General features: G+C 41.9%; 7 protein-coding genes and 1 non-coding gene across 13 annotated transcripts in view; 3 read left to right on the top strand and 5 right to left on the bottom strand.

Annotated features, from left to right (window-relative positions):
- The window catches only part of DRP2 (dystrophin related protein 2), a 47,066-nt gene extending 28,272 nt beyond the window's left edge, over positions 1-18,794 (top strand). For 2 of the 3 annotated variants that reach the window (XM_005227794.5, XM_010821665.4), the window contains 13 exons: positions 971-1,045; positions 1,966-2,167; positions 2,391-2,476; positions 4,104-4,261; positions 4,777-4,943; positions 7,151-7,262; positions 8,763-8,899; positions 9,223-9,288; positions 9,551-9,616; positions 10,448-10,591; positions 12,613-12,850; positions 13,955-14,075; positions 14,388-18,794. In XM_005227794.5, the coding sequence (XP_005227851.1) occupies positions 971-1,045; positions 1,966-2,167; positions 2,391-2,476; positions 4,104-4,261; positions 4,777-4,943; positions 7,151-7,262; positions 8,763-8,899; positions 9,223-9,288; positions 9,551-9,616; positions 10,448-10,591; positions 12,613-12,850; positions 13,955-14,075; positions 14,388-14,512 (1,697 nt within the window). In that variant the 3' untranslated portion in view covers positions 14,513-18,794. The remainder of the gene's footprint in view (positions 1-970; positions 1,046-1,965; positions 2,168-2,390; positions 2,477-4,103; positions 4,262-4,776; positions 4,944-7,150; positions 7,263-8,762; positions 8,900-9,222; positions 9,289-9,550; positions 9,617-10,447; positions 10,592-12,612; positions 12,851-13,954; positions 14,076-14,387) is intronic. The other variant, NM_001206106.1, reaches the window with a different exon arrangement.
- A 2,870-nt stretch (positions 18,795-21,664) lies between these two features.
- TAF7L (TATA-box binding protein associated factor 7 like) lies at positions 21,665-40,313 on the bottom strand. 3 transcript variants are annotated; one of them, XM_015461562.3, is made up of 13 exons: positions 39,947-40,304; positions 36,087-36,169; positions 35,124-35,202; positions 34,070-34,203; positions 33,314-33,440; positions 33,011-33,066; positions 30,433-30,474; positions 29,503-29,575; positions 29,057-29,170; positions 28,430-28,627; positions 28,116-28,228; positions 26,765-26,824; positions 21,665-22,594 (listed from the first exon to the last, which is right to left on the bottom strand). In XM_015461562.3, the coding sequence occupies exons 1-13, from the start codon at positions 40,134-40,136 to the stop codon at positions 22,550-22,552; spliced, it is 1,314 nt and encodes a 437-aa protein (XP_015317048.1). In that variant the 5' UTR covers positions 40,137-40,304; the 3' UTR covers positions 21,665-22,549. The 3 variants fall into 3 exon arrangements, with proteins under 3 accessions (XP_015317048.1, XP_002699868.2, XP_015317049.1); XM_002699822.7 differs by lacking the exon at positions 39,947-40,304 and adding an exon at positions 39,239-39,510; XM_015461563.3 differs by lacking the exon at positions 28,116-28,228 and having other exon boundaries at positions 39,947-40,313.
- A 23,082-nt stretch (positions 40,314-63,395) lies between these two features.
- TIMM8A (translocase of inner mitochondrial membrane 8A) lies at positions 63,396-66,101 on the bottom strand. The gene is made up of 2 exons (NM_001034480.2): positions 65,913-66,101; positions 63,396-64,422 (listed from the first exon to the last, which is right to left on the bottom strand). Exons 1-2 carry the CDS (start codon positions 66,042-66,044, stop codon positions 64,261-64,263), a joined length of 294 nt encoding a protein of 97 aa, NP_001029652.1. The 5' UTR covers positions 66,045-66,101; the 3' UTR covers positions 63,396-64,260.
- A 1,206-nt stretch (positions 66,102-67,307) lies between these two features.
- BTK (Bruton tyrosine kinase) lies at positions 67,308-101,211 on the bottom strand. Its single transcript, NM_001034589.2, is given in 19 exon segments — positions 67,308-67,800; positions 70,338-70,495; positions 71,017-71,135; positions 71,729-71,793; positions 72,825-73,041; positions 73,549-73,720; positions 74,442-74,516; positions 75,326-75,453; positions 75,633-75,712; positions 75,998-76,052; positions 76,627-76,689; positions 77,701-77,888; positions 78,715-78,782; positions 79,100-79,228; positions 88,213-88,294; positions 89,743-89,811; positions 91,623-91,721; positions 92,281-92,447; positions 101,081-101,211. Coding segments are annotated over 18 exon segments (1,980 nt in total). The 5' UTR covers positions 92,422-92,447; positions 101,081-101,211; the 3' UTR covers positions 67,308-67,728.
- MIR11999 (microRNA mir-11999) lies at positions 72,294-72,352 on the bottom strand. Its single transcript, NR_162327.1, has one exon. It is a non-coding gene; the product is annotated as a microRNA mir-11999 (primary transcript).
- Positions 101,212-105,637: 4,426 nt separating the features above from the next.
- Positions 105,638-109,037, top strand: RPL36A (ribosomal protein L36a). Its single transcript, NM_001034316.2, has 5 exons — positions 105,638-105,669; positions 106,081-106,186; positions 106,393-106,460; positions 108,294-108,416; positions 108,948-109,037. The coding sequence occupies exons 1-5, from the start codon at positions 105,667-105,669 to the stop codon at positions 108,966-108,968; spliced, it is 321 nt and encodes a 106-aa protein (NP_001029488.1). The 5' UTR covers positions 105,638-105,666; the 3' UTR covers positions 108,969-109,037.
- Positions 109,038-113,990: 4,953 nt separating this feature from the next.
- GLA (galactosidase alpha) lies at positions 113,991-124,207 on the bottom strand. Its single transcript, NM_001192736.1, has 7 exons — positions 123,912-124,207; positions 119,302-119,476; positions 118,102-118,279; positions 117,452-117,543; positions 115,867-116,028; positions 115,183-115,380; positions 113,991-114,831 (listed from the first exon to the last, which is right to left on the bottom strand). Exons 1-7 carry the CDS (start codon positions 124,118-124,120, stop codon positions 114,526-114,528), a joined length of 1,320 nt encoding a protein of 439 aa, NP_001179665.1. The 5' UTR covers positions 124,121-124,207; the 3' UTR covers positions 113,991-114,525.
- Positions 124,208-124,456: 249 nt separating this feature from the next.
- Positions 124,457-130,299, top strand: HNRNPH2 (heterogeneous nuclear ribonucleoprotein H2). Of its 2 annotated transcripts, none has more exons than XM_005227792.5 (2): positions 124,457-124,551; positions 128,025-130,299. In XM_005227792.5, the coding sequence occupies exon 2, from the start codon at positions 128,078-128,080 to the stop codon at positions 129,425-129,427; it is 1,350 nt and encodes a 449-aa protein (XP_005227849.1). In that variant the 5' UTR covers positions 124,457-124,551; positions 128,025-128,077; the 3' UTR covers positions 129,428-130,299.
- Positions 130,300-143,099: the final 12,800 nt, after the last annotated feature.

Raw genomic sequence — 143,099 nt, 5'->3', positions numbered from 1 at the left:
TGCTGAGTGATATAAATCAGATAGAGAAAGACAAATACCATATTATTCCATTCATATGTGAATATAAAAAGAAAATAAATGAACAAACCAAACAAATACACATAGATACCAAAAAACAGAGTAGTGGTTACCCGAAAAGAAGGGGTAGGGGAAAGGCAAAATAGGTAAGGGAATTGACTGAATGGTGACAGATGGAAGTAAAATATTGTGTACATGAAACTTATATAATGTTATAAACCAATGTTGTCTCAATAAAAATAAAAAAGAACACAAGGGAATCCCATCCAACAAGCAAATGAGGGTGGAAGTGAGTCCTTGTCCTTTTTCCAGTAGCTTCCTTCCTTTCCTCTCTGCACCCCCCTCAACAGGAAGCTCTATTCTCCCCCTGAGCAATTTTATCATCACATCAGGGAATTATGCTTTATAGATATATGCTATATCTGCTTTGAAAGACATTATCAAGGCTAAGATGAATGTGACTCTCATGTGCCTTATCTTTCACTGCTAAGAGAGACTCACTATTATGTTGTAGATTTTACCCATGTTGATGCACGTGACTATATTTCATTCATTTTTACTGCCATTGAGTGTTCCATTGTACATACCACAGTTTCCTCATCCATCCTACTGTTATGGACATTTGGGTCATTTCTACTTTGGAGCTAACAAAAACAGTGCTGCTTGGTAAAAAAAAAAAAAAATGTGAAACTCACTGCTCTAGAATATATACAGCTGGCTGGGTTGTAGGATATATGAGTGTTCAGTTTTACTAGGTAATACCAAGTTGATTTCCAATATGATTGTGTCAGTTTACACTTCCACTAGCAATTCTCTTTCATCCACATCTTTGCTGACACTTGCTACTGTCACACTTTTATTTTTTGTCAATCTGACAGGTGTAACATGATATATTGTTGTGGTCTTAATTTGCATTTCCTGATCTGAGTGGATCTCTTTCCATTCTTTGCAGCTGATTTGAACAACATTAAGTTCTCAGCTTACCGCACTGCCATGAAGCTACGCAGAGTCCAGAAGGCACTGCGTTGTAAGTCTCCCATCACACTTCCCTTATGGCCTTCGTCCTTCCTCATCCATTGGCTGTTTCCCACTCCCATCCCACCTTGGCCAAGGTTGTTGGTCAGCTTTGTGGGGACTCTCCAAAGGCTGGGATATGCTGGCTGTGGATACCTGATCTTTCTAGGGTGCTTCTATTTTCTCCAACCTCCAGACTTGTTTCCAAATTAACCCACAGCTCTCCTCTTCCTTGTCCCTTCTTCCCTGCCCTAGACAATCAATCTAGTGTTTTATGGCAAGAAGTATCCAGCAAATGGTTTGAAGCCATTGAAGGCTTGTGTTCTTTCACCATCTTGGGGTTATTGGATGTAGCAGCAGAACAGTTGAAGCAAATGCCAATGGTTAGGGGACAACATGGCTGCAGATATAATGTGCCTTCTGTCTCCTCTCCAAGACACTGTCCATCCAATCTTCCTGGACCAAGTGTATCTGGCTAGGCTGATACCAGCATTTGGGGTAATTAAAAAATCCTCCTGAGGTATGTCACATTCACACAGCCATACACAAGCCTTCATAACCAGTGTCTAGGTTTTTAGAACAAGGTTCATGGACCCACCTATTTGCAGTTGAAATGCATGCAACGACAGAGAAACTGAAAAAATGGTATGGTATTTGATCCCTGAGAGTTTACCCAAACCCCACCATCTTCTTGAAACTGATGTCAAGGATCATTTGGGTATAGAAATATTTGAAGTTAATTTAGGGGGTTTTCTGCTGCTTTCTCCCTACTTGGGTTGTGAGTCTTGGTAAAGGGCAAGCTTATTTCATACTTACAAATGGTTAGTCTGGAGATGGAGTCAGATTTGGTGATGCTGGTGTCTGTATCTCCCTGTCTAGTCCCTGGGCTTCTACTTTTGGCTTTACTTTCTCTTTCTCTCCTTTCCTCCCCAGTGGACCTGGTAACTTTAACCACAGCCCTGGAGATCTTCAATGAGCATGATCTGCAAGCCAGTGAGCATGTGATGGATGTGGTGGAGGTCATTCACTGTCTGACTGCCTTATATGAACGGCTGGAGGAGGAAAGAGGCATCCTGGTCAATGTGCCGCTCTGTGTAGACATGAGTCTCAACTGGCTCCTCAATGTTTTTGATAGGTAAGGGCTTGCTGCCCTGGCAGCCTCCAGGATGAAGTTCCAGTGGGATATCTGGAGTGGACACAGTGGGAAGGGTTTGCTCCCGTGGTGGATCTGGACTCAGCTCAGCTTGGGGTATGGGTGGCACCAAGCCCTGCTGGGATCCACCCCTTGAGGGAAATGACTGCCAAGATGTTAACCCTTTACAGATATTCAAGTTCTCAGTCTCTTCTTTTAAACCTAGTGGTCGCAGTGGAAAGATGCGGGCATTGTCCTTTAAGACTGGCATTGCCTGCCTGTGTGGCACGGAAGTGAAGGAAAAACTTCAGTGTGAGTACAACTCCAAAGTCTGGAAGAGGAGTTGGGTGGAGGGAGGGTTGTGGTGGGAGAAAGAAAGGTGCAAGATAAGCAGAAGTCCAGTCTTATGACTCAGCACAGGGCTACTCAGGCTACATTGTAATGCTTCCTGGTACAGGCTATTGCAAAGAATCTACAACAGCCAAAGGACAAGATGGGTCTAAGGCCCGTTATCATTCCCACTGTCACTCCAAGGCCATTGTTTCCTTCTGATCTGGTGTAATTACTTTATGGGGATCTGAGTTGGGATCCTGGGATACCCAGGACCTGGACTTTCTAGTTCCATTTCCCGATGGATCACCAGGCTTAGCCCTCTCCCAATCTGATGCTCAAACTATGTCACATGTTCTGCTGGAGACTTTCCATAGGATAACATGGGTAGTATGCAATAATCCCATTATCTGGGGGGTGGACAGCATGTAATTCTATAAGTTTAAACCTCTCTGGTGTACAGTATCTTTGTTTTCCCTTCCATCCTCCATCATTTGTACAGCATTTTGCATTTTTCTGCAGCAGCATCATTAGTTGTCCGGTATTTAATGTTCACTGACCACTGTGCTAAATGTGGTGAGTACAAGATCCAGTTAGATGTGGTCCCTGTCTCAAGTGTGAGGAGACAGAAGTACAGAGAAAGCACTTCCTAGAGTGATAATTAGAATAACCTGAATGGGAAAGGATATGTGCTATATAAGATCACAGAAGAGTGAGGACAGCAATCTAGGAAAGCTTTACAGGGAAGGAGACTTTTCAAAGTACATTCATAGCTATGATGTAATTTATTTCTCCCAACATTCCTTTCAGACGGGATGGACAGTGATGATGTAGTCTTCATTTATAAGTAAGGAAAATTCAGCATAGAGAGATTCATAAGCTACCCAGGGTTTCCCAAGCTAGTTAGTAATGGGTCAAGAACTAAAGCCCAGGCCCTCTGCCTTCTAGTTTTAGTTTTCTGGGCCTTAGGTGAGGCATGAAGCAGAGAGACAAGAAACTCTGGAGGAGGTTTTTTAAAATTGGGTTGGAATAGGGGAGTTTCCACAAGGGAAACATTCAAATATAAGTCCCATAGGCTGTTCCACAGTCATTTAGAGTGAATTCTTAGATGACCAAATGGGTTGAATTATGTCCTCTTTATAGAGTATCTGTGCAGTGTTTCTTTTCATTTGTGTGGATAATTGAGAGATTGCTGCAGTATGAGACTACATGGGCTACATGAACAGGAGGGGATAGGGCAGACAGACCTTGATTCATATTCAGGCACCTTTGAACCCTAACCCCTTGATCTTGCTTCTTGAGACTCTGTTTTCCAGCAGCGTATTTGTGTCTGGCACTGCTCTCACACACAGCTCACTCTCTCTTCACCCTTCCCTCCTCCTCTCTGTGTTCAGAGAGAAAAAAGTGAGACAGACACAAAGAGGGAGAGCATTAGAATGTTCTTAGAGGGCTTCTAGAAGATCAGGGACCTTTAGGTATTCCAGTTTCAAAAGTCATTAGCTAAGTCAGTGCACTCTTACCCTCTCTTCTTTTTCTCCTCTTTCTCCTCACACCATTCCCTGGCCATTTCTGTTGTGGGCTTGGCGATGACTTATGGTGGGGCCAGCAGACCTCTTCAGCCAAGTGGCCAACTCAGGCAGCCAGTGTGACCAACGCCATCTTGGTGTCCTGCTTCATGAGGCCATTCAGGTGCCCCGTCAGCTGGGGGAAGTGGCAGCCTTTGGTGGCAGCAACGTGGAGCCCAGTGTCCGTAGTTGCTTCCGTTTTGTGAGTATGGAGCTAGGGAGGGAGGAAAGGAGGGATGATGAGGCAAAGATTGGGAAGAAGGGAGGGAGGATTCAAAGCTGGGCTTCTGTTCTTGTTTTTTTTTTTTTTGCTTCAGATATTTGTTTCAAGTTTTATTGGCATATAGTTGCTTTACAATGTTTTGTTAGTTTCAGGTGTACATTAAAATGATTCAGTTATGCACATTAACCCATTCTTTTTCAGATGCTTTACCCATACAGGTTATTACAGAGTACTGAGTAGAGTTTCCTGTGCTAAAGTACTCAGATGGAAGGGAGTTTGTTGGGCTAGAACAACAGGGCAGAGGGTTCTCTGGGCTTTTAGGATCAGAGTCCACTAGGACCACCAGGTCTACTAGGACAGGGTAGAAGGTGGACACCTCTAAAGAACAGGCAAACCCAGGCCTTGCTGTTTCTCTTCTTCCCATGAGGGCTGCCATGCTAGGCTCAAGACGCTTTGGGCCTCAGACATCGCCGTCGGGCTTCTTGTTTCCCTAGAGTACTGGGAAGCCAGTCATTGAAGCTTCACAGTTCCTGGAATGGGTCAACTTGGAGCCCCAATCCATGGTGTGGCTGGCTGTTCTGCATCGGGTCACCATTGCTGAACAAGTAAAGCATCAGACCAAGTGCTCTATCTGTAGGCAGTGCCCCATCAAGGGCTTCAGGTAGGGAAAACAATACCTGCTGGAGTGATACTAATAAAAATAGGCAATGTCACATATAAATCATATATTGCAAAACGATGCAGTTTGTAGTTATATAATTATAACTAATCCATTGTTTGTGTGTGTGTGTGTGTGTATATATATATATATATATATATATATGTTGTTGTATATGGTTGTAATTCTTTCTATTGCATTCTGTTTAATTTTTGAAAAAGAAAAAAAGATGGAATATTTTTTCAGTTATATTATGAAGTATTCAGACCTAGAAAAATGTACAGATAAGCAAAGTGGGGGCAGAGTGGGAGAACAACCCAGAAAAGGAAGTAATTTGTTCTTTGTTTCCCAGGGAGCATTAAGTAGAACCCAAAAGCTCCAGCATCCTGACCTATGAGAACACCTATGTACCAAAAGGTGTGCTGGCAAATGGTTCACAGCCTACTCTCCAGAAAGCAGAAGAGAAACCTGATAGAGCATTGGCTAATTTCCATGATATAGATACTCCCACCGTGGCCAAAGTCAGTCTACCCACAGGACGTCAGGAAGAGATGCACAGTTGTACACCATTTATAGCATTTCCACCTCAGGGTACAATAGATGCAGACAACCTCCAGAGCATAAATGAGAGTGAAATAGGAAGTGATAAGCTTGAGTATTTATCACCTTAGTTTTTAATACTCTTTGCTTAATTGTGAGCTTATATGATTTAATTTTTAAATAATAGCTATAGTTAACAACCGACTTGGAAAATTCCTGAAATGTTAACAACTGACTCCCATGAGCTGGTATGAGCTGGCTCCAGTACCCCATGGTGGGCACCCATCACCAAGCTGAAGAAATAAACAAGATTTTACAATATATTTATATATACATTATATATTTATATATTTTATGTCTACTAATTTATATATCATAAACATTTATATAATATGCAAAACAATATATTTGAAGTTTCCTTGATGAATTTTCCCTCCTACTCCCACACAGATAACTACTGTCCTGAATTTGGCTTTCATCATAAAATGCTTGTTTTTATCCCTAGAGGCTCAGCAGTAAAGATATGCCTACCAATGCAGGAGATGTGGGTTCGATCCCTGGGTCAGGAAGATCCCCTGGAGAAGGAAATGGCAACCCACTACAGTATTCTTGCCTGGGAAACCCCACAGACAGAGAAGCCTGGAGGGCTATAGGGCATGGGGGCACAAAAGAGTTGGACATGACCTCTTGACTAAATAATAACTTTTTTGTGCTAGAGAAAAAGCTCTAGCACATACTCTTTTTACAACCAGTCTGCTTTCTATAAGCAAATGAGGCACAGAGGCGGAGTTTACACCACTGGCTGGTGTAGCTCTAGGACAAGATGTCAGACCCTCTAACTGCTCTAAGTCTAGATACTTCACCATGCTATGCTACTGGGTCTGGGCAGTCCAGGAAGGCTTTGGAATTGGATCTGAATGGCTGGTCTGTATTCAGTCATAATACAGTTATTATAAATAACTTTGAGGAATAACTTTTAGTCAACATGCCCACAGCTGATAGAATCAGTTGTCTTCATAATGAAGGTGTACCTTCTCCAGGGAAGCTGATCATACCTGTGAAACTGTACCCTTTCAGGCCACCATTGTTTAGAAGGCCATTTGATATAATGAGCTCTTTACCCCTGTCCCACCCTCCCTTTTATATATTTTTAATTAAAATATAACTGATTTACAACATTAAGTATAATTGATTTACAACATTGTGTTAATTTTTGCTGTACAGCAGTGACTTGGATACATTATATATATATTCAGAATGTATATATACACATCTATGTATATATGTGTATATACACATTCTTTTTTAAATATTCTTTTCCATTATGGTTTATCATAGGATATTGAATTTAGTTTTCTGTATACAATGGGATCTTGTTGTTTATACCACCCTCCCTTTGAAAAAAGATGGTGAGACAATGCTATTTCCCAAACTTCCTGTAACTCTGAGTATGTGATTTCATGGAGATTTATGGTCTCTGGAGTAAGACTAGTCAGCTAGTGAGGACTCTGCCACTGCTATGTGTAGGAGGTTAAATGCTCCATGTACAGGAGGTTATAGTTCCATGCTTCACCCTCTTCTAATGTAGGTGTGAATTTGGATGTTTGGGGGAGGGGAAGGTCACTAGAGTACATCGTATCCTCTTTCCCACAACCTCTCCTCTCCCCAAGGTACCGGAGTCTGAAACAGTTTAACGTGGACATCTGCCAGACCTGCTTCCTGACTGGCAGGGCCAGCAAGGGCAACAAACTTCATTACCCCATCATGGAGTATTACACCCCGGTATGGAGCCTCTGGGCTGGGTGGGAGGGGCCGGCAGCTCTCAGCTTCTGGGTGCTTGGTCCATTTTGCCCAGCATTGGCTAACTGTATTGTGCTCTCCACTGGGGAGCATCCTCCATACAGGCCTGGTGACTGACTGGTTTGAGGGATCCAGGCCTGTTCTTCTAGCAGAGCTTGTCCTTCATCCTCACCTGGGCTGCAACTGGTTGGAGCAGCCCAGGACATTCTTGGTCATCTAAAAGGCACTCACTATTCTCCTGCAGAGAAAAGTCTAGGAAAAAAATAGAGCAAGGCAGTTCCTGGTGATTAGCCTTTGATCCCTCTATTTAGTTTTTCCTGCTTAGCTTCCTGGATCGTTCCTGTTCCCTGGTCTTTACTTGCTACTTTGTCATTGCTTCTATCCCTTTTAGTCAACACCAAAGTTTAAATTTTGTGCTCAGATTCATTACTCAGTCTCTTGCGGGAAAGGGAGGGAATGCTCTTTACCTGGGTCTCCAAAACTGACTTGGCTTTCATTGAAAACTGGGCCCTTCATAGCCTCCTGAGACCAGGTTGGTCAGCATCCCTGAACTCTAGCCACAGAGTTTCTCCTCTGTTGTGTTCAGGACCCACAGCTCCAGGCTTAGCTTCCTGAGCTAACTCTGCTTCCTAAACTCTTTTATCCCTCTCCCCACAGATAAGACCAAAGTCCCAAGCATATCCCTAGCTCTCCCCACTGCTCTCTCCCATCTCCTTTCCTCATCTCCATAATCCATCTCCATGAGCTGTCATTTCTTCTCTATGTTTTGTTGGCACAGAAACATGTGTGACCCAATGGAAGCAGTGATGTTGCCCTTTAAATTTTTTCTTTTATTATCATCTAAAAATAAACATTCGGCTTCCCAGGTGTCGCTAGTGGTAATGAACCTGCCTGCCAATACAAGAGATGTAATAGATGCGGGTTCAATCCCTGGGTCAGGAACATCCCCTGGGGGAGGGCATGGCAACCCACTCAGTATTCTTGCCTGGAGAATTCCATGGACAGAGGAGCTTGGTGGGCTACGGTCCATGGAGTCACAAAGAGTCAGATACAACTGAAGCGACTTACCATGCACTGCAAAAATAAACATTTATTAAAATCATACACGAAAACTGGCTTGAGATGGTAGACCGATAATCCTCTAACTCCTGCTCATCTTCTGCATCTCTAGAATTTATGTAAAAGATATCTAAAAGTTAACAAATATATGATCATTGTAAAAGATTCTAATTTTTAGAGGTGTTTAAAGTATAAAACAAAGTCCCCTTTTCTCAGTATGTTTCCCACCCCTCCAGCCCAACTTCCCTTAGGCAACCAGTGTTCATAGTTTGGCACATATCCTTCTAGATCTTTTTCTAGGAGTGAGATGTGGTAAAGATGAATGAGAGTTGATTACCAGTCACGTTTCCTGCTCCAGTGGAGCAGCCACACCTCCATAGAAAAGCCCATTAGGGTGAGTCCCCCTGTCTTGTCTCCCCCCAGACCACATCCAGTGAGAACATGAGGGACTTTGCCACTACCTTAAAGAACAAATTCCGCTCAAAGCATTATTTCAGCAAACACCCTCAGCGAGGTTATCTGCCTGTTCAATCGGTGCTGGAGGCTGACTACAATGAGACGTGAGTACCAGAGGCTGAGCAGGGGCTGCAGGCATCCTCACTGAGCGTAGGGTGTGCTGTGAAGGGGCCGAGTCCTGCGTGGGCTAGGGCAGTGCTCCAGGACAAACCCAACTAGTGACAGCACAATTCAGCTGGGGCTTGACCAGGAATCTGACCCGAGAAACAGATTTGAATCCAGTCTCTGGATCTTGTTCCCATCAGCTCTTGCCCAGCTCTCTAATTCGGTGGTGGTGATGGGGTGTGTGTGGATGGGTGGTGGTGAGGAGACAGGCTGCCCAGCTACGCACTCTTTGGTCTTCTGAGTCTTTGCTGCTTTTTTCTAGGCCAGCTTCTTCCCCGATGTTGCCACACGCTGACACACACTCCCGAATTGAGCATTTTGCCAGCAGGTACCACCACATTTGGGGGAGGAGAATTGTAAGGAGTCCAAGGGGGAAGGGGTTTTCAGGTGGGGCAAGAGAATGGCACCATAGCCAGGGGGACGGGCACAGTGAGGATATGCAGCAGCCAGCAAGGCCCAATGTTTGGGGGGAGGGAGAGTTGGGACAGCCCCCCAAACTCCCTGATTATCCCCTTGTGTGATTAGAGTCCTTGAGATGAAAGCAAGCTTCATATTCTGTGTTCCCTTATGTTCCTGCTCTTTCTTCCCAGGCTTGCTGAGATGGAAAGTCAAAATTGCTCCTTCTTTAATGACAGCCTGTCCCCAGATGACAGCATGTGAGTTTTCACAGCTGCTTATTTGCCAAAAATAGCTCTCCTTGGCCACTATTTGGGAAGGGTATATCCTCAAGGGAAGAGGGGTGTGGTGGTTAGGGTCCTTGACACCCTAAGGAAAGAAGGCTGCTTTCTGGGCAGTGTTTAATGAGAGAAGCAGTGTGTCCTCTATCAGCTGAACTGGGCAGTGAAGGATGTACTACCTCCCTGCCATCCATTAAGGTCCCTTCCTGTTGTAATATCCCATCCTTCTATTCCCAACTCTGAGGGAAGAATAATATGCCCTCATCTAAAGTTGCACAAATGAGCCGTATCTTATGCTCAAAATGCCAGTGCCCCATCTTGGGTTACATCAACCCTGGGGAGATATCAGGGGCTTGACTGAAGTGTGGCCAGAGAGATTCCTGGATGCTCTAGCCCAGAGAAGGGACCTGTCATTTCTAGGCAGGTTCCCAGCTTTCTCAGAGGACCTAGGAACTGTCAGTTACATGGATAAATCCAGTCCTGGAACTGGGACTCAGGCAGGCCACAATTCCCTTGGGGATGGGAAAGCGAAGGGGGATGGGGTGGGGGAACATCACAGAAAGGGAACTGATTTGCTCATTGTTTCCCAGATCACTACAAGCAGAACCCAGAAGCCCCAGCATCCTGTCACCCCCAAGCATGACCCTTGCACCTTTGAACACTTTGGTCCCTCTTCCTGCCGTGTGCAACTTAAAAAGGGACTTCCCCAACATGTGTCTTGGGGCTTGAGCTGGGAGCTGAGAACTCACACCCTGAGCTGTTTCCCTGTTCAATGCCCGGCCCCTCTTTCCTCTCCCCACACGCACACAGAGATGAGGACCAGTACCTGCTACGGCACTCCAGCCCCGTTACAGACCGGGAGCCAGCCTTCAGACAGCAGGCTCCGCACAACATGGCCACAGGGAGCAAAGGGGAGCTTGAGAAGATCCTAGCCCACCTAGAGGATGAGAACCGGTGGGTGTGACAATGGCAGAGATCTGTGTGGTTTCTAGAGACAGACAGCTTAACTCAAGTCCTGGACTTCCACATCCTAACTCTGTGGCCTCGAACAAGTGACTTATATTCTGTGATCTTCCATTTCCTCATCTGTAAAATGGGGATGAGGAGCTGCTGTAAAATACCTATGTCTGAGAGTCATTTGTGAAGATAAAATGATCAAGCGTATTATGTGTTAGCCAGTGTCTGTCTTATTGAAAGGGTTCTAAAATAGCCCTTTCAATAGCTAAAATAAAAGCTAGCTATACTAATAATTGGTCTTCCCTGTTGTAGCTCAGCTGATAAGGAATTTGCCTGCAATGCAGGAGACCCCAGTTCAATTCCTGGATCAGGAAGATCCTCTGGAGAAGGGTTAGAATACCCACTCCAGTATTCTTGGGCTTCTCTGGTGGCTCAGATGGTAAAGAATCCACCTGCAACATGGGAGATGTGTGTTCAATCCCTGGGTTGGGAAGATCCCCTGGAGAAGGGCATGGCACCCCACTCCAGTATTCTTGCCTGGAGAATCCCATGGACAGAGAAGCCTGGTGGGCTACAGTCCATGGGGTCACAAAGAGTCAGACATGACTGAGCAAATAAACACATACACACACAATACTAATAATTATTTGAATCCTTTTAACTCAAGCTGAGTATCTCCAAGTACCCAGGAGATGCCGGCAGAGAGAATGCAAACACAGAGAATACAGAAGAGATGCTGCTTGTCTCTGCCCTCAAGGAACTTTCAGTTGTTGGAAAGAAATCCTTATCACTTAGTGAAAGTGGTAAGAGGAGGATGATATTTCATAGAGCATGTGAGGACTGGAAGAGCGAAGGTGAAGATGATTACAGGGATGACATTGATCTCCCTAAAGCACAGAGGGCAGCAGGAGTCTGAAGAGCATCTAAGCCACTTTGGGGGTGTGTCCTAGAATAAATATCACCCCCTGGAACAGTGCTTCTCAAACATCAATGTGCATACGGGCCACTTGGGAAGCTCGGTGAAATGCAGGTTCTGATTTGCAGACCTGGGGTGAGGCCTCAGTTCCTGCTGTTCTAACCTAGAAGTTGCCCATGCTGCTGGCCTAACAGACTGTGTCTGGAGTCGCTAGTCCTTAGAACAGTGCCTGTTTGCAAAGTATCTTTTACTGGTTCAAGACAAGATAAATACATAAATACAGAGTAAGCTTTTAGAAACTTTCATAGCAATTCGACATTGCCATGATATCCAAGCATATAATGAGTGGACTTGTCTTCATTGAATAGGATGTAGACCAGTTTGAGTATTGTTGAACTTTGTGTGGCAAGTGCTGTGTGGCATGACCAGTGTACTAGCCATATGCATTCAGACCAAACACTGATCCACAATGGATTGAAAAATCCCCCTGGTTTTTTCTTATGGGTGTTTTGAGAAGTGCTGTGCTAGAGCAGTGGTGGGGAGGCCCTGGGAAGCACCGGAGACAGAGTGATTCTATTGTAAAAAAGGAAAAAAAAAAGTAATATCTCCCAAAGGAGACCATCTCTTTGGAATCTGTTTCCTTGATGACACAATGTGGGTGTTTAAAGTGGGCCAAAGAGGAGGGTGGCAGAGAGAAGAGGAAAGATGGGTGATCTTTTGTTTATGTTATGTCTTCCCCTGTAATCTAAAAATCTAAAAGTGGAGTAGGTGAGTCAGTGACTCGAATGCCTCATTTTTTTGCAGAATGTGTTTCTGCCTGGCTTTAAGGTCAGAATTAATCCCCAAAGCAGCACATCAAAGTGCTGAGAAATTTGTTATACTAAATGTCAGCTCTCTGCGCTGCAGCCTAAGAACAGCAGAGTAAATGACACATACGCTGGAGAGGAAATGGATATGGCCATTAAGGCAAGAGCACGGCTGGAGTGGGGATGGGAATGGGAATGCAAAGGGATTATTCACGCATGGCTCTGAGGGGCCACTGGGCCCTGGACAGTCAATACCCCATGAGGACGTTCAGCCTTGGCTTCTCCATCCTTGACAGGATTCTCCAGGGAGAGCTGAGGCGCCTGAAGTGGCAGCATGAAGAGGCCACTGAGGTACCCGCCCTGACTGAGGGCTCTGCTGAGGTGGCGCAGGGCCACTGCAATGAGGAGCTGCTGGCTGAGGCCCGGATCCTTCGGCAGCACAAGAGCCGCCTGGAGACGCGCATGCAGATTCTTGAAGACCACAACAAGCAACTGGAGTCCCAGCTGCAGCGCTTAAGGGAGCTGCTCCTACAGGTGGGTCTGGGGCCAGGGGAAGAACCTGAGCAGCTTCTGGGCACGGGAGGGCTGGGAAGGCTTTCTAAAGAGCACTGAGCTGACAATCAGAAAAGATGGGGTAATGAAGGAGCCACTATATCACAGCACTCGGCCAATTTTCTTGCACTGAGCTTCCACTCCATCCTTCTGTGTTACTTTCAAGTCACCGTGGGGCCTTGGGCAGAGGGAGGGCTTTTGGGGGCTCATGTCCCCAACCCCCGTTTGAATCTGGTATTGAAAGAACGAGTTCAAAGAACCATCCAAAAGGTTGATTTTGCTGCTTTGATGTTTGCTGGAAAGAAGCAAATTGGCATGCTTGGGGAAAGAAAGATTTTAGCTATGGACAGATCACTTGTTACTTTTTATTCCTTTTCTCTTTGAGAGGGAGTGTATAGGATGTAGTGTGGTTCTGGAGTTCAACAGCCCTGGAATTGAATATGGTTCTGCCAATTAGTGGCCTTAGAATGTTAGGCAACTTCCTTAGCCTCACTAAGCCCCAGTTTCTTCATCTGTAAGACAGGGATAAAAATATACCAACTTCATGGAATTGTGGTAAAAATCTAATGAGATAATACATTTATTGAATTTAGCATGATACCAGAAATATTAGTAAACACTTCATAAGTGTTACCTATTGTTGTCATTATCCATACCAGGGAATACCACACCAGATCTTCCAAGGGATGACCTCTGGATCAATTTCTGGAGGTCTTAACAAATGATTTTATGTCATGAACCAAGGATCAGGGGTGCAACTCTATATTTCCAGATGGAATTGGGTTCTAAATAGTTTAATTATAACTGAAATGACAAGCAAGAGATCTTCTGGGGGCAATGCCATCCTTATAAGAACTGGGAGCCTTTGATACCTGGTGTTGAAGGAAGAAGGTATTTAGTAATTAAATATTCTAAGAAGTTTCCTGAAAGGAGAAGCCACTGAATGGGGCACCATCAAAAGTTTCTTCAAGTCCTAGGGTAAAGAGATGGGCATGAGGTCTCTAAGGACCTTTCTAAGCTCAAGAGTCTGTCAAAGTAAGGTCAGGAAGGCAAAAGTCACTTAAGTTATGCCTTACCTCTTTCCAGCCACCTATTGAATCCAATGGCAATGGCTCTGCAGGCTCGTCTCTGGCTTCCTCTCCACAGCAGTCAGAAGGCAGTCACCCCCAAGAGAAAGGACAAACTACTCCAGACACTGAAGCTGCAGGTGAGTTCCCTCAACCCCTTCCTTCATGGCTTTGTCTTGCCTCAGGTCTCCTGCCCAAGGTTCTGCTAGGGCTGGGACTGGTTCCTCCTCATGTCTTTGAGCTTAGGGTCAGGGATGATTGGATTATTGACTGATTCATTCATTTCTTTATTCTACAAATGTATATTGATTACCTCATACGTATCTAGGCATCTTGCTGGGAAGATACACATGCTATAGGTTTATCTTTCAGCAGGCAGCATCCTACCTCGGCCCCTTGACCTCATAAGGGGATCTCTAGTTGTCTTCCCAAATCTCTCTTTTCCAATTCAGATGATGTGGGATTGAAGAGCCAAGATGTCAGCCTCTGCTTGGAGGACATCATGGAGAAGCTCCGCCATGCCTTCCCCAGTGTACGAAGTTCTGATGTGACTGCCAACACACTGCTGGCCTCTTGAGGGAACCAGAGCCCCATCCTATAGTCCATGGTCCTCTGCTGGTCTGGCCAAAGGCTTTCCTCAGACTTCACCCAACCTTCCCAGTCCCCGCTGGCCCCACTCTCCTCAGCTGGAGTTATTTGTGCTCGGGGCAGCAGCAGAGATTTGGTGGTATGCGAGGTGGGGGTAGAGGGGCTGGGGGAGGGAGAGGCATGATTCCTCTGATTCTAGAAATGTGCCCTTTACTTCAAGTTTGAGGTCAGTCCCTTCAGTACGCTTCTGTTGCAGCCCAGGCTAATGGCACTTGGAAGCCATTCAGATGGGTTGCCTTGTGAAGCAGTGCCCATTGGTCCCTTTCCATTCTCTATGGAATGATGGAGATGGAGGGCACCTAATGACCCCAAGGCTCCAGCATTATGAATACACAGAACTTAGCCCTACTCTCTGACCCAACACAAAGGAGGTGAAGGGGTGGCCTGAAGACAGTCCCACCCCCCAAAGTACCCCTGAAAAATCTGGGCAATGTGTGTCAGGTAACTTCAGCTCGAGGGTATAGCTCTAGTCCTCCTGATGCTACCTAGATGTTGTTTCCTCTGTGAATATCTTCAGTTTCGTCTGCCTCAGTCCCTGGCAGACCTTTCTCAAGGGGGAACAGTTCATTCAGGTTCCTATTTTCACCTTACTTTGGGAAACAGTAAAGAAATATGTAGGGGCTTAGATATTTTCCCCGGATCCTCCTCTTTCCTGAAAGGCTCAGCATCCTGAGAGACCAACTCTTCTGAGTCGGCCCTCACAGCCCTGAGGGAGGGCTGGCAGCTTCTCAGCAAGGGGGTCTTCTCCTTCGGTGAGGAAAGGAAAGCCCTCCTCTAGACCAGAGGAGTATGACTGTCTCACACCCTTGACGGCTGTGACCCTTCTTTCTCTTAAGTTAAATCAGATGAGGTGGCTGATATCCCTCAGCTAATCAGAAGGCAGATGCAACAGTCCACCCTGAATAGTAGCCCTTTCCTAGGGTCCACAGGCTTCAAATCAGCAAGTTGGCCACTTTCCACACAGACAACAGCAAGGCCTTCCTTTGCATAAAACCTTTCTTTCTAACTCTGGAAAATGAACCTAATTCTCAAATTTCTTAGGCAGATTTCTGGATAAATCTGCCTAGGCAATTTTATCTAACTTTTCCTAGGCAACACATACCATGATCCCTTTATCCAGAAACTATTCAGAGTAGATAATGGGAGGGGGGAGCATCGGGGGAGCAGGCTTGGGAACTTTGAACAGAGTCAGGTCTCATTTAGGCAGATTTCTGTCAAAAGGAACTTTATAACTTAGAATCCTGCAACTGACTTAATTTGCCTAAGTTTATATAGATACTTAGCTATCCTTCATATCTACTGTACATCAGTACTACCCCAGCCTCATTTACACATTAAATTCTAATACCTCTTGAAGTATTAATGTTCTGCCTTGCTCTTTGTTAGTCCCAGCCTCTGGATGGACAGATAAGATGCCTCCTAGCTGCTCATTTAGGATGTCTCTCCATTCATATTTGAGGTGAGCCATCCTCAAGACCAAAGCAACAGAAAGCCTGTGGCCACAGAGGAATCTAACAGGAAGAGTCACTCTGTTCTCTTCATTCATTCCAAATCTTGTTCCCTGAAGACCTGGTCCTGGGATGAATTTTTCTGGGCTTCTCTGAATAATGGTTCAGGGGCCAAAATAGAGCAAATCCAAGCTCTACCCACCCTGTGCATAAAGGGAGGAACAAATAGCCAGGCTAAGACACAGAGTACATCTTCTTGCACCTTCCAATTTCTAAGTCTGACTCAGGGCTTTAAAGAAAGTAGAAACTGCCAACAAGGTTAGAAGGGTGTGAGATGGTTGGAGTGCTGTCTTATAATCAAGCAGTAGCCAGTGGGTAGAACTGCTGGGAAACTAGATTTATCTACTGCAGGGCATGGAAGGCAGTGGCTTTGGTCCAGAAACCTAGGATTGCCTCCTTCTAGAATCACCAAGGGGCACTAAGCCACAGGTTCAGGGTGTCAGACTTTTTCATGACAATTGCCTTGGTGCTCATGAGGTCTCAGGGCAGGAAAACTGGTAATATATGGTGAGCAGGTGGCAGGTAGGCATCAAACAAAGAGCCTGGACATTGGTTAGCAGGCTTGGCAAGGGACCTATATTTGTAGGTGCCTAGAAAGTGAAGTTGCTCAGTCGTGTCCGACTCTAGCAACCCCATGGACTGCAGCCCACCAGGCTCCTCCGTCCATGGGATTTTCCAGGAAAAAGTACTGGAGTAGGGTACCATTGCCTTCTCCAAGATTATAGGTAGGGGCTTCTCTGGTGGCTTAGACAGTAAAGAATCCACCTGCAATACAGGAGACCCAGATTTGATCCCTGGGTTGGGAAAATACCCTGGAGAAGGGAATGGCAACCCACTCCAGTATTCTTTCCTGGAGAATTCCATGGACAGAGAAGCCTGGTGGGCTACAGTCCATGGGGTCTGTAATTCAAAGAGTCAGACACAACTGAGCAACTGAGCACATTAAGGATAGGAGAAACTTTCTATGGGACTGAGAGCTCAGGATCTATGAGGTATATGCCTGCCTAAGCCTGAAGAAAGCACATGTTATGAAACAATCTTACCAGGAAAGTTCTGCAAATTCCTTTTCCATAATCTCTACTCTGCCTGAGAGATCTTGGGCTCTTGAGGGCCTATGACAACTGCAGTGGGTCATGGTAGAGAAGATGTAGATCTCGTTATGTAGGATTTGTGTTATAGGTGGACTGAAGCAGCAGGTCAAGAGTTGAATTCTCAGTAATAGGGTCACTGACACTTTGTGGTCCTGTGTTTACCTTGATGCCTGAGGTGAGTATATGGCTCAAGGGTCCAGTGACAGTCACGGCAGCACAGTTTGCCCACACTACTTCACAGTTTGCCCACAGTGAGGTAAACAGATCTTTGGGCACTGTGAATTCAGATGAAGGTGAGATTTCCTGAGATGTGTTGTGTGTTAGGCCGTCTGTTGTGTGTCTTATCTCCTAGAGGTATAGTGTGTGATGCTGCGTTGTTTATGGCCCCACACTGGAAGGGTGGTCAAGGGGGTTGCTGGTTCATTAGGCGGCCTAATGAAAACCTTTGACTTGTGGGATTAGCATCAGTGGTAAGGAAAGTGAGTGTTTGCTGGGGTTGTGGCATATAGTACGGGGAACAGTTAGGATTGATAGGTGATATATTCTCGACAGAATCTGACAGAGGCCAAAAAGCCATTAGGAGGGTACCTCTACTTCCAGTGAGAGCAGAGTGGAGTCAGGTTGACTGGGCAATTATTGAGGAAGGCTGACTGGTTGGAGGACATCCGGCTGTTTGTTGCATGGTTCCCTAGAGAGGGTCCAACCCAGGATATGCCCCCTTCCCTCCAGGATGGAAAGGCTGAAACCAAGGCCCTCAAATGCCCATTTCCTTCAAGGTCCAAAGTTTGGAGATATTTCCTTGTAGAGAAACTTGCTTGAGTTTGTCGTACTTTAGGGGCTGGGCTGGCAGGCCATGGTAATGAGAAACCCTGAGGTCAAACAGAGGCCAATCCTGGGTGATGATTTCCTTCCGGATAAATTTTAAGGAATACCTATGATGCTTGCGGTGTGTGTTTGGGATCTGGGCTCCATATTCAACTTCAGGCTAGAGCATTCCTTGAACAGGCATTCTCAATGACAGAATCATGGCCTCTGAGACCATTTCAAGCCAGGACTCTCATCAAAGTTCTGTTGATGTAAGTGACAGATAATTAAGAATGTAACTGTCCTGAGACAAACAGTTCTGGAGGAGAAAGGTGGGGGCTTGCCCTAGGGCTGTGGAGACATAGTTACTCAGCTGGGCACCTCTATCTCTGGGCCTTCCTGCCAAAAGCTGACTCTGAGAACAAAGGAATACATCAGCTCCTTGTTGTTCTTTAAACACCAGTGACTGTGGGAGAGCAAAAGGCTCAAGGCCAAGGCTAAGCTCCCAGGCTTCATCTCCTCCCACAGCTGCCACATTTGGAAGGGCACCTGCTCAATGTCTTTGGTGTCCCTAGGGCAGTCTTGAGGCCAGATTGAAGCCTGTGATGCTGCTCGCTGGCTACAAGAGCTGGTGGTCACAAGGGTGGTATTCGGGGAAGCAGAAAGGGTGGCATACTAGTCTAGAAAAATTTGGGATGAAAGGGCGGGGCTGGGAACAAATTGGTTAACTTTGCCACTCACTGTGGTGCTTTTCTCCCTTTCCCTTAAATTCTGCTTTGAAAGAATAAATTCGTATTTGTTTACTTTGGTTCCTCTGGTTATGCTCTTTGACTCTGACACTCTATATTGTTCCCTTATTTGCGCAGAGGAGGAGAGGGTGGGGCCACAAACCCACAAGAACACTGCAAAACACACCAGAAGAGTCCAACACCTACAGGACAAAAAAGACACACCCCGCTAGCCTCATCCACCACTGTTACCTGGAGTGGTCACCTCTAAAGGTCCCATAAAAATTAGCTAGTTATTCACTCGTGGAATTAGCTCTTTATAGCAATGGTTCTTCAACACTGTCCTCATCAGTCTGAGGAATATTTCACCACCCTAAAGCAGTAAGAGAAAAATATGGACAATGCAGTGAGTTTCCATAAAGTTACATATATTCAATTTAAAAATATATCCTTTATTCTGAGATTATGGTTATATATTTTGGGGGAATGTCTGTGTTAAATGTCCCTGTGAATTGGTGGTAAGTTTTTTTTAATACACTTTTCTGGCAAAATAAAACCCCGTCAGTCCCTCTTCCCCACCACCAATATTCTTTCTCACCAATCTATGACTTCATTGTCAATGAAGTTGACATGAAATATGATGTGAGTCACATATGCAGCTTAAAATTTTCTAGCGGCCATAATAAAAAAGGCCCAACAAACCCAAATGAAATTAATTTTAATAATAGCCCAATATATCCAAAATATTTTCATTTCATCATGTAATCAGTAGAAAACCATTACTGACATATTTTATATTGTTTTTTAAATAAGCCTTAAAAATTGTCAGGGGCTTCCCTGGTAGCTCAGCTGGTAAAGAATCCGCCTGCAATATAGGAGACCCCAGTTTGATTCCTGGATCAGGAAGATCCCCTGGAGAAGGGAACAGCTACCCCCTCCAGTATTCTTGGGCTTCTCTGGTGGCTCAGAAGGTAAAGAACCTGCCTGCAATGTGGGAGACCTGGGTATGATCTGTGGGTTGGGAAGATCCCCTGAAGGAGGGCATGACAACCCACTCCAGTATTCTTGCCTGAATCCCTATGGACAGAGGCGCCTGGTGGGCTACACTCCATGGGGTCGCAAAGAGTCGGACACAACTGAGCAACTTTCGCTTACACTTTCAGAAATTGTCAAGCAGGGTACAAATTCAGCTGGTAAAAAACTAGAAACCCACATAGAGCCAAGCACTTTATTACTGAAGAGACAGTAAAAGCAAGGCCAGCAATGGGATCCGTTCTCTGTGTCTCTGTTGCACAGGATGACACTGAAACAAAAGGGGCCAGATGACATGCAACAGGAAGGGCGGCACACTGCGTTCCTGAGTAGCAACTCCACACCTCCGCTAAGCAGCTCTATGGCTTGCAGCAGAACCCTCTGGGGCAAGGACAGGGGAGAAGGGAGGCAGGCAGAAAAATCCCATGCCTCACCAGAATGAGGGAGGCAGACGAGAAACTGCCCCATGACAGCCTCCCTCCAAACAGAAAGCTGAGTGTCTCGAATCCCCATGAGATTGCCTATCTTTCCAGGTTCCAGGAGGCTCATGGAGCATTTTGCCAAGGCCTAGGGCTTCCTGCAGTTGAGCCTTGCCTACGTGGAAAGACACACCTCAATTTTGCCTAGCCATAGGTCAAGTGCTCAAAAGCTGCATGTGGCTAGTGGATATCATATTGGACAGTGCAGTTGTGTAACATGCCAAAGTCAGAACCACCGGGCTGTAGAGAAGGAAAACTTCATGATGTATCATGTGTGTGTGTTGGGGGTGAGGAAGGAGTCAGGGCAGCTTATTGCTGCCGTCTCGGGGGGATTGGAGGACAGTGGTGAAGCAGTTACCCAGGGTTAGGAGATGTGGTGGTGGAGGGAACAGAAGGGCGCCACAGATGCATGAATTTGCTCCTTCCTGTTGTCTTCTCTTCCCCACGGCCTCTCACCAGAGCTCTGGCTGCTCTTGGGGTGCAGTATCGGACAGAGGCCGGAACAAGGCTCTTCTACTCCCACACGATGGCCCCATATGTGGCATATGTGCCACGTTCTCTGGCCGCAGTCTCTCCAGCCATGTCCCCAGGGCACTGTTTATATTTCTGCCCTAGTCCTCTGCCATCTTTCACCTGGAAAGGCCTACCTTCTTTTCAAATCCTGCCTCTTCCCCCACAGTCTGCCTATGACAATTCCTTTTCCCTATTCTTTCATCTTTTAAATTCTGGGTTTCTGAAAAAACATCTTGGTTTTCAAACTGTCCTCTAACTTCTCTCCTAAGCTTGGCTTCATTTTCTCCTTCCCTTTAGTCCCACTTTTCTCCTGCATTTTCCCCCAAGCATTCCTTGTGTCTTCATCCCTTCTGCACAGGCCCAGCCCATACATACTGACTTCCCCTTCCCTGCCCTTGGCTTATTACTTTCAACTTGGAATGGGAGCACTAAAAGTGGCAGAGAAGACTTGGGGGCTCATTTCCTAGAGTGGCACCAACCTCATCAATTGAGACCAGACCTGGGTCAAGCTGGGCTACTTCCAGAAAACCTTCAGCTACCTTTTGGTGATAAGCATTATCACCCTTAATTTCCACATAAGGACACAGAAGTTCTAAGAGGTGTAGGGACTTGCCCAAGTTAGGTAGCAGAGCCAGGATTCTAACCTTGTGTTCCTTCCACTACAACATAATTCAGTGCAAATATTAGAGCTGCCATTTTTAATCACTTCTCTGTACCTTTTCTCAAAAGCCCAATGATGTATTGTGAATATGAGACAATTTGCTTAGTTCATTAGGAATCATCCTAAGAGCTCTTTAGAAGGATGCCCCAGTGCTGACAGCATCTTCTGTCATTTCCTAACTGCAGAATTTATTGCTTGTCTCACCAGTTTCCTTTTGGATTTGAATGTACTTCTCGTGGGAACTGTTTTAATAAAGTGACAGTAATCCACTTAAAGAATTTTATTGCTTAAAAACACAGACTAGAAAATCTTAATACAGCTAGAAATAAATGAACTGGCCCAGGGTTTTTAAGGATGTTTTCATAGGCATCTGTTTTTGGTTTGTGCCATGTAGCTTGCAGGAGTTCCCAGACGAGGGACTGAACCCTGGCCACGCCAGTGAAAAGCCTGGAATCCTAACCAGTAGGCTACCAGGGAATACTCACAGGTATCTGTTTTTTCCTAACCTTTTCTGGCGGGGGTTAGGATGAAGCGGTTCAGCATAAGGATAACAGCTCAGAATTTCACCTCTGCTCTAACTATTCCCATAGCTGCCAAATAACAACCAGGCACAATTCTAAAAATATTAACAATGGAAAGAAGATGGTGGCAGCAAGAAATTTCCCCTGAGCAGGAAAACAGCTGCTAATGCCTGAACAAAGACATCTCACAATTTAGTATCAATTGCTGCCAGGAAGGCACTTAAATTCACTGTGGCGGGTTCTAGCACTTGGCAGAAATGGTTTGACTTTGTTCTGTTTCAGTAAATATTTGAAACAAGCAGAAGAAAAAGTAAAATCTATGCAGACTGGCTATATAGCCTTCAGATTTAAGACTGTCTGCCTTTGGCAAGCATGGCCGAATTATCTGATGGCACCATAGTAGAGAAGCATTTAAGAAATTCTTAAAACTTTATAAAAAGAAGCCAAGTCTCATAGTTGAGCTGGGTCTTCAAGTCCTACAGAACTAGCCAAAAAAAAAAAAAGGTTCAGAGAAGCAAATACAAATGATTTGGCATAGGGCAATGAAAGGAAAAGAAACAGGCACAGTTTATCTAGACTTCAGTCTGGATGGTGAATCGAAGGCCTGGGTGCCAGATTGAAGACTCTCCTCACTTCTTCAGGAAATAGTTCAGTTTTTCCTGTAGATAACTGAGCTGTAGGGAGAGGGAGAAAAAACATGAAAAATTCATCTGAAATCTTAAGTCCCATTACTTGATCTAGAATTTACTTATGTAAACCAAATGGAAAGACTGTTATTTGGCATTTATAAGGTTATCTCATGCAAAGAGTTGACGCATTGGAAAAGACTCTGATGCTGGGAGGGATTGGGGGCAGGAGGAGAAGGGGACGACAGAGGATGAGATGGCTGGATGGCATCACTGACTCGATGGATGTGAGTTTGAGTGAACTCCAGGAGATGGTGATGGACAGGGAGGCCTTTGTGACCATGCGGTCACAAAGAGTTGGACACGACTGAGCAACTGAACTGAACTGAACTGAAGGCTATGTTACATAGTCTTAAAATGTTAAAAAAGAACAGTGCCAGTCAACTTTTAAGTTCAGATTCCATCACTTGCATCTTCCTCTAATCTTTTCCTACCTCAGTTTCTCCTATATACTTCTAGCACAGAAGTTTTCCTGAGTTACTATCCAGGTGAAAAAGCTTTTAAGGTTTATTATGAACTACACCAAAAATCTAAACTCTTAAGCCTGGCATCACCACCTCTGAGCCATTGTGCATGCTACTTTCTATACAGAATGCCTTTGTTTCTCAGTCTCTTTATTAAACCCTGTGTCTGTGTGTGCTCAGTTGCTCAGTCGTGTCCGACTCTTTGTGACCACATGGACACAAAGGCTCCTCTGTCCATGGGATTTTCCTGGCAAGAATACTGGAGTGGGTTGCCATTTTGTGCTCCAGGGAATCTTCCCGACCCAGGGATCGAAACCCAGTCTCTTGCATTGGCAGGCAGATTCTTTACCACTGGGCCACCTGGGAAGCTTATTAAAACCCTACCCACCTCTTAAGGCCCTAAACACCATCTCTCTATGAAGTTTCCTCTAATATCCATGGAGAAAAGTGAGCTCTCATTCCTTTAAATTCCTATCCCTCTCATGGATTTCTCCCCAACTGGAGGCAGAGATTGTGTCATAAGCATTTTGTAGTTCCCTGCAGAACCTAGCTTTAAGTAGGAACCCAATGAATCTGTGTTGAATAAATGAGCTAACATAAAGGGCTTCCCTGGTGGCTCAGCTTGTAAAGAATCCATCTGCCATGTGGGAGACCTGGGTTTGATCCCTGGGTTGGGAAGATCCCCTGGAGAAGGGAAAGGCTACCCACTCCAGTGTACTGGCCTGGAGAATCCCTATGGACAGAGGAGCCTGGTGGGCTACAGTCCATGGGGTCGCAAAGAGTCAGACATGACTGAGTGACTCAGCACACATCACACAAAGGACTCTAAGTGAATAAAGAGTACAGCAATAGTTCTATGTTGAAAATAGCACTTCCCCAATATTAACTACTTATATGGAGGAAAATAAAGATGTTTAGTGGGTGTTAAAGCAATCGTGGCATTAACTGTTCACATGGTTGTATATAAGCAGTACTTGGGTGAGTGATGTGCCAAGGGGAAGGGCATATACGGAACGTGAGAATTCTCCTGACCTTGTTGGTATGGGGATGGACATGGGGGGATGGCATCACTACCTTAAGAGCCCCATACTAGGGAATTCCCTGGTGGTCCAGTGGTTAGGACTCTGCACTTTCACTGCTGAGGTTCAATGCCTGGTCAGAGAACTAAGATTCCCCAATCTGCATGGGGCAGCCAAAAATAAATAACTAAAAAGAGCCCCATGCTAAGTCCATCCTCATAATAAGACCACCAGTCTCTTTAAAACCATTATCCTACTCTTAACCAGCATACATTTCTGTACAGCTGCTTGACCTTCACTAATCCCACACTGCTCTCTTCTCTCTGCTCACCCTTTGGGGGCTTTAAATAATGGTCTTTCAAGTTAGAAATCAAGCCTATGCCCTTAACGCTCCCTTCTCCTTCAAAGCCCAGAAACTGACCTGAATCCCATCAATTCTAACTTTAAAATATATTCTCTCATATATAAATGTTCACAGCAGCATAATTCGTGATAACCAAAAGGTGGAAACAACCCAAGTGTCAACTGATGGATAAGCAAAATGTTGTATATCTGTACAATGGAATATTATTCAGCCATAATATAGAATCTAGTACTGATATATTCCACAACATGGTTAACTTTGAAAACATTATGCCAAGTGAAAGAAGCCAAACACAAAGACCATGTATTTTATATTTCCTTTTATATGAAATAATCAGAATAGGCAAAGTAGGCTAGTAGAAATAAGATTAGTGGTTACCTAGAGCTGGGGGGTGGGGATGGGTATGGAGTGTGTGGGAGGGTCAGAAGACAAGTGACTGCTAATGGGTACAAGTTTCTTTTGGGGGTGATGAAAATGTAAAATTGGTTGTGGTGATGAATGCACAATTCTGTGAACATACTAAAAGTCACTGAATTGTACAGTTTAAATGGGTGAATTGTATGGCACATGAATTTATATCCCAATAAACAGTTATAAAACATCTTATTGCATTTACAAATATATATATTCTTTCTGAATGAAATAATGCCATTTTCAGCAACATGGATGGATCTAGAGACTATCCTATTAAGTGAAGTATTAAGTCAGAGAAAGACAAATATCATATCACTTGTATGTGGAATCTAAAAAATGGTACAAATGAACTTATATACAAAACAAAATAGACCCACAGACATAAAAGCAAATTTATGGTTACCAAAGGAGAAAGAGTGGGGAGGGATTAATTAGGAGTTTGGGATTAACATATACGTGTTTGTTGCTGTTTAGTAGCTAAGTCGTGTCTGACTTTTGCAATGTCCATGGGACTTCCCAGGCAAGAATCAAACTCACATCTCCTGTTTGGCAGGTGGATTCTTTACCACTGAACCATCAGGGAACCCCATATATATATTACTATGTATAAACTAGATAAACAACAAGGACCAACTGTATGGCACAGGGAACTATACTCAGTATCCTGTAATAACCAATAATGGAAAAGAGTTTGCAAAGAGATGGCTCCAGTGGTAGAGCCCACCTGCAATGTGGGAGACTCAGGAGACTCAGGTTCAATCCCTGGGTGGAGAAGATCCCATGCAGCAGGAAATGGCAAGCCACTCCAGTATTCTTGCCTGGGAAATCCATGGACAGAGGAACCTGGCGGGCTACAGTCCATGGGGTCGCAAAGAGTCAGACACGACTGAGCACATGATGGATGGATGGATACACACACACACACATATATATACACACACACATACACACAAATATGACTGAATCACTTTGCTGTACACTTGAAACTGACACAACATAGTAAGTTAACTATACTTCAGTAAAAAAAGAAAAAATATTTATTCTCCGTTTCCACCTCCTTATTTCAAGTTACCATCATCTTTTGTTAGACTACAACACAGCCTCCTAACTGCCCTCTCAGCTTCTAGTCCTGTCCTCCCACAATCCATTCTCCAGATATCAATAATCAAAGGGATCTTTAAAACTTTTAAATTAAATGTCACTTTCCTGCTTTAAACTCTCCAAGGTTTCCCATTGCATTCTTAAGACTAAAACCCATCCTCCTTATCATGGCCTGCAAGGGACCATACAATATGGCCTCTGCATACTTCACCAACCTCACGTTGAGTCACTTCTTTGCTTTAAATACTTGAGGTCCTCAAAGAGACCAAGCTCTTTCCCATTGTGGGACCTGGCATATGCTCCACCCAAGAAGCTCTTCATATCCTTTTTGCTTGGACTTACCCTTCAGGTCTCAGCTTAAATATCACTTCCTCAGAAAGGCTGATTATGATCCCCCCTCCCAATTTAATGCAGGACTCTCTTTATTCAAAGCACACCCGGACTCTCCTTCATAGCTCTCCTTTATTATTTGCACCTTTATATTTGCATTATAATTTGTTTACTGTTGATCTTCCCTGCTAGACTGTTCGTTCCATTAGGACAAGTACTGTATCTGTCTTACTCAACACTGTGTGTACATCCAGTGCTTTTCACTTAATAGGCATTTAAGACCTGCTGAATGAGTGAATTTTCACAAAGACTTTGTTTCAACCTGCTACCTTCATTTAGAAGATTTGGGCCACTACTATTCCTATGAAAAGAACAGCCAGAAATGAGATTGGGGGATTCTTTCTATCAAATAATTTATTGTATCAAACAAATAATTTTCTGGTTGATGTGAAAACACACTTCTCACCTGCTCAGTTTTTTCTTCTTCCTGTAACTTAAGCTGCTCCAGCACAGAGTGTAAATGATTCTGGAAAGCAAATCATATAAATGATGAATGCTGAGTCTCAAAGGAAAAGAGAACCAAGAGAGACAAAGAGTTTGGCAAATAATTTGATAAATTAAAAAAAAAAAACTGTTGTAACAAAAGGCTTTTAAAAAGGATTTAGAAAAAGACTGTCTTTATGTGTGTAACTGAATCACTTTGTGAAACAGACTGGCACAACACTGTAAATCGACTATACTTCAATAAAAAAAATTTTTAAAGGATTTAGAGTTTAAAAACTATGCTCTCCAACTACAGGGCCATTTGATTTGATTTTTTGACCCTACAAAGCAGTTTTTTTCTTGCCCTAAAACAAACAGTTGGAATGCCTCCATTTTACCTTTCTCTAGCTTAGCACAAATCCTTTGACTGTGGTGAACCATTTAAAAAGCTGGCCTGGAATTGGTTGCTGACTCTTTCATTCCCCTGCACTCGGACAGAATATTATCATTCTCAACTAATACTGCATGCAATAGTAATCACGATATCTGTATCTTTCAGAGTATGTCCACATCTATTATCTCACTTGGTTATTCTGAAGGACAACACTCTGAATAAGTACAGTTCTGTATCAAGTTTCTCCCCTTCAATGAGAAAAGCTCTACAGAAAAACAATCTGGCAAGAAATTCCCCAAATGCTTCAGAATTTCCCTCACTATAAAAGGGGAAGAAACATGGCCTAGACATACATTTTCCTTTTGCTGAAATGTGTATTAATAAAATATGCATTAATTTGTATTAATAAAACTCAAGCATGATATTAATTCTTTATTCAAGCAGGCATCATGAAATTTAAAAATTAACTTTAATTCTCTTTCATTGCAATGAATACATTTTGATACAGAGGAATAGAATTCAATCTATGCTCTACCACTTACTGTGGTCCCTGGCAAATTACTGAACTTTGAATTTCAATTTCTTATCTATTAAATGGGAATAGGGACAGTACCTGTATTTCAGGGATGTCAGGATGAAATGTAGTAACACATGTAAAATGCTTAGCTCTGTGTATGCCTTTCACATTGTTAAATGTTTAATATTGGCAATTATTATTTCAAGTCTGCTGGTCCCTTCTCGCAAATGCTTATATAGGATGAACAAAATTACTCAGGTAAAACAAAATATGGCTATCTTTTATTAGGGATTTCTAAAGCGGTTGCTCAGGTTCATGAATGAACTAGAATGCTGCGCAGAGATGAGATGAGCGGAAAACACAGAGATGGGACTTTGAAAGTAAGATATCAAGATATCTTTATACCAGCCAACAAGAATTTACCTTGAGTGTCAGGTTTTCCACTTTCCTGATGAGATCCTTCTGTCTTTGTGCCCTGCGCTGAATCTCATGGAGCATTTTCTCTGCGTACTGAGTGTACTTCTGAATTTCCATGACTAACACAGATAGACAAAAACCTCAGGTATCTATTAAACAAGGCCTAAACTAGTGGACCAAGGTCCAAATCAACTAAAACTCCAGTACATATTTGAGCAATAATTTCTCAAACTTAACTTTGCATCTAATGCAAGTTCAAAGTCAGTCTTTAGTACTGGCACCCACTCTGGCCCACCCTTTTGTTTTTCCCTCTAACTTACCCATTGAGCTGGTTCCCTCCTTTGCCTCATACTGGTCATATTCAGTGAACCTGGTCTGTAGCTCCCTTTCCATATCCTCGTCATAATAATCTTCCTCCTCTTCATCATCATAGTCCTCCTCCTCCTCCTCCTCGTCTTTATCATCCTCCTCAGTGTTATTGCTAGAATCATTGCACATCTCCTGAAGCACATAATATTCTAAGGGTTTTAAAAAAGAGGAAGGTGAAAACATTTGAAGCTTTTCAAATGACTCCCACTCCAGCTGCAATTATACTCCCCCTCAAGTTTACTGGGCAACCAATGAATTTCATAAATAATTTTTCTCACAGGAAGATGATTCCCTTTATAAAACAAGGACAGAAAATACAAAACAGTGTAAGATTCATCCATGTATTCAATGATCAAAATATTTAGACAACCAAGGGCCCATAGGAATTTTAGAATAGCAGTGATGGATGGGATATTAGAACCCCAATATAAAACCCTTTAACTTGAGGGACCAATAAGAGGCAAGAAGGGCAAAGGGATCATTTTTTTGTGATTGGCCTGTGAGTCTGTGGAGAATGGGCCCACACACAGTCAACACTTGCTCTCTCTGAATCTTCTGCTTTGCCTTTATTAGCGTACCTGGTAAGGTATGACGCTGCTTATAGTCGCTCATTCCTGAGGCTATTGCATAGCCAGGAATGGAGCCTTGACTTTCTATTTCCTTGGTTTCATCTTCAGCAATGACCTCCCACCCTAAAAGCAGAGGAAGTCAAGGAAAAGGCAGAAAGAAAGAAGGCAATGTTGAAAGGGAAAAGCCTCTCTATCTGAAAGTGCTATTTAATTTAGTCCAACTTCAGGCCATTTGTAGCTGGATTCCTAGTATGGATAAATGTTTTATATTGAATTACACAAGTAGATTATTTCTATTATATGAATGTACTGTTCCTAGCTAGAAAGTAACATTACCCCAAATTCTAAGTTCTATACATTAACGTCAGCACACAAATACCAGAAATGAGGGCTTGTCACCAAGTGCATGTGAGGTGGAACAAACTACACAGAAAATATTTAGTATAAAAGGATACGGGCATTGACAGCTTCAGCATCTGAACACAGCAGTCTTTTCACTTCCTTTTCCACCTCAGGAGATTCAATGTGCTGAACCACAGTAGGGAAAAAAAGGGATACCAATAATGTTATTTAACACCCTGTGTTTTGCAGGAATGGCCTTTTCCTACATATGAATGAATTAAAAAATTTAGGCTTAAGATACATCCAATCAAATTTCTACTTTAAACAATGCTGTTTATGAAGGAAACTTTGATCAGGGTCTATATTTTTGTACAGCAAGCTTATTTTTCCCAATCAATTACTTGAGACATTTAATCTTTTCAATCTGCAACTCTAAAGGCTCTCTCAGAAGTACCACCCTTAAGTCGCAGTTATTAATTATTTGCATTGACCCTTACTAGCAAAAAACTACGATTTTTTGCTACTTAGACATAATTTTGTGTAAAGACCCAAATTCCCAGATTCTACTTTCCCACATCTTTATTAGAGAGTTTCCTATAAAAACAGGACCTTAGCCTGTTTTTATACACATTCTCCCTTAAATCCAGTTTTAGACAATTATCTCCATGGCAACCAATTCAACGTGCCACAAATAGAAATTAGAACTTTGAGGGGGAATAAGCAATTGCAAAAAAAAAAACTGCTGGTAAAAGTGAACTCTGGCTTCCAAGAAAATTTTTTAAAATAAATATCACAGAAAAGAAGCAGATTAAGATACCAAGACTACTGATCAAATTGCATCTTCTGCTCTAGGAGCTGTCAAACATTAAACAATGAATTCTTCATTTTTCAGTGAATCAAATTCAGTCTATGTGTACGGGAGTGGGGGTTACAGGTGAGAAGGAAGGCTCAAAAGTAAACTTGATAATTTTTTGGGTTTGTTAAAAGCTGCAAAATAAAATCCACTCTAGATAAACAATAAGGTTATATTATGATTTGTCTACCACAGGAAGGTCCATTTCTTCAATTTGTTTGAAATCAGCAACCTATGAACGAGAAGACAGTAAACGATGAAGTTGTTCTATCTTACTAAAGTTTAAAGAGTTCTAGACCCATTCTTAACATAGTTTTCTATTTAGTAGACACTCAATAAATGCTCTAGACTAACAGTATAAAGCCAAAGCAACTGTGTTCATAGATTAAACATAGTAAAACTATCAATTCTTCCCCAATTGTTCCATAGCTTTAATGCAATTCCTATCAAAATTCCAACAACGTTTTATGTAATACATGACAAACTTATCTAAAACGTATATGGAAAGGTACAGGCTCTAGAATGGCTATAATAATCTTGAATACAAAATAAAATAAAATAAATCTTCCTGATTCCAAGACTTATTACAAAGCTACATTGTGGAATTGGTGATCAACACACGGATCAGTCAAACAGAATAGGGAACCCAGGAAAAAAACTCACACAAATATGCTCAACTTTTTTTTTTTTTTTTTTTTGCCCAACTTATTTTTGACAAAGGTGCAGAAGCAATACAATGGACAAAGGGCAGCCTTTTTAACAAATGGTGCTGCAGATTTTGGACATGCAAAGAAAAAAACAGGAAGAATCTTGAACTAACCTTCAAGTACAAAAATTAACACAAAAATAGATTGCAAACTTAAATGTAAAACTTTTTTTAAAAATAGGAGAAATCTGGGCTAGACAAATAGTTCTTATAATTGACATGAAAAACAAGATCCTTAAAAGAAAACAAAATCAATAAATTGGACTTCATCAAACAAAAATCTTTAGCTCTTTGAAAGACCCTGTGGAGAATTTGAAAAGACAAGTTACAGACTGGGAGAAAATATTTGCAAACCACATATCTGACAGAAAACTAGTATTTAGAATATAAAAAAGAACTTCTCAAAACTCAACAGTAAAAACAATCCATTTAGAAAATGGACTAAAGGCATGAACAGACACTTCATTGAAATGGACATACAGATGGAAAACAAGCACCTGAGAAGATGCTCAACATCATTAGCCATGAGGGAAAAGTAAATACCACAGTGAGATCACTACACAATATCAGAATGACTAAAACTGAAAACTAGCGACAACACCTAATGCTGGTGAAAATGGAGAACTGGATTGTGTGAACATTGCTGGTGCTAATGTAAAATGGTGCAGCCACTCTGGAAAATGCTATGGGTAGTTTCTTATAAAACTAAATATGCAACATATCCGGTAATTGTACTCCTGGGTATTTATGCCAAAGAAATGAATACTTATGTTCACACAAAAATCTGCTGGCAGCTTTATTTATAACAGTCAAAAACTGTAAACAACCCAGATGTTCTATGAGTGAACAATTAAGCAAATTATGGTACATTCATAACACAGCCTACCACTCAGCAATAAAAAGGAAGGAACTATTCATACATGCAACAGTCTGCATGGACCTTAAGGGAATTAATCTGAGTGGAAAAAAAGCCAGTTTCAAATGTTATACTTTGTATGATTCCACTTATATGACATTTTCAAAATGACAAAATTATAGAGATGGAGAACATAGTAGTGATTAGCGGGGGTTACAGCCTGGTGGTGGGGGTTGGAGGGAGGTGGGTGTAGCTTTCAAGGGCAAGATGAGGGATCCTGGTAGTGACAATACTGTTTAGTATCTTGACAGTGTAGGTAGATACACCAACATACACATGGGATAACTGCATAGAACTAAACACATGCAAGGACTTCCCTGGTGGCTCAGCAGTAAAGTATCTGCCTGTCAATGCAGGAGACATGGGTTCGATCCCTGGATCGGGAAGATCCTCTGGAAAATGAAACGACAACCCACTCCAGTATTCTTGCCTGGGAAATCCCATGGACAGAAAAGCCTGGCAGGCTACAGTCCATCGGGTTGCAAAGAGTCAGACGTGCATTAGTGACTAAACAACAACAAACACATGCACACACATACAGAGGAGTACAAGTAAAACTGGAGCAACTTGAAAAAGATTAGTGAATAGTGATAATGTCAATTTCTTGTTTGTGATATTGTACTACAGTTTTGCAAAAAGTTACAATGGTAAAAACTAGGTCAAGGGTACATGGCGTATCTTTTTTATTGCTTGCAACTGCATGTGAATCTACAATTATTTCAAAATAAAAAATTTAATTAAAAAAGAAGCCAAGGCATAGTACTCTTGTAGTTTTTCCAGGGTTCTACAAATCTGAGGTAAGGTTAGGAATACAACCACATTTCCCAATTCTCAGGTTCTGGCTGGGTTCACTTTAAAATAAGATTTTGAAGCTGGAAACGTTTGAAAGCATTAGCAGAAGTTTCAAATTCATGACACATCTTTTCCTAAACACTAGCCTATAACTTCAAGAGTCCAGTCTGTTTTTGTTCATTACATATTTCCATTTGTTAGCACACAGTGCCTGGCATGTTGCTCACACTCAATAAATGTTTACTGGACATATAAATGAGTGAACAAATGAACATCCGACTGACTGTCTCCCTCCTCCCCCCCATAATCCTCTTCCAATCCACCCAGAAGACACAGAAATTGCATGCCACAAACCTTTTTTATTGTTTTGCGGAACTTTCTCTTTCTGACATTCCTAAGTGGTGGAGTAACTGAAATAAATTCAACATGGTGAAATGTATGTATGATTGATGGTAGTCACATATCTATCTGAATTGGACAGAGAAAGCTCACACTATAAGCTACAGACTCATGACACAACTTGTTCTTTTAAGAGTGTCTAGATGCCTCCTGAACCAAATACCTAAGTGTGACAACAGATCCCTGGCTCACAAGTAATCAGAACTCAGCAGATAAATATAGTTAGCCAGAATGAGCAAGGGACTGTTGGTGACTTACTGCCATGCTTCCAGGTATATTTTTTCTTTCTCTGCTTTTCAGCTTTCCTGATTGCTTTAGGATCAGTAGAGGTTACTGGTTCTTCAGGAGAAGGCTGAACATCAGCATCAGCAGTGCACACAAGCATCTACATTTGACAAAGACAGAGAAGCTGACCATGGCCACAAATCTTCAGTTAGTAATAGATCATGATCATTCTTACCACCAGAAATCCTGGGGCACAGAAGGAGAATGATACTTGGCATTTCCAGAAAACCAAGTATTACATACTCTCATATTCATTCCCTCTCTATCTCAGCAGCACTGCATATGGACGCTGAGGGGTTTTTGTTTTGTTTTGTTTTTTGCTCAAGTGCTTACCACTGCAGAAGGAATACGGCTGAGAAAAAAGATATATCTTAGCATTTTGATTTAGAAAGAAAATTAAAAAATCAACAGTAGAGATGATGAACAAGAACCAGTGTAAACCTCCAGAGTTAGCAGGAAGTTCAGACGAAGATCCCAGATGTTCATATTTTTCAAATAATGATAAATGGCAAACAGGAGGCTCTAAAAGCTGTTTGGATAAAATTAAGTAGGGAAAAGTGATGGATCAAACACCAAACTAGCACATGACATTGTATTCCTGTGCAATTGAGCTGGAAATTAGAAATGACAAACAGGTGAAAGGAGAATTGAAAGAAAGAAAGAAAAGGAGGAAGAAAGGAAATCCTAAAAGGGTATGAGGGTGAATAGATTAAGAAAGCTTGTCCATACCTGGGAAACATCTGCCGTTTTATAAAAACTTTTTCTATCCAGAGTTTTTAGGCTTCCAATAACACAAGGCAAATCAACCAGCTTAGCAGCTAGTGAGACATTGTCTACCTCAACAACTGCATGACGTGTGTCAGCTAAAGAAAAGTAGAAAAAATTAAGGTTCACATCTTCCCAATGTACTCTTAAAACTGATGGTTTGAATAATGAAGACTTATGTGAGACAGATGAGTCTTTCATTGAAACATTATTTCTCATAATGCTAGAATTGGGTACACAACTAGCAACTTCCCAGAGCAAAGAAAATGGAGTATATGGAGCTCTTTTTTTTCCAGTTTTATGTCACTCAGTCAAAAGTAGATAAGTTTCTTGGTAATGGTTGTGAACTAAAAGTGAATGAAGCATTAAATCTTCACTCTCATCTTGAAAGACCAACTCCATTCGTTCAAACCCATTCATTTGGACACCATTAGGAGCACTAGATCATGTCACTGAACGTGGGTGTTTTCAAAGGGAAGAGTTGATTCTAGAATAGTACTAGTAAGTCTCAAGTTATAATCTCTAGTTGAAGTCACAAAGGTAAAATTCTATACAATAGCCAGAGAGAGAGAGAAACAATATACTACCTGAGTGCTGGGATTATGGGCCATTTAAAATTTTATTCTTCATATACCTTTCCATATTTAAAAATCTAATAAATACTATAAAGATATGTCACTTTTGTGAACAAAAAATAGTAAATTCACTTGTTATTCCCCTAGACAGTCAGAAAAACTTGCATCTAGAAGACAATCACCAGTATGTAAATCCCACAGTTGACCTCCAAGTTCTTTCTTATACACACCATGATAATTACCTCAAGTTTTATGCAAGTTCTATTTTCTTTCCTCTTAAAAAGAAGAGATGGGAGTGACTGAAGCCTCTCTTTGAGTTCATCAAGGCAGAGACCACATTGTATTCTTTGCCACATCCTTGGCATCTAATACTATGCCTGACACACAGCAATCCCTTAATGAATTACTGTTCAATGTATGGTGAATGGATATTAACTACTTACAAAATAAGTCAATTTTTAGTTTATTCTTCATGGAGGAACTTCCAGAATGCACCATCTTTCTGACAGTGGAAGCATGTTCCTAAAAAGGAGGTAAATTGAAAAATCAGAAGGATCAACCGTCAACTTAGCAGCTAATAGAAAGATATGTCAGAGACAGTCCTCCTTTAAATAAAACCTTAAACTTCTCAAACTTTAGGAAGAGTGCCATGTACCATGTGATACTGTGCACTGTGAAGTCAAGTTAGGAAGAAGTTGACTCTAATCTCACTATTGTCTCTCAGTAGCTACAGATAATGCCTTCTCCTAGCTGTACATTCCTGGTTTTCACTGTTCCTTCAGTGGTAGTTGCTAAGGGAAGGCTTAGCTGCAGTTTACTGGATATATTTGTTGTTGTTGTTGTTCAGTTGCTCAGTCATGTCTGACTAATTATAGGGTATATTAATTAACCCTAAGTGAGGAAATACCTTTCTGAAGCCCATCCTTAATATACCTTTCTTAGACTAAATAACACTTGAACACAGGTATCAACAGGGGAAGAAACCCTAACACAATGTTGAGGTGAGCTTCGACAGCCTCGCATGGTGATGAATCTGAGGAGACAGTGCTGACCACTCGACTGCCCCTTTTGAGGTGACAGAAAAGAACTCTATTTTAGAAGAGTCCTGTCTTGGCTGTCCAGTGATCAAAGCTCTTAGCATCAGTGATAAGTGATTGAGTCCATCATCGTCCTACCCGTTTGCCAGGAATTCAACCAGGAAGATAAGTGGCATGTGCAGGATGAAAAAAAAATACTGCTTAAAAGAGTACCTGCTGGGATAGAACTGCCAATAGAACATGACTCCTGGGAAACAAATGTTCTTGGTTTTATAGCCTATCTTAAATAAACAGAAATATTTAAGAATCCAAGCAAAGCTAATATCTATGCAGTGAAGATAATTGGTCTGAGATACAAGGGTTTCTTACCATAGGCAGACGCAATATAAACTGGTTCTCAAGTTCGTGAGGAGGTTCATCCTGGCTGCTACTCATCTCTTTTTTTTCGAGTTCTTGAAAACAGAAATAAAACCAACAGAAAGTTACTAAAAATTCCTCTTGCTCCCTCTACCGACCACTTCTGGTAGTAATGGTTAAATTATACAATATCTTGCTAATAACCCTCACTGGAATGATGTGTATACAGCTTGGAAACACCTTATTTGATATATCTTGATTATTTCTAAAAGCCATCTTGCGAGCATGTGAGCTATGTTGCTTCAGTCGTGTCCAAAGATATGGGACCCTATGGGCCATAGTCTGCCAGGCTCCTCTGTCCATGAGATTCTCCAGGCAAGAATACTGGAGTGGGTTTCTATGCCTTCCTCCAGGGGATCTTCCCCACCCAGGGATCGAACCTGTGTGTCTTATGTCTCCTGCATTGGCAGGCAGGTTCTTTAACCACTAGCACCACCTGGGAAGCTACACACACACACACACACACACAACGAAATATGGGCTTCCCTCGTGGCTCAAGTGGTAAAGTATCCACCTGGCAATGCAGCAGCCACAGGAGATGTGGGTTCAATTGCTGGGTCAGGAAGATCCCCTGGAGGAGGAAATAGCAAGCCATTCCAGAATTCTTCCCTAGAAAATCCCATGGACAGAGGAGCCTGGCATGGGGTCACAAACAATTCAGACACGACTGAGCAACTTTCACTTCACTTCATACGCACATAAGGAGAAGGCAATGGCACCCCACTCCAGTACTCTTGCCTGGAAAATCCCATGGACCGAGGAGCCTGGTAGGCTCCAGTCCATGGGGTCGCTAAGAGTCGGGCCCAACTGAGCGACTTCACTTTCACTTTTCACTTTCATGCACTGGAGAAGGAAATGGCAACCCACTCCAGTGTTCTTGCCTGGAGAATCCCAGGGACGGGGGAGCCTGGTGGGCTGGCATCTATGGAGTCGAACAGAGTCGGACACGACTGAAGCGACTTGGCAGCAACACACATATAAAATACACCTTCTGTAAAGTGAATAATCTCCAAGTTAATCTTCATTTTTAAAATCTTATTTTAACTTCTATTTGAGATACATCTGTAATAGCTTGCATTTTGGGTTTCAGGATCCACACTACTTCTGAGGAATTTTTTCTCAAAAATGGAAATAAAGCCATGTACATATATGAAATCTGACAAAGTTTTCTTATGTTCTAAGGACACTATGCTATACACCAAGTTATGAAATCTTATACTTTTAAGTTAGACAAAAAGCTCCAGATAATGTACAGTTCCTAATATTCTGTAAACCATTAATTGAGTTCTGAGTTTTCTATTTAAATCTCACTTAAAAGCAATGGGAACTTTTAAAAAAAACACACACACGTGAATATAACAAAAAAGAAGCAGACTAACAGATACACAGAACAAAGTAGTGGTTACCAGTGGAGAGAGGGAAAGGGAAGGGGAAATTTGGAGGTAGCACATTAAGAGGTACAAACTATTAGGTATAAAAATAAGCTACAAAAAAAAAAATAATAAGCTACAAGAATATACTGTACAACATGGGGAATGTACCCAATATTTTATAATAATAAACAGAACATAGTCTTTAAAACTGTCAATCACTATATTGTACACTTGTAACATATAGTACTGCATATCAACTATACTTCAATTAAAGAAGACATTGGAAAGGAGGGGACAAAGAATATTTAACATTATCAGTTAACATAGAGAAAAAGGGGGAAAAAAAACAACAAAAACCAAAAAAAACAAAAACAAGTGAGTCTGAGACCCTTTTATAGGTAAATCATTCACTAGTTATGGTTTCAGTCCTTTAGGTTGACTTCAGAAACTACCAGAATAGCACAGGAGCACAAGAGAAATCAAGAACTGAGATGAGACATCCAGGATGAGACAGCAAGGGAAGGGGGAGGGAGAGAGAAAGAAAAAGGGAAAAAAAGGGACTGATGATTTGTGATAGTCATTTCTCTCTTTTTCCTGCTTCATACAGTTATACAAACACATGCAACTCATAAATACAAAAACTAAATATAAAGGTAAGGGGAAAAGTTAATTTAAAAAATCTTGGAACTGGGTACACTGCCTAATATAAAAGCAACAAACATTTATGACAGGGAGCAGAAGTACAGATTCACAGAAGTAGCAGAAGTACAGAAGAACTAGCTGCTAAGCAAGATTTTATCAGATCAGTAGTAACTTTTAGATTTCTCAGCAGAACTAAGACTAGGGCATTTTGTTCATTTCAGTGCTTCCTGGCAACTCCTCTCTTATGAAAGAAAGAATGTAAGAACTTGGAATCATTTCAAAGAAGGTAATCACCCTTAGTTGAAATGACTTTTAATGATTTTTTTTTAAAGATCTGCTACCTGAAAATTTGGCTTAGACAGTAAAGAATCCGCCTGCAATGCAGAAGACCCGGGTTCGATCCCTGGGTCGGGAAGATCTCCTGGAGAAGGGGATGGCTTACACACTCCAGTAGTCTTGCCTGAAGAATTCCATGGACAGAGGAGCCTGGCGGGCTATAGCCCATCGGGTTGCAAAGAGTCAGACATGACTGAATGACTAACACACTTTCACTTTATACAATGAACTGGTTGTATCATCTTCAAGAAAAGCATCCACTTTTTTGCAGCAAGCACTCTTTGATACCGAATTAAATTAACAGGACTGCTCTTCACCATTCTCTCTCTCTCACGCGCGCGAGCACACACACGCACACACACACACACACACACACACACACACACACACATTTCACCAGCTCCACCTCATTTCACCAGAATTAGAATTGGAATTAGAATTATAGCTAGATGGAGAGTGCCTGATCGCGTGCTCCCAGCAGCATAACTCAGCACAAGCCTAAGCTGGTACTTTCTCAAGTTCATTGCCGCTGGCTGCAGTTTGGAGGCAATAACCACTCCATCCTTACCCAAGGGGGGCACTAAGCTCCCAAGGGCAGAGCGCGGCTCCGAGTCTTTGATCCCATTTCCCTAGAAAATCTCTCTCGGGTCCAAGGGGCCCTAAGCCTTAGCGTCACCCCAGGCCAGCTTGGAAGGGTAGCACAGCACGAAGCCCTTTGGTGCCCATCATGCGCCCTTCGATCGGCGGACTCACCCGCTCCTCCGCTGATTGGCGCTGGGACCGCCTCTCTGCCCAGAGGGTTTCCAGAGGGCGAGCGGGCTCCCAGGCTGCGTCCAGCGTTGGCGGGATGCAGGCGACCGGCTGACTTTGTAGCCACAGGTAGGAGCCTCGCGCGCCACCCCTCCCCACCTCGCCACGCCTCCTCCACCGCCAGCCCAGCGTACTGGAGGGTGGCCTCGAGGCGGCGGCGAGCTCGCCGCGTGCCTGGGAGGGGCGGCACGAAGGGTTCTGATCACCACGGGGTAACAGCCGCTCTGGGGCCTCACGGAACAAGGCTGCAGAACAAACACCCTTGACCCAGGGACGACCCTTGGAACGGCCGTGGGAGTTTTGCCAGTACACAGTGATATCTGTACAAGGGCTGGCACAATCGGTTGCACTGCAAAATCCATTGGGTTCGACGGATTTGTCCCTCAGAGAAGTGACCTCGCCTGGTGACAAATACACTGCCGCACAAACCCATTAAATACCAGAATCCGAGTCCCAGCTACTTTAACGGAATTAACTGATCCCTTCTCAACGAGGTCACTACGGAATTAACTGATCCCTTCTCAACGAGGTCACTATATCGTTTTTACAAGAGATAGCAGGTAGTCCGTTTATTTTTTCTTGTGGTCACCGGAGTTCAAACTTATAATAGTCCGTTTCTGGCAAAGATTCTTAGAGGAAAAAACATCTTACCTTTCTCTTGGGGTAAGTTTTCCATTGAGGCTTGGACAGCAGCCTGGGTGCCAGTGGCAGCAATGGCGGCATCACCGGGAGGGTCATCAGCAGGAGTTTGGATGCCTTGGTCACTAGCAGTTTGGGCTCCATGATCGCCAGAAGTTTCAGCTCCATGGTCAGCAGGAATCTGGGAATCTTGGAGGCTCATTACTCCTGATTTTGGATTAAATTCCGAGAAACTGAGGGGACGTGCCTCAGGGAGCTCTGTGGTCTATGTCGTTGAGATTGTTAAAATGGCTTCCTGTTGCGTCATGAGATCTAACAGACGCCAGGGTTTCCTAAAATGATGTCAGAGGTATCCCCCTTAAAGACACAGGGGTAATATTAGAAATATTATGGGGTTCCTGTTAGAAGATTATAGCCATGAGGCCTCCGTTGCCTTCACTTATCTAAACTTCATGGTAAGAAATAAATATTTTTAGAAAACTAATTGTTGTATCCTCATTTCTTCTGGATACGCGATTTTTTCCTTCAGTGAAGCTAAACTGCCAGAGCTTCAGATCTACGCAGAACCGTTTTTGTCCCTTTGAGAATTCAGCCACTGAACTTTAGCGTTATTTGGTGGGGGTACATTGAGGATTGCAATACAAAATGGACCGATGAAACTAGTTTTTTTATTTCCTGTAGAAAATTATTGATGGCATTTATTTTATCAAAATATTTAATAATAATTCAAAGGAAAATTATTTTCCATAAATGAGATAGTTAAGTAATCGCGTGTTTAGAATCCTATGGACAGTGTGAATTATGTAATTAACTTTCCTTTTTATGGCTGCTAGGAAACTCAGACCCAATTTCCATCCACCTCTTAACAACTGTGAACCTTACTGGCTGTTCTGCTGCTGCTGCTGCTAAGTCACTTCAGTCGTGTCCGACTCTGTGCGACCCCATAGACGGCAGCCCACCAGGCTCCCCTGTCCCTGGGATTCTCCAGGCAAGAACACTGAAGTGGGTTGCCATTTCCTTCTCCAGTGCCTGAAAGTGAAAGTGAAGTCGCTCAGTCGGGTCTGATTCTTTGCGACTCCATGGACTGCAGCCCACCAGGCTCCTCCATCCATGGGATTTTCCAGGCAAGAGTACTGGAGTGGGGTGCCATCGCTGTTGATAGGTCCCTTGTCTTAAATAAATAATCACATTCTCTCCCAATCCCTAATTATTTTTATCTGGTGTGGTGTCATTCTTTTTAATGGTTGAGTAATAGTCCATTGTATATATGTACCACATCTTCTTTATCCATTCCTCTGTGGGTGGACATTTAGGTTGCTTCCAAATCTTGGCTATTGTAAACAGTGCTGCAATGAAAACTGCATTGCATGTATCCTTTGGGATCATGTTTTTCTCCAGATTTATGCCCAGGAGTGGGATTGCAAGGTCATATGGTAGCTCTATTTTTAGTTTTTTGTGGCACCTCCATACTGTTCTCCATAGTGGCTGTACCAATTTACATTCCCACCAACAAACAGTGTAGGAGGATTCCCTTCTCTCCACACCCTCTCCAGCATTTATTGTTTGTGGATTTCTTGACAATAGCCATTCTGTCCAGTGTGAGGTGATATCTCATTGCAGTTTTGATTTGCATTTTTCTAATAACTAGCCGTGTTGGACAGATGACTGTTGGCCATCTGTATGTTGTCTTTGGAGAAATGTCTATTCAGGTCTTCTGCCCATTTTTTTTAGTGGGTCATTTGTTTTGATGCTGTTGAGCATCATAAACTGTTTGTAAGTTTTGGAGACAAATCCCTTATTGGTCACATCATTTGCAAATATTTTCTCCCAATCTGTGGGTTGTCTTTTCATTTTCTTCGTTGTTTCCTTTGCCGTGCAAAAGCTTTTGAATTTAAATAGATCTCCTTTGTCTATTTTTGCTTTTATTTCCATTATTCTGGGAGATGGATTGAGAAAGGTGTTGCTGTGATTTATGTAAGAGAATATTATGCCTACGTTTTCTTCTAGGAGTTTTATAGTGTCCAGTCTCACATTTAGGTCTCTAATTAATTTTGAGCTTATTTTTGTGTATGGAGTTAAAGAATGATCTAATTTCATTTTTTTTAACATGTGGCTGTCCAGTTTTCCCAGCACCATTTGTTGAAGAGATTGTCTTTCCAACATTGTGTAGTCTTGCCTCATTTGTCATAGATTAATTGACCATAGGTGCATGGGCTTATTTCTGGGTTTTCTATCCTGTACCATTGATCTATATTTCTATTTTTGCACCAGTACCATAATGTTTTGATGACTGTAGTTTGTAGTATAGTCTGAATTCAGGGAGGCTGATTCCTCCAGCTCTGTGTTTCTTTTCCAAGATTGCTTTGGCTATTTGGAGTCTTTTGTGCCTCCATACAAGTTTTGAGATTTTTTGTTGTTGTTGTTCTAGCTCTGTGAAAAACGCCATTTGAGATGGATTGCATTGAATCTGTAGATTGCCTTGGGCAGTATAGTCATTTTGACAATATTGATTCTTCCAATCCACAAACATGGTATATCTTTCCATATGTTTATGTCTTTTTCAATTTCTTTCATCAGCATCTTACAGTTTGGGAGTACAGGTCTTTTGTCTCCTTAGGTAGGTTTATTCCTAGGTATTTTATTCTTTTTGATGTTGTGGTAAATGGAATTGCTTCTTGACTTTCTTTCTGATCTTTCATTGTTATGTATAGAAATGCAACAGATTTCTGTGTAGTAATTTTGTAACCTGCAACTTTACCAAATTCATTCACGAGTTCTAGTAGTTTTCTGGTAGCATCTTTAGGATCTTCTACGTATAGTATCATATCATCAGCAAACAGTAATAGTTTAACTACTTCTTTTCCAATTTGGATTCCCTTCACTTATTTTTCTTCTCTGATTGCTGTAGCTAGGACTTCCAAAACTATGTTGAATACAAGTGGTGAGTGGACATCCTTATCTTGTTCCTGATCTTAGGGGGAATGCTTTCAGCTTTTCACCATTGAGTATAATGCTAGTTGTAGGTTTTTCATATATGGCTTTTATTATGTTGAGATATGTACACTCTGTGGAGTTGGTTGGTTTTTATCTTTTGCTGTTGGTGAGTTGTTGACATTCTTTATATATTCTAGAAACTAATCACTTATTATATATGCTTTGAAAATATTTTCCTCCATTCTGTGGATTACTATTTCATAATCATGATAGAATCCTTTGACACACAATTTTTTTTTTTTTAGTTTTTATGGCATATAATTTATTTTTTCTTTTGTTCCCTGTACCTTTGGTGTTATATCCAAGAAATTGTTACTGAAACCAATATCATGAAGATTTCCCCTATGTTTTCTTCTACAAGTTTTATATTTTTGTGTCTTATATTTAAGTCTTTGATTCATTTTGAACTAATTTTTATATGTGGTGTAAAGTAAGGGTCCAACTTCATCCTTTTGTATGTGGACATCTTATCCAGTTTTCACAAAACCATTTGTCAAAGAGATTGTCCTTTCCCCTATTGAATGGTCTTGGCACTCATGTGGAAAATCAATTGACCATATCAATTAATATACAACAAAGGAGGCAAGAATATACACTGGAGAAAAGATAGTCTCTTCAATAAATGCTGCTGGGGAAACTGGACAGCTGCATTTAAAATAATGAAATCAGAACATTCTCTAATACCATACACAAAAATAACTCAAAATGGATTAAAACCTAAATGTAACACTGGATGCTATAAAACTCCTAGAGGAAAACATAGGCAGAACACTCTTTGACATAAGCCACAGCTTTATTTTTTTGGATCCATCTCCTAGAAAATGAAAACAAAAATAAACAAATGAGACCTAATTAAACACATACACTTTTGCACAGCAAAGGAAACCATAAACAAAATGAAAAGACAACCTATGGAATAGGAGAAAATATTTGCAAACAATGTGACTGACAAAGGATTATTTTCCAAAATATGAAAACAACTTCCAAGCTCAATATAAAAAATGAGCAGAAGACCTAAATAGACATTTCTCCAAAGACCATCTCCCAGATGGTCAACAGGCACATGAAAACATGCTCAAACTCACTAATTATTAGAGAACTGAAAATCACAAATACAATGAGCATGGTACCACTTCATACTGGCCAGAATTGCCATCATCAAAAAGTCTACAAATAATAAATGTTGTTATCATCTGCTAGTTCCACTTGTACTCCCCAAGGACAGAGTTGTAAGCAGAAATTCAAGGAATTCAACAGAATGCTTAAAAAACATTCTGAATATGATTAGTTTTCCTTTAGGGAAACCTCAGTTTTCTGAATTTTTCAAATGAGAATTAAATCTATTAAATATTATCCTGGTTTTTCACTACCAATAAATGTCAGATTTTCTGTTATTGTCAAAAAACAAATAAAAGGAAGCAAAAAACAAAAAATAAATGCTGGAGAGGGTGTGGAGAAATGAGAACTCTCCTGCACTGTTGGTGGGAATAAAAAGTGGTGTGGCCACTATGGAGAACAGCATGGAAGTTCCTTTAAAAGCTGAAAGTAGAGTTATCATACGGGGCTTCCCAGGTGGCTCAGAGGTAAAGAATCTGCCTGCAATGCAGGAGATGCGGGTTTGATTCCTGGGTTGAGAAGATCCCCTGGAGGAGGGCATGGCAACCCATTCCAGTATTCTTTCCTGGAGAATCCCATGGACAGAGGAGCTTGGCAGGCTACAGTCCATAGGGTCAGAAAGAACTGGACATGACTGAAGCAACTGAGCACACATGCATGCACACAGAGTTACCACATGATCCAGCAATCCCACTCCTGGGAGTATATTTGGAAAAGATGAAAACTCTAAATCTGAAAAGATACATGCACCCCAATGTTCATAGTAGCACTATTATTACAGTAACCAAGACATAAATAACAAGCAACATAAATGTTGATATATATGGAATGGAATATTACTTGGTCATGAAAATGAATGAAATAGTGCCATTTGCAGCAACATGGATGGACCTAGGATTATCCTACTAGTGAAGTCAGAGAAAGACAAATATCATTATATCACTTAGATGTGGACTCTAAAAAATGATAGAAATGTATTTACAAAACAGAAGTAGATTACAGACAAAGAAAACAAACTTATGGTTACAAGAAGAGAAAGGGAGGGGAAGAATAAATTAGGCACCTGGGATTAACAGATATACCCTACTATACATAAAATAAACAGTAAGAACCTACTATATAGAACAGGGAACTATATTCAATATCTTATAATAATCTATAATGGAAAAGAATCTGAAAAAGAATATATATGTATATATTGTACACTGTTCTGAGTAGCATGGTGAAATCTCAGAATATATATGTTTATACATGTAGCATAATACCCTCAAGGTCCATCCATGTTGTCACAAATGGCAGGATTTCAACCTTTTTTGTGACTGAGTAGTATTCCATTGTATATATATTCAACATCTTCCTTATCCATTCATACATTGATGGACACTTAGTTTGGCTACTGTAAATGATGTTGCAGTGAACACGGGGGTGCATGTACCTTTTCAAATTAGTGTTTCTGTCCCATTCAGAAAATACCCAGAAGTGGAATAGCTGGGTCACTTGGTAGTTCTGTTGGTATTTTCTTACATTTTCTGTCTCTTTGTTGAGGTTCTTACTGTGTTTGTCCATTCTTTTCCTGAGTTTGGTAAGCATCTTTATGTCCATTACTTTGAACTCTTTATGAGGTAGACTGCTTATCTCCATTTCGTTTAGTGCTTTTTCTGAGATTTTGTCATGTTCTTTTTATTGGAACAATCTCTGTTTCTTCTTTTGCTCAACTCTCTGCGTTTGTTTCAGAGAGGGCAATGGCACCCCACTCCAGTACTTTTGCCTGGAAAATCCCATGGGCAGAGGAGCCTGGTAGGCTGCAGTCCATGGGGTCACGAAGAGCCAGACACGACTGAGCGACTTCACTTTCACTTTTCACTTTCATGCATTGGAGAAAGAAATGGCAACCCACTCCAGTGTTCTTGCCTGGAGAATCCCAGGGACGGGGGAGCCTGGTGGGCTGCCATCTATGGGGTCGCACAGAGTCGGACACAACTGAAGCGACGCAGCAGCAGCAGTAGCTGCGTTTGTTTCTATGCATTAGTAAATTGGTTACCTCTCACAATCTTGAAGGAATGGCCTTACGTAGATGTCTGTGGGGCCCAGAAGTTCAGTCCCACCTGGTCACCAGAGCCAGGCACTCAAGGGATGTCCCCTATGTGGGTTGCTTGCACCCTCCTGTTGTGCCAGGGCTATGGTTACACATAAGCCCTTCAAGAGTGGGTTTCTGTTCTCTGTAGTTTTACAGTTTTCCTGGATTATTACCCATTTGTTTTCAAAGCCAGGACTTTGAGGGTCTTTTCTTTCCTGTGCAGGATCAGAGTTAGAGTGCCTGGTGTGGAGCTCAGATCCCTTACTCCTCAGGAAAAATAAAGAATTTCTGCTATTTTGCTATTTGTTTTCTATATGTCTTAAAGCTTTTTTATCCCTCATTTCCCTTTGTGTTTGGTTGATTTTGTGTAGTGACACATTTAGGTTCCCTTCTCATTTCCTTTTGTGTACATTCTATAGATATTTTCTTAGTGGTTACCATGGGGAAGACATTTAACATCCTAAAGTTATAATAATCTAATTTAAATTGATATCAATGTAACTTAAATGGCATGTAAAAACTCTACTTCTATATAGCCCTGTCCTCCATCTTTGTTACAAATGAAAAATGCAATAATACTGGCCTATACATTTACCTCTGTAGCTATCTTTGTGTTGTTCATTATTTCTTCATATGGCTTTGAGTTATGCTCTAGTCTTTTTTCATTTCAGCCTGAAGGATGAGTTTTAGCATTTCTTGTAGGACAGGTTTACTAGTAATAAACTCTCTCAGTTTTTGCTTATCTGGAAATATCTTAATTTCTACCCCTTTTTGAATGATAGTTTGACCACATATAGGATTCTTGCTTGACAGTTTTTTTCTTTCAGCACTGTGAATAGATAACCTCATTGTCTTCTGGCCTTCATGGCTTCTGAAGAGAAATAGGCTGAAATCTTATTGAGGCTTTCATGCACATTATGAGTCACTTCTTTTGGTGATATTTCAAAATTCTCTCTTTGGCTTTGTATTTTGACCATTTGACTATAATGTGTATCAGTGTGGATCGCATGAATTTACCATGCTTGGAAGTTGTTAGCTTCTTGGTGTTTATATAGATTCATGTCTTTCATTAAATTTTGGAGGTTATCGGTCATTTATTATTTCTTTAAATGTTTTTTATTCCCTTTTCTTTCTCTTCCTTCCATCCAGGAATCCCATTTTTCATATGTTAGTATGACTGACAGTGTCTCATCAGTTTCTTAGGCTCTATTAATTTTTTTTCATTCTTTTTCTGCTTTTCAGAGTGGATAATACGAATTAATCTATCTTCAATTTCACTGATTCTTCTTCCTCAAATCTTGCTAAAAACTCTCTTCTCTAGTGAAATTTTTCAGTTATTGTACTTTTCAACTCCAGAAGTTTTTTGATTCTTTTTATAATTTATATCTCTTTATTGATATTCTCTGCTTTATGTGACATTGTTCTACTGTTTCCTTTACTTCTTTGTTCTTGGTTTCCTTAAGTTCTTTGGGCATATTTAACACAGTTGATTTAAAGTCTTAAACTGTCTAGTCTTGGTCTCAGCTCCTTTAGTGACAGTTTCTATTAATTTCTCTTTTTTTCCTGTGAATGTGCCATTCTTTCTTTCTTTGCCTGTCTTGTAATTTTTGCTGAGAATTGGATATTTTGAATGTTACAATATGGTAACTTTTGAAATATGATTGTTCCCCTTCCTCAGGGTGTATCTTTGCTCCCTATTGTGGCTTGTGTTTGTTTAATAACATTTCTAAACTATTTTGTAAAATCTCTACATTAGTGCCCCCATGGCACCCCACTCCAGTACTCTTGCCTGGAAAATCCATGGATGGAGGAGCCTGGTGGGCTGCAGTCCATGGGGTTGCTAAGAGTCAGACACAACTGAGCGACTTCATTTTCACTTTTCTCTTTCATACATTGGAGAAGGAAATGGCAACCCACTCCAGTGTTCTTCCCTGGAGAATCCCAGGGACAGCGGAGCCTGGTGGGCTGCCATCTATGGGGTCGCACAGAGTCAGACACGCCTGAAGCGATTTAGCAGCAGCAGCAGCATGCTAAGTTTCATTTTGCATGGTTTCAGCTATCCATAATCAGCCATGATCTGAAAATATTAAATGGAAAATTCCAGAAATAAACAATTTATAGGTTTTAAATTACACACTGTTCTGAGTTCAGTTCAGTTCAGTCACTCAGTCGTATCCAACTCTTTGTGACCCCATGAACCACAGCATGCCAGGCCTCCCTGTCCATTACCAACTCCCGGAGTCTACCCAAACCCATGTCCATCGAGTCAGTGATGCCATCCAGCCATCTCATCCTCTGTCATCCCCTTCTCCTCCTGCCCTCAATCTTTCCCACCATCAGGGTCTTTTCCAATGAGTCACCTCTTCGCATCAGGTGTCCAAAGTATTGGAGTTTCAGCTTCAACATCAGTCCTTCCAATGAACACCCAGGACTGATCTCCTTTAGGATGGACTGGTTGGCTGTCCTTGCAATCCAAGGGACTCTCAAGACTCTTTTCCAACACTACAGTTGTTCAAAAGCATCAATTCTTCTGTGCTCAGCTTTCTTTATAGTCCAACTCTCACATCCATACATGACCACTGGAAAAACCATAGCCTTGACTAGATGGACCTTTTTGGCAAAGTAATGTCTCTGCTTTTTAATATGCTGTCTAGGTTGGTCATAACTTTCCTTCCAAGGAATAACTTTCCTTCCAAGGAGTAAGCATCTTTTAATTTCATGGCTGCAATCACCATCTACAGTGATTTTGGAGCCCAGAAAAATAAAGTCAGCCACTGTTTCCACTGGTTCCTCATCTATTTGCCATGAAGTGATGGGACCGGATGCCATGATCCTAGTTTTCTGAATGTTGAGCTTTAAGCCAACTTTTCTCTTTCACTTTCATCAAGAGGCTCTCTCTCTTCTTCACTTTCTGCCCTAAGGGTGGTATCATCTGCATATCTGAGGTTATTGATATTTCTCCCGGCAATCTTGATTCCAGCTTGCGCTTCCTACAGCCTAGCGTTTGTCATGATGTTCTCTGCATATAAGTTAAATAAGCAGGGTGACAATATACAGCCTTGACCTATTCCTGTACCTATTTGGAACCAGTCTGTTGTTTCATGTCCAGTTCTAACTGTTGCTTCCTGACCTGCACATAGGTTTCTCAAGAGGCAGGTCATGACGTCTGGTATTCCCACCTCTTCCAGAATCTTCCATAGTTTATTGTGATCCACACAGTCAAAGGCTTTGGCATAGTCAATAAAGCAGAAATAGATGTTTTTCTGGAACTCTCTTGCTTTTTCCATGATCCAGCAGATGTTGGCAATTTGATCTCTGGTTCCTCTGCCTTTTCTAAAACCAGTTTGAACATCAGGAAGTTCATGGTTCACATATTGCTGAAGCCTGGCTTGGAGAATTTTAAGTATTACTTTACTAGTGTGTGAGATGAGTGCAATTGTGCGGTAGTCTGAGCATTCTTTGGCATTGCCTTTCTTTGGGATAAGAATGAAAACTGACCTTTTCCAGTCCTGTGGCCACTGCTGAGTTTTCCAAATTTGCTGGCATATTGAGTGCAGCACTTTCACAGCATCATCTTTCAGGATTTGAAATAGCTCAACTGGAATTCCATCACCTCCACTAATTTTGTTCATAGTGATGCTTTCTAAGGCCCACTTGACTTCACATTCCAGGATGTCTGGCTCTAGGGGAGTGTTCACACCACTGTGATTATCTGGGTCGTGAAGATCTTTTTTGTACAGTTCTGTGTATTCTTGCCATCTCTTCTTAATATCTTCTGCTTCTGTTAGGTCCATACCATTTCTGTCCTTTATCGAGCCCATCTTTGCATGAAATATTCCCTTGGTATTTCTAATTTTCTTAAAGAGATCTCTAGTCTTTCCCATTCTGTTGTTTTCCTCTATTTCTTTGCATTGATCGCTGAGGAAGGCTTTCTTATCTCTCCTTGCTATTCTTTGGAATTCTGCATTCAGATGCTTCTCCTTTGCTTTTCGCTTCTCTTCTTTTCACAGCTATTCGTAAGGCCTCCTCAGATAGCCATTCTGTTTTTTTGCATTTCTTTTTCTTGGGGATGGTCTTGATTCCTGTCTCCTGTACAATGTCACGAACCTCATTCCATAGCTCATCAGGCACTCTATCAGATCTAGTTCCTAAAATCTATTTCTCACTTCTACTGTGTAGTCATAAGGGATTTGATTTAGGTCATACCTGAATGGTCTAGTGGTTTTCTCCACTTTCTTCAATTTCAGTCGGAATTTGGCAATAAGGAGTTCATGATCTGAGCCACAGTTAGCTCCCGGTCTTGTTTTTGCTGACTGTATAGAGCTTCTCCATCTTTGGCTGCAAAGAATAAAATCAATCTGATTTTGGTGTCGATCATCTTGTGATGTCCACGTGTAGAGTCTTCCCTTGTGTTGCTGGAAAAGGGTGTTTGCTATGACCAGTGTGTTCTCTTGGCAGAATTCTATTAGCCTTTGCCCTGCTTCATTCTGTACTCCAAGGCCAAATTTGCCTGTTACTCCAGGTGTTTCTTGACTTCCTACTTTTGCATTCCAGTCCCCTATAATGAAAAGGACATCTTTTTTGTGTGTTAGTTCTAGAAGGTCTTGTAGGTCTTCATAGATCTATTCAACTTCAGCTTCTTCAATGTTACTGGTCGGGGCATAGACTTGAATTACGTGATGTTTTGCCTTGGAAACAAAGAAAGATCATTCTGTTGTTTTTGAGATTGCATCCAAGTACTGCATTTCGGACTCTTTTGTTGACTCTGATGGCTACTCCATTTCTTCTAAGGGATTCCTGTGCCTAATTTATAAATTAAACTTTATCATAAATATGTATGTATAGGAAAAAACATAGTATATATAGGATTTCGTCACTAGGGGTCTTGGAACATATCCTTCATAGGTATGGGGGGAACTACTGTAGTGTGTAATGTGGCCAGTCAGGTTTGTATTCCATTAACTGAGTGGTCAACTAGTATTCTGACAGAATTTGCTTAATTGTTTGGAGTCAAGAAAAGAAATACAGAAAGGAAAAAAGAGAGAAAAAAAGTACTCTCCCAATGTTTGTAGATTGGCTATGTGTTTGGGGACTGTATAAATGCTTAGCCACTACATTTAGAACTCTGCCTTAACTGTCGGTTCCTGTTTGCACAAATCCTGAAGATCAGGTAGAGGTGAAAGCTTAGATCTTCTCATGGTCTTTTTTGAACATGAGTCCAGCTGTTGGTATACATGTAGCTTTCTCAATTCGCTGGTATATATGAAAACTGTTGGAACATTTCCTTTCTGAACTTCTTTTTTCCAGGCTTTTCAAGCTATTTCCTATCCCTACTGTCATCCCTTTCCCTGGGCTACTCCAGATAACACTTTTGCTTTTAAATGCTTTTGGCAAAAGCCACCGAGGAAGCCATGGGAATGCTCTAATTCAGGTGAAATAAAGTCAGGTCCTTATACCAGACAGCCACTAGTCAGGTTGAAACAAACAATCACGATATTTGGGAAAGAAAGAAAGTGAAGTCACTCAGTTTTGTCCGACTCTGCAGCCCTATGGACTGTAGCCCACCAGGATCCTCCATCCATGGAATTTTCCAGGCAAGAGTACTGGGGTGGGTTGCCATTTCCTTCTCCAGGGGATCTTCCTGACACAGGGATCAAACCTGGGTCTCCCATATTGCAGGCAGATGCTTTACCATCTGAGCCACCAGGGAAACCCATAATGTTTGGGAACAAGGTGTGTATTGCTCATTCTGGCAATATCAACCTGAGCCAAGAGTGCAGGACGTCATTCTTCATTGCCACCACTGACCTGGGGAGTGAAGAGTTGGTAGGCAGGTGATTGAAAGCACCAGAGCACTCTTACTGCAATGTAGCCACTTTTTTCTTCACTAAACTTTCCACTGCTTGTTGTATTTTTTAATTAGATTCTAGAATTCTGCAAAACTTGACAGATTTTGATGTCTTATTTCTTTTTGTGTAGATACAACCCTGGAGTTCCCTATTCTGCCATTTTTGGTGATGTCACTCAACAGCTACAGTTGCTACAAACTTTTGTTTCCAGAGTTCTTATAAAGTTGATTTTGACAGTGTTTGACAATTTGCTTTTTTGTGAAGGGAAGGATTTTTGACGTTTCCTAATCTGCCATTTTTTCACAGATGTAACTCAAACACAGGATTTATGTTTTAATCAAGAGAAATTGCCCATCTCAGTATTTTATCTCAACAGAGAATCATTGCTAGAAGGACACAGGGTCTGGCTACTCTGACTTCTGCATGGGCCTCGTCTTGGTTCTCACCTCCAGTATTTTCACTGGAGGAAACTTTGTCTTATAGAAGATAGGCCTTATTAAAGTGACCAGCAGCAGTTCTATTAGAGTAATCCCAACATCTTTAAAGTGATTGTTTAGTTTTTCTTCTCTTTTTCTTTCCATTAGCACATTTTCTTCCTTGCACTTTTCTGTATTTTCTGATTTATTTTTGCAATTAATATGCATGTTAATAATAATCAGAAAAAACAATTGAGCTTTTTAAAAATCAGGTGAATATCTTGTTTCACAAATGGAATAAAAGAAATTTAACTAATGTTAATAAGAAAAAAAATCCAAGTTCCTTACTAAAGCTTATAAACAAGTTACATTTTTCAATTCTCTTTTCACCTGAAGAAAAATATAAATAGTTGCAATATAAGTTTATTATATTATACTGTTTTAGAATTAATAGACTAATAATACTTCTGCCTTTATTTAGGTCATAGTGGCTACACACCTGAAGGAATGTGGGTTGGACTAATATTCAGTAAGCATTCTTCAATGTATAACCTATTGGAATTATATTTAACTCAATGCTCAGATTAAAAACAATTTTTTTTTCATGGATCACAGTCAGGTTTAGAATAAGCCAACAAGCATTCAGGGTTTCTCTTTTTCCCAGATATTTTCAGTAAAACCTCATTTCCTCCCATAATTACATGCACATTCACATACACAGACATAGTTACATAAGCATAGATATACATTTACTTACTTTTACATAATAAAAAATCATCTCAAGAGTATATTTCTGTCTCTGCCCTACATTCAGATCCATTTCTGTGTGGCTAAGCAAAACCAAATTTAACTTCAGCTCCTGTTGCCTTGGCCTAGAGTTACAGTTGAATCTCACTTCTCAAGGCCTGCACTATAAGGAAGAAACTTTTTTAAAAGGAAGGAACGAAGAAGGGGAGGGAGGAAGTAGAAGAGAGATTGTCCCAGTCTTTGAATATTTACTCTATTTTGAGGATGGAGCAACTTTGCTAGGAAAATTACCCAAATAAGATAGGCATCCTGGGAATAAATTTGCTGTTGTTCAGTTGCTCAGTCATGTCTGACTCTTTTGCAACCCCATGAACTGTATAGCCCACTAGGTTCCTCTGACCATGGGATTCTCCAGGAAAGAGTACTGCAGTGGGTTGCCATGCCCTCCTCCAGGGGATCTTCCTGACCCAGGGATCAAACTCCTATCTCCTGCTTTGGCAGGCAGATTCTTTACCACTGTACCACCTGGGAAGCCTATATAATATATACCCCTCACATAATATATAACTATATAGCATACAAATTAGAAAAATGAACATCTCTGAAGAAACATGGGCAAAGCATTTAAGTAGGTGGTCAATATGTAAAAAAAAATTATTCAACTTTATTCTTGTTAATTACCTATGGATATGTAAATAGTTTCAACCTTTCTGGAAAACAGTTTGCCAACTTTGTTAAGAGCCTTAAAATGTTCAAACTTTTTGACTTAGTCTAAGTCCACTTCAGAATAACTACCCTAAACAGTTTACCTGAAGTGCACACAATATTTTATGGGCAAAGATGTTCTTCACTGGGTTATTTGTAATAGGAAGTAAGTGAAAAAGATCTAAATGTGCAACATTTGGGGGATATTGTGATGAGCTTTATGATCCCTACATACTATGAAGCCATTCAAACATATTGAAGAAGAGTGTAGCATGACAATCAAGATAATAGTTTTTGGAGACATCTGAATTCAAGTTTAAGCACCATCACTGGATGTGTGACTTTAGGCAAATCACTTAACAGTCTTTCTAAGCCCTACTTTTCTCATCTGTAAAACAGGGGCAATAACAGTTCTAACCCATAGGAACTCTGTGAGTACTGAATGAGATTATTCATGTGTCTAGCACAGTGCCTGGCAGATAGCTTAGTAAACAATAACTCACAATAACTCTTAGGATGTAGGTTCTCATAGATGAGAAAATGGGAGCAGAGAGAGAATGGGTCACTTATCCAAAGCCACACAGCTAGTATGTAGTGACCTGGGATTCAAATACAGAAAGCTTGACTTCAAAAACCCATGTTCATAACCACAACAGTAAAATGTTAGTTGTTATTTATGCCTTTATTGCTACTGCTGCTTAATGACATGGGAAAATGCTTATGGAAAAATGCTGAGTAAAAAACTAGAATACAAAATTATATGTGTAGTATATTTTTCTTCAAAATTTTTGTTTTTATACATAAACATGCATGGATAAAAGACTGGAAGAAAAATACCCCAATATATTAAAATGATTGTCTTTTGAGTGAAATGTTCAGAACAATCCTGGCACATAGAAAATGTAGAGTATTATCATTAGGATCATTTGTTTTGATGTTCTAAGATATAAGAAGTGGTCTAGATGTGAATTTAGTTTGTATTTTTCCTGCTCAGGACTCACACTTCCTGAGTCAGAATTCACATCATTAATTCATCAGTTCTAGAACACTCTTACCCATTACTTCTTTGAATATTACTTTTTTCCCCATTTGTCCTCTTTGTCTCTTTACCTCTTTCATATTTTTAATTCTTTATCTCTCTGTGTTATATTTTGTACATCTGTATTCCAGTTTACCACTTTTTCTCTTTAACTGTGCCCAATCTATGGTTTAATCTATCATTGAGTTTTTAATATTAAAACTTTTTTTGAACTTGTAGAATTCTCTTTCAAAATTATTTGATCTTTTTAAAAAAATTTCTTGTTCTTTTCTCATTTTTCCCCTTTTCCTCCTCTTATTTTTTAAAAAATTTTAAGTATTTTTTGGTCACACTCTGAGGCATGTGGGATCTTAGTCCCCAGACCTAGAATCCAACCATTCCCCCTTGCGGTGCAGAGGCTTAACCACTGGACCACCAAGGAAGTCCCTTGCTCCTCTTATTTAGTCATCAGAATTTACCCAATCTACCTTGCAATTACATTTCTAACTTAATCTATCAGGTCCCTACTTTCAGTCTTACCCTTTTTTGGACTTTGTCACTGGTGTGATTGTAATCTTCCTACAAGAAGATTGAAATACTTCAGGAATACTTTAGAGGTTCACCGTCACCTTCAAATTAAAATCTAGCGTAGGGACAATGCTGTGAGTTTTAATGTATCTACTTTTCAATTTTTCCAACTGCTTTAATTTTTTGGAAAAAATTTAATCATTCAAGAACACACAAAAACATGTACATGGGGTCCACATTTTCCCGTTTTCCTCACAGTCCAGTATGGCTTGGTATGGCATTGTCTTTATTTAAATTTTTTACATTTTTGTTCATCATGGATTTTTGCACTAATTTTTAAACTATTACATTATTTATTCTGATCACTGAGTTTTTTGGCATCCCTTTAAATTTTGCACACAAGGTGAATGTCTTACTTACCCCACCCTTATCCCATCCCTATTTGATGTCTTTAGATATATAAATAATCCATTTGTAACTAATGGGCATCTGAAATTATTGTAGCTGATATAGGATTTTTATTCCTAGAAGTTGTTTCTATCACCTCTCTGCTTCTTAGTATACATTTCAGAGTTCTGAAGTGGGGAGAAATTCTATCTTTAAAATAGTATTTATTTTTAATAGGGAATATAGTCACATGATTCAAAATTCAAAAGGCACAGAGAAAAGATACATAGTAAAAAGTCTCCCTGTCACTCCTACCTTCTAACCATCCAGTTCCTCTCCCTGAAAACAATGTTAACAATATCCTTCTTCCCTGGTGCCTGAGACAGTAAACAATCTGCCTGCAATGCAGGAGACCTGGGTTCGATCTCTGGGTCAGGAAGATCCTCTGAAGAAGGGAATGACTACCCACTCCATTATTCCTTCCTGGGAAATCCCATGGACAGAGGAACCTGATGGGCTACAAAGGGGTTGCAAAGAGTCGGACATGACTGAGCGACTAAAACTTTCACTTTCAAGAGATAATTTATGCTTATTCAAACAAATGTGTACATCTATTTTAATCCCCCCTTTTGCACAAATTGCAGCATATTGTGACTTGAATCTTGCTGCTTTAATTTAACAATATGTATTGGAGCTCATTCCATATCAATATATAAAGTGGTTCCTCATTTTGTACATGGTAAGTGTATCTGTAGGATGAATTCTTAGAAGTCAGACTTCTGGAATAGATTTAGTCGTGTTAATCGCTCAGTCATGTTTGATTCTTTGCGACCCCACAGACTGTAGCCTGCCAGGCTCTTAGGTCCGTGGGGATTGTCCAGGCGAGAACACTGGAGTGGGTTGTCATGCCCTCCTCCAGGGGATCTTCCCAACCCAGGGATCGAACCCAGGTCTCCCATGTTGCAGGCAGATTCTTTACCATCTGCACCACCAGAGAAGGTAATTAGTCCTTTGTTGAAATTTTTCAAATATTTATTCCCCATTTGTTTTCCTGTTAACTTTGCTTATGGAAGCTTTTGCTGTTCAGATATTTTTTTATGTAGACAAAATTAATAATCTTTTCTTTTTTGGCTTGTGAGTTTTGTGTGAACTGGGGAAGCCCACTAAAGAATAAAGACCGAGAGAGCTTGTTAATCACCTTATCAGTAAGGAAGAGAATATGAATCAGAGTTGACTGTTAAAACTTGTAAAATTCTGAACCTTTGCAATTACCCATATTTATTCTGTGTGTTGTCCCATGGCTATTCTCCCACGGTAATTCAAAGCAAAACTCTTAATATCTATAAGAAAACCCTTAAGATGTGCTTGTCTTATGGAGAATGGGGTGAAATAGGAATAATAACTAATCTGATGGGGAAAAGAACCTCAAAGTGTTGGCAGTTTTAAGAAAAAAAAAAAAAGAAGAAGAAAATAAAGCATCCCTGGAATCTGCCTGAGGGAATGGAAAAAAAATGCTTGAAAAGAAGGGATCAACTCTTTCGACCTGGTGGTGTATGCAGCCAAACAATGATGCATAGGTGTTCAGAAAAGCAACTAGGCCATGCTGATGTTTCTTTTGTAGTATCAAGGTACATCCAGCAATATCATGACCACCTGAGATTTTTAATTTGAGTAATACTGTTTTAGTGCACAGGTCAGTCATGTTATGTAGCAAATGGTTTAAGCTATAAGGAAATAACTATAGGTCCGAAGTTTGTTGTTGTTTAGTCACTAAGTCGTGTCCAACTCTTTGCGACCCCGTGGACTGTAGCCCTCCAGACTCTGTCCATGGGACTCTCCAGGCAAGAATACTGGCATGGGTTGCCATTTCCCACTCCAGGGGATCTTCCAACCTATGGATTGACCCCACGTCTCCTGCATTGGCAGATTATTTCTTTAACACTGAACCACCTGGGAAGCCCCAGGTCTGAAGTACAGTTTAACAGTAGGCTCTCTGTGTCCACAGGTTCTGCTTCTGTGGATTTTAACCAACTGCAGATTGAAAATATTTCGGAAAAAATCCAAAAATTCCAAAAAGCAAAACTTTTAATTTCCTGCACTCTGGCAATTATTTACATAGCACTTACCTTGTATTATGCATTATACATTATCTAGAGATAATTTAAAGTATATAGGAGGATGTGTATAAATTATATGCAAATACTACATTTTCTATAAGGGACTTGAACACCTGGAGATTTTACTTTCTGCAGGAGTGGGGGTGTGTGTCCTGGAACCAATACCCCTGGAGGGATGCCTTTATGGCTGACTCTTCAACCTCTTCTTTTTCTTTTTCCTTGTTGTATTTCTACTCATTCTTCCTTATCAGAATACAGAGTTAAAACTCAACTAGTATATTTTTTCCTCTTAGCTTGCTTCTAACTTTTCCTTTGAAAAGTTTACTTGTCCCTTAAATTTGGGGGCAGAGAGAAATTCCATGGGTTACCCAGACATTGAGAATGACCATTTGTATAACTTGCTTCCTGTAAGGTAAGTTCTATTATCCTCCTCTCTTCCCAGTCATTTTTGCACCCCTTTGAATCCCAAGCCATCATCTCATTGGCATATTTTTCTATCCCCTACCTCTTTCCCTATCATGCTCTCTACTTTACTCCAGTTTTATCCTCCCACAGCTCTCATATTTCTAAAATGTGCCCTCTTGTCCATCCCCACTTTCACTCTGAATTCAATCCTCCAGCCTCTTGCCTGAACTAGCAAAATAAATACACTTACTATTCTCCCAGTCTTAATCCAACTACCACAGAGCTGCAAAAATGATCTTTCTAAATGTATATAAGAGGGTAAGGGGAGGATTTTCATTTATTCTAAGCAATTCTATATTGTTTGAAACTTTTAAAACCATGCATTTAGTACTTCTGTCATGAAACAAGCACAAATATCATATTATTCCACTTTAAAATTTTCCAACAGCTATCCAATGGTTTCAAGATAAAACTCAAACTTAACATTACAGTCTCCTTTAGCTCTATCACTTCATCAATGAGCTTCACAAAGTGACGCCTTGCTTTTCTCTTTTTCTCCCAGACAACAACTCTGCTAGGTTATCAAAGATGCTCAGTTCTGGGACTTCCCTGGTGGTCCAGTGGCTGAAACTCTGCATTCCTAATGCAGGGAGCCCAGGTTCCATCCCTGGTTGGGGAGCTAAGATCCTGCATGCCACTCACCACAGCCAAAAAATAAAAAATAATTAAAATTGTAAAAAGATGCTCAGTTCTGAATAATAATATCTAAAGTATCTACAGTGTGTCAAGCACTTTACATATAATCTCATTTTTCAACCCTGTAAGGCAGGCATTACCATCTAATTTTTTTTTTAATGAAGAAACTGAGGATCCAAGGTTAAGTGACTTCCCCAATGGGACACAGGTACTGGCCGAGGTAAGATTTGAACCCAGTTCTGCCTAATTCTAAAACTTAGGCTCTTTCCACTCTTCCATGCTATTTCTAGAATGAAATGTTCCCAGCATTCTGGCCCCATCATCTAGAGGAACATTACTTCTTATCTTTAACACTTTAGGAGGCAGCTTAGTATAGTATTTCAGACTATGAGCTCGAGGCAAACTGCTGCTGCTGCTGCTGCTAAGTCGCTTCAGTCATGTCCGACTCTGTGCGACCCCAGAGAAGCAGCCCACCAGGCTCCCCCATCCCTGGGATTCTCCAGGCAAGAACACTGGAGTGGGTTGCCATTTCCTTCTCCAACGCATAAAAGTGAAAAGTGAAAGTGAAGTCACTCAGTTGTGTCTGACTCCCAGCGACCCCATGGACTGCAGCCTACCAGGTTCCTCCATCCATGGGATTGTCCAGGCAAGAGCACTGGAATGGGGTGCCATTGCCTTCTCCAACGCATGAAAGTGAAAAGTGAAAGTGAAGTCACTCAGTCGTGTCTGACTCCCAGCGACCCCATGGACTGCAGCCTACCAGGCTCCTCCGTCCATAGGATTCTCCAAGCAAGAGCACTGGAGTGGGGTGCCATTGCCTTCTCTGAGGCAAACTACCTGGGTTCAAATCCTAGCCCTACAACCAACTAACTGTGTAACCTTGAATAAGGCAATTTCTCCAAACTTCAGCTTTTCCATCTGTAAAATGAGTACAATAGATCTTCTCTCAGAATTGTTTTTAAAAGATGATCCAATATAAAATACTTAGTACAATGTGTGGCAAATAGTATGCATAACTTCAATAAAGCATAGCTATTATTATCATTATACTGCAGGTTCATCTCAAAATTCTGTTGTCCCTTTTGTTCATCTAGAATTCCTGGTCAGTACATCTGAATCCTGATTTGCCATACCCTAATTGTCCCTTCTATGCATTTCTGTGTAGCGTAATTATATTGTATAGGCTTTCCTTTTTGAGTGATTTTTCCAAGACATAGCTCTAGATACACTAATTTTAATTCATACATTAAACAGCTAATTGCTCAAATGCTGCTCACTTGTTAGGGTGTTAAGAATGTAATGATTTAATTGTCAAGGTGCTTTAGCATTTCTTATATAAATGCTAACAATAGTAATTCTTGTATTGCAGCATTCACATTTTTTTGCCCTTTGTGTAGTTCTACTTGCTTGTCTTCATAGTGGAACCTCAGGATGGCCAGAGTAACCTCCTCGTGTGTATTCTAATCTGCTCTTCTGTTGGCTCACTTTCTGTGTCAGGTATTAAGTTTGGACATTGCCTTGAAGTGAAAATCGCTCAGTCATGTCTGACTTTTTGCGACCCTTTCTTTTAGGGAAGCCAATCACAAAACCAGCCCTGGGCTGGATACTATTTGTCTTGTGCTTTGTATAAGCATTCAGATAAACTATCTGAACAGGGCCTTGGGTATTTTCAGTAACTATGCAGTCATTCCATGTAGTATTTCCTTTTCCCTACTGCTGTCATGACCTCTTTTCAAGAAATGGTAGCCTATGGCCCTCAACAACTTTAGTGGTACCTCCTGTGGCTTCATTTCCACAGCTCTTGGCCATTTTTCCTATATACCTTTTAAGATATTCCTTTTGGTCCATACCTATTGTCTTTTGTGAATGAAGTGAAAGTCACTCAGTTGTGTCCAACTCTTTTGTGACGCCATGGACTATATCCTCTGTCCATGGGATTTCCCAGGCCAGAATACTGTAGTGAGTTGCCATTCCCTTCTCCAGGGGGATCTTCCTGACCCAGGGGTCGAACCCAGGTCTCCTGCATTACAAGCAGGTTCTTTACCATCTGAGCCACCAGGGAAGCCCCTATTGTCTATGATCAATAAATCTAAACAATACCCTTACTCCTCCATGGAATGAAAATGAAAGTTACCAGACTTTTTTTCCACCAATCTCTTTTGAGTCCAGCAAAATGACAACAAAAAAATGAGGCTGAGAGTATAAGGAACCTTAAAAGAAGCCCTACTGGGAGGACTGAATTAAAATCTCCCTAGGCCAAAGTTTTGTACTAAGGGAAAATGGATTAAAAAAGGGCTGTCGACTGCTTTCCATGTAAAGGCTATTTTACATGGGGTTTACTGAATTGTTTAACTCACACTCCTCATGATTTGTTAGCATAAATACCAAGTTCTTGCTTGATTTCCGTGTATCAGTTATCCCTGATGCTCATTCATGTGCAAGGGCCTTAGGGATAGTATGGTTCCAGTTTTCACAGTATGCTTGGGTAGACCCTAGAGACAGTGCCTTAGTCACCAGGGGGAGCTGCTGCACAGGGAGGGGGAGGAGTCAAGAAGGCCTCCAGATACCCCCACCACCAGAGCAGCTTTGTGTTTCTATTTTATATCTTAAGATTCCTTTTTGTTTAAGGAAAAGTCTACTAATCCAGTCCTCTTGTTTTACAGTTGAGGTTTGAATTTTCTACCCTCAATATTTGAAATGAGGACTTTGATGTCATTACGGCTGAGAGTACCCTTTCTATCAAGGTTCTGAAATAAATTTCTGAGACTGACAAACAAGAGCTCAAATTGTTGCTCTTGGACTTAACCTCCAAGAGGATGTGGGCAAATGGTCTACTTTTTCTTTCCCCTTGTGTCTAGCAGCAGCGAACACATACTTGGTGCTCAAGTGTACTGCCTGAATATGACAGACCCACTTTCTTACTATGTATGTTAGTTGAGCAAGCAATACTACTTTGTAAGAACAGACAAACTGGTTTGTGTCCAAAGGTAATGAAGAATAAGAAATATTGATACAGTAAAATAAGAAATGATACAGTAAAAAAAATACATGTGTATGGTAGTTGTTCAGTCGTGTCCGACTCTTTGTGACCCTATGGACTATAGCCCACCAGGCTCCTCTGTCCATGGAATTCTTCAGGCAACAATACTGGAGTGGTTTGCCATTCCTTCCTCCAGTGGGACATGGACATGAACTTGGGCAAATTCCAGGAGACTGTGAGGGATAGGGAGGCCTGGCATGCTGCAGTCCATGGGGTTACATAGAATCACAACTTAGTGACTGAACAACAACAACAAAAAAAGATCAGTACACGTCCCCAGGCCCCATCTTCAATCAGTCTCTGATGTATTTCTTACTATTCCTGCATTGGCTCAGACAGTAAAGCGTCTGCCTGCAACGCAGGAGACCCGGGTTCGATTCCTGGGTCAGGAAGATCCCCTGGAGAAGGAAATGGCAATCCACTCCAGCACTCTTGCCTGGAAAATCCCATGGACGGAGGAGCCTGATAGGCTACAGTCCATGGGGTCGCAAAGAGTCGGACACGACTGAGCGACTTCACTTTACTCACTTTTCCTTCAGCCACACTGACTTTCAGATTCTTCTACTACACTGGTGTTCCCTCCTTAGGGCCTTTGGACTTGGCATCACCCTTACCTGAAATGTTCTTCTCTCAGATACCTACATGGCTTGGTTACTTAGTTCTTTCAGGTCTCTGCTGAAAGGTCACCTCCCCCAGGAGGCCTTCTCCTACCATCTTTAGCTAAAATAACAATGCCCCACAAACATTCCTTGACACTCTTACTCTGCTTCTTCTGCATGGCACTCTATATTGACACATGGATGTGTTTGTGGCCTGTCTCCCCTCACGAAAACAGAAGCTACATGAAGGCGGGGACTATTTCTGAGCACTGCTGACATCCTGGTCCCCAAAACGGTATGTGGCAGAATAAGTACTTAAATGTTTATTTTATTGTGTTTTCTAGAGTTTTCAAACTTTCCTTGTAGTGCCTATACGGTGGGAAGTTAAGCAGGGACTAGAGGCTTCTAGAAATGTGTATTTCCCAATCTTCATGGATTGGCACTAGAGGCTCCCAGCAAGAGTTCCAATTTAGGTCTACATTCCATTCCACTAGGATGTGAAGTAAGAGGAATGGAATCCAGTCTCGAGAATCTCTTCCACTACACTCAGGGAACTGACCATCAGTACTGAACTCCTTCCCCTCCATCTCATTTCAAAGTCTCTTTTCTCTCAGAAAGGTCAGGGGTTGCTGTAATACCGTGCCATAACTTGCACAGAACAGGTACCCAGGCTGACTACATTTCAGCCTTGGAACCAGCCCACTTGGATCCAAATCTCTCCAGGGTGCAGGTGATAATCAGAATAGAAAGCCTTCTCAGTCACAGACTTGAATCTTGTAGCCTTTATTTCAGTCATTAAAAGACGCAGTAAATGGAAACTACACTGATTTACATTAGGCATGCACCTCGACCTGATACTGCTGTTAGTTTCTGACTGGTCCAAATCTTAATTTTTTTCATTGAGGCACATCGTTAAAATTTTTTGAACCCTGATACACAGGGTAAGTTAACTTCTTCCTTGTGGCAGTTTAGTATGAAAATTACGTTCACTGGCTAGATTCCTTTAACTAAAGGCCTCTAGACTCTCAGGCAACCTGTACTAGCTCGAGATCATATGTCATATAGATATTTAAGTGAATCATGGTATAAGGGAGACAGAGAATCTAGAAAGTTGAAATATATTTTTTCCAGCACTGATAATTAAACACTGGATAAGGAGGCCTACAGTTGAGTACCAAATTACTCTTCCCCTACTGCTGCCATTTCTGAGAGACACAAAGATGTATACTGATCTCCCCAAAAATCTGAAATGAATCCACACAAATAACAGATTATTACCTATCTGGTCCCAGTATCAAATTATAGAGCAATTCCACTATTAAAATTATAGGAAGCAGTTAATGGGACTACAAGAAAAGCATCATCCCACAACAGCAATATGCATCTAGTAGAGTTTTTCATTCATCTGTCAATTGTTTCACAAGATTAGCATTAAAAAAACACAACCCCAAATACATCTGACCCTCAAATCCCCCACATCAAAAATTGGTCTTTGTTCATTCTCAGATGACAGGATGTCCCAAGAGTGACAAAGGTGGGGGCCAACTCCCCCATAGCCTTTTCTTCAACTACCCCATCAACTGCTCTTCATCTCTTGAACTACCTTCCTTTTCCAAAGAGGTAATGCTGAGGTCAGTCAGAAAGGCTTTCTGAGAAGACTGGCTTGGATTTCTGCGTCTGTTCCAGTCGATTCAAGATGAATTGGCTTGTGTCAATGAAGCGCTCAACGCAGTTCACAAAACAGGCCTCAGCCCGACTGTCCAACTTTGGCCCAGGCTTGTCCATGCACTTTTCCTGCTCAGGACAAGATACAGAATCACAAAGGGAACTTGGCAAAAAAAAAAAGGAGGTGGAGCTTCTTGTTGCTTAGAGGAAAAACTTCACCTAAAAACAGTATCTGATATGTTAATCACAGTTCACATTCAGCAGTTTACTGTGTGGCAATTTTCCACAGCCTTAAATTCTTACAGCAACCCTATGGAACAGATTCAGTTTATTATTAATCTTCATTTTACAAAGAGGGAAGCTGTGGCACAGAGATAGTAAGTCAGAAAATGATGGTGTTGAGATATTACAGAGCAAGACAAATGACAAAATGCAAGGAAAATACTAGGGAAGTTAACCCTTTGCTGAATTTGGTTACAACTCTACAATGCTGCTTACGTTAAATGCCTTTAAACTAACTGCGGGATAAATGGGTGAAAGGACAGATCATTGCAGCAAGACACCATAAAAGCTACCAAAGGAAAAAAAAAATATTTATGACTGGAGATTCTATAATATCTACTTAAGCCAGAGGCTCTTGAATCCTCTCTCTCAAGACGAATGGAAAATTGTATGAATTTTCCTAAAGTGCCCACTGCTTTCAGATTCTTAAAGGAGTCTTGAACCACACCACTGCCTGGTCCAAATGTAACGAACCAGATATTTAAAAGAATCAAACCGCTCTAGTTCAAGGCAGATGGGAGCTAAGTAATCATTTGTTGAGGGTCAGAGTCCAGCGATACCATAAGTTTATAATTCAAATGAATTTCGTTCATTATTCTGTTGTGTACACAAGCCTCAGTCTTTCCACTTCCAAGGAAATTTATCTTTGGCTTCTGAATTCTGTGAATTTTGTATGTCAAGGCAGAGTAGTTATGCTGTCCTTGGCAGCCAGAGAACACTTTGATTCCAAGCTGCAAATAAATGCCCTCAACCCTTTTGCCAAAGTCCCCTAACAGGGCATACTCAGTTCCTCAACCTTCAGACCTGAAACGGCTTGGTATTACACAACAATCCAACAAGAAGGCAAAAAAGTGTGTATGTTGGTAGAGATTACTCCACTTTTTTGGTTCGTGGGTTAGAGTCACTCCTCGGCAGGGACGGTTAGAGCAACTAAGTAATTACGGCAAACTCTGAGGAGTGCAGGGATGGGAGATTCACTGATTCTCTGGGACTCAGGATACCAAACATTAAATACCAATAGTGGGGGCGCTCATCAGTCCTGGTGACCAGCACTAGGTAGCTTCAACCTTGAATGCCTACAGTTCTGGTTGAGACAACAGCATAAGTCTTCTACAATACCCAATCCTCTGCACTAAAAAAGCTGAGGTCCGGAGCGACACCCCCCTGAGAAGCGGAGTCACCCTTTTCCCCTCCCGGCTTGGCCTGAGGAACCTAAGGAAACCAAGGGGTTCTGCCGGGTCCTGTCCCTTCCCCGAATTCTAGACGTCGGGGCGAGTGCGCGAGGCAAGGACAGGCAAGTAGGTACAGTGGCCAGGTCCCAGCCCCAGGCTCCTCACCCAACAAAGTTCCGTCATCTGGTGCACCAGCTGCTGGAAGCGCTGCTTCTGAGTCTCCACCTCAATGAAATGCTGCAGCTGCGGGTCTACCGAGCCCAAACCCGCCGCGGAGGAAGACGAGGAGGAATCCATCCCAGCGCGGTCACGCGTGCGGAGACGAACTCCACACCAACTCACCGACCTTCACGTGTCTCCGCGGCGGAACCGGAACCACAACCCGCTGCCTCTGGGACCGCCCCGCGCGCGCACTGCGCGGGCGCGGGGCCCTGTGCGGGGGCCCGCCCCCGCCCCCACCCCCACCCCGTCTCGGGCTCTGGGCTCTACTCCAGCTGTCCACGCGCCTCGCTCCGCCCTGTACGCGACCCTGCGGCGGCGCCGTGTCTGCGACCGGAGGTCTCAGGACTGTCCGCCCAGCTCCGTGGCGCTGTTGAGACGTTATTTCAAAAAGAAAAGAAAGGTTAAAAAAAGGAAGTTACTTCGGACCATGTGGCCCGTTCGCTACCGGCCCAACAGCCCCGCCCCAGTCGGGTTCCAAATTGACCCACGCTCTCCCCGCTGCCGCGCTGGTGCTCGGCAGGGACTGCTGGGTCCGTAGCTTTGCTGTCCTGGGCCCCTGGCTCTAGTTCTTTAATGGAATTTACCCCGCCTGACGTAGCAAAAAGTGGCGCTGGCAGATTTTGTCTTCACCTGTCAGATTTATTCCGATGGTATCTAATGCCTACCGCATGCCAGGGTGTGAGCTCTGGTTTGTGATCGCTGTCTGTGATTCAGATGCTTCCCTGGGGGTTCAGCGGTAAAGCATCACCCTGCAATACAACGGACCATCTACAAGGCAGGAGACGAGGGTTTGATCCCTGGGTCAGGAAGATCCCCTGGATTAGGAAATGGCAACCCACTCCAGTATTCTTGCCTGGAAAATTTCATGGGCTGAAGGGCCTGGCAGGCGACAGTCCATGGGGTCGCAAGAGTTGAACACGACTTAGCAACAAAACCACCACCACCACCTGATTCAGAAGCAGAATCTACCAAGAGCCAGAGGGCCTAAAGGGGCTTCCCTGATGGCTCAGATGGTAAAGAATCTGCCTGCAATGCAGGAGACCTGGGTTCCATCCCTGGGTGGATAAGATCCCCTGGAGAAGGGCATGGCAACCCACTCCAGTATTCTTGCCTGGAGAATTCCAGGGGCAGAGGAGCCTGGGGCTACAGTCCCTCCTATCGCAAAGAATCAGATACAACTGAGCGACTAACACAGAGGGATTAAATGTGGAGAATCCCATGGAGTTCCGAAAGTAGAAATGTGACACACCAATCCCACACAGCAGTTTCCCGGAACACTGAGATAGGGCGCTTCCAGAAGGCTGCATGATTAATCGAAATAGCAAGAAACCTTCATGCTTTCCAGTAATTTTATTTTATCAAAACACCCTCCCCTTCCATTTTTATGACACCATTTTATTCCTGCCAAGTTCTACCTCCCCCCACCCAGCTCTATTGCCTACCCAAAGAGCTGTTGGACCCCCATTGTGAGGCTATTTACATCCCTCCCTCCCTCCAAATGATTCAATCCCACATTCAGTCTGTTTTAATACTTTTGGGAAATTTCCTCTCTGGGGGAAAATACCAGGCACAAAAATTCCTTGGCCTTTGCTCAGAAGGTATTAATAGTATCCCAGGGAAGAGATAGAAAGGCATTCCTATATGTGGAGAGGGGCCTCTGTGTATTCAGCAAGGGCACAAAGGGCCTGGGATTTCCTCAGAGAAAGTGAAATTGAGATTGTGGAGGAGAGGAGTATAACCAAGAAGCTTATTGGTGAGCTCAGGACTCTTCATCCATGACATCTAGAATGTTGCTCAGAAGAATTTTGAAAGTGGGACGTTCATCTGCTTTCTAAAACCAAAGAAAAAAATGGAGCGTTATAGTGGGCTAGAGTCCAGAATTCAAGGGAAACACAATGAGTAAACAGCAAATGTTTATGAAATTTATGCTATATGCCCAGTAGCATACCCTGTGGATTATCCAAAAAAAGAAAGAGAGAGAGAGGAGAAATAGAAGTATTCCATAAAGTGCTTGTGCACTTTAAATCTTTAGTAAATCGGGTTATTAATGTGGGGAGGAAATTTTGAAAATTATTCTTACAAACACTGATTGAAACTAAAGCCAAATTCATTACACCAATGCATTCTTATTTTGGACCCTCAAGTGGCTACCAAACAAATTTAAGTGGTTGACTGAACTGAAATCCTATAAGCTGTGATAATTTTTGTTTGGTCTCAACCATCCTAAAGCCAAAGTTAACAAAGGAACGAACATGTCAAGAGCAGGAGCTGCTTCACTGGGCAGGCATCCTAAGCACCTGGGACCTCTTATTACTACCATCTGGCCTCCAGACTAAGGCCTTTTGTGACAGCCATGGTCCATAAGCCTCTGAGGTATTTAGTGATTCAAGATATATTTATGCAAGAAAAGTCTCAATCCATCAGAACCCAAAAGTCATCAACTTATTGTTCCTTTGAATCTGTGATTCTCAAACCTGAGTATCAGAATTTCCCGGGAAGTTTAAAAAAATATACCTGAGGCCCACTCTAGACATACCTAGTCAGAATCTCTGGAGGTAAGGCCCAGTCATCTGTAGTTTTAAGAGTTCCACAGAGATTCTGATGTGATTCCAGTTTCATGACTATATTAACAGGCTGTGGAGAAAGTGCCTATCTGAAATACTTAACTAGCAGAGTGAGGATGTGCTAGTTGGGAGGGAGCAGCAGAGTCAGTTACCCTCAATCCTGCCCAGCACAGGAGAGAGAAGGGAAATTGCTCATAGGGTTCTCCCTTTCGCCACACTTTCTTTGACCTGAGTCATTTGTCAAAGGGAAAAGAGCCATGCTCTGATCCAAATGCCTACTTTTCACCCCACAAAGATGGCTCCAGATTCACATACGTGTTTGCTAGACACTGTCAGTCTTTCCCTGTTACTAATGGGGCAGAACTAAGAGCTGAGCACTCATTTCCTACTAGAGATTTAGTTTGCCAAATTAAGGTTGCCAAGGATCTATTGAAAATGGTGTAGGTACCCGTGAAGAACCCAAGGTGAGAGCAGCAAAGGATTTTAATAATAGTGGGACAGGCTCTTTATTTTCAAAATACCACATCTACCCACATATCCCATAATGCACTGTATTTAAAAAAAAAAGAAAAACCACGAGAACTACCTATTTTAGTTCCCTTTCAGGTGTTAGCATGTAAAAAAAAAATCTCATTTAGGACCACAGCCAGAGAAAGGGTGCAGTTAGTAAAGCAGAAGAAAGGGCCAATGACTCCCAAAGGAATGAACACAAATTTTAATTAGTTTTCTTTTTTAATGTCCATACACTTGTCTGAATGCCTCTGGCTGCCTACTTATGCTAGGTGACATGGCCCCATGACACCCCTCTCCCTAAAGCCGAGATGGTATTGGAGTAACACCACCCTATGGCAGAAAGTGAAGAGGAACTAAAAAGCCTCTTGATGAAAGTGAAAGAGGAAAGTGAAAAAGTTGGCTTAAAGCTCAGCATTCAGAAAACTAAGATCATGGCATCTGGTCCCATCACTTCATGGGAAATAGATGGGGAAACAGTGACAGACTTTATTTTTGGGGGGCTCCAAAATCACTGCAGATGGTAACTGCAGCCATGAAATTAAAAGACTTACTCCTTGGAAGGAAAGTTATGACCAACCTAGATAGCATATTAAAAAGCAGAGACATTACTTTGTCAACAAAGGTCCACCTAGTCAAGGCTATGGTTTTTCCAGTGGTCATGTATGGATGTGAGAGTTGGACTGTGAAGAAAGCTGAGTGCCAAAAAATTGATGCTTTTGAACTGTGGTGTTGGAGAAGACTCTTGAGAGTCCCTTGGACTGCAAGGAGATCCAACCAGTCTATTCTAAAGGAAATCAGTCCTGGGTGTTCATTGGAAGGACTGATGCTAAAGCTGAAACTCCAATACTTTGGGCACTTCATGTGAAGAGTTGACTCATTGGAAAAGACTCTGATGCTGGGAGGGATTGGAGGCAGGAGGGGAAGGAGACGACAGAGGATGAGATGGCTGGATGGCATCACTGACTCGACAGACATGAGTTTGAGTGAACTCCGGGAGTTGGTGATGGACAGGGAGGCCTGGCGTGCTGCAATTCATGGGGTCGCAAAGAGTCGCACATGACTGAGCGACTGAACTGAACTGAATGATCCTCTAGTGAGAATTGGAGTGGGCCTGGAAAAACTTCTAGTCATGAAAGGATTGGGATGTAGGCTGGGGTTTGAGAATGTGTACAGCTATCTGTCTGTGCTCAGTTGCTATATGACGAGGGAGAGTAGGGTGTCGGTGCTTGGTCAGGTACATGGGAAAGTACGTTCAAGGAAATAATTTAAGAGGTCCCACTAAAACACTTACCTCATGCCAGCAGCTGTACATGATGGCATATACCCTCTCTGAAGCAAGATGAGGCCTGTAGAGACGTAGGCCTTGGGCAATGTGTTCAGCTGTTTCACTGTTAGTAAATCTCTCATATGGCATCTTCCCCAGAGAGTAAATTTCCCACATCAGCACCCCTAGACAATGAAAAAACAAAATGTGTTGTTTCTGGGTAAGAGGGATCCTAGTGTTCCTAGATCAACTTCAAACATTACATTCAGGTGGTTCCACCCCCCACCCCACCCCTGGGCTTTTTAAAAATTTTGTTCAAACTTCTGCTATAGTACTGAGTACACTGGAGGTAATCAGGATTGCCCTGGACCATTAGTTCCTCTAGGAGAGAGACAGCATCTTATTTGTCTTTGTGGTTATAGAGTCTGGCAGAGTCCCTGGTACATAATTAGTATTCAGAAGCTGTGGAATACTGAATGAATTGTTTGTTTCCCTCAATAGATTCTAAGTTCTAAGAAGGCAGGAATCGTGTCTACTTTACTGTTTTTAATCCCCAGAAACCCCTGTGGTGCCTCATTCCCTAAGGATTAGATGAATGAAAGCAAGAACAAATAACAGTCTCTCTGTGCAGGTTGCAGAGTGTGAACTTCCCAACAGCATTCCTTTTCCTTTGAGCTGTATAATCCATGTAATCGTATCCACTCACCAAAAGCCCAAATGTCAGATTTGCTGCTGAACTTGCTGTACATAAGAACTTCTGGTGGAGACCACCGGACAGGAAATTTGGAACCTACTGAGCTTGTATATTCATCATCCAGAACATACCTGCAAAGGATTCAGGACTTGTTGCTGTTACAATTTGGAGAGTTTGATATTTGATTAAATTTTCTTGGCAGAGCCATAAGAGTTGCACAAATACTACAGGCTAAATACTACAGTGTCTTTTACAAATGCCATTGCTAACATATTCCTGTTTTCATATCCAACTTAGCTTTCCTGATTGACAGTATAGATACAGCAAGGATGAAGTGGCATAAGGTCTAATAGGTATTCCCTTCCCTCTTTTCTCTTTTCCCATCCTTCCCTTCCTTCAATTCTGCAGTCAACAATGGCAATTAGGCTCATTAGGAAAGGAGACAGAGTAAAATCAACAGGATTAACAGAATAAGACAGAGTATCAGGGAAATTAGCTTTTTAAAAAAAGAGCAAAGGAGAAAGGAGAAGAGAGGGCTATAACAATAAAACAGACGGATGAAAAGTGACTTAAACCATTCAGAGAAAGAAAAGGTATAGAAAGATGGTGGAAAAAACTAGAATTATAGGGGGAAAGGGAGACGATTAAAAGTTACAGTGTCACCTCACATTTGTACTGTGCCAGTTTTACTTTTAAAGGGAAAGGTGAAAAAGACTGCACTCACCTGGACAGGCCAAAGTCAGATACTTTAACAACTCCTTGATCATTAACCAAACAGTTTCGAGCTGCCTGTAGTGCAACAGATACCAGTGAGACTCTGTCCTTGGTGCACAGGTTAAGGGCACAAAGCTTCTGCCCACCAGGGGAGGGAAGCCTCATCTCCTTTATCTAGAGACACCTTCCCACCTAACAGGAGTCAGCTGATGCCACTGAAGAATTTTGATATGCTTCCATCACATATAGAGCAACCCCCATAATAAGTAAAGTCATAAGTAAAGCACTGAGGACTTGCAGCATGATTTCACTCACATTGATAATTCCATGACAACCCTTCGTGCATTGAAATGTCGAGAGAATTAAGGGAGGACGGAAGGCAAGTGTGTTTTGTTTTCTGCTTTTCTACCAACAGGACTAGGGCTATTTCCGCCTTGGCATGGCTGAAATAAACATGCCCCGGGAGGCCAGGCAGGGGAAGTGATAGAGTGAACTGGGTAGGTGGAGATGTCAGATAAGTGTCTGGTCTAAGGGAGGTCAGCCACTTTCCTGTGAGCAGCTAGACCATCTTGTAATACCAGGCCCATATTTTATAGGCCGACAGTTAAGATGGCCTATGAGAATATGGGTCTGATGATACAAGATGATGTCAATTTTCATGAGAAGCTGTAAATTCAGTTCTTTAATGTGAAATGTTTTTAAGTGTTTGCTAACTAATATATTAATATAACATTGAAAAATGCACCAACAGACACCCAGTTTGTGATTCTCATATAACCAGAATGATGGTTCTGTGCTAAAAAGCAGTTTCATCAGGATGAGGGCTGCCCTTCTGCCCCTGGAAGACTCCTACCATTTCCTTGTCATAGTAGGAGGGGCTGGGAGTGAGCATTCCAGCTCCCACTGTGGCAGAACTTATGGTGTTGAGGCTGGAGTTCCTTGACCGGCTGACCACTGGGCTAGAGGCTCACCAAACTTTTAGTATTTTCTAGATAAAACTGAAATCACGGCTCCAGCCACCTTCCTCAGCCATGGATGATATGTCTTCCTGTGCTACTTCCACCCCCTCATCCCTCGGACCCAGACCAAGCCTTCTGAGATCCTACCAGGTCTCGGTGGAGGAACTGCTTAGACTCTAGGTATTCCATGGCTTCACAGACATCCTTGCACATCTCCAGCAGCTGCTGAGTCTGGAAGCGGTGGCGCATCTCCCTCAGGTAGTTCAGGAGGCAGCCATTGGCCATGTACTCAGTGATGATGAAGATGGGGCGCTGTTTCGTGCAGACGCCATACAACTGCACCAGCTTCTCATGGGAAAGATTCCTACAGGAGAGGCAATGAACCAGTCCTCCCTTTCTGACTCTGAATATCATTCAGAAAGGAACTGAGGAGGAAAGGAGTTGGCCTTGGAGTAGAGTGTCAAATGAGAAATCATAATAACCTTTTTCCTACCCTAAACTCTGAAAGCGCCTAACATGTGAGGGTGAACCAGGATTTGGAGCCATCGATAGAACAGGCAACAAGTCCAGGGAACAAGTCCAGGGCTGAGTGAACACTAAGGGTACATTAGAATGTCTTCCTTTTGAAAGTCTCATTCTCTACATTTACCCTCAAATGCTATCAAGATGATACCCACCTATGAGCAATACTATTCTCCATCAGTATCAAAGAGAAATGAGTACCTTAGCAAGTTAGGACTCACACCAATCAAAGGTTGACCTCAGGCCCAGGTCCCAAATCTCCCTTATTATAAATCACCCTAAACCACAGTGGGAACCATCCTTGTAATTCCTAGACTGGATGGAGAGTTGAGTTTGGACTGTAACTCACATCATGACTTTGGCTTCTTCAATGAACTCATCCTCAGACATGGAGCCTTCTTTGATCATCTTGATGGCCACATCATACTGGCCCCTCCACTTCCCGTACTTCACTACTCCAAATTGTCCAGTCCCCAGCTCCTTCAAGAAGGTCAAGTCCTTTGGGTCGATTTCCCATGATCCTATAATGACAACGCCTTGATGTGATTCTTTGAGTCATGTATGTATAATTTCTACAATAGATTAGAATCCCTACTGCGGGTAGAAATAGACAAGCAGTAAAAGGGAAATTCTCAGGGGTACTAATTCATCTTTGCTCAGGTAAATCTCAGGGACAGGGGATTACTGGTTGAAGGAGTCTGGGAATTTTTGGTACAAGTCAGGCATAGAGCAAGAAGATCAACTAGACAACTTTAAAAAATCCCTTTACGATATTTTCCCCACAATTGAAAAAAAAACAAACCTTTATGAATCTATGTTTTTGCAGTCTCAGTAGGAGCCACCAGAGGGAGAAAACTCATTAGATAACTTTGATTTGGCTCTGTCTTAACACATTATTGGAGAAGGAAATGGCAACCCACTCCAGTGTTCTTGCCTGGAGAATCCCAGGGACAGGGGAGCCTGGTGGGCTGCTGTCTATGGGGTCACACAGAGTCGGACACGACTGAAGTGACTTAGCATAGCATAGCATAACACATTATTGACTGGGAGATTTTTGCAGAAACTAACGCCTCCGGCGTTTATAGGTGTTAACATTTATAATGTGTTAACATTCCTTGTGGCAGCTGGGATGGAACACTGCACTGCAAGAATGATTGGATGGCGAGGTCTGGTTGGGTCTGCCAGATGTAGTAGTGCTTGCAACTGGCTGGTCCACCCTGCCCTAGAGAAATAAGCACTTACCGTATCCCAGGCCTGCAGTGGAAGGTGCATTCTTGTTTTGTTGAGACACTGGATATTTGAGCCTAGATATGAGTCCTAAAACATACAGAGAGGGTCATGCTGCTGGTGCAGAGCAGGGACTGAGATGCCTTGCACACTTAATGCCTCACACTTTCAGTATTCATCTTTCTAGTACATCTTGAATCCCAAAAGATTGCCATGAACCTGAATTTTTCTGGAAGTTTCTCCTCTTATAAATGTTTTTCAGGGACAAAAAAAATAAAATGCTAACTGAAGTATGCTCCCCAGCTAAATATATCCCCACCTCCCAGTCCAGGCTTAACTCACATCCTCCTTCTCCTTTTGATACTGAAAAGTATAATTGGAACCCCATTAAATGACAGCCTTGATACTGCCTTGCCTGGACATGGTGGACAGCTGCAAGCCTTCTTGATGAAGCTTTTCCCATGTATTCATGTTCTCCCCAATCTCCCAGTTTTTAGAATGTCTACACTGCTTAGAAATTCTCTTCTGATGTTTTTGAACCTGTATGTTCTTTAAGGGCAAGAACCTAAAGTAATAGTTTTTTGTGTTCTCTAGTAACAAGAAAATTATGGAGTAGACACTAGTTCAATGAATATTGCTGATTGATTAATTACCAGTCTCTTCTATGTCCTTCCTTAGCACTGAGCATCAATCACCAAATAGGAAGTCAGTCCCTACTGGGTGTAAGGTCTGCCTTTGACCACCTCTTCGCTTGACCTCAATCCAGCATCACAGGGGTTCATTTTCACAGCTAAGTCTCACTACCCTATGAGGCTTAATGTTTCACCCAACCACCTTGTCCTAAATTCCTTCTCTTGCTACTTGTCACACCCTTCTTCTCTGGTTTCCCTGGTACTTACCAGCAGAGTTATGCTGATGGTAGTTAATGAGCTCAGGGATAGTGCTGAAAAGGTGCTTCTCAGCCAGGTAATACTGGCTCTGAGGTGTGGAACACACGACATAGTGGCGTATCACCCCTTGAGGTTCCCTGAAGAAGTGGACGCTGAGTCAGCAACTCGGAAACAAGGGCCCAAAGGACCCAAGAAGTGAAGTGAGGTGAGTTTTGAGTTTAAGCGACAGAGGAAATGGGAGAAGCACTTCATTAAGGAACTGTTGGATGGGTGCCCCTGTTCTTTGTCCCCAGAGCCTTAAAACAGTAACACTCACCCTGTAGATTTCGCAAACACAGACACGGTATATTTTCCAGCTTTGCTGGAGTCTCTAACAATGAAGCCTCCTTCTTTACCCTGAAAAGATGGGAAAAGAAGCTGACCATCAGGAGGAAATGGCACTGCCACCAGCATCCCAACTGCCCAAACCCAAGACAAAATAGAAACCCTGATTTCACTGCCAAGTTCCACATTTGAGCTGCAGCCTCATTGCTTTTGACCCTGCAAAGTATAATTGGGACCCCATAAAATGAGAGCCTTGACACTGCCTTGCCTGGAGGTGCAGACAGCAGCAAGCCCTCAATTCAGGATCCTTGCTTGAAGTGCAAAGAGACTGCCATTTACTTGTGGTCACACACTTACCTCTTGCTTCAATAGTTGCTCAGCTTGACTCCGAGTCATGTGCTTGGAATACCACCTGGAAAGGGAGAGTGCTTGGCTGACTTCTAGGCCATGGCCTGAGTGGCTTGTTAAGAGTGCTGTCTGTGGCTCACCCATGCCATTGAGTCAGTCAGTTCACTCAACTGCTATTTACTGAGTGCCTATCATGTGCACAGCACACTATATCCCTTTCCCAAAGCCTGCTTGTTGCTGAAGAATTGTGGAAATGGAGAGCAAGTGGCAGAAGTTTGCAGGGAACAGATGAGGGTCAGGGCCTTCGAAGACAACCCACTTCCGTGATTCAGGAGAATGGGCAACCAGAACAGTTTGCCTTTTTTCACCCTTTCAGGTGTTTCCTATCAGGCTGTGTTTTCCTTTCAGTAGTTCTTCGGATTTGGAGAGGAGGGGGTATGGTGACCTCTCCAGCTTCCATCAACAGGGTGTTTGGGATAAGGGTAAGATGTAGGCACTATCACTTGAACTGGTGGCATCATCTGACCCAGTTGATGCTGATTTTAATAAGTATCTTGATATCAAAATTTTGTTGAAAATATGAAAAATTTTTATACTGTATTGTGAAGATTCTGTGCTGGGAACATAAGCATACTCACTCATACATTTCTATGGAGTCCTCTGCTTCAGTTACATAGTTACTAGGGATGTAGCCTTCCTGCCTGTAGAGGAGACAACAGGGTTGATCATCCAAAACTCCCCAATCTGGGTGAGAGACAGATTTGGTTACCTTGTATCCTGGGGCTCAGAACCAGTCTCAAATGATGGTGTATAAAATGTCCTGCCCTCAAAGAGGATCATGTTGCCAATGCACAGCTAGGCCAGTGAAGTGTGTAGCTTCTGCACTTGCAGCACTGATTACATATGCTCCACAACACGTGGGCTCAGGGAGGGGGCCACGTGCAGAGCTGCGCTCTGGGAAGTACTTGGAGGGAGAGCATATTCCCTTTGATGTGGGAAGAACAATTTCTGATCAGGATACTGAGTAGGGGAGTTATGATGCAGGATTTTGCATGTGTGTAGAGTAGGTGGGCGGAGAAGGCAATGGCATCCCACTCCAGTATTCTTGCCTGGAAAATCCCATGGACAGAGGAGCCTGGTAGGCTGCAGTCCATGGGGTCGCTAGGAGTCGGACACAACTGAGCGACTTCACTTTCACTTTTCACTTTCATGCACTGGAGAAGGAAATGGCAACCTACTCCAGTGTTCTCGCCTGGAGAATCCCAGGGACAGGGGAGCCTGGTAGGCTGCCGTCTATGGGGTCGCACAGAGTTGGAAGTGACTTAGCAGTAGCAGAGTAGGTGGGAGGGATTCCCTGGCAGCTCAGCTGGTAAAGAATCCACCTGCAATGCAGGAGACCCTGGTTTGATTCTTGGGTCGGGAAGATCCCCTGGAGAAGGGATAGGCTACCCACTCCAGTGTTCTTGGGCTTCTCTGGTGGCTCAAATGGTAAAGAATCTGCCCACAATCTGGGAGACCTGGGTTCAATCTCTGGGTTGGGAAGATCCCCTGGAGGAGGGCACCCCACTTCAGTATTCTTGGCTGGAGAATCCCCATGGACAGAGGAGCCTGGTGGGCTACAGTCCATGGGGTCACAAAGAGTCAGACACGACTGAGTGACTAAGCACAAAGTAGATGGATACAAGGCTCAGGGAGAGCGGACATGAACTCACCCATTTTTATCCCGGGCACGCCACCAGGGTAAGTTGCTCTCCTCCAGGATAAAATACTCATTGCCCTTATGCAGCTGTAGATCATTTGCATTCATTGGCATGTAGTCATAAAGGGCTACAACTTTTTTCAGCTCACTTGTCGAGACAGGTGCTGCTGTTGGCTCAGGGGGCAATGGCTTTTTTAAGATCTGTGTTGTTAGGGAAAAACAGTTGGGGAGATTGGCTAGATATCAGGCACTCTCCTATTGTTCCCCAACCATTCTAACCCAAATCAGGCAAAATAAAAGGTTTATTCAACATTCAACTCAACAACCATTTTTAAGCACCCCTGCAGGGTCTCTCAGCATGGAATGCGCATCAGAACCATCTTGAGGGCAGTTAATAATCCCAACACCCAAGCAGTTTCAAAAGACCAATTATGTCAAAATCTCTGAGGGTTGGACCCAGGCATCAGTGTTCATAAAGCTTCTTGGGCAAAAACCGTGTACAGCCACCATCTGGAAAACTAGCACTAAACTAGTACATGGACCCACTAAGTGGTTCTGAATCTTCTTTTCTTTGTTTGTAAAATGAACATAATGAGAATTCCTGCCTTGCTTACCTACAATATATGAGAAAAGCCTTTCTAGACCTCCAAAAGTAACACTCAAAATCAAGTTTTAAAGTAATATATTAGTGGTAAAATCAAGATATTGGGTATATGGGCATTCAGTTTTTTGGGGGGGCATTCACTGTTAAAAATTTTCAATTTTATGTTTGAAAATATTTTTAATTTAAAAAAATCAGGCTTTGTTTTGTTCTAAACAAGTGATTTGATTAAATGGTTGCCAAGAGCTTCCTAATAAGCCTCTGTCTCTCCACCGAAGAGGAAGTCCTACTTAGAAGGCCAAATCCCCTATCTCAAGAAGAATACCAGTTTACACTGCCATATCCCAGGGAGAATTCTAAGACTCTGGTCTGTTTTCTGGGTGTGACTAAGTTTCCATTGAAGCAGCACCCAATTTCCCTGTATACCTGGTCCTCCTCAGGTGTGGGAGGAAGAGGCTTTTTTGTCTTGCGGTGAGAACTCCCAGGTTTTAAGCCTGCAAAGTAAGAAACCAGTGATAATAGCTACAGAGTGCATATATGGGAAGGGCCCAGGGACAGGTTTGGTCAGGAACTTTACTCTTGTATTTGGTGCCTTCACATAAGTTATGAAAAGTCTTGATGGCTACAGCCCAGTGCCAGTTTTCCCAGCTAGAAAGAACAGAGCATCAGCTGGATTTTGATTCCCACCCATCCCCTCTCCCAGACTCCTTTGTACACTGGCCAAAATGTACAAACCTGGGTTTGCTAGAACCCTGAGAAAGTGATGGATATGGTCAAAGGAGGGAGAGATTATACTGATCAGATCTCTTACTTCCATTTCTGTTCTCCAAAATTTGGCAGCCCATAGCATTTTTGGCTGTCTGAGAGCAGCAGAGATACTGCCCGTCAATCCAGAAGCAAGGGTGGTATTTCTGTACCAGATCACTGTTGTACCGGATTACTGTAAGAGGAGAAAAGAGAGAGAGAGAGGTGACATTTGACTTGTGGGAGAAGCTACCATAGGCATGTTTTCCTCTTTGAGTATAGTGATGAGCTTCAGACAACTGCCCCGTCCTCAGCCACCCTGAAGGGAAGCAAACACAGGACCAGTTGGCTCACGTGGAGAGTTTCTGTGTCATTCTCTTCAGTGGTTCTGTTACGATGACTATCTCCCAACCAGTGACTAAAGCGATAAGAATATCTGATGTCTCCAGAGGCCCAGAACAAAAATATGTTATCTATGGTTTCCCGGCAGCCATTACAATCTTCCTGTAAAGCAGGTGTTGACTCTGGTGGTCTTTCCCAGAAAAGGGAAACAATGTGACAAGCCAGCTCTCACTCCAGCTCTCAATATACCAATGCCTCAGCTTCTGGAGTGCTCTTTGAGAGCTATTTATCTTGGTGAAAACTCCTGCCTCGTACTTTCTGTGTTCAGAAAACAGTCAACAGAACACAGCTCAGGATCAAAGGAAGGTGATTTTGTCTCTAGAATAAACATAGTTCAGTCTTCCTAGGGCCACTGAGGTGGGTTGAGTTCCTTGAGGGAGACAAACACAGCAGTTCTATTTCCCTCACAGGTTTGTGAGGCCCAAAAGATCTCTCAGAAAAGACAACAGGGTGGGTTTCAGATAAGAGGAATTCATTTTATAGTTTTTAATACTGTGGTATTGCAAGAATTTTAACCAGAAGTTGATTAGACAAGTCATCCTGGGATCCTGTTGCCAGGTGACAGAGAAGCAAAGGCAAAGGAAATAACTGACAATAGCTAGCCTTGGGCCAAAGATCTAGGCTAGCCTAAGAATATGCATATTTGAGGACATACTCATTTCAGCATTTGATGCTAAAAAGAAGCCCTGCATAACTTTTTTTAAAAGATAAAAATAAAAACAAAATAAAACCTTCCTTTGTAGAGATCACCTTAAGTCCTTAAGAGCTTGCTAGCCACACTCTACTCATTCAAGACTTTGGAGGAGGCCTAGAAGCTACTGGTGGCCAGGTGCATTTTACAGGCAAATGAAGAAAAAGTGCTGTCTCTCTTTTTTTTAAAGTGCCATCTTGATGCTTTTCTAAACATGGATTTGAAGACTTCTAACCAGTATCTCCTGCCCACACACTCACCCCTCACTTTTTCAGCATATCCCTTCACCATTGCACCAAATGCAAAGTGCTGGGAGCTGATCAGATGGAGTGCAAGCTAAAAGGGGCTACATTGTCTGTAGAGGATTTTAAAACAATAATAAAGCCAACCAAAAGTCTGTAGGCCTTCTATTATCTTTATTGCCAAATTCAGACTTAAATTGAAGAAAGCAGGGAAAACCACTAGACCATTCAGGTATGACTTAAATCAAATCTCTAATGATTATACAGTGAAAGTGAGAAATAGATTTAAGGGCCTAGATCTGATAGACAGAATACCTGATGAACTACAGACAGAGGTTCGTGACATTGTACAGGAGGCAGGGAGCAAGACCATCCCCCAAGAAAAAGAAATGCAAAAAAAAGCGAAATGGCTGTCTGAGGAGGCCTTACAAATAGCTGTGAAAAGAAGAGAAGCAAAAAGCAAAGGAGAAAAGGAAAGATATACCCATTTGAATGAAGAGTTTCAAAGAATAGCAAGGAGAGATCAGAAAGCCTTCCTCAGTGATCAGTGCAAGGAAATAGAGGATAACAATAGAAGGGGAAAGACTAGAGCTCTTGTCAAGAAAATTAGAGATACCAAGGGAACATTTCATGCAAAGATGGGCACAATAAAGGACAGAAATGGTAGGAACCTAACAGAAGCAGAAGATATTAAGAAGAGGTGGCAAGAATACACAGAAAAACTGTACAAAAAAGATCTTCATGACCCAGATAATCACGATGGTGTGATCACTCACCTAGAGCCAGACATCCTGGAATGTGAAGTGAAATGGGCCTTAGGAAGCATCACTCCGAACAAAGCTAGTGGAGGTGATGGAATTCCAGTTGAGCTATTTCAAATCCTAAAAGATGATGCTGTGAAAGTGCTGCACTCAATATGCCAACAAATTTGCAAAACTCAGCAGTGGCCACAGGACTGGAAAAGGTCAGTTTTCATTCCAATCCCAAAGAAAGGCAATGCCAAAGAATGCTCAAACTACTGCACAATTGCACTCATCTCACATGCTAGTAAAGTAATGCTCAAACTTCTCCAAGCTAGGCTTCAGCAATACGTGAACCGTGAACTTCCAGATGTCCGAGCTGGTTTTACAAAAGGCAGAGGAACAAGAGATCAAATTGCCAACATCCAACATCATCATTTTGGATGATCGAAAAAGCAAGAGAGTTCCAGAAAAACATCTATTTCTGCTTTATTGACTATGCCAATGCCTTTGACTGTATGGATCACAATAAACTGTGGAAAATTCTGAAAGAGATGGGAATACCAGATCACCTGACCTGCCTCTTGAGAAATCTGAATTCATGTCAGGAAGCAACAGTTAGAACTGGACGTGGAACAACAGACTGGTTCCAAATAGGAAAAGGAGTACGTCAAGGCTGTATACTGTCACCATACTTATTTAACTTATATGCAGAGTACATCATGTGAAATGCCGGGCTGAATGAAGCACAAGCTAGAATCAAGATTGCTAAGAGAAATGTCAACAACCTCAGATATGCAGATGACACCATCTTTATGGCAGAAAGTGAAGAAGAACTAAAGAGCCTCTTGATGAAAGTGAAAGAGAAAGTTGGCTTAAAGCTCAACATTCAGAAAACGAAGATCATGGCATCTGGTCCCATCACTTCATGGCAAATAGATGGGGAAACAGTGGAAACAGTGGCAGACTTTATTTTTCGGGGCTCCAAAATCACTGCAGATTGTGATTGCAGCCATGAAATTAAAAGACACTTGCTCCTTGAAAGAAAAGCTATGACCAACTATACAGCATATTAAAAAGCAGAGACATTACTTTGTCAACAAATGTCTGTCTAGTCAAGGTTATGGTTTTTCCAGTAGTCATGTATGGATGTGAGAGTTGCACTGTAAAGAAAGCTGAGTGCCGAAGAATTGATGCTTTTGAACTGTGGTGTTGGAGAAGACTCTTGAGAGTCCCTTGGACTGCAGGGAGATCAACTAGTCCATCCTAAAGGAAATCAGTCCTGAATATTCACTGGAAGGACTGATGTTGAAGCTGAAACTCCAATACTTTGGCCACTTGATGCGAAGAGCTGACTCATTTGAAAAAACCCTGATGCTGGGAAAGATTGAAGGCGGGAGGAGAAGGGGACAACAGAGGATGAGATGGCTGGATGGCATCACCGACTCAATGGGCATGAGTTTGAGTAAATTTCAGGAGTTGGTGATGGACAGGGAGGCTGGGTGTGCTGCAGTCCATGGGGTTGCAAAGAGTTGGACACAACTGAGAAACTGAACTGAACTGAACTCTAGCAATTCTGAACAATGTTTCAGATACTCTTCCTAGCTAGAACTGATTACTCCTACCCTCTGCCCGCCCCACCCTTCCCTTGTGCCACGCCCATCACTGAGGGATTTGAAGAACCTTGGGTGCAGGCTTCGGCACCAGTAGACATTTCAAAATTCTTAATCAACAACTAGCTGCTCTGATAAATTAAGCTATCCTAATATGCTAATGAGAGGCTATAGGACTTCCTACCCCCCTACCTCCAGCACAGTCATTAAGAACCCACCCTACATTTCCAAATAATTAAGAGGTCCCTTGAAGATGACACTCTTCTTCTGTTGGTTAATGCAGAGCTTGTATTTCCAACTACTTAGAATTGCAAAGGCAGTGTCTGTTACAAACTGAATGTTTGTGTCCCCCTGAATTCATATATTGTCACCCTGCTTATTTAACTTATATGCAGAGTACATTATGAGAAACACTGGACTGGAAGAAACACAGGCTGGAATCAAGATTGCCGGGAGAAATATCAGTAACCTCAGATATGCAGATGACACCACCCTTATGGCAGAACGTGAAGAGGAACGAAAAAGCCCCTTGATGAAAGTGAAAGTGGAGAGTGAAAAAGTTGGCTTAAAGCTCAACATTCAGAAAACGAAGATCATGGCATCTGGTCCTGTCACTTCATGGGCAATAGATGGTGAAACAGTGGAAACAGTGGCAGACTTTATTTTTGGGGGCTCCAAAATCACCGCAGATGGTGACTGCAGCCATGAAACTAAAAGATGCTTACTCCTTGGAAGAAAAATTATGACCAACCTAGGTAGCATATTCAAAAGCAGAGACATTACTTTGCCAACAAAGGTCTGTCTAGTCAAGGCTGTGGTTTTTCCAGTGGTCATGTATGGATGTGAGAGTTGGACTGTGAAGAAGGCTGAGCACTGAAGAATTGCTGATTTTGAACTGTGGTGTTGGAGAAGACTCTTGAGAGTCCCTTGGACTTCAAGGAGATCCAACCAGTCCTTCTGAAGGAGATCAGCCCTGGGATTTCTTTGGAAGGAATGATGCTAAAGCTGAAACTCCAGTACTTTGGCCACCTCATGCAAAGAGTTGACTCATTGGAAAAGACTCTGATGCTGGGAGGGATTGGGGGCAGGAGGAGAAGGGGACGACAGAGGATGAGATGGCTGGATGGCATCACTGACTCGATGGACATGAGTCTGAGTGAACTCCGGGAGTTGGTGAGGGACAGGGAGGCCTGGCATGCTGCGATTCATGGGGTCACAAAGAGTTGGACACGACTGAGCGACTGAACTGAACTGAACTGAAATTCATATAATGATGCCCCCCATGTGATATTAGGAGATGTGGCCTTAGGAACGTACTCAGGTCATGAGAGTGGAACCTCAAGATGAGATTGAAGTGAACTAAAGAAGTGAAGTCACTCAGTCATGTCCAACTCTTTGCAACCTCATGGACTGTAGCTTACCAGGCTCCATCCATGGGATTTTCCAGGCAAGAATACTGGAGTGGGTTGCCATTTTCTTCTCCAGAGGATCTTCTCGACCCAGGGATCGAATCTGGGTCTCCCGCATTGCAGGCAGACACTTTACCATCTGAGCCACCAAGATGAGATTAGTACCCTTATAAGAAGAGACTGGAGAGAAATTCTTTCTATCTGCCATATGAGAACCAGTGAGAAAAGTGACCAGTCAGCAAGCCAGGTAGAAAGTTCTCACCAGCAACCAAACTGGCCAACACCTTGGTCTTGGACTCCCCAGCTTCCAAAACTGTGAGAAATAAATGTTTGTTGTTTAAGTCACTTGATCTATGATATTTTGTTGTGGCATCCCAAGCTGATTATGACAGCATCCAAGTGGGAGAACTAGGAGAAAACTGCTTACTTCACCAGTGCATGGAGCCAGGAAACACTAATGGTTGATGCACATTCCAAGTATATCATGGACTGATCTCTCATATCCATTTTTATCAGGATAATGGCTCAAATTCTGTTTGGGGCATAAGTGATTGATTACCCTCCGTATACATCATTGGAGTTTCACAAATGTCACTCATTCGTTTTGGTGAGGTCAGGTCTTTTGCTCATTTTTGAAGCTACAGTTAGGATAGGCTCTATTGAGCTTGACCAAATGAAGACAAGTATCTGTGGTGCTGTAATACTGAAGTGTCCACTGCCATGTTCAAGGAAATGGAAGGAGAGAGCTCAGGGCTCAAGGATACAAGGTTTGCATGAAAAGTACCACTGAAAAGAGATGGCAGTTCAATATGAGATACCTGGCATCCTACTTTTTAAATTGAGGTATGAATGTGAATGTGTTAGTCACTCAGTCATGTCCAACTCTTTGCAACTCCATGTAGTCTGCCAGGCTTCTCTGTCCATGGGATTTTCCAGGCAAGATACTGGAGTGGGTTGCCATTTCCTTCTCCAGGGGATCTTCCCAACCCAGAGGTAGAACCCAGGTCTCCTGCACTGCAGGCAGTTTTTTTTTTTTTTAACCATCCGAGCCACCAGGGAAGCCCTTGAAGTATAGCTTACATATAAATATATAAATTGAGGTATAGCTAATATATAATAAAACATGCAATCTGAGGTATCCAGCTAGCCACATTTGTGTAAAACCATTTAACCACCACTCAGATCCAGTACCTCAGAAGGCTCCCTCGTGCCTCTTCACAGCCAATACTGCTACAGAGGTAGCCTGTATACCATGAGGCTCCCTTCTCATGTTAGTGATTTGCAATTGGTGCATTTTACTCCAGAGTGGGATAACATCACTACAGTGGGATTTTACAGTTTCCAGAGTATCTCATTATTGGCATTGCCAGCATCTGGGGCTATTCTGAGATCTTTAGGATTTGCATCTAAATCTCCCAACAACTGTGGTGTTTGTTGCAAGGCAGCTACTTTGGGGCTTGTCAGCCCAAGTAGATTCTGGAGTAAATGAAAAAAAAATGCTTTCAGTAAAACACAAGGGAAGAGGAGGCAAAATTGAACCAATGAACCAACTGAAGTAGTAGTGGTTTCTGTTTGTTTTGGTTTTGTTTTTACTGTTGGAATTTTACTTACCTATGAAACTTTAATAGCAGGGCATAATCAACATAGTAAGGTTAATATGAGAGTCAATAAAACAAATTTACATGTTGAATAGTCTTATCCTCAGTCATTACTCATAAATTGAATATAGTGGGCACTCTATATATTTTTGAGCTAACCTACAACTGGTTTTGAAATTGGTGTTTGAAGTGTTAAAGGAATTACTAACTTATACATACCACATTTTTTCCCTTTTGGTTCTCGCTCATCTAGTATGTCCCACCTTCCCCTATATCCAAACTAAATCCTAGCTGCCCATCAGTGTGGATTCCAAGTTGGTGGTGGTTGTTCTGCAGAAAAATCATTTAACACATCTATTCGTTGGCCGCCTTCTGTGTGCAAGGCGATGTATAAGGTACTGTGGAGAGAACCAAAGAAGTACAAATATATATGCCCTTTGGAACTCCAGCTCAGCCTCTGCGTGTATTTCTCTGCCTTGGAGGTGGCATCTTGGTTTAGAGCACAGACTTTGGAGCTTGAGTTCAAAGCCTGACCATGCCACTTACTAACTGAGTGCCTTTGGGCCAGTTACTTAACATCCTACACCTCTGGTTTTTTTTTTGGTCTCCAAAATGAGGATGGTGAAATTAACTGCCTCATGTAGCTGATAGGAAGAAGAAATCAGTTAACGTACATAAAGGACTTAAGATCTTGGATCATAATAAGCATTACTGAAGTGTTTGCACATTTTGTACCCTCAAGGCTAAAGGTGACCTCTTCAAAACATGCCAGGAACTGAACTACGTGGTGCAAGATATTGCCTATTTGTAATGTCCACATGGCCTTACTCTTAAAATATCTTGCAGCCAATTACAGGTGCAATTTCTGGGCTTGAGAACCAGGCAGCACAAAACTCTGCAATGAATTTAGGCTTTAGCGTCAAACAGACTTAGGGATGTAGTAAGAACCCAGGCTCCACTCACTAGCTATGTGCCCTTGAGCAACTTACTTAACCTCTTAGAGCTCAGTTCCCTCATCTGTAATTAGGGGTATAATACATACTAAATAAGCTTATTGACAGGATTAAATGTGCTAGTATGTTTGAAGCACTTGGCATAGAGCCTGGTACAGAGTTAATGCTCATTAGGTGTTAGTTGTTTTTAGCCCAAGGTTGCTGTGAGAATTAAATGAGATAATGATTACAAGATATCTAGCTTAGTGTCTGGCACACAAAAAGAACAAAGTAAATGACCCCTCTGTTTCTTTCTCCTCTTTTGGCTCGAAAGATCTGATGATTTTTGTATTGGCCAATCAGACTTGCATTCAAGGGACTGAACAAAGCTGGTGTAGTCAACCACCAAATATCAGAATCTACATGTTTATTAAGACAAAGGGCTGTCATGCAATAACCGAACCATGCTGTTATCAGTCTGCCATCCTTCCTGTTTCTCTAGGCAGCCTTTCCTGATGTCAACTCAACCAGTTAATCTCTCAGTCACTTGACATGTGGCTATATATACACACAAATATGTGTGCATGCATCCTGTACTGTAAGCATTTACAGTCGAGTTTATTTGAGCACACTATATGGTCTATGTGAAAAACTGAACTATGTTTAATTGAGGTCCTCACAAAGCAAGGAACAGAAAATAGCTCTTTGGAAAATATTTACCAACAATGAAAAAATGTACAGTGCTTTCTTGTACAGTGCTTTACAGTTGCCGTGTGCTTTCACATACATTACCTCCCAGAGGAAGGTACCATGGACATCATTATTATTATCATCATTATTATCATCATCATTATTAACATCATCATCATTATCATCATCATCATCATCATTATCATCATTTTTCTCTTTCAGAAAAAGAACTTGAACCTCAAAGAAGCTTATTGGCCTACTTACCAGAGGTCACTCAGCTTATCAGTGGTAGAAGAAGACTTGGAACCAGGGTCTTTACTCTGACCCTAAGCACTCTCACTATCATATATTAATTTTTTGGGAACCAGATATTTCATATCTATGATTCAAAATATTGAAATAACCATTGAGTGCCATACCACACCACTATTGTAAATTGGTGTAAAGAATGGGACCTTTTTATAAGTAGGGAAATGGAGGAGCCTATAATTACAGAATTGCATTAAAGAGACAGTGGTAGAACTGAGTTGAAACTCTTAGTCTAGCACCTGATCTTTCATCAAATATGGAGGAATACTATTGTCAGTTGTATCACTAATATTGAAGAAAATGAAATATTTCTTGCCCCCCTTCTCCTTTCTCATTCTCTCCCTCCTTCCCTTTCCCCCCTTTCTTTTTTCACCTCCCTTCTTGCATCCCTTCTTTTTTCTTCTCTCCTTCTCCCTCTCTCCTTTCCTCCCTGTCCCCATTTTCTTTCCTTCTTTCTTTCTCTATCTTTTTCTCCCTCTCTCTCAATTTCTCTCTTTCCTTCCTCCCTCCCTCCCTTCCTTTGGAAACTAGTTTATTTTCCAAGTAATTCTCACCATTTTTGAGCTGGTGAATCCAACGCTTCCTTAGTTCTTCGGTTGGGGAGAAGACATAGAGAGGCCCTTCATCATATACAACCTGGGGCAATGGACACACAGACTTCAGCAGTTAGGAGTTAGAAAAAAAATTAAGACCTTGAAGGAACTAATCTTAAGCTACAACTTTGTATAATGACAGTAGAATACAAAAAGGCAGGATCTTCAGTGAGCAGTGGGGCTGGTGTCATGCGAAGAATTCCTGAACAATTCATATCCAAGGATGTAGGATTAAGAAACTCTTAGCTTTGTGAGTTCTCCTAGGTCCTCCTGAATTGTGTTTCAATTTGTGTGTAAAATTAGTTCATAATCTTTGTGTTTATCCAATGAAAGATATTTTATGATCTTATTAAACTTTGTATAGAAGATAATTGAAGTAATGATTTATATAACAAATCTTGATTAGTACATATGAATTATAAACTTCATCAATATGAGGAAAATTTTAACTCATGGCTAATTTTCCCCCCAATGCCTAGTGGCATCCCCTAGCCAATATTAGCCAAAATAAACTAAGTTTGGAATTACAGACCTACTTCAAAAAGAGTGAAGTATATTAAGCATCATCATCAAATCAGTCAGTAGTTTTTGAACACTACACATGTACAAGACTTTGTGCTAGGTGTTATGGAGATGTACAAAACATATAAAACATGGTTTCAACCCTCACAGATTTAGTAGACGTCACGGTAGGTTCTAAAGTCAAATGTAAATTAATTTTGAATTATCTGCTATTTACCATTATCCACCAGGCCAGTCACAACATCAACTTAGTGAAAAACAATGGTAGCAAAAACTGTGTCTAAAACACCTCTCCCTTTACAGGTTTTGTAAACTTTGTTATAGTCAGGGACATGAACAAGATCCTTTTACATTTTTTCTTTTTGCTTGTTAGTCTTGCTGTGCTCATAAATCCATGACAGAAAGCCCCCTCCCCTGAGACTTTCCACTTCCTTTTCTGGCTTTCACTGTTGCAGAGACTGCTTTATTCACGGTATGAAGCCTACAGAGTTCTAAGGACATAAGCAAACCAAATCAGAGATTGACTGAATCTGAAGCTCTTGCTCTCTCTGATGGCTTACATTGCATCTGTCAAACAGATGTCTATGTGGCTCTTCAGTTATCCCAGACTTGAATAGAATTTAAGTTTATATGTAAATCTAATAAGGCTTCCCCACACTGAACTTCCTAATACTACTCCTTCCCTCCCCTTTTCTGTCTTTTCAACCCACATGACCACCATTAGATAGATAGGCAGAACCAGAAGGAAGTGAAATGCTCACTCAACAAACAGCATCTTTCTCAACACAGTTATCATAGACAAGACACACCATAATAGAATTAGTGCCATTATGGATTCTCTTTGAGGTGTAAAGAGTAAAAGAAACTATGTTTGACTGGGAAATAGAAAAGCAAACACCCTCAGCCTATGCCATCCCTAATGATTACATTACAGGTCCCCTTGTGAGCTGATGAGAGAAAATACCTCACCTGGAAGGGGTAAGGGAACCTTTCAATAATTGAGATCTGCTCAGTTTCACTGGACTCTTCTCCCCTTCTCTGCAATGACAGAAAAAATCATAGTTATTGGTTGATGCATTACTCTTTTCTGGATTTCCTTAGGTACTGGGAGTCTTTTGCAGTGGTTCCACAAGACTATCCTGCATGGACAATACTAATCCTTAGTGATGGCTTCCTATATTCCAGTGGGGACACATAGCCATAGGATCCAGCACACCCTCATTCAAAAAAATCTCAAATTACTGAGGAAAGGGAGGTTACTCAATAAATGATGCTGGGACAAACATTTAACCACTAATATTGGCAGAGGTAGGAGAATAGTTAAGGTAGCTATTTCACACCATACACCAGAGTAAATTCTCGATGGATTCAAGAGCTTATGAAAGAAATGAAACTATGAATAACAGAAAAAAGTGAATATTTATATAATTTTGTGAGAGGCAAGGCCTTTCTGATATAATGCTAAAAGTTAGAACCATTGAGAGGAGGAGGAGCTAATTTGATGACATAGACTTTAAAACCTAGTATGGTTTAAAAAAAAATTCAAAGATAAATGAAAAACTGGAAAAATATTTTCAACATATAAAGTTAATATATCTAGATCTCTTAAAAAGTACTAGGAATAAGGTAAATATTTCAATAGAAAAAAGGGCCAAAAATTCAACAGGCAATTCACAAATGGAAAAAAGTATAAATGAGCTGTGGATGTATAATTGAGTAGCAAAAAAAATGAGAAAATAAGTCAGCAACTAAATATTTAAAAATTAAATCATTTTTGGCTTTCAAATTAGCAAATATTTAAATTATCTGGTGTTGAAAAGAATGTAGAGGAATAGATACTCTCATATTCAGCTTGTGGGAATATATAATATTCAAATTCTACTTCTACAAAATAGAATAAAACTATAAAAATAACCAAAGTGTACAGATTTCATTAAGAAAAGAACAAAATATTACTCCTAGGAAGTCATTATAAAGAATAACAAAGATACATAAAGATGTATGCAAGAATGTTCCCCTCAACATGATTTCTGATATAAAATAATTGGAAACAATTTAAATGTCTAGTAATAGGAGACTGGTTGAACAAATTAGAATATATCCACGATAGGGAACACTATGTAGTCATTAAAATCATATTATTAAAGATTACCTATTGTCCTGGGGAAAATTTTAAATGTAAATGGCAAAGCAAGGTGTTTAGTATGATTCTGTGTTTTAAATATGTAACATACATATTAGTGTGAGTGTATGTGTTGTTAATGGAGAAAAACATCAGTAAGTCCGTACATGAGCATGTTAATACTTGTTTTAGCTGACTAATGAGATTATGCATAATTTTATCTTCTTTATGTGCTTTCTTTGTATTTTGCAGAGTTTCTGTAATAAACATGCATTTACTCTTGTCATCAGAAAAAAATCATATTTAAAAAATCAGGAAACCAGTAGATTTTATGTCCTCAGGGAAATGAGAGAAGCAGTGAGAATCTCAAGACTCAGAGCCCTGGGGTTCTGGCTTGCAGACTAATTCAAGTCTGTAAATCTGATTCTGGTGACTGAGGGAGTAAAACCAATCATCTCTGATCAGCTTGAACACTTGATGTGATATCATCTTAAAACTGGTGTCACAAGTTTTCCAGTTAAGTGAGTTGTTCTGCATCTGGGGAAAAAGACGTTGAGACTCAGCATAACCAATATGTGGTGGAGTGAAGAGCATATTGGTATAAGGGACCTTTATGTGTCCCACACTGCACAATATCACCAGTTTATTTACAGAGAATTGAAGTGTTCCAAGTTTCTGAACTCTACCCCACCCCCTGTGCCTGGTTCTAACAATGGTCTCTTCTCACCGGAATCTGTCTTTCAGGGGGAGGATTTTTCTCAGGAACCACTGTTTCAACGCAGGTGATCTTCTCAACATCTATTGAACCCTTCTTACTGCCTCTTCTCTGATAAAGAGAATGAGGAAGAAATGGAGAAAGGTTAAGAGCGATTAAGCAACCAGATGATTAGATTTTGCTATTTCATCATTCAACATAGTGAGGTGACACCCACACTCTGTATCAGGACCTGTCATTTTGAAAAAATGAACAGACAAACCAAACCCAAACAACTTCCAGATCTATTAACCTGATCTTTTTTGACTACCAGATGGAGAGCAAATACTATAGAAGAGTGGTTGACTTTGTGTGCTTTTTTTTAACATAAAAAAATAAGGAAACAATTTCCAACTCTTGGATTTCATTCTCAACAATCATTTAATGAGTGCTCACCAACTTCGAAAATCCATGGTAAGATTTCCCTGATAGCTTCTTAGCACCTTTGAATTTTTGTTCCAGTATGACTTCCCAGTTCTGGGTTAGGAAATACTTTGCTGAGTTTGAAGTGTACTTAGGTCCCTTCCATCCTGCTCCACCCCCAACTCCAACCAAAAAGGATCTACATCCTCACCACGGCAGATTTAAGGCCAAGTCCTTAAAACTCAGGTTTCACAGCAGAGAAACTTACCCCGCGTTCAAAGTCATACTCATAGTAGGAAAGTTTTTGCACGGTTAAGAGAAAGAGGCGCTTCTTGAAATTTAAAGGTGATGTTTTCTTTTTCTGCTGGGATCGCTTCAGAAAGATGCTCTCCAGTATCACTGTAGCCATCGCTTCTTTCTGCAGCTCACTGGGTGCTATTGATAATGAAAGTTCTTGAGGACCCAGCACATTGATCCTCCTCATCCCTCCTGGTTCCCCCTCAGCCTAGCCACCTACTTTCAAATAGAATAGAAATGTTCAAAGCTAACGAAGAACCATCTTACCTTGACATCCTCCTTCCATAACCCTCATTTCTGCCAGTTTTCAGGTATAATGGATGCACACTGAATTGGGGTGATTGGTTCTACATCATGAGTTCATATAAACTGGGTTCTTGCATAAGTCAATGGAGTGCTCTGGATATCAATGACATGTACCGTGTGCTTGGTAATGTCTAGAAGCAACTCTACCCTAACCACCCTTTTACTAAATGTGCAGACTCTGTGAACAATAAAAAGTTTTGGTGCAGCTGTTGGCCCCAATATCCCCAGAAGGTATAATGCAGGTGCCAGAACTCCACTGAGGCAGATATTGGACTTTCAGTTCCCAGTTTCCTAGACAGTGAGTGTAATTTTTCATACCTTGTCCCACTGGGGTCTGTAACCAAGGGGTCTAATAAGGATATGGAGGCTGCACCTGCAGTTGTGGACATATACTAACTGCCACCCAACCGATTTTGCCCATCCTTTGTAGCTCTGGCTGAGCTTTGTTCTAAAATTGAAAAACAATTTTTGAGAGGCAGTTGTTTTGCTTGGTTTTTGCTTTTCCCTTCCTTTTTGCTTAGATTCATTCTTTCAGATAGGATCATCAACTCAGAGATGCCGTCTTTGATCATTTATGAAAAGTAACTTGTTTAGTCTCTCCAAACTTAACAATAATTCAGAAAGATTCAGTTTGGGTAACTGAAACATACAAAGGCAAAGAAAGTTACACACTCATCCTTGGCTTTTTTTTAAAAATTCAAACAAAACACACAGTTATTCACTTAAATGCACTATCTTGTAATACTAATCCACAACTTTCATTAGAAAGATAAAGTGAAGACATAAATACTGACACAAAAACAGAGCACTAAAAAATTCTGAAAAAAAATCGCCAAATGATCAGCCCCTTCCCCATCCAGTTTTGTTGGAGGTAAGCTCTTTTCCTGAAGGGGATAGATTTTGTTTTGTTTTAACTAAATTCCTTATGTTTTTGGTGGCAGAATAAAGTCAGTAGTTTTTTCCTACTTGACAAGCATAAGTTACTTCTCACACGAGGAAAGCAAGGGAATGGTTTGTATCGAAGTCTGAGGCTATCCACACCATTATTTTGCTCTTTCTTGTGGTGTAAACAGTTCTATTATTGTACTAAGGAGACAAAAATAGATTACAGGAACACCAGGGATGTTCAGAATGATCACTTTGCTACTTGTTCATCATCTGGATGCCACTGTTCTCTGGTGATAGATTTGTTCAACTTTTTATAAATGATCTTTTGAGAAAATTGGGCCAAGGAGTACACTTTTCCCTACACCTTGCCACGCAGCTCTCTTCCCTGATTCCCAGGTTTAAATCATCTCTCACAGGACTGACAAACTGATAAGAGTTGTAGCCTTCAGATCCAGCTCAATCCCCAAAGAGATTTCTTGTAACATTAAGATTTTTCATTTACTCAGAAGTAGTGATAACCAACTAATAATGGTCGGCTCTCAGGTACTACCAACTCATCGAGATCCTGTACTAATATCATGTTTGTTCCCATGGTGAATCCCAATTAAGTACCTATTCACAACCAAAGATTCAACTTAGAAAAAAGAAAGTAATACCCTAAAGAAATCAAGTAACATGACCAGTAAATTGGATCATCTGAACAAACCACGTCCAGCTGCTCCTCTTTTAGCTGAGTAAAGCACACCCTTCATTTTACCTTTAAGTTTGTTGCAAGCTCTTGGTGAATACACTCCCTGCTCGGACACAGCATCTGCTTCAGCCTTGGCCTCTCCTCTTATTTCCCATAAGACAGGTCCTTCTGGAAGCTGCCTCTGTTCTTTTTGTTTTTCAGAACAAATCCAGTTTGTACAAGAGGAAGCCTTCCTCTCTTTCAAGTATCTGTGTTGGGGTAGGGTTTAGAGCTGGTCTAAGTATGAGGAAGTAAGCCTCTCACTAGCCATCGCCCCTCTGAGCATGGAGTGAAATGGCCTCTACCTGTAGATCACTGAGCTGGAGGACTGCTGGGATTTCCACGACCTGATTGCTCCCTCTTCGATTGTTTCCCCCTATTCCTTGTGATCCATTCAAGACACACATGGTTTGACAATGTGGTAGCTCTTCCTTAGTCACCACTGGTCCATTAATGGTGAAAGGAGAGGCATCTGCTTTTATATCTTCCTGAAGGTTGGTGTGTAATGGACACTTTGCTTTAGAGGATAGTTGCAGCTTCTTTGAGTACTTATTATGGAAAGTCCTAATTTTTTTCTAACAATTTCAGCAGCCCACAGAGTCAATTGACCACAAAAGATGCACAGTGAGGGCTGACCCTGCACCTCACTCAAGTGGTGGGGGTGGGGTGGAAACGGAAGTGACATGAATGTTACACACACACACACACACACACACACACACTTCATATAGGAAAAGAAAGAGGAGAAAAAAGAATAGACACACATGGCTCTTATTTAAAACATAAAGTTACAGTGTTATGATATTCTCTTTATTAATCTACAGATGCAGGATTTTCACATGGCCATGTTGTACAGCCTCTAGTCTCTCTATGGAGCTGCTGCTGCTGCTGCTGCTAAGGCGTGTCAGTTGTGTCTGACTCTGCGACCCCATAGACGACAGCCCACCAGGCTCCCCCGTCCCTGGGATTCTCCAGGGAAGAACACTGGAGTGGGCTACCATTTCCTTCTCCAGTGCATGAAAGTGAAAAGTGAAAGTGAAGTCGCTCAGTTGTGTCTGACCCTCAGCAACCCCATGGACTACAGCCCACCAGGCTCCTCGGTCCATGGGATTTTCCAGGCAAGAGTACTGGAGTGGGGTGCCATTGCCTTCTCCGCCCTATGGAGCAGTAGAATTCAAAAAGAGAATGCTTAGTAGTAAGAGTTCAGCCATTTTACAAACCGCCCTATGCCAAGGAATTAATATAAATAGCACTTGCAGAATTGGTAAAGTAAACCACCTTTGATTCCTATCTTTGCTGATTATTAGGGACAACATCAAAGCAAAAATCAGAAAACGGCTCAGCCTGACTATGATTAGGAAAGGTCTTAGAAGATGCTAGTTAGAAACAGTCAGTCATAGTTCAAATAACTACTGAGACAGAAATATCCAGTAAGCTGCATTTTGTGTTTATTTCTCCTTTAAAGCATTACTTAATTGCCCAGCAAGATTCTAGCCATTCCCTTTTCTCCCCAGGGGAATGGGAGGAAACTCCTGCTTCTCTTAGTGCAGTCCATCATCAGACATTTTGCACACATTCTTTCATTTACTCGTTATGACAAACAGGAAAGCAAGATTCACGGAGGTTATGTGACTTGCCTGGATCTATCTATTTGTGACTCCACACCCTTGCTGTTTCTGTTGTACCTCATTGCCTCCCAGAGGAAATTTTGTTTTTTGCCTTTAGTTAAGTGTGATGTCATTCACCTCAGCACTCTGTCACTGCCCTTGCTGCTGCTGCTGCGTCGCTTCAGTCCTGTCCAATTCTGTGCGACCCCGTACACCGCAGCCAACCAGGCTCCCCCGTCCCTGGGATTCTCCAGGCAAAAACACTGGAGTGGGTTGCCATTTCCTTCTCCAGTGCATGAAAGTGAAAAGTGAAAGTGAAGTCACTCAGTCGTGTCCGACTCTAGCGACCCCATGGACTGCAGCCTACCAGGCTCCTCCGTCCATGGGATTTTCTAGGCAAAAGTACTGGAGTGGGGTGCCATTGCCTTCTCCGGTCACTGCCCTTGGCTATCATCAAAGAGCAGTGGGGACAGAACCCTCTCCATCTTCTAAGAACATTAGACAAAGGAGGAAATGGTGCTAAGTGTGGGGATAAGTAAGAAAGAATTCAGGATCCAGGGGCACTTTCCTCTGCAATATTCCTCTACACATGAAAGGATGGTCTGTCCTATTTAACTGACGACAGTACTTTTTCCCACATGAGGACTCTTCTCAGTGCCACCAGGGTTTTCTTACGTTTTCCTTTAAATCCTCTCTAAGGAGATCTTGTTTAACTGGTCGATTTTTAGATTCACCAGCTGTTTTTTCCTTCAGGATTTTTCATTGTTAAAGGGATAAAAGCATAGAGTTTAGGCGGAATACCAACTGTTTGTTCTAGGGTTGTTATTGCTTACTCTGCATATAAAACTTTGTTTGAATGTACTTTCTTTTATATTATGAAATATTGCAAATAGGCAGAAAGAAAAGAGAATAACATTACACTCATTTTGGCAGAAAGAAAAGAGAATAACATTACACTCATTTGCTCACCATTAGCTTAATAGAATCCTAACATTGTGCCACTTTGTTTCTGTTTTTTTTTTTTAAGAACTAGAATACTATCCATACAGTCAAAACTCCCTTGTGTGCTCGTCCACAGTTTTAGTCCCCTCCCTCCCTACAGGCTACTAATATCTGGAATTTAGCAATTAGCACTCCTAGGCATGTTTTTATATTATTACTATGTAATAGGTAATAGTAGGTAATATTACTATTACTAATATTACTATTACTATGTAATAGGTAATAGTAGGTATTACTATGTAATAGGTAATACTAAGTAAGTATGCAAAAGAGGTATTTAGCATTGGTTTACACGTTTCACATTTGAATTTATGTGTTACATACTCTTTAGCAACTTGCTTTTTTTCTCAATGTAACATTTTATGATTTTTTTTTTACCTTGGCAGCTCTAGTTCATACATTTTAATTCATTTTGATATGTATCAAGTATTCTATTTGATGAATACATCACATTTATCCATTCTCCTATTGATGGATACTTAGGTTATTTGTTTTCAATTATAAAGAATGCTACCATGAACATTCTTGTACCTGTGGTCATAGTTTTCCACTCTCAGAATGAATCCTCAGTTACTAAGCCAAAGTGGCAACCCCAGTCCAGCTTGTGTGTTGGACTATGCACTTCATGTAATCCCTTGTTCTTTTTTTAGTTCAATCTTCCTGAGCGTTTTCTATGAAATTTGGTAGAATTATCAGTGGCCTCTAAGTAGAGTAGAGTATATCTGATAGGCCTACTAAAAATCTCTTCTCAGGTCCAAGAAGCATCTCTCAGGTTTTGATTGAGATTTTGATTGAGAATTTCCCCATCTTGGAACCAGAAGAGAAGTTGTCATTAAAATATCATACCCATAGCAACAAAGAGCCATAATTACTCTTATTAAGTCCTCAAGAAGGTCTGTTCAGGTCCCAGTGAAAGCTAATTATTTGATGATGTTTCAGGGTCATTGCTACAGGTGACCAAATTTTTGATGAAGACTTCCAGCAAAATCAGTTTTCTGGCTGCTGGCTAACCTAGGAAATTCTCATCTACTGCAATCGTTTCTAAGAGGTCTCAGCACTCTGGTTCTTCTTCAGCATTTCATGTTGTTAACATTGTACAATTTTCTTCTATGGTTTTGGACACTTCTGGGTCTCTGTCAGCTCTTCTGCCCTGCACTAGACACAATAGATTCCGGCCAAGTGATGAAAGGAGAGCCAGATAACCAATCTGCAAGTTTACCTTGAGCAACAGGTTGGTGGTGATCCTTTCAGCATTGCTCCTTTGCCCTGAGGGTGACTGCTAGCATGTCCGTCTTTCACTCTGGATTTGTGTGACCCTTTGGCCTTCTTTTTCAATTTAGCTTTTGTTTTCCCTGGTTTAAATATATTATTTTTCCCTCAATATCACAGTAAAACAAGTTCATTATAGAAAACGTTTTAAGTACAGGGATATTAAAAAGGAAACACCAGTTACAAGCTCATTATCCAGACACATTAATCTTTAGGCATGTTTCCTTCCATTGTTTTTCTCTGTGTTTTTCTGACTATATTTGAGATCATATTGCACCTAATATTTATAGTTTGCTTATTTTTCTTATCCTTATACTTAGATACTTATTACCTAAGCAGCAGCAGCAGCAGCATTACCTAAGTATCCATCCATCCATCCATTCACCCAACATATGTTGTCCACAAAATATCTAAAGTTCTTGTTTAACATTATTCCAGATGTTTTCCCATGTTGTTAGGATCTCTATATAAACATCATATGCTGAGTCAAAAAGTTTGTGCCTTTTACATTTTGAAATATATTGACAAAATAGTTTCCAGAAACACTGTAACTGATTTCCACTCCAAATAGCAGTTTTGGAGAACCTGTTTTTCCATACTTTTGTCTCTTTTCTGCTCCACTTCTAATCAGTTTCTTTTTATTCTGTTTCTATTACAGATAAATTGTAGGAAGGAGTTCATAGACTATAATTCATTTTCATTTTGGGGATGCAGGGCAGCCAGAATAGCTTCTCCTGGAAATTCAGCTAACTGATGTTACCCCTAGGGCATGTGGTAATTGCTCACAGAGAGGGAGGTGGAAAGCCTGGGATTAAGGCTTTTGCTTTTCAAATACTCTCCCAACACCCTCAGCCAGTGCACATGAACCTCCAGAGAAACCGAAAGTCACACGTGGCCCATTTGTTTCAGGGTCCTCAGAGCATTTCTCTCTCCCCCTCCCCCTGATGGCTTCATTTGCATAACCCAGCAGTTTTGGAGTGAATTAGGTCAAGGTCTGTCTCTAACTTCTTACTGAGCACTGCCTCCCTGAAAATTCTACGTCACTCTTATTCCCAGGTCCTAGCCATCGGATATTGGCATGGCATCCACGGGCAAAAAGCAGCAGGCGTCTGATGACTCTTTGGAGAACATTCAGACTGGTTTTCAAAAGCCATGTCTTCCCCTTATACCTAAGTCACTTCCTGGTATGGGTCTAGTCCGCTGAAAGGAAACTCTCTATAGGAAATTTGCTCGAATGGAAATAGTAAATCATACTGATGATAATTTTAAATTGCACCCAGACCCTAGAAGTGGATGGAAAGTTGCACTAGTTCTCACCATGAGGAGTTTACAAAAGATTCTAAACAAACACATCGCTAGCCATAAGCCACAGGAATTTGGACTTGAAAGCGAGTAGACAGTTTAAGTAGTCTGAAGGGGTCAGAATAGACCAGTAGGGCTAATGCTAAGGGATTCCATTTCAGTAGAATGCTTTAGATTATTTAGGGTATTTGCATCTTGTGGCTTATTTGGTAGGTGACATTTTTTATCAAATAATTGAGGCTCCAAGAGGCCGTAGCACCCTTGGTCAGGGGCTTGGCTTGCAAAATGAGGGAAGGAGCAGAAGCAGCATGTAACTAATAGCACAGAAGATAACCCCTGAGCTGTACAGAGCCCTGCCTCTGGGCTTTGCTGCTGCCCTACCTTCAGAAACAAACAACACGAGACAGAGACTTGGAGCTTGGAGAGCAGGGTGACCGGGAAACTGGACTGGAATTCCATTTGGAGGTCCCACACTCACCCAAGGATGTCTTGGTCAGGGCCAGCAAGCGTCCCTTTTATTCTAGACACCACGTATTTGTTCTAGGCAGGCCCTCTGGGGACCCTGACAGGTCTCAGGCAGAATACAAATAATAGCAAACACTGAGATAGGCCCACTGACTATTGCTGGGCCCCATTTTAACTACTTTACATAGGATAACACACTGCCCATGACAATCCTATAGGGAAGGCACTAGGCAAGTAGGGGGAAAGGGCAAAGGGAAAACAGCAGGGGAAGAAAGGGGCAAGAAGAATTCACTGAGATCCCCCACGAATTTATTAAGCACTGACTCTGTTCCGGGTTGGTAATGAACAAAATAAAGGAGGGGATAAAGAAGAGGGAATACAGGTAGAGAAAGGAGAAGGAGGAAGAGGAGGAGAAGGGGGAGACAGATGGAGAGGAGAGGAAAGGAGAAAAGCAAATGATGGAGCCTAGAAATAAAGAGAGCCGTGCACATGGCAGGCAATGGTAATAGGAAAAAGCTTCCCCGCGACCTCAGGGGTTGGCCACACTGTCTGGGCCGTGAGGCTGAGGCTGACTTCTGGCCCAGTCTCTTACCCACTGTTACCACGAGGTTGGCACACACAGTCCTTCCAACAAGGCAGCTCTGATCCCAGCAATACTGGCCCAGTGCAGCCAGAGGCTTTCCACTCTGGTTGACCCTGTCTGTAGCTTACAGAGCTCAAAAGCATATGCGTTTTGACCAGTTTTTTTAGACAATCTGCCTCTTAAAAATTTCTTTTTCCAAAGGTCTCATTGACACAAGGATCCATTTGGGGTCTTCTGGCAATATTACCCAAACAGTTTATTTTTATCCTGGCTTATTTAGCCATGGGCATGAAAGCTTACTTTTCTGCCAAATTGTGCAGAGTTGCCTCTTTCCAACATCTGCTACCTGTTCAGATGGTCACCTCATGCCACTTTTTTTTCTTCTTGTCTCCACCCAACTATGACCTCCCCAGAAAGGACCCTTCCAGCCTTTTCTGATTACCAGAAGGGACTACCAGGGCCTTGGGCTATGACACTCCCAGCCTCCATCAGCCTCCTCCGGCCTCAGACTACGTGGCACCAGCCACGCTTTCTCTCTGACCTTCAAGGTCCTAACCTTCAAGGTCCTAGGAAAGGCAGTTGCTGCTGCTGTCCAGCCCTTGCCATGCCCCGGACCCACCTCAGTTCTGACTTTAATGCAGGCAGCTCCCCGGATGCATTGAGATGCCGGGACTTGGAAGTTGGGACTCGATGTCAGAAGACACTGGCCCTGGAGACATATTCTTACAGTCCAGAGAGGAAGGACAGTCTGAGCAAACCCCACCCTTTCACAGCCACTCAGTTCCCTTTTTTTGTTTCCTGACTTAAACCAATGTCTTTTTTTTTTTTTTCTTCTTCTCAGCAGCATGGTATCTGGTTCCCTGCTGCTGTCCTTATTCCACCCACCCCCCCAGCAGTCCCCGCCCTTCATTTGCTTGGGACCTCTGACAGTACTAGTTGAGTCTGCTCTGAAAGAACTCTTCTCTACTTGACTGGGGCCACTGAGACTCTAGACCGGGCTGGGTTAAGCAGACGCGTCCTCAGGCCAACCTCCCCAACGTAAAGGGACGACATCACTAAAGGACCATTGGGATGGTCAACACAGGGAGCGGAGACTTCCAGAAAAGAGGAGAAATGCAGATCTGTGGAGACAAAACAAAGGGACTGGAGAGGGAGGGTGTCTTTATCTTCTTTTGTCCTCTAAGGCAGAGACTCGAGGCCACACAGTTAAACTTGACAATGAAGGATGGAGACGATTGATGAAGGGACCCCAAAGTACAGATCCTGACAGAGGTAGAGACAAGACTTCCCCCTGCTGAGTCATTTTCTAAGAAAGCATTTTTTTTTTCCTACAGATAAAAATGTCTGAGGGTAAGCCCACACACTGACATGTGTCCTTCCCATTTTCTGTGGATGTTGATTTTCTCCATTTTAGATTCAGCCTCGGGGATTAACTCTTCATTTACAATTTTCTCTTTTGTCTCATAAAAGACAACTAGATGTGTTGCTTGAAATCTAAATGTTTCCTCAGCTACCTTCTAGCTCACGTTCTAGCAGAGATCGTCACCAGGAGGGCTCTCCTAGGACATGCAGATAGTACTGGCTATAGACCATGATGGCCAAAGAGCCCCGGGTGACTGATCTGCTTGCCCATTTTGATATATCAGCCACTGCCATATTTACTTGTCCTAGACTCTGATGCTGGGAGGGATTGGGGGCAGGAGGAGAAGGGGACGACAGAGGATGAGATGGCTGGATGGCATCACTGACTCGATGGACGTGAGTCTGGGTGAATTCCGGGAGTTGGTGATGGACAGGGAGGCCTTGTGTGCTGCAATTTATGGGGTCGCAAAGAGTCGGACACGACTGAGCGACTGAACTGAACTGAACTTAACTGAGGCGCCATATGTGGGGCTTCCCTGGTAGCTTAGCTGGTAAAGAATCTGCCTGCAATGCAAGAGACCTGTGTTCGATCCCTGGGTTGGGAAGATTGCCTGGAGGAGGGCATGGCAACCCACTACAGTATCCTTGCCTGGAGAATCCCCATGGACAGAGGAGCCTGGTGGGCTACAGTCCGTGTGGTTGCAAAGAGTTAGACACGACTGAGTGACTAAGCACAGCACAGCACAGGTGCTATATGTAGAAACAGATCATAAATCCCACTAGACATCTGTCAGAATTTTTAAGGGAACAAGACATTTTTCAAAAGTATTTGTAGGCTAGTTGACTAGTTAATCCTCAGATCCACACAAGATAAAGGGGCAGCCAGTATTGCACGATGTATTTTATTGACAATTTCTATCCTTTCACTAGTCACCTCTGAATAGCTGCTCCAGGGGTCTGCCTGAGGGTTGGTCACAGACACTCACTTTCCCTCACTCTGCCCATGCGCATTCCCCTCACACACTTGTCCAGGTGACAGAAGGAGTGCACCCAAAACAGTGCCAATGTCTAGATGTAGGTAAGTGAACAAGTCACATACACTGTGAGGCCAGGCTACATCTAGGAGTCCTGTGTTCAATTCTGAGTTCCTCATCTTAAGGGAAATCAATGAGCAGGATAATGTTCAAACCAGAGACCAGGATTGGTGAAGGAATCTAAACCAAAGCTATGCCACATGAGGTGTGATAGAAAGAACTAAAGTCCATTAGACTAAGAGGGGCCATGTCCATGGTCTTCATATTTCCATGTTGCTAATGTCAGAAATCTCTAGAAACACCTTGAAGGCCAGTAACACTGCATAAGAGCCTGAGGAGAAGAAGGAAATGCTCTGAGCCTATAGACTGGCTGTTGGGCAAAGAAACTTTTGGGAAATGTTGGTAGGCAGTGGTAATGTTTTTATCTCATTCCCAGACACTGTTCAACAAAATAGAGCTGATCAGAGATTCAGCTCTAGACTCATGGGTGTTCCTGGAGGGTAATGCAAGCATGAGATGCCAGGCTGTCAAGGTTCCTTAGCCTCTAATCTAGCGACACCTCCTCCTGGGTCCCTGCCAATTCTGTCTCTTCATCATTCTCTGTAGATGCTCCTGCTGCGCCTTGTGATGTCATGGTGAGGTACCAAGCTGTGGTCTTGAAACTACCCGGGATCAAATTCCAGCTCCATATAATAACCACTGGTGTGACTTTGGGTAATGTCATACCATTAAATCAACTTTAATGTCTCATGCCTGTTTTTCTCACCTGTTAAATACTAATAAAGGTATATATCACCTGGGTTGTTAGGATAAAAGCAGGTAGTATGTGAAGTAGTTAGGAAAATGCCTGGCGTATAATAAGTGTTCAATAGATGTTAGCTATTATAATTATGACCAACCTAGACAGCATATTAAAAAGCAGAGACATTACTTTGTAACAAAGGTCCATCTAGTCAAGGCTATGGTTTTTCTAGTGGTCATGTATGGATGTGAGAGTTGGACTATAAAGAAAGCTGAGCGCTGAAGAATTGATGCTTTTGAACTGTGGGGTTGGAGAAGACTCTTGAGAGTCCCTTGGACTGCAAGGAGATCCAACCAGTCCATCCTAAAGGAGATCAGTCCTGGGTGTTCATTGGAAGGACTGATGCTGAAGCTGAAACTCTAATACTTTGGCCACCTGATGTGAAGAGCTGACTCATTGGAAAAGACCCTGATGCTGGGAAAGATTGAGGACAGGAGGAAAAGGGGATGACAAAGGATGAGATGGTTGGATGGCATCATGGACTCAATGGACATGGGTTTGGGTGGACTCCAGGAGTTGGTGATGGACAGGGAGGCCTGACATGCTGTGGTTCATGGGGTCACAAAGAGTCGGACACAACTGAGTGACTGAATTGATTGATTATAATTACCAGGCCACAACAATCATATTATATTATGGTAAAGGAACCCAAGCTCTGGAGTCAGATCACCTGTGTTTGTACCCTGGTTCTACTAAATACTATTGTATGTGCTAAGTCCCTTCAGTCGTGTCCAATTCTTTGAGATCCCATGGACTGTTAGAGACCCCTGCCAGGCTCCTCTGTCAATGGGATTCTCCAGGCAAGAATACTGGAGTGGGTTGCCATTTCCTCCTCCAGACTAAATACTATCAGCATCAAGCAAATTGTTTAACACCCTATGGCCTCAGTTTCCTCTACTGTAAAATGGGAATAATAGTATCAAATACCTCCTAGAATTGCTGTGAGAATTTTATGGGACAATTCACTTAAAATGCCCAGAACCCTTCAGTCTTTCTCTGATGGACTCTCTTGAAACCTGGCACATGCCTTCTGCCAGGTGTGCAGAGAAGTGAGCTGCTGGATATGTTCTATCTTTTGGCCTGGTTATTGCTGTTGTTGGAGCTGAACAATTTCATCCTCACTTTGCAGAACCTAGGGCAGCCAACTTGCTCCCTAAACAAATGGGGGCTGTTTAATGCTGAGCACTGTTCCTTTCTTGCAAAGTATTTAGTCTGTAATTATACATTTATGAGGGCTTCCCACATGGCCCAGTGGTAAAGAACCCACCTGCCAATGCAGAGACCTAAGAGACTGCCTGTTTGATTCCTGGGTTGGGAAGATGCCCTGGAGTGGTGCATGGAAACCCATTCCAGTATTCTTGCTTGGAGAATCCCATGGACAGAGGAACCTGGCAGGCTACAGTACATAGGGTGGCAAAGAGTTGGACACCTGAAGCAACTAAGCCTGCCCGCCCTCCGCTAGAATGGTGCCCAACACAGAATAGGCATTCAATAAACATTTGTTGAATGCAACAACTAGCGATGTGATAGATGAACTAGAGCACTGGCTCCCTGTAAGCCTTCAGTGAACCGACAGTTCACTGAAAGATGTTGTTCCCAGTGACCTCGAAGTGAAGGTGGAGGGCTCGTCCAGTTCACTCTGGTCCTGGCTTCCCTCGGGGATAGGCACATGGAAGCCAGACGATCTGGAAGCACTGCTTCCTTCACTTAACGCTGCTACGCAGCAGTATCCGCCAAAAGTGAGGAAGTGAGGAAAAGTTGCAAAGCTGGAGTGGGGCGAGAGGAAGTTGAAGAGAGTGGATCAGCCTCAGCCGGAGCTCTTCTTTAAGCTTGCGCCTGCAGCTCTGAGTTGAGTCCTCTCAGACGCCAGAGGGAGGTGTGCACAGAGTCTGAGACTCTATGGTTGTTCCCACCGACTCCCATGAGGAAGCGCGACAAGAAACCTCCTATATACTTCCGTTTCCGGCCCGGTCTCTTTCTTTCTGTGCTGGTATCGCTCTCGCAAACATGGTAGGGCCTTGGAGTGGGGTCTGGTAACATCCAGTTTAATCTTTGCCTCTCTGTTGATGGTGTTGTCTCGGGATGCGTCCGGGCTCCTGCGTGGACTCGTTGTACCAAAGGAACACAGTGTTGCCAGGGTCGAGCCCAAAGGGACTGAGCTTCGGGGCCAGGAATTGAAGTGATGAGATCTAAGGGGTAGACCTAGGCAGCGGTAGAGGGAATATGTTTTTGTTTTAGTTTGGGACTCGGCAGAGGCCGCTATACTTGAAGTACATGGGGCTAGACCACCTTATAGTCAGTGTTGTATGTTGGCGAGGAGTTTGAAAGTCCTCGTGGGATGCCGTAGCTTCAGCTGGGTCGGGTTGGGCTTTGTGCCGGTGGTCTGATATCACTGTATGTTCTCAACGGTTTATTTACTAGGTGAACGTTCCAAAAACCCGCCGGACTTTCTGTAAGAAGTGTGGGAAGCACCAGCCCCACAAAGTGACACAGTACAAGAAGGGCAAGGATTCTCTGTATGCCCAGGGTAAGATGGTTTGTACGTGATTTGGTTTTAATGCGGTATTTGTGTAGTAATAGAATACGCGAGCCCAGTCTCCCTTCCCTTTCTCATTTGGGCATTGATATTTCTGCTGGAAAGTCCAAGATACAATCGATGAGAAGACTTTTTCACATGTCTGTTCTGATTGGTTATGTTTGATAAACCCTGACAAATACCTTGCATTCTCCCAGGAAAGCGGCGTTATGACAGGAAACAGAGTGGCTATGGTGGGCAGACTAAGCCGATTTTCCGGAAAAAGGTTCGTAATAATTACTGTTTGATATGCTTTTCTCACTGACCGTGGCAGAGACTTTACATTTGTTTTTAGCCCACACACGTCTAGAGTATAGGTGTGTGTTTTTATAGTTTCAGTGAAGTTACCTCAGTTACCAGTGGAGACATCTAGTAGCTGGGAGTGCAGTCCAGGTCTTACTGCAGAGTACAGTATTGCACTGCCTCACTGTTTTTTATATTTTTTGTCCTCCTCTTTGTGAAGAGGCAAACATCAAGGAATAAGACCTGCTTTCCTAAGGACTGAAGTTTGAGTACAACTGTAAATCCTTTCCTTTGTCCTGTTCTTATCTGTTGTCATGTCCTAAGGAGTCCTTACGCTTGCGGTAAGAATCTTTCACTTATTTCGTGTTTCAGTTCTGTTCAGAAGCCTGAAGTCAGCTACTTACCTGATGAAGTCTTAAAAGTTCTTTAAAATAGCCATTTAGGTCTGCCACTGACTTCCTAAATAACCTGTGGTTCTCAGTCTGAATTTCTGAGTTTCTGTTCCGATTTGTCTACCCCTTAAAGTACACAATGCTTGGAGCATAGCCTTCCCACAAACAGCATTTCTTTTGGCACTTAGCTCCTCATTCAGCCTGGTTCCAGAAAGTATTCAGGAATGATTTCAGTGTTCATTTAGATACAGTAAATGGTTTGATCTCAAGGTGGTAATTTCCATTTCCACATTTGGATAGCTTGTTTAGGAGATGGGGACATTGCATCTATGTTTTTGCCCTTTTCAGAACTGCAAACTAGTAACAATAGAATTCTGACTACAGGAGCAGGCTTTAAAAGTTGAGTATTTGTGGGAAGTGTACTTTCTGAGTTACATAATATCATATAAAATCTCGATGTAATTGTTAGTAGTCTCTGAAGAGTAGATTTAAGGTGAAGATCGTCAGTCGTGTCTCTTTGCGACCCCATGGACTGTAGCCTACCAGGCTCCTCTGTCCATGGGATTTTCCAGGCAATAGTACTGGAGTGGAGGGACCTTCCCGATCCAGGGATTGAATCCGGGTCTCCCACATTGTAGACGGACGCTTAACCGTCTGAGCCACCAGGGAAGTCCCAAATTAATACTTATTAACCTTGTTTATTGGGTTGCAAACGCTGTTTGAAGTATAGTTGCATGGACTCAGTTGACCCATTTTTGCCTGTGGAGAATACTTAACTGCTAAAAGGCCAAGGTGGTATGATGAGGGCCCATTTGATAAGAAACCCTCTATGATATTTGATTTGAATGGAGAACTTGATTTCAAGTAGTAATGCCACTATTTTCTCTTACATCTGTCGTGGTCCAGGTGTGGGTTGGAAAAGAATTTCAAGACATGAGACAGAATGAGTGGGAAATAAAGTTTATTAGAATGGGAGACACTGTTAGAACAGCAGGCTAGCTCAAGGGAGAACTGACGTTGAACAGGGGTCCTTAGTCCACTTTTATACTCAGGGTACAAGGAGTGGGATAGGGGTCTTGTGGGTCATTTGCTGATTGGATGAGGCATGTATACTGGGTAGGGGGAAGAGTAAGGCAAATACCTTCTCCCTATGGGGTAGGAAGGGAGACAGTTTATACTGCTCAGGAGGAACTGAAATCCATTAATAGTTACAACATGGAGGGAAGGATGATAAGGGTTTTGTTTTTCTGTTTCTGCGTTCCAAGACCCTCCTTGGGTCACCACAGCATCTACTTACTTTCACAATTGTCACAACTCTTAAAATTTGCAGAGCTTTGCTTTATGTAGTACTTGACCCAGCATAGTCATATTTTTGAAGAAGGATTTTCTGCAGGATTTATGAAGGCTTTGAGTTATTTTTCCAGGCTAAAACTACAAAGAAGATTGTACTGAGGCTTGAATGTGTTGAGCCCAACTGTAGATCAAAGAGAATGCTGGCTATTAAGAGATGCAAGCATTTTGAGCTGGGAGGTGATAAGAAGAGAAAGGTATGTAATTATGGGGTGAAAGGTGCAATCTTTTCTATATGGTTTTGTAATGTTGAAAGAAAAGAAAGTGAAGTCACTCAGTCATGTCCAACTCTTTGCAACCCCATGGACTGTAGCCTAGCAGGCTCCTCCATCCATGGGGTTTTCCAGGCAAGAATACGGGAGTGGGTTGCCATTTCCTTTTCCAGGAGATCTTCCTGACCCAGAGATTGAACCTGGGTCTCCCGCATTGTAGGCAGATGCTTTACCATCTGAGCTACCAGGGAAGATGTTGAGAGGTATTGGAATGTTGAGAGGTGAAGATTTCTGCCTACTCATTTTTTGTGGCCCCTCATTAAGATCAGGGGCAGTCATTCCTCTCAATATAACAAAGATCCATAGATTTTGGAGTTTTAATGTAAGAAGGGGGAAATGAAAAGACTGGTTTTTAATTAGGGATAGTGATCCTTTTAGGAATAGACACTATTCTTGATGGAGTAAAGATTCTTCACAAAATATAAAAACTCACTTTTTTTTCCTGTTCTATTGCAGGGCCAAGTGATCCAGTTTTGAGCTTCATATTTTGTTTTATTATGAAGACAATAAAAATGCCATCAATAAAATCCTCTTATTTATGCTTGATGGTTTTGGATTCTTGACTCATTAGGAGTTCAGTCTGACTGGTTGAACTCACATCAGATGCTGTGATGGGTTTGGTACTTTCAGCACTTATTGTTAAAAAGCTGTTACTGGTTATCATGGAATATAAGTAGAGACCTGAAACTTTGCTCATAGGACAAGATTAGTACCAATTATGTCCATATTGAATATGGGGTTCACCAGGCATGACATAATTTGTCTCACATGTTTACTACTAAGTAGCCTGCCAGGCTCCTCTCTTGTCCATGGGATTCTCCAGGCAAGAAAACTGGAATGGGTTGCCATTTCCTTCCCCAGGGAATCTTTCCAACCCAGGGATTGAATCCCAGTCTCCTGCTTGGCAGGTGGATTCGTTACCACTGCACCACCAGGGAAGCCCTTATATGTATTAGACTTACTCTCATCCCACCTAAACTTCCTCAAATTTTAAAGTAGATAAAAAAGTTATTTTAATCAGTGGAATCTATGGGGAATGACCTATTCACGTTGTAAAATGCCTAACAGTTGGAATCCTCTGTATGCTTTTGTATTCCTCATTCTTGTGCAGCAAAACTGGAGGTGAAGCAAAAAAGCTATGCATTTTGGTAACTGGAGATGGAGGTGTTTCCTTCCAAATTAGTTTCTGGTTTCTGTGGATGAATTAAGTCTTGGATTTGCAAATTCTATTCCAATTTTATTAACTGACAATTTTAGTTAATAGTCCTCGAGTTTTATGAAAAAAAGTTGCACCTGACAGCCCAAGAATTGTTACAACATGCACATTGTGTTTTGCCTTTTGTACTGTCCTGCATTCATGATGGGTGAGCTGAATAGCTTTTTTGCTTATGTGGGAAAAGGGGAAGTGGAGAAGGGGCAGGCCTGAAGCATTAGGTTGGTCTTTAGGTAAACCAATGAGAGGAAAAGGAAGGTTGGAAATCCTCCAACGACTCATTCCTCCATACCCCAATTTGAAGTTCATTGCCTCACTGTGGGACCTCAAGATAAGGCAATCTATCTTAGAGCGGAGGGGGTCTTCTGTCCAGATGTTTGGTATTTTAGGTCATAATGTACCAACTGTTGTTGGTGAAAGAAAGCCATTTGCATTTGTTGGACCTAGATTATAAAAACAACTGTTTCTAGATTTAGAAAGTTAAGTGTGTGTGTAGGGGTGTTTCCTGACAAGATTCTCCCATAAAAATTCAGTAATGTGGTCTGTTGGATTGCCTCCCACGTGGCATAGTGAGTGGTAAAGAACCCACCTTTTCAGGAGACGTACTAGACACTGGTTCGATCCTTGGGATGGGAGTATCCCCTGGAGGAGGGCATAGCAACCCATTCCAGTATTCTTGCCTGGAGAATCCCAAGGACAGAGGAGCCTGGTGGGGTATAGTCCACAGGGTTGCAAAGAGTAGTACACAACTGAAGCAAATGAGTACACATGCATGGGTTGCCTCTAAATCATCCATTATGAAGGGTATTCCTGCTAGGTTTTTTTTTTCCCTTCAACTGAGAAAGTATATTCTCTTTCAGTTCATTTCAATCACTCAGTTGTGTCTGACCCTGCGACCCCATGGACTGCAGCATGCCAGGTTTCCCTGCCCTTCACTATTCCCAGAGTTTGCTCAAACTCATGTCCATTGAGTTGGTGATGCCATCCTACCATCTCATCCTCTGTCGCCCCCTTGTCCTGCCTTCAGTCTTTCCCAGCATCAGGGTATTTTCCAATGAGTTGGCTCTTTCTTTGCATCAGGTGGCCAAAGTACTGGCCTTTAGGCTAAGAATTAGTGCCATCCAAGTAAGTAGCGATGTAAGGGTTAAAAAGTGAAAGTCGCTCAGTTGTGTCCAACGTTTTGGCACTCTGTGGACTATACAGTCCATGGGATTCTCCAGGCCAGAATACTGGAGTGGATAGCTGTTCCCTTCTCCAGGAGATCTTCCCAGCCCAGGGATCGAACCCAGGTCTCCTGCACTGCAGGTGGATTCTTTACCAGCTGAGCCACCTGGGAAGTCCAAGAATGCTGGAGTGGGCAGCCTATCCCTTCTCCAGGGGATCTTCCGACCCAGGAATTGAACTGGGGTCTCCCCGCATTGTAGGTGGATTCGTCACCAGTTGAGCCACCAGCCTTGGTTTAAATTCCTGGCTGTAATTTACAGTGATTAAGTACCTGCATCAGGGTTGTTGTGAGGTCAGTACACCTTGTGCATCTAGAATAGTGCCTGGTCTGTAGTTCCAATACAGGCAACAGATAAAAAGGTAGTCACCAGTTTTTTGGTTTTCCAGTGCACATAGAACTCAACATTTATACTGTAATCTATTAAATATTAGCAATAGCATTATGTTTAAAACAACAGATGCATTAAAAATACTTTATTGCGGAGGAGCCGGCGTGCTGAGCCCCGGCCGCCGGCCCAGCATGGGTGTCTCCCGCGGGCCCGCCGCTGGCCGGGGCTAGGGCCGGATGGAGCCGCGGGATATAAAATTAAAAAAAAAAAAAAAACTTTATTGCTAACTAGCATCTAAATCTTAAGTGAGTCAATATTTTTTGCCATAGTAAATCACAATCACCATGATAAATACAATAATAGTGAAAAAGGTTGAAATATTGCGGGAATTACCAAAATGTGACACAGAGACATGAAGTGAGTAAATGCTGTTGGAAAAATAGGGTCGACAGACTTGTGACAGACGCAGGGTTGCCACAAACTTTAAATTTGTGAAAAAAACCCCAAACCCCCACAGTATTTGTTAAATGCAACGAAATGATGTATGTCTGTTAATTATTATTTTACTTATTAATATTACTAAGCTATTCTTTCTCAGCTATTCATATCTGGTTCGAAGGCTTCTCCCCAAAATGTTTTCAGATGGCTCAAATGTGGAAAATCTTACTCAAGGAAATAAAAACAGCTGAAGATGGACAAAAGCAGGGTAGTCACTTGTAAAGGAAGCTTTTTAATGCAGTCTAGCTTGCAATCTCAAAAATGACAGAATGACCTCTGTTCATTTCCAAGGCAAACCATTCAATATCACAGTAATAATCCAAGTCTATGCCCCAACCAACAATGCTGAAGAGGCTGAAGTTGAATGGTTCTACGAAGACCTACAAGACCTTCTAGAATTAACACGCCCAAAAGATGTCCCTTTCATTATATGGGACTGGAATGCAAAAGCAGGAAGTCAAAAGATGCCTGGAGTAACAGGCAAATTTGGCCTTACAGAATGAAGCAGGGCAAAGGCTAACAGTTTTGCCAAGAGAACACACTGGTCATAACAAACACCCTCTTCCAACAACACAAGAGAAGACTACACATGGACATAACCAGATGGTCAGTACAGAAATCAGATTGATTATATTCTTTACAGCCAAAGATGGAGAGGCTCTATACAGTCAGCAAAAACAAGACGGGAGCTGACTGGCTCAGATGAACACCTTATTGACAAATTTAGACTTAAGTTGAAGAAAGTAAGGAAAACCACTAGACCATTCAGGTATGACCTAAATAAAATTTTTTACAATTATACAGTGGAAGTGACAAATAGATTCAAGGGATTATACCTGATAGAGTGCCAGAAGAACTATGGATGGAGGTTTGTGACATTGTACAGAAGGCAGTGATCAAGACCATCTCCAAGAAAAAGAAATGCAAAAAGGCAAAATGGTTGTCTGAGGAGGACTTACAAATATCTGAGAAAAGAAAAGAAGCTAAAGGCAAAGGAGAAAAGGAAAGATATACCCATTTGAATGCAGAATTCCAAAGAATAGCAAGGAGAGAGAAAGCCTTCCTCAGCGATCAATGCAAAGAAATAGAGGAAAACAACAGAATGGGAAAGACTAGAGATCTCTTCAAGAAAATTAGAGATACAAAGGGAACATTTCATGTAAAGATGGGCACAATAAAGGACAGAAATGGTATGTACCTAACAGAAGCAGAATATACTAAGAAGAGGTGGCAAGAATACACAGAAGAACTGTACAAAAAAGATCTTCATGACCCAGATAATCATGACGATGTAATCACTCACCTAGAGCCAGACATCCTGGAATGAGAAGTCAACAGGGCCTTAGGAAGCAACACTACGAATAAAGCTAGTCGAGGTGATGGAATTCCAGATGAGCTATTTCAAATCCTAAAAGATGATGCTGTGAAAGTGCAGCACTCAATATGCCAGCAAATTTGGAAAACTCAGCAGTGGCCACAGGACTGGAAAAGGTCCGTTTTCATTCCAATCCCAAAGAAAGCCAATGCCAAAGAATGTTCAAACTACAGCACAGTTGCACTCATCTCACACACAAGCAAAATAATGCTCAAAATCCTCCAAGCCAGGCTTCAACAGTATGTGAACCATGAACTTCCAGGTGTTCAAGCTGGATTTAGAAAAGCCAGAGCAACCAGAGATCAAATTGCCAACATCTGCTGGATCATCAGAAAAGCAAGGGAGTTCCAAAAAAACATCTACTTCTGTTTTATTGACTATACCAAAGCCTTTGACTGTGTGGATCACAATAAACTGTGGAAAATTCTAAAAGAGATGGGAATACCAGACCATCTGATCTGCCTCCTGAGAAATCTGTATGCAGGTCAAGAAGCAACAGTTAGAACTAGACATGGAACAACAGACTGGTCCCAAATTGGGAAAGGAGTACGTCAAGGCTGTATGTTGTCACCCTGCTTATTTAACTTATATGCAGAGTACATCATGTGAAATGCTGGGCTGGATGAAGCATAAACTGGAATCAAGATTGCTGGGAGAAATATCAATAACCTCAGATATGCAAATGACACTACCCTTATGGCAGAAAGCAAAGAAAACCTGAAGAGCCCCTGGATGAAAGTGAAAGAGGAGTGAAAAAGTTGGCTTAAAACTCAACATTCAGAAAACTAAGATGGCATCTGGTCCCATCACCTCATGGCAAATAGATGGGGAAACAATGGAAACAGTGACAGGCTTTTATTTTGGGGGGCTCCAAAATCACTGCAGATGGTGACTGCAGCCATGAAATTAAAAGATGCTTGCTCTGGAAGAAAAGCTATGACCAACCTAGACACCATATTAAAAAGCAGAGACATTACTTTGCCAACGAAGTCTAGTCAAAGCTATGGTTTTTCCAGTAGTCATGTATGGATGTGAGTGTTGGACTATAAAGAAAGCTGAGTGCTGAAGAATTGATGCCTTTGAACTGTGGGGTTGGAGAAGACTCTTGAGAGTCCCTTGGACTGCAAGGAGATCCAACCAGTCCATACTAAAGGAAATCAGTCCTGAATATTCATTGGAAAGACTAATGCTGAAGCTCCTATACGTTGGCCACCTGATGCAAAGAGCTGACTCATTGGAAAAGACCCTGATGCTGGGAAAGATTGAAGGCGAGAGGAGAAGGACGACAGAGGATGAGATGGTTGGATGGTATCACCCACTCAATGGACATGAGTTTGAGTAAGCTCCTGGAGTTGGTGATGGACAGGGAAGCCTGGCATGCTGCAGTCCATGGGGTCACAAAAAGTCAGACACAACTGAGTGACTGAACTGAGCTGAGCTTGTTGTTTCTAGCCTAAGCAAAACCGTGCCTGTGGGATTTATTTGAGTTTTTAAAGTTGAAGTCCATTCATAAATCCCAAGCTTCCTCTTCTCAGGCAGGAGTTCTGTGATCAGGCAGTTGGGATTGCAGGCCAGTCCTCGACCCAAGGAAGTAACAGAGATGGTGTAAGAACGAGGTCCACCAATCTCTTGCAGGTTTACTATAGCCACAGCCCATGCTAAGTTCAAGAGAGGGCGTTCCCACATCTCAAAGTTGTCCTCCTGAAAAGCAAGCAAGGAAAAGAGTTGTGATAGTTTGGTAACTAGCAATAAGCTGCCATATTATTTGTGGCATTATGTCTTAGAATTATCGAGCACTTCTAGAGAAAAGTAGCACAAAGGAGCCTCATTACTGATTATGATATCAACATTAAAAAATGCCTTCTTAAAAGATCAGTGCATATCCTCCATAAAGTAACACATTTCAGTCCAAGACAAACTTGGTACTTGACTATTAAACCATCTTAAAATACACACCCCAAATAAACATTTGGATGAATTGTAAACGATAAAGCAAGAGAAGATGTTCCTGGCCAATTCCTACTTTTTCCCATAGAACATTATTTACTATACCTTTCTAAGCCAGTAACCCTGTTTGCCTAAGCGGTCCTGGTTGATGGCAATTACATCCTTATCCTGAAGAAGGGCTTTGGCTTCAGGGCTGATGTGTCGGAGATCATTGGACATGAGTAACGGAGCCGCCATGATAGCCCAGAGGGCCATCTGAGTTATTTGCTGATCCCGGCTGAGGCCAAAGTTGCCAATCACCAACTGGGACAAAGAATGAAGTAAGAATTCAAGCGAGATAAAACATTCTTAAAGTTACCTAGACACAGAGAAGGCAATGGCACCCCACTCCAGTACTCTTGCTTGGAAAATTCCATGGACGGAGGAGCCTGGTGGGCTGCAGTCCATGGGGTCACTAAGAGTCGGACACGACTGAGCGACTTCACTTTCACTTTTCACTTTCATGCATTGGAGAAGGAAATGGCAACCCACTCCAGTGTTCTTGCCTGGAGAATCCCAGGGATGGGGGAGCCTGGTGGGCTGCCGTCTATGAGGTTGCACAGAGTCGGGCACGACTGAAGCGACTTAGCAGCAGCATAGAGACAAGTCACCTTCCAGGGCATCCTGCTCTGATTACTCTCACATAAAGCCTCCTCCCAGGAACTTCTCCCTTCTGATTTATCCTGGGTGTCAAGTAGGAAGGAAACAGGTCCACTTCAGGAGCTTGAACCAGAGGGCTCAGGTTCTTACCATATCTGGGTCATTCCAACCTCCTGGTCCTGCAACAGGAACAATTATCTTCTGGTTAGAAGATGTCCAGTCCAAGGTTTTCCTTATACTTTCCCAAGAATCATAAATGTCAGCAAAATTTCTCCAGTGATTGCAGTACTCTCGGATTTCTGTGTAATTGGGCTGTGAAAACAGAGAGAACTCTTCTGTTTACTTTCTACTAACATTCTTGTGATAGGAAAACAATCATGTTTTTAAAAGGCACTTGTAGCCTCCTTAGTTTACAGATTAAAGGTCTCTGTGAGGACAGCTAAATCCTTATCATTAATATAATGGAGTTTCATTATAAGACGTTTGCTTCAGAAGTAGGCTATATAACTTACAATGGTTCTAACAGTGTTTTTGCTGGAAATTTAGCAAACAGTAACTAGGTGCAGCAGTCCCCCCTTACGTGCGGGGGATGCATTCTAAGACTCCGAGTGGATGCCTGAAACCACAGATAATACTAAACTCTATTATATGTACTACCTTTTTTTCCTATACAGATACCAGTGGGTGGGTAGCGTATACAGCATGCATATGCTGGACAAAAAGGATGATTCATGTTCCAGGTGGGATAGAGTGAGATGGCGTAAGACTTTATCACAATACTCAGAATGCGTACAATTTAAAACTTATTGTTTATTTCTGGAATTTTGCATTTAATACTTTGGACTGTGGTTGACCTTTGGTAACCAAAGCCGTGGAAAGCAAAACTGTGGGATGGGGGGGACTACTGTATTGGGATTATGGAGGATTTTAATTTTTTCTATACTTCACGGTCAAATTTTTCCAAAATGCACATGTATTACTTTTATAATCAGAAGCAAATACAGTGATTTCCTAATATGATACTATAAATCAACTATCCTTCAATTAAAAAATAACTAAAATAATCTTAATAAGTAAAAGTTCCAAATTACACAGGACTCAGCCAGCAGATGATAAGGCAATTTGAATCCCAGGCATATAATTTGTTATGTTTAATTAGAAATAAAAGTTTGTAGATAGGCAGGTGGGCTATCTGAGGTTTAAGATGTTTAGAAAGAGGTTAGAGAATTTTGCAGAGATTAGAAGGAGGTAACGGATTCATTCTATAAGTAATTACTCAACACTTACCATAAGGTAGGGATACACTGATAAAGTCAGAAAAGGTCCCTGCCCTCCTGAAGCTTACATTTTAATGGAGGAGACAGACAATAGGTAAATCAACAAATAATTCCATAGAATGTTAAGCTCATAGAAGGAAATTGAATAGGTTAACATGATAATGAAGTGGGCTGATTCAGGATATATTTTGTAGGCAGTACTAAAAGGATTGCTGCAGATAGGTTGTGAACCATGAGACAAAAATGAACAATCAAAGATGACTGGCTTCTCAGTTGATGGTGACTTAGTCTCCAGTTACAGCAGTGGGGATGGTGAGAAGTGGATGGATCCTGGGAGAAATGGCAGGATGAGACTGTTAAGTAAGGCTGGACTTTGACAGGGACCTTCGTCTCCTTTGCTCTTGAGTTCTGAAAATCTATCAGCAAGGCTCTACTGGATTCTGGGCTCACTATCTCACCTTAAAGATGGGCCACACATAAAGGGGCCACTCACAGGAATACACAATGCTTCTGCCAGTCCTGTTCAGGGCCAAGGACATTTGCTTATAACCTGTATGAGAAAACAATGTGTAAAATAAAGAAAGGGATTTCCAGCTGGGACTGTATATTTTTAATAGAAGCTGCCTGGAAGGGCCACGTTTCTATTTTAAACCAGCAGCACAGAGAGGTGACTGTTCTGTGCTTACACTGTGTGTAGTGCCAGCCAGACTGCTGGGATTGTTCTGAGGAGAGAGTGCAGGATGGTGGCTATATTGAAGAAGGGCAGGAAGGGAGATGTTCTTCTCTCTGTGACTGTTTGACATCTGGGATTCTTTTCCCAGTGATGGACAGAGAGTTAAGAATTATCTGGAGTCAACTCAGAGCTCTCTTACATGAAAAGTTCACGGCATTAGCTGTGGTTGGGCACATGTGGCTTTTACATGCATCAATGAATAAATGTATGGACAAGCTGAAAGAAGAGGCAGGAACTCTGGCACACAGAGAATCATTATTTCCAGTGTTGTGACTGGATATTTCCAAAGTGAGGAGTAGTTCTTTGGATGCTTAGCTACCTTGTCCTCAAAGTTCTGCTTTTTGCTCTTGGCTAAATCTTGTGGATGAAACATACCCTCTGCCAAATGTTGTATACTGTCACAGTAACAACCATCAAATTTTAGCAGATCTACTCCCCAGTCAGCGAAGGTCTGGGCATCAATGTCATAGTATCCAAAACTCCCAGGGAAGCCTGCGCAGGTTTTATTTCCAACATCTGCATAAATCCCTAGCTTCAGTCCTTTGCTATGAACCTGAAATGAGAGAAAAGAGTCACCTCGCTAGAAGGGCAATCATGAAATAGAGAGAACCACTTCAGGCTGGAGGCAGAGACCTTCACCAGGTAGATACCGGGGGGCTTTCCCCTGCCCCCCAGCCCATAAAATTATTCAGATTAGTTTGTCAGGAGATAAAGAGCAAAGACCCCAGTTCTGCTGAGTTCAAACTATACCTGTAACAATAGCATAGAACTGATATGAAAGCTGTCAGTTGCTCTGATCTTCGTTTGACGGGATCTTAAAAGTTACATTTTCAGGGCAATGATAGATTTATCTGGACAAAGACTCTTTCCTTGACTGAACCTTAGGCACCTCTAAACCCCCTCTCAAGCAGGCCTCTACCTTAGCTTACCCTGTCTAGTTTTAGTAAGAATCCTGCAAACTCACCCTCCCCTCTCCACCTTTTAATATCTGATCAAATTCCTTATGCCCCACCCTTAATGTCTAAGTCCTTGGCTTGCTTCCCCTCCTCCTGATATCTCCTCTTAGTAATTGTTCATCCACTGACCCCCACAATCTGGCTATTTAAAACCCCACTCATCTTTGGTGTATTTTGGATTGAACTTGGCTCTTTCCCCTATTACAACAGTACTGAATTGTACTCAGTATCTGTCTTCACTGCCTTAAACTAGTGTTCGGCTCCATTACTCCTTAACAATCTCTAGAACATATTCCTTCTATCTTCTAAAGTTGTAATCTATAGTACAATTGTGATAACTGCTCAAAATTTATATGGAAATATATGCATGCATGTCAAGAACCAAGTTCCTTTTTTCTCCTAGAGAATTCAGTAGTTTCAGCAAAAAGAGAACTTCTCCAAGATGGGCCTCAAGAACTGTTGTGAAACACAGATCTGCTGATGGGATGAAAATCCCACCAAATAAGCCTTACAATTTGGATAGTAACAGCTATTTTACTTTCCAAGTGTTTTGAGCAAGATTATGTATAGAAATGCTTATAGTCACCTGAATGAAAAAGAGAATTACCCATACACTCACATAATCAGCCAGGCGGTGGATCCCACCAGGAAAGCGTTTAGGGTCTGCCTGAAGTCTGCCTTTTGAATCTCTTTCCGGAGCCATCCAACAGTCATCAATGCAGATGTACTCATAACCTACATCCTTCCAGCCATCTGAGGCCATGATCTCAGCTATCTGCAGGAAGAGCTTCTCGCTGAAAGACAAATTCCAAGAATCATTACAATTCATTAGACAAATGCTTGGGTACTCTGATTTATTAGGCATCTCAAGGTTTTGCAATTTATTTTTCAACCGGTTATAATTTGGTAGTAATTACAACCAATGAGGGTAAAATGGACTGGCCCTTTTTCTTCTCACTCCTTCCCCTTCTACGCCTAAGAACCCCAAACAGTTAAAAGAGGAATGAGAAATACATGAAACTGAAAAGGCTATTAGAACTAAGAAGACAGTTCAGTAAAGTAAAACTACAAAGTTAACATAATCAGTAGCTTCTTCAGATATCAACAATAACCTATTCAGAGAAAAAGACACCATTCACAAGAGCAACCAAAAAACCAACAGACAAAACCTAAAATACCCAGAAGTAATTTTAAAACTAAGTGCAGGGCTCATTTGAATAAACTATGATGTTTACAAATAGCTAAGAAGAGAAGCAAAAGGCAAAGGAGAAAAGGAAAGATATACCCATTTGAATGCAGAGTTCCAAAGAACAGCAAGGAGAGATAAGAAAGCCTTCCTCAGTGATCAATGCAAAGAAATAGAGGAAAACAATAGAATGGAAAAGACTAGAGATCTCTTCAAGAATTTGAAATATGTATAATATAATATATGAAACGAGTCAATGCACGATGCATGACCCTGATGCTGAGAAAGATTGAAGGCGGGAGGAGAAGGGGACGACAGAGGATGAGATGGTTGGATGGCATCACCCAGTCAATGGACATGAATTTGAGTAAACTTCGGGAGTCGGTGATGGACAGGGAGGCCTAGCGTGCTGGAGTCCATGGGGTCACAAAGAGTCGGACGCAACTGAGCGACTGAACTGACTGACTGATGATGTTCCAATTTATGAGAATAAATGGAGATACATTATTTTGTTCTTGAATAGGAAAACTCAGTATTAAAAAAAAGCAAACTCTCCCTGTACACTTCTAGACATTTACTAAAACCTTTAACTAATCCCCAAAGGACTTTTTTAAGGAAGTTTGCAACATGACTCAAAAATGTCACCTCAAAAGTTATATACATGAATAGTCTACCAAAGATAAATGAAGCTGGTGCTGTACTATTAGCATTAGAATACACAGATAAATAGAATCAAAGAGGAAGTTCAAAAAAAGAGATCCTTCAAGCCATTTGATATCATAAAATTTAGTACATATTAAATATAATATTGCTTATAGGTGAACAAAGTCCAGCTGGATTAAAGATTTAAATACTTAAAAAACCCATAAAAAATGCTAGTAGAAAATATAAATTTTGTATTCCATTTTATATTCAGATAGGAAAGAACTTTCTTTGCATGATACCAGAGCCAGAAACCATAAAGGAAGAACCTAGTGTTTGATACATAAATATCAAAACTAACATATAGCAAGAACCACTGTTTTGGGAATTCCTTAGTGGTCCAGTCGTTAGGGCTCTGAGCTTTCACTGCCAAGGGCCTAGGTTGGATCTCTGGTTGGGGAACTAAGATCCCACAAGCTGTGCGAAATTGTCCAAAAAAAGAACCACTGAATTCACAACTTATGGTAGACCCCAAACAAATAAAAACCAAAAAGTAAACGAAATAACCCCAAACACTCCAATTGAAAAATTTGGAACAAACAAGCAGCACAGAAAAGAAATCATGCAAACAAACAGCCAATTTAACTTATTAAAAGATGTTCAACTTTATCAGTAATCAAATAAATGAAAATAAAAACACCTACCAGATTGGCAAATTTCAGAAGAATAACAAAAATGCAGTGTTGGCCAGACTGTGGGGGAAAACAGGAACTCATACACAAGTGTGAGTCACTCAGTCCTACCTCTTTGTAACCCCATGGACTGTAGCCCACCAGGTTTCTCTGTCCATGGAATTCTCCAGGCAAGAATACTGGAGTGGGTAGTCATTCCCTTCCCCGAGGGATCTTCCCAACCCAGGGACTGAAACCCAGGTCTTCTGCATTGCAGGCAGATTGTTTACCTTCTGAGCCACCACAGAAGCCCACATGGTTGTTGGGAAGGTGCATTTGTAAAACTTTGGGGGAGGACAGTTTGATATGAAACAAAATGAGCATACCCTTGGACCCAGGATTTAGACTTCTAAGGAAAAAAAATCAGATGATGTACAAGGGTGGTTATTAGTACGCTTTGTTCATAATAATGAAAAATTGAAGATGAGTAGTCATGAACAGGAGATTGTTTAAATAAAGCATGGCTAATACATACAATCTGCACTTATGAAACTCCCATTCTGTGCCAAGCACTCACTCTTCAATTTACAAAGGGATCATCAGTTTGCCCAAGATCACCTGGCAAAGTAATAATAAGCTAGAATTTGAACCCAGGCAGACAGACTTCAGAGTCTTGTTAACTGCTCGAGACATAAATGTGATCTCATTTTTATTGAAAAACACTTTAAAAAGAAATTTGTGTTTTTATTTACATAGAAAAAAAAAGGAAAGGTCGCATATTAACACTTTAACCATGATTATTTCTGGGTGGTGAGATGAGGGGAATCTATTTTCTTTATACTCTTCTTTACTATCCACATTTTTTGCCATAATCGTGCATTAATTTCTTAATCAGATACAAAAATAAGACAACCACCACTCAGGAAAAAAAGGAAAAGACAGAAAGAAATATGGGATGGCCATAATTTACTCCAGGGTCATGATGGATTTAGTCTGAAACTTAGAAAGCCAATTAACTTTGTCATGTTTGACCAACATCTGTAAAGACATTCAAAGGAATAACTTATGGCCACTGGGATGTACCATAATCGCTACTTATAGAGGGGGCTCTGCACCAAGGGTGTCTTTATTATGTTTTTAAACAATATCTATCAGTGATTCTTAACCTTTTCTAGATGGAGATCTATTTGAGAATCTGAACAAAGCTCAAGATCCTCTCTCCAGAAAAACACATATACTCACATTTGCAGATTTGCATTAATTTCCCCATAGATTCCAGGCTAAGAACATTCCTTGCCTGTGCCCTCACTCAGTCGTGTCCGACTCTTCGTGACCCTATGGACTGTAGCCCGACAAGCTCCTCTGTCCATGCGATTCTCCAGGCAAGAATACTGGAGTGGGTTGCCCTTTCCTCCTCCAGGGGATCTTCCTGACCCAGGGATTGAACCCGTGTCTCTGTTCTTTATCACTAGTGCCACCTAGGAAGCCGTGGTAAAGAATCCGCCTGCCAATTAGGAGACGCAACAGACGCAGGTTACATCCCTGGGTCAGAAAGATCCCCTGGAGGAGGAAAGGGCACCCCACTCCAGTATTCTTGCATGGAAAATTCCATGGGCAGAGGAGCCTGGCAGGCTTCAGTCTACCAAAGAGTCAGATGCGTGGGCTGAGCATGAGCATAGGATAAGAACATTCCTTCCATATGCCTAATTGAGGGGGTTTGGTATTGCACTGTGCAATAACCCTTCAGATGGGTTATCTAGTTGAAAGTCAACCTGTGTGAGATAAGAACTGTTTTGCAGAGCACCAGAGTTGGTTCCCTGAGGTAAGAGTTGCTTTCCCAATCTGCAGACAAAGGATGTGTGGGTCTGATAGGATCAATACTTGTCTTATCCACTAAAGATCCTCCGAATAACCTTCCAACCAGAGGCCATACCCAAGGGCTATGGGGTGGGGAGATCTAGGAGACACTATGGTCTCTCTAAATTCCCTCAAATTAGAGCCAAGGAACCCGTGACTCCAAAAGGAGAAGAAATGACACGCGTCTTAGTCCTGTCTCTCCTACTCACCACAGCTGTTCTCAGTACTAGTCCCAGCAGAGACAGAGCTGCTGCTGCTAAGTCACTTCAGTCGTGTCTGACTCTGTGCGACCCCATAGACGGCAGCCCACCGGGCTCCCCTGTCCCTGGGATTCTCCAGGCAAGAACACTGGAGTGGGTTGCCATTTCCTTCTGCAATGCATGCAAGTGAAAAGTGAAAGTGAAGTCGCTCAGTCCTGTCCGACTCTTAGCGACCCCATGGACTGCGGCCTACCAGGCTTCTCCGTCCATGGGATTTTCCGGGCAAGAGTACTGGAGTGGGGTGCCACTGCCTTCTCCAAAGACAGAGCAGTAGCTTTCAATAAGGGTCTGAACGAACTGGATGCTAAATGAAGAAAGACCTTAGGTGGGTGAACAGGCAGAAAGAAGTGGAGAAGCAGAAGTCGCTGGCCAGACTCCTACCCCAAGGGGTCCCATGGAGAAAATCTAGAGCTAGTCCCCATCCAGCGGTCACAGAGAAAATTCAGGGCTAGTCCCCATCCAGGGCAGTTTGCTGGGGATAAAAAAGCAGCAGTGATAGGGGAGCTCTCCCTCCGGCTCAAAATTTTCTCGCTGAGACCCTCCATCCTTCCAAACACATCCAGACAAATATACGGAAAGGCGAAGAGAAGAAGGTACCCAATATCTCTGATACCTGATACAGGAATCCGGCTCTTCTTGGCAGTTCACGTTGCACATGAAGCGCTCCCAGTGCAGCCAGCCCATGGTAGGGGTCATCGCCAAGCCGTTGTCCAGGCCCCAAGCCCTAGGGAGCCCGTAGGGAACCAGGACCTGGAAGCAAAAGGCCAGCACGCAGCCCAGCCGCAGGACTCTGCTCACCGGTTTCATCGTCGCTGTCATCATACAGCACAGATTTCCAAGAGTCACCTGGGGTTTTAAATTTAACCTACGGGGGTAAAAAGGCGGAGACGGTCCGCAGAACCCGCTTTGGTCCCCATCACCAATCACTGGTGAGTAATTAAGCCGTGACGTGACTGTTTCTCCAGCAACTGGGATGGTTATCCCCGGAGGCTGACCAATGACCAGTCACAGAAGACGCACCGCCACCAACCACTCTCTCTCTTTCTGAATGTCGACCCGCCCTATTTTTATACCAGAAGGAAGTGCCGCACTTTAATGATCCGGGGTTAGAGCCTAGCGGTGCTCACGTGATCGAGATCTCACATGACGTAGATCCTCACGTGACCTATCGCTTACGTGAGCAGAAGTAGTTCTGGTCGTCGTCTACCGTCTCGCTATAAGCCGTTTGAGGGAAGAAAGAGGAAAATTATCCGGTATCGTTAGAGGTTGGTGTGTGGGTGGGAACCGGGGACCCGGGGGTGGTGATGATGCAGACCAAAGCGGGGTCCGCGGGCCGCCTCCGCCTTTTTCGTTCCTGCTTTCCCCTCCCCCGCTCCCCCTTCCCCCATCTCAGTGCCGGGAAGCCGCCTTTGCTGCGCCTGGTGGGGAAATGGTGGACGCTCGTGACTGTCTGTGTTTTTGTATATCTGTCTGTCTGGGCGGGTCTCAAAGGACCCTTAAGAGAAACCGTAAGCTGAAAAACATTGGAAAACCACGTCCCCGGATTAGGAAAAACAGATCTTGAGTCCAGTGGTCTGAATGCTAGTCCACCCATTCAGGCACCCAGTTTCCAGTGCCTGATTGTCTGTAGGGAGAGGCACCAAGCGAATTTGATCTGTAGAGTCACATCTAGGCAAATACTGCGTGCCTGACCGCGGCGCCCAATGAATGTTTTTACTGAATTAAATATTTAAATAACGTTTATTTTTCCGGCTTTTAACAAGCTACATGTTCAATTTTTGGACTTTGGAAAAATAACGGTATGCTATAAATTGAAAAAAATACACGTAATTCATCACTCGCAGATAACTACTCAGCATTTCGGTCTGTAAAACGTCTGTATATAACACGCACATAAATGCACGAATTCTTAACTCACAAATGGAATCCGGGTTCCTACTTCAGGCAACAGAGTCCTCGTGGCCTTCCCAGGAGACACAGTGATGAAGCAGAACCTCCGTGTCCCCACACGGGATGTTAAGGCCTAGAGGGCTATAGGGACATTAAATGGAATGGGTCGTCCAAGAGTTAAGGCAAGCAAAAAACCAGTGTGTAAATCTGTCACTCAGACCTGAAAATGATCTATAGGAAGACAGCACTGCACATGCATTGTTCCAGGCACATCTTAGGGAGTTAGTGAATGTTGACTTGAATCTTTGGTGTAGTATTAGGGACTAGTACACTTTGTACTTTCTTTCCAAGAGGCCCACTGTTCCCAGACCATGTCAGATAAGCCATACACATACAAAAATAGAAATTTTTATCAAATTTGCTATACGAAATATAACAAAAGTAAACATTTTAATTTGTTTTCTGTTTTTTTTTTTTTTGCTGAAATAAAATTTCTCTCTATAGAAAATTAGGAATGCACAAAAGAATTGAAAAAAGTTGAAAAAACCATAAACTTACTACTCAGAGTAGCCTCTATTAACATGTGACAAATTCCCCATGCATGTACTTTCCTAACTTTTAAAAGAATTCCAATTACAATGATTTTTAAAAATTAAACTATTTAGAAGTATATAGGGTAAAAAGTGAAATTCCTCTACATTCTTGCTACCCTATAGTGCTCCTTTTCTCAAAATACAACTTAACGTGCTTCCAGAACTTCTCTGCATTTACATACATATAGATGTTCCTGCTTATATTTTAAAATAAGTAGGTTCATACTATACATTATCCCTTCATTTAATTTAATTTGGAAATCTTCCAGGGTCAGGGAAGATTTTTAAAAAAATACAGCTACATGGCTTTCTGTTTTAAGGCTAAAGTATAATTCACTGTCATTCCCCTATTAATGGATAATTAGGTTTCTAATTTTCTGCCATCACTAACAATGCAACAGTGAACATTTGTGAGTATTTCTGTTGACCAGGTTCCTGGAAGGAATTCTAGCATGGTCGAAGGATATGTGAACATATATCTTTCTCACAGTTGTGGTTATAAAACAGTTATGATCTTAGGTCACTTAAGATTATAGCATAAGTAGTTTCTTATGTTATTCGATTTCCAATTTTTAAAGTGGGTAATATTTCATCTTTCTTAGTAAAATATCTTTCAAAAATATTTAGCTCCATAAACCTTTGTCTGAATTTCAGATCTTCTTAGGGCATATAACCAGAAGTTACATGTAGCAAAAGGCATGACATATATCCAAATTGCTTTCCAGAGATACTGCATCAACTTTCACTGCTCTGGGAGTATATTAGTTTGGGAACCCTGAATATTAGTATCAACTTATCCTTCCTATTTTACTTTCACTGTGGTGATGGATGAAAAATGGCAATTAATTGTAGTTTTAACTTGTATTTCTGGTGATTGATGAGGATTGAACATTTCCCAGACTCTTCTGTATCTTCACATCTGTATTTCCCATACATTTAATCTGTTACCAAGTCTCCCAGAGTCCACTGCTTTGAATGCATAGATCATTATCTTGCCTCTCCCCCCTTTTAAAAAGTATCTTGCCTCCCCCCACCTTTTAAAAGTGCCATTGCCTTATATAAATACCTTAACATATCTCTAACAGAGCTCTAGCTGCTCTTGGTAGTGTCACCCCCACCCCCTCTCTTTGAGCGTCACACTGTTGCCATGGTGATCTTTCTGAAAGGTTCTGACTACTTGACTCTCCTCCCCTCACTTTCCTTCTTCTCCTTCCTCCCCTCACTTCTCTCTCCTTAGCTCCCTGCCCGCCTCTCTCCTCCCCTCAGTGCCCCATGTAAAACCCTTAAAAGGCCTCTAGCCTTTGTCTGATAAGACCTCCTGGATGAATACCTTGCCAGCCATATCTCCTGCCTTGCCTCCTCCTATTTTATGCTCCATCATAATTTTTAGAATTTGTGGATCCCTGAGCCGGTTAGTCCTTTTCACTTAACTATTGTACGCTGATAGAATTGAGCAGTCAATCCCTGCTTTATAACACCCTTTCACCCTGTCCATAGTTATGTCATAGTAGAGAAATGTTTATTTGCCCATTTTGTCTTCAGTGCAGATGTACAGTGCCTCTGTAGGACCACGAGTCATTTCTGGGCTTATTGATCCTTATATGCCAGAACCTGGTACTGGATCTGGCAACTGAACAACGTAAAATGAAGATGTAAATTCTCTGTAGTGTCTTTTTTCCATTTATCTCTTTGGCCTTAATATTTACTTGATTTTTTTTAATTTGTATGAGTTTTTCAATATACTAAAGATAGTAATGTATTTGTTGTAGTTATCTTGTTTGTTGTTTGTTTTTTATGTTTAATCTTTTGATGTAATGAAGTTTTCCATTTTTATATAATCAGATGTAGCTGTCTTTTATGTCTTGATGTCTCTCACTGATTTAGTTGCCATTCATTTTGTGTATCTTTTCATCTTTTGTATATCTTTCCTGACTTTGTGTTTATATATGATGAATGTGGAAAACTTAGAACATACAGAAGTAGCCAAAGAAAACATTCCCTGAAACAAAGTTCCCATAATCTTACCACCCAGAAATAGCCACCATTAATGGTATCCAGCACATAAAATAGGTATCAAATAGTTGTTGAATGAATGAATGAGTTAGAAATTTGGTGAAGTCTTTCTGTTATACAAGTGTCTTAAGAAAAAGCTATCAGTGTAATTTTCTATTAATAGTTTGCTTTTTCTCTCTTAACCATATTATGAACATTTTTCCATGACAGTAGTCTTAATTTTTTTTCAGCTATACCAAAATTACATTGAACCGAACCTGCCAGCAAGAATTCAACAGCCACCATGATGCTGAGCACAGAAGGCAGGGAGGGGTTCGTGGTGAAGGTCAGGGGCCTGCCCTGGTCCTGCTCAGCTGATGAAGTGATGCGCTTCTTCTCCGATTGTAAAATCCAAAATGGCACATCAGGTATTCGTTTCATCTACACCAGAGAAGGCAGACCAAGTGGTGAAGCATTTGTCGAACTTGAGTCTGAAGATGAAGTGAAATTGGCTCTGAAGAAGGACAGAGAAACCATGGGACACAGATATGTTGAAGTATTCAAGTCCAACAGTGTTGAAATGGATTGGGTGTTGAAGCACACAGGTCCGAATAGTCCTGATACTGCCAATGATGGCTTCGTCCGGCTTAGAGGACTCCCATTTGGCTGTAGCAAGGAAGAGATTGTTCAGTTCTTTTCAGGGTTGGAAATTGTGCCAAATGGGATGACACTGCCGGTGGACTTTCAGGGGCGGAGCACAGGGGAGGCCTTTGTGCAATTTGCTTCGCAGGAGATAGCTGAAAAGGCCTTAAAGAAACACAAGGAAAGAATAGGGCACCGGTACATTGAAATCTTCAAGAGTAGCCGAGCTGAAGTCCGAACCCATTATGACCCCCCTCGAAAGCTCATGGCTATGCAGCGGCCAGGTCCCTATGACAGGCCAGGGGCTGGCAGAGGGTATAATAGCATTGGCAGAGGGGCTGGTTTTGAAAGGATGAGGAGGGGTGCCTATGGTGGAGGGTATGGAGGCTATGACGACTATGGTGGCTATAATGATGGATATGGCTTTGGATCTGATAGATTTGGAAGAGACCTGAATTACTGTTTTTCAGGAATGTCTGATCATAGATATGGAGATGGTGGGTCCAGTTTTCAGAGCACCACAGGGCACTGTGTACACATGAGGGGATTACCTTACAGAGCCACTGAGAATGATATTTACAATTTCTTCTCACCTCTTAATCCCATGAGAGTACACATTGAAATTGGACCTGATGGCAGAGTTACTGGTGAGGCAGATGTTGAATTTGCTACTCATGAAGATGCTGTGGCAGCTATGGCAAAAGACAAAGCTAACATGCAACACAGATACGTGGAGCTCTTCTTGAATTCTACCGCAGGCACGAGTGGGGGAGCCTATGATCACAGCTACGTAGAACTCTTTTTGAATTCTACAGCCGGGGCAAGTGGTGGAGCTTATGGTAGCCAAATGATGGGAGGCATGGGCATATCCAACCAGTCTAGTTACGGAGGTCCTGCCAGTCAGCAGCTGAGTGGTGGTTACGGAGGTGGATATGGTGGTCAGAGTAGTATGAGTGGATATGACCAAGTTCTGCAGGAAAACTCCAGTGACTATCAATCAAACCTCGCTTAGGCAGAGAAGGAGTACCAAACAACAACAGAAATAACAGCAGTGCATTTATGGGAGTTAACTAGAATAGGAATGGTGTCAGGCATATCCAGTATGATTGGTACGTGGGAATTATCATTGATTCTGATCACTCTTGGTCAGCTAGCTTCCTTTTCTTTTTCCTTTCATTCCTTTCATTCCTTTCTCTTTCCCTCCCTCTTACCCTCCCTCCCTCCCTCTTTCTTTGTTTCTTTTTCTCTCTTTTTTTTAAGAAACAAAAATTAAGTTTAACAGTTTTGCATTACAGGCTTGTAATTCATGCTTACTGTAAAGTGGAAGTCAGGATTGTTTTAAAACTTCAAGCTCAGTAATTTTGAACACTGAAACATTCACTTAGGATGTAATAACAAAGTTCAGTATTGACCATAACTGTTAAAACAACTTTCAGCTTTCTTCAAGTTAGTTATGTTATAGGAGTGTACTTAAGCAGTAAGCGTATTTAGGTTAAAGCAATTTCACTTATGTTAAATGTTGCTCTTATACCATGATACATTGAAAACTTTGGATGCATGTTGAGAAACATGCTTTTCTGTAAAAACTCAAATATAGGAGCTGTGTCTACGATTTCAAGTGAAAACATTTGGCATGTTTGTTAATTCTAGCTTTTTGGTTTAATATCCTGTAAGGCACGTGAGTGTACACTTTTAATTTTTTTTTAAAAAAAGCTCTGGGACAATTTTGAGATGTAATACCAATACTTTTAGGAGTTTGGTCATGTTGTTTGTATGAAATTCTGAGGCTTTGATTTAAATCTTTCCTTGTATTGTGATTTCCATTAGATGTATTGTACTAAGTGAAACTTGTTAAATAAATCTTCCTTTTAAAAACTGGAAAAATCTTGTACAGCTTCATTTTTATTACATTCTGTCTTACAAGCCATTTCTTTTATACAGTCCTCTGCTGGTGGAATTTAAATTGGTTTTAATTTTAATTATTATAAATATATCTTCAAATCTTTATGCATACATCATTGCACATTATTTATTTCTAAGATATATTCCTAGAAGTGGAATTGCTTTGTCAAAGGTCCACACATTTTTGAGACTTCTGATTTATATTGCCAGAAAGATTATGGTACTTTGTGTTTCCACTAGGAGTGTATTTTTAAAAATTTAGCATCCTCATATGAATGAATCCTCATAGGATTCCCATAGCATCCTCAATGAAGCACATTTTTCTCCTTGATCTTGGCCAGTTTGTTAGTTGAAAGTTGTATCCCATTATTATTTTACTTTGTCTTCCTTAGACTAATACTGAGATGGAGCATCTTTGTGTTTGTTTCTATGTTTATCCTCATCACATCCACAGGACTATTGAGCTACTCTGGAGACATTGTACTTTTTCAAGGCAGCATGCTCCAAAATCCAAAGAAGTAAAGACCAATAAATAATCCTCTTCCTTTCATTTAACTGTCAGTTCAGAAGATCTGAGACACCTTTATATGTTTAAAAGAAGAAGTAGACCTATGTTACAGAAACAATTCAGTGTCCTCCATGAATTCGTTAATAGTCTCTGAACACTCTTTATGGTATTTTTTTTAATTGGAGGATAATTGCTTTACAAGTTGTGTTGATTTCTGCTGTACAATGAGATGAATCAGCTCTTTAAGGTTTTTAAGGGGGCATTTAAAGCTTGTTTTAAATCATTGGTTCTCAAACTTTAGTATGCGCCAGAATCATCTTATGGGGCTTGTTAAAACGTTGGTTACTGGGGCCCACTCTTAAGATTGAAATTCAGTAGTTTGGGGGTGGTGTTTGAGAATATGCTGATGTGGCTGGTCTCAAGACCATGTTTTGTGCTTCATCATAGTTCTCTAATGGCTACAAGCCTATAAACCCTAAAATGCAACTCTAAGAAGCTGCTTGCTCCCTGATTTTTGATTGCCTCCCCCACTATCCTGTATCAAGTAGTTTAAACTTTCTATGAAAGTATAAATTGCATATGGCTATTTATAATACTTTGTATCTCCCGTGAGGACTTTGAAAACCTGTGACATCTGAGGTTACCTTACACTTCTGCCCATATCATAGTGGTCATTAACCATTACACTTCTGGATGCCCTCAGGCCAATACCAGTTGCACCTGAACTTTGATAGATGTTTTTGTAGATTTCCTGCCTAGCCTGGAAATCCTTGGTCTGTTTAGAGCTTGAGCCCAGAGAAACGCTCTGAAGTCGGAAGCAACTACCAAATTGGTATTACCTGATTCCATTTTTGAATCAGGACACTTGAATAGGACACTATTTATTGAAAACCATGCTGAGGATACAGTGGGTAGTGATTTGAAATTCTTCAATGACTTCTGCTGCTACTGCTGCTAAGTCGCTTCAGTCGTGTCTGACTCTGTGCGACCCCATAGATGGCAGCCCACCAGGCTCCCCCGTCCCTGGGATTCTCCAGGCAAGAACACTGGAGTGGGTTGCCATTTCCTTCTCCAATGCATGAAAGTGAAAAGTGAAAGGGAAGTAGCTCAGTCATGTCTGACTCTTAGCGACCCCATGGACTGCAGCCTACCAGGCTCCTCCACCCATGGGATTTTCCAGGCAAGAGTACTGGAGTGGGGTGCCATTGCCTTCTGCCATTGTCTTCTCAATGACTTCTAATTTCTGTCAAAGTTGCCAAGAAAGCAAGATACCATTTCAACTCATGTCATACCAAGCCAGTTATTTACTTTGCCCTCCTAAGGCTTTCAGGAGGCTTTTTTCAGAGGGTTCACAAGTAGGAGTTTTTGCTTTCCAGGCTGCTCAGTTAATTTTCCAGAACATTCTCTTAGTATAAGCAAAGATTCTTCAGTTAGCCACTAGGTGTCACCAAACCCCAGGATAGCCTTGGCTGATCCCGGCCCACCCCACCTCAACCACCCTGTGAATTGATACACAATTGCACTGTTAAGTTTTATCTACAAATCAAGGTCTTTTCCTTCAGGGAAAATTCTGTCAGCAAAAATGAGGATTTCTCCAAGCTGAGCCTCGAGGACTGTTGCAAAACAGCTGCTGATGGAAAGAAATGCCATTTGCTGTGTGTGATACCAGGGTGAGATTGTCACAAGGGCCATTTCACAACTTGCTCCCACATTGATCAAAATTCGGTCTTGTGAATGTAAAAAAAAAAAAAAAAAAAACCCACACATGTGCATGGGGTCACAAGCTTAGCGTGGTGCAAGACCTCATTTGGGAAAAGAGGGTGTTTGCGCCTGGAGCTTCTGTAGAAATGCTTTTTCCAAGAGTCCTTTTTCTCCCTCCCTCCCTCCTTTCACAGGGCTCATTTGTCAAGCACGCATGTCATCACGTCAAGGCCATCCCCACTTTAGAGATGAGAAAACTGAGTCTCTAGGAGAGTAAGAATCAACTTTGTCTTTAGTGAAGAAGCAGGATGCTGGAGGGAGAGGAAATGACGTCTGGCCAGGGAAAGAGAAGGAAATGTCTCGGATCCTCAAGGGATGATGTAAGGGTGGTCTTGCCCTGGGACGTGAGTCAGGAGGGTGGCGCTGACCAGCGCTGGGTCCAGCGGCTCCTCTATATCTCCCCAGACTGCAGTCCCCTTTCCACACGGCTTAGCCCGCCGAGTGACGGTGAGAGGATCAGGTAGGGGCCCCTCTGGAAGACAAAGAAAGAATTTGGAAAGAATTCATTGTTCCTTCTCACCGTCCGCTTTCCAGAGACCCTCGACACTCCCCATCCAACCCCCTGGTGTATTTCCTTTCCCAAGAGGTATAGGGAAGAGGTCTGGCCCTGGCCGTTCTGGGATAAGCACGGGCCTTGTACGAGGGGGCGTGGTTAGCGGGATGACTGACAGTTGGTGGCTTCCAGGAGGAAGAAACTTCTGGAGTCTCCCTGCCCATCTCTGAGAGGGGTGAAAACTACTTTGGTAACCATCTGCTGCTGCTGCTGCTACTAAGTCACTTCAGTCGTGTCCGACTCTGTGCGACCCCATAGATGGCAGCCCACCAGGCTCCCCGGTCCTTGGGATTCTCCAGGCAAGAACACTGGAGTGGATTGCCATTCTAGGGCATGCTAAATCCGGCCCCCCATAGATGAAAAAATTAAATCATAGTCAATTTAAGAAAGAAATGGGCATTTTTATTGAACCAACCTGAGGATTATAACCTGGATGACCAGCTCTTAAAGAACTTTGAGCACTGCTCCAAAGAGGTGAAGGGGAAGATTTCAGAGAAACAAAGAGCGAGAGCTGTGAGTTTCAGGTTTATTTGGAGATATTGAAGACTATAGCTCTGGAGATGGCTTCTCAGAAAGTTCTGAGGAACTGCTCCCAAGAGGTAAGGGGGGAGGTCAATATGTATAAGCACAACACAGCACGACAAAGGTTAGTGACTTCAGTGAGTAATGACTCAATTCTTGTAGAAGCAGGTGGTGAATGACCTTCTTTAGTTGGCGTGGAAGTGAAAGTATTAGTCGCTCAGTACTGTCCGACTCTTTGAGACCCCATGGACTGTGGCCCACCAGCTTTCTCTGTCCATGGAATTCTCCAGGCAAGAATACTGGAGTGGTAGCCATTTCTTTCTCCAGGGGATCTTTACAAACTGAGCCACAAGGGAAGCCCTTCTTTAGTTGGCAGTGCCCCATTATTGTCAGCATATGCACAAAGTTTCAGATCAGATCAGTTGCTCAGTCGTGTCCAACTCTTTGCGACCCCATGAATCGCAGCATGCCAGGCCTCCCTGTCCCTCACCAACTCCCGGAGTTCACTGAGACTCACGTCCATCGAGTCAGTGATGCCATTCAGCCATCTCGTCCTCTGTCGTCCCTTTCTCCTCTTGCCCCCAATCCCCCCCAGCATCAGAGTCTTTTCCAATGAGTCAACTCTTCGCATGAGGTGGCCAAAGTACTGGAGTTTCAGCTTTAGCATCATTCCTTCCAAAGAAAACCCAGGGCTGATCTCCTTGAGAATGGACTGGTTGGATCTCCTTGCAGTCCAAGGGACTCTCAAGAGTCTTCTCCAACACCACATTTCAAAAGCATCAATTCTTGGGCACTCAGCTTTCTTCACAGTCCAACTCTCACATCCATACATGACCACTGGAAAAACCATAACCTTGACTAGACGAACCTTTGTTGGCAAAGTAATGTCTCTGCTTTTGAATATGCTATCTAGGTTGGTCATAACTTTCCTTCCAAGGAGTAAGCGTCTTTTAATTTCATGGCTGCAGTCACCATCTGCCGTGATTTTGGAGCCCAGAAAAATAAAGTCTGACACTGTTTCCACTGTTTCACCATCTATTCCCCATGAAGTGATGGGACCGGATGCCATGATCTTCGTTTTCTGAATGTTGAGCTTTAAGCAAACTTTTTCACTCTTCTCTTTCACTTTCATCAAGAGGCTTTTGAGTTCCTCTTCACTTTCTGCCATAAGGGTGGTGTCATCTGCATATCTGAGGTTATTGATATTTCTCCCGGCAATCTTGAGTCCAGCTTGTGTTTCTTCCAGTCCAGCATTTCTCATGATGTACTCTGCATATAAGTTAAATAAACAAGGTGACAATATACGGCCTTGATGTACTCCTTTTCCTATTTGGAATCAGTCTGTTGTTCCATGTCCAGTTCTAACTGTTGCTTCCTGACCTGCATACAAATTTCTCAAGAGGCAGATCAGGTGGTCTGGTATTCCCATCTCTTTCAGAATTTTCCAGGTTTATGGTGATCCACACAGTCAAAGGCTTTGGCATAGTCAATAAAGCAGAAATAGATGTTTTTCTGGAACTCTCTTGCTTTTTTGATGATCCAGCAGATGTTGGCAATTTGATCTCTGGTTCCTCTGCCTTTTCTAAAACCAGCTTGAACATCTAGAAGTTCACGGTTCACATATTGCTGAAGCCTGGCTTGGAGAATTTTGAGCATTACTTTACTAGTGTGTGAGATGAGCGCAATTGTGTGGTAGTTTGAGCATTCTTTGGCATTGCCTTTCTTTGGGATTGGAATGAAAACTGACCTTTTCCAGTCCTGTGGCCATTGCTGAGTTTTCCAAATTTGCTGGCATATTAAGTGCAGGCATTTTATGACCATTTAGCATTCCACACTATGAGGAATGTTAATTCCCAGGTCAGGTGAGGATTTCATTGATAAGCCATGCAATGTACTAGTCTGTTCTGGTCGAGGAAATGGTTCCCTCTTGTTGCTTAGTCTCATATCTAGAGTTACACTAGAGTTACACTATTACAATCATTGATCTTATAGAACTATATTTGGTCAAATATTCCAAGTTACCTAGCCATCATTATTTTTATTGGAGGTTCAATCATACTTTGGTAATGCAAAAAACAATAGTTTTGTAAAATAGGCAGACTACAAGTAATATAACTAATAACATTGTGTTTTTCTGCTTGTTTATTTTTTGGCCATACCATGTGACTTGTGGAATCTTAGTTCCCTGACCAGGTATTGAACCTGCAAACTCAGCAATGAAATCATGGATTCGGAACCCCTAGACTACCAGGGAATTCCTAGCTAGTAACATTAATAGGGTTATAAGTACATACTTATATAAGAACTTTGATTAAGTGTGGCCCAGTATATCCCCAGGTCTGTTCCATACCAATCTCTATCTTCAAGGTAATGATTATTTTGGCATTGCCCATAAGGCACCCAGCTCAATTACCTAGTGTCATTAGGCTGATTATCCTTCGTATGATTCATTTGTTCCTAACATTGGGGGCTGTAAACTTAGATGATCGTAACCTGATGTTAATCATATCTATTCCATAACTGAAGAAGGTTATATTCTTTGATTGAAATTTAGCTAGTTTCTCTGACTGAGCTTGAGTAACTTTAAAAGAAAAGTCATTTATGGTCATGCTCAGAGCAAGTATGATTGATTGGCCAAGGGAGGGAATCCCATCTACTAATTATCAATACTGGCCAAAACAGAACTATAACTTCTTTCTTCTAGAATAAATTTCCTAAGGGCCGTCCAATTAGAGCCTTGGAGAGGATAAATCCATCAAGGTAACCCAGAAGTATTGGATGTAGGTAAGTGTGGGATCGAGGATCTATGGAAAACAGGCAAGGAGAGGGAAGAATGAATTCTTATCAGATTCTTTCTTTGTCCTCCAGAGGCACCCCTACCTGACCCTCTCCCTACCACTCAGTGGGCTAGCTGTGGGGAAAGGGGACTGAAGTCTGGAGAGCGATAGAGGAACAGCTAGAAAAAACATTGATTTATGCAAAAGTCCAAGAAATTGAACTTGGGCAAACTCTGGGAGATAGTGAGGGACAGGGAGGCCTGGCGTGCTAGAGTCCATGGGGGCCAAAGAGTTGGACACAACTTAGTGACAAAGCAGCAACAATCAAGAAATTAAGAAAGCACTGTAAATATACAGGTCAGATCCAGTACCTTGGGATAGTTTTCTGCTTCTGATATCATCTTCTCATCATGATATGGGTGTAGTTCCTCCTATGTCGGAGCATTGGTTTAAGGTGATTTTGAGATCAGCAGTCTTCTGTACAGACCAGTCCAATGCAGGAGCACTTTCTAAGTGAGAAATATGAATCCAGAGTCAATTCCATTCAGTTTTGCTGTGTATGAGTTAGTTAAGAGAACCTGAAAAGGGTCCTTCCTTCTAGGTTGGAGGCAGTCCTTTAAATGGTATCTTTTCCAGTATGCATAATATCCTAGTTGCAGGTCATGAGGCATCTGATCTTTATTCCAAGATAGATTACTATGATAAGTTCAGAAAGAAACTTATTATAGGGTATCCTTTTAGTAATTTAATTAAGCTTTATAATAGTATAACACTGCAACAAGGAGTCATCTAGGAAGGGAGTCTTAGTCAGTGAATGCCAAACCTCAGGGGCCTCCCTGATGGCTCAGTAGTAAACAATCCATCTGCCAGTGCAGAAGACTTGGATTTGATCCCTGGGTTGGGAAGATTCCCCTGGAGAAGGAAATGGCAACCCACTCCAGTATTCTTGCCTGGGAAATCCCATAGACAGAGGAGCCTGGTGGGCTACAGTCTATGCGGTCACAAAAGAGACATGACTTAGCGACTAAAACAGCAACAACAACCAAACCTCAGCGCTAGAACTTAATATCCACAAAAGTGTATTATTTTTAAAATTAAAAAAAAATTGAAGTGTAGTCATTTACAATGTTGTACCTATCTCTGCTGTACAGCAAAATGACTCAGTTATACACGTATGTATATTCTTTTCTTAATATTCTTTTCCATTATGGTTTATCACAGAATATTCAATATAGTTCCCTGTTCTATACATTAAGACTTTGTTGTTTACCCATTCAAAATGTAATAGTTCTCATCTACCCACCCCAAACTCCCAAACTTGCAGTCCATCCTTCCCTCAGCCCTTTCTTGGCAATCATCAGTCTGTTCTCCGTGTCTATTTCTGTTTTGTGGATAAGTTCATTTGTGTTGTATTTTAGATTACACATATGTGGTATCATATAGTATTTTTCTTTTTCTGACTTACTTCACTTAGTATGATAATTTCTAGTTGCATCCATGTTGCTGCAAATGGCAGTATTTCATTCTTTTTAATGGCTGAGTAGTATTCCATTATATATATATCTTTATCCACTCATCTGTCTATAGACATATAGACTGTTTCCATGTTTTGGCTATTGAGAACAGTGCTGCTGTGAACACAGGGGTGCATGTATCTTTTTGAATTATAGTTTTGGCCGAGTATATTCCTAGGAGTGAGATTGCTGGATAATATGGTAATTTTATTTTTAGTTTTATGAGGAACCTCCATACTGTTTTTTCCATAGTGGATGTACCAACGTACATTTCCACTACATCCTCTCCAGCATTTGTTATTTGTAGACTTTTTGATGCGGACCATTTTTAAAGTCTATTGAACTTGTTACAATATTGTTTCTGTTTTATGTTTTGTTTTTTTTTTTTGGCCAGCATGTGGGATCTTAGATCCTTGGCCAGGGATCAAACCTGTATTCCCTGCTTTGGAAGGTGACGTCTTAACCACTGGACCATGAGGGAAGTCCATGTTATTTGTAAACTTTTCATTGATGGCCATTCTGACTGATGTGAGGTAGTACCTCACTGTAGTTTTGATTTGCATTTCTCTTATAATTTGCGATGTTGAGCATCTTTTCATGTGCCTACTGGCCATTTGTATGCCTTCTTTGGAGAAATGTCTATTAAGGTCTTCTGCCCATTTTTCAATTGGGTTGTTTGATTTTTGTTGAGTTGTACGAGTTGTAAGTCCTTGTCTGTCACATCATTTGCAAATATTTTCTCCAATTCCATAGGGTTGTCTTTCCATTTTTAATGGTTTTCTTTGCTGTGTAAAAGCTTGTAAGTTTGATTAGGTACCATTTGTTTATTTTATTTTTTTCTATTGCCTCAGGAGACTAACCTAAGAAAACATTCGTATGATTTATGTCAAAGAATGTTTACAAAGCTGTATTATTGAAACATATTTTTTTCTGTCTAAAATTACCCTTATTTCTACTAACTATAGCTAAATTAAGACTATTTTGTGTGTAAAATAAGTCTGATTTCGATAATCTTGGCTTGATTATTTACATAAGTGATTGAGCATACAGAGTTTTTCAAAAAACTGGCTTTGCTGGAACTTTTCATAATCTTAGATTCAAATTTCAAAAGGCCTTCAGGCCAGGAAAGCCATGGCATGGACTTGTGATCAGTTATCACCTTCAGTATCTATAGACTTGGATGACTTCCTCTCTTTTTGAGGTCCCCAAGATATCTTGAAATTCTTTCATCTGTCAGTAGGTGGCCTTTCTTAAGCCTGATAACAGCCTGTTAAGGCTGTTGGAAACCTAAGAATTTCCAATTTATGGAGGGATCATTCAGAGAGAAAAGATAAATTTTACAATTCTGCTTTTGTGTGTATGTGTGCTCAGTCATGTCTGACTTTTTGCAACCCCGTGGACTGTAGTCTGCCAGGCTCCTCTGTCCTTGGGATTTCCCAGGCAAGAATACTGGAGTGGGTGCCATTTCCTTGTCCATGGGATCTTCCCTACCCAGGGATCTTGTGTCTCCTATATTGGCAGGCATATTCTTTATCGTTAGTGCTACCTGGGAATCAATTCTTACAAAGGTATTAATATAGGGCTTCCCTGATGGCTCAGACAGTAAAGAATCCACCTGCAATGCAGGAGACCTGGGTTCAATCCATGGGTTGGGAAGATCCTCTGGAGAAGGGAATGGCAACACACTCCAGTATTCTTGTCTGGGAAATTCCATGGACAGAGGACCCTGGTGGGCTACAGTTCATGGGGTTGCAAAGAGTCAGACATGATTGAGTGACTAGTGCTTTCACTTTTTTTTGTAATTAGCTTAAGGAGAAAGGTTTCCTTATGTCTGGAGAACACAGATTAGAAGCCAATAATATTTCAGACCAAAAAATCCCATAAAGTTATAACCATATTTATCAGTTCACTCAGTCATATGCAGCTAATTCTTTATCTTTTGTTAACAGTTTTACGAAACCATCAGGTTTCCATTGAGTCAGTTCAGTCACTCAGTCATGTCCAGTTCTTTGCAACCCCATGGACTTCAGCATGCCAGGCTTCCCTGTCTACCTCCAACTCCCAGAGTTTACTCAAACTCATGTCCATTGAGTCGGTGATGCCATCCAACCATCTCATCCTCTGTCATCCCCTTCTCCTCCCTCCTTCAATCTTGCCCAGCATCAGGGTCTTTTCTAGTGAGTCAGTTCTTCACATCAGATGGCCAAAGTATTGGAGCTTCAGCTTCAGCATCAGTCCTTCCAATGAATATTCAGGACTAATCTCCTTTAGGATGGACTGGTTGGGTCTCCTTGCAGTCCAAGGAACTTTCAAGAATCTTCTCTAACATCACAGTTCAAAAGCATCAATTCTTCGGTGCTCAGCTTTCTTTATAGTCCAACTCTCACATCCATACATGACTACTGGAAAAACCATAGACATTTGACTAGACAGACCTTTTTTGGCAAAGTAATGTCTCTGCTTTTTAATATGCTGTCTAGGTTGATCATAGCTTTCCTTCCAAGGAGCAAGTGTCTTTTAATTTCATGGCAGCAGTCACCATCTGCAGTGATTTTGGAGCTCCCCAAAATAAAGTCTTTCACTGTTTCCATTGTTTCCCCATCTATTTGTCATGAAGTGATGGGACCAGATGCCATGATCTTAGTTTTCTGAATGTTGGATTTTAAGCCAACTTTTTCACTCTCCTCTTTCACTTTCATCAAGAGGCTCTTTAGTTCTTCTTCACTTCCATTAAATTCTAATGGGTTTCCATTAGAATTATTTAATTTCTTATCCAATTCAGTGGTATGATCTGAAATTTGTTGGAACATACTTGTCAAAAAGTCCTTTCTATGAATCTTCTTGAAGATGAAGCTTTTTTGCAAAGGCATCAGAGTAGTCTAATGGGTTTCCATTAGAATTATTTAATTTCTTATCCAATTCAGTGGTATGATCTGAAATTTGTTGGAACATACTTGTCAAAAAGTCCTTTCTATGAATCTTCTTGAAGATGAAGCTTTTTTGCAAAGGCATCAGAGTAGACAATAACTGTCAATGAATGACAGACTTAAAAAGGCACAGTTAAGGACCTGATTATTATTATTCAACCAAGGAAGCAAGAATATGCAATGGAGAAAAGATAGTCTCTTCGGTAAGTAGTGTTGGCAAAGCTGGACAGTTGCATGTAAATCAAAGAATTTAGAACACTCTCTCACACCATACACAAAAATAAACTCAAAATGGCTCAATATTTGTAGAGCCAGATAGCTACTGATATTTTTTACTTGACAAAGGGTATTTGAAATCAAGGACACGTCTTGGTATAAGGTTACTGCTATTTTTGAGGAACAGATACTTTAGTTAATGGTTTTTGTGCTTTTCTAAGGGCTTCCCTGCTGGCTCAGTGGTATTTGCTTGTAATGTATAAGACGCATGTTCGAGCTTGGGTTGAGAAGATCCCCTGGAGAACGGAATGGCAAACCACCCCAGTATTCTTGCCTGGAGAATCCTATGGACTGAGGAACCTGGCAGGCTACAGTCCATGGGGTCACAGAGTTGAACACTACTGAAGTGAGCATGCATGCATGCATGCACATGTGCACGCGTGCTTTTCTAAATATAGGAAGATGCAATAAATTGGGTTCATAAAATTTTCTCTTGGAAATATCTAACTCTCTAAGGGCCAGTTTTGCCAGTTCTCCCAGTGAACAATGTGCCTCATCCTGAGCTTTGTCCTGAATTCACTTCAGGGTGTACTGTAGGTCAGTGACTTCAGTGGCTAACAACTTGATTCTTGTAGAACTGAATAGTGGGCAACATTGTTTTATGATTACCCTCCCCTTTGGTCTTCATTTTGACCAAAGTTTGGGAGGCATTTCATTTTGTCCCACAGAACTATGAATGCTCATTCCTAGGTCAGACCAGGATTTCATTGTTAGGTCACTCAATGTGCTATTCCTAGACTAGGCCCTGTTAACAGTAGCCAAAAGTCTCTGGACCACCTGTCTTACTAGACAGTTATCATCCAGGAAAAGATTCCCTCTTGTTGTTTCTTCCCATATCTAAAGTTACACTATTACAACCATTAACCTTACAGAACTATATTTGGTCAATTTTTTCAAGTAGCCTGGTCATCATTATTTTTATTGGAGGCTGTCATACATTTGGTAATGTAAGAAACAATAATCTTGTAAAATAGCATGTAAGTAATATAGCTAGTCAAGGCTATGGTTTTTCCAGTGTCATGTATGGATGTGAGAGTTGGACTGTGAAGAAAGCTGAGCACCGAAGAATTGATGCTTTTGAACTGTGGTGTTGGAGAAGACTCTTGAGAGTCCCTTGGACTGCAAGGAGATCCAACCAGTCCATTCTGAAGGAGATCAGCCCTGGGATTTCTTTGGACGGAATGATGCTAAAGCTGAAACTCCAGTACTTTGGCCACCTCATGCGAAGAGTTGACTCATTGGAAAAGACTCTGATGCTGGGAGGCATTGGGGGTAGGAGGAGAAGGGGACGACAGAGTATGGGATGTCTGGATGGCATCGCTGACTCGATGGAAGTGAGTCTGAGTGAGCTCCGGGAGTTGGTGATGGACAGGGAGGCCTGGGTGCTGCAGTTCATGGGGTCACAAAGAGTCGGACACGACTGAGCGACTGAATTGAACTGAACTGAATATAGCTAGTAAGATTAATAAGTTAATAAGTAAGTATTTAACTTAAGAACTTGCCCTAAATATGGCCCAGTATCTCTCCAGGTCCTATGACCAGTCTGTTCTGTACTATCTTTAAGGAAAGTGATATATTAGCATGTATACTGTACATAACATTCAGCAAAGATGACTACACATACAAGGTGAGTGGTGGGTCATTGAGACCCTTTACAGGATTGAGAAAGGAATGCTATTTTCTAAGGAGTTACATGGCTGGCATAAAATTGATCTTTATGACTGGGCAGGTATTTCTGCCACTGGCAAGATCTGGTTAACGTGGAAAGCAGATATATACTGGAGGGCAGGGAGGAGGCCAAATGAAAAAGAAAAGATTTTAACTTAACTTAAAATATGAATTTTAAGAACTTAACTTAAAATATGAATTTTTATTTCATCACCTGGGAACCTCCCTTCCCCTCCCAAGCCCCACTGGCTCCCTTTGGTCCAGCTGGGCACTAGA

The sequence above is a fragment of the Bos taurus genome, chromosome X, assembly GCF_002263795.3.
Source record: "Bos taurus isolate L1 Dominette 01449 registration number 42190680 breed Hereford chromosome X, ARS-UCD2.0, whole genome shotgun sequence".
Taxonomy (NCBI): Eukaryota; Metazoa; Chordata; class Mammalia; order Artiodactyla; family Bovidae; genus Bos; species Bos taurus.
Note: the sequence above shows the minus strand (reverse complement) of the source record. Positions and strands in the feature narration are given on the sequence as shown.

Bases quoted from the DNA above. Each gene is read 5' to 3' on its own strand.
- TAF7L (XM_015461562.3), bottom strand. From the start codon at position 40,136: ATGAGCCTCCAAGATTCCCAGATTCCTGCTGACCATGGAGCTGAAACT. The intron at 26,825-28,115 runs GTAAATTCTTGT...TTTGCTTTCCAG, and splicing joins TGGAAAACCTGACACTCAAG to AATCATTTACACTCTGTGCT. The intron at 22,595-26,764 runs GTGAGAAGTGTG...CTCTCCCTACAG, and splicing joins AAGAAGAAAAAACTGAGCAG to CTCAGTTATCTACAGGAAAA.
- TIMM8A (NM_001034480.2), bottom strand. From the start codon at position 66,044: ATGGATTCCTCCTCGTCTTCCTCCGCGGCGGGTTTGGGCTCGGTAGAC. The intron at 64,423-65,912 runs GTGAGGAGCCTG...TGTCCTGAGCAG, and splicing joins AGATGACGGAACTTTGTTGG to GAAAAGTGCATGGACAAGCC.
- RPL36A (NM_001034316.2), top strand. The intron at 106,187-106,392 runs GTAAGATGGTTT...GCATTCTCCCAG, and splicing joins GGATTCTCTGTATGCCCAGG to GAAAGCGGCGTTATGACAGG. The intron at 106,461-108,293 runs GTTCGTAATAAT...TTATTTTTCCAG, and splicing joins AGCCGATTTTCCGGAAAAAG to GCTAAAACTACAAAGAAGAT.
- GLA (NM_001192736.1), bottom strand. From the start codon at position 124,120: ATGATGACAGCGACGATGAAACCGGTGAGCAGAGTCCTGCGGCTGGGC. The intron at 119,477-123,911 runs GTATCAGAGATA...TTTGTCTTTCAG, and splicing joins GAGCCGGATTCCTGTATCAG to CGAGAAGCTCTTCCTGCAGA. The intron at 115,381-115,866 runs GTAAGAACCTGA...TCTTTGTCCCAG, and splicing joins GTTGGAATGACCCAGATATG to TTGGTGATTGGCAACTTTGG.
- HNRNPH2 (XM_005227792.5), top strand. From the start codon at position 128,078: ATGATGCTGAGCACAGAAGGCAGGGAGGGGTTCGTGGTGAAGGTCAGG.